Source organism: Malus sylvestris, chromosome 15, assembly GCF_916048215.2.
Source record: "Malus sylvestris chromosome 15, drMalSylv7.2, whole genome shotgun sequence".
Classification (NCBI taxonomy): Eukaryota; Viridiplantae; Streptophyta; class Magnoliopsida; order Rosales; family Rosaceae; genus Malus; species Malus sylvestris.
In genome coordinates this window covers 53,561,684-53,679,715 of record NC_062274.1, presented here as the reverse complement: position 1 = coordinate 53,679,715, position 118,032 = coordinate 53,561,684, and the positions used below count along the sequence as shown (strand labels likewise).

At 38.4% G+C, this 118,032-nt stretch overlaps 8 protein-coding genes across 9 annotated transcripts; 5 read left to right on the top strand and 3 right to left on the bottom strand.

Annotated features, from left to right (window-relative positions):
- Positions 1-1,153: 1,153 nt before the first annotated feature.
- On the bottom strand, positions 1,154-4,371 carry LOC126601513 (50S ribosomal protein L21, chloroplastic-like). The gene is made up of 5 exons (XM_050268240.1): positions 3,911-4,371; positions 3,573-3,653; positions 2,333-2,434; positions 2,124-2,198; positions 1,154-1,410 (listed from the first exon to the last, which is right to left on the bottom strand). The coding sequence occupies exons 1-5, from the start codon at positions 4,244-4,246 to the stop codon at positions 1,339-1,341; spliced, it is 666 nt and encodes a 221-aa protein (XP_050124197.1). The 5' UTR covers positions 4,247-4,371; the 3' UTR covers positions 1,154-1,338.
- A 542-nt stretch (positions 4,372-4,913) lies between these two features.
- On the top strand, positions 4,914-47,946 carry LOC126601518 (uncharacterized). 2 transcript variants are annotated; one of them, XM_050268245.1, is made up of 3 exons: positions 4,914-5,183; positions 46,237-46,480; positions 47,557-47,946. In XM_050268245.1, the coding sequence occupies exons 2-3, from the start codon at positions 46,376-46,378 to the stop codon at positions 47,755-47,757; spliced, it is 306 nt and encodes a 101-aa protein (XP_050124202.1). In that variant the 5' UTR covers positions 4,914-5,183; positions 46,237-46,375; the 3' UTR covers positions 47,758-47,946. The 2 variants fall into 2 exon arrangements, with proteins under 2 accessions (XP_050124202.1, XP_050124203.1); XM_050268246.1 differs by having other exon boundaries at positions 46,231-46,480.
- On the top strand, positions 9,727-51,244 carry LOC126601505 (uncharacterized). The gene is made up of 2 exons (XM_050268226.1): positions 9,727-11,325; positions 51,079-51,244. Exon 1 carries the CDS (start codon positions 9,742-9,744, stop codon positions 11,110-11,112), a length of 1,371 nt encoding a protein of 456 aa, XP_050124183.1. The 5' UTR covers positions 9,727-9,741; the 3' UTR covers positions 11,113-11,325; positions 51,079-51,244.
- Positions 23,545-32,528, bottom strand: LOC126601495 (zinc finger CCCH domain-containing protein 5-like). Its single transcript, XM_050268214.1, has 11 exons — positions 31,811-32,528; positions 30,948-31,097; positions 30,692-30,826; positions 30,355-30,513; positions 28,350-28,442; positions 28,071-28,187; positions 27,646-27,720; positions 27,221-27,438; positions 24,937-26,540; positions 23,802-24,281; positions 23,545-23,713 (listed from the first exon to the last, which is right to left on the bottom strand). Exons 1-9 carry the CDS (start codon positions 32,222-32,224, stop codon positions 25,265-25,267), a joined length of 2,637 nt encoding a protein of 878 aa, XP_050124171.1. The 5' UTR covers positions 32,225-32,528; the 3' UTR covers positions 23,545-23,713; positions 23,802-24,281; positions 24,937-25,264.
- Positions 49,072-51,037, top strand: LOC126601502 (uncharacterized). The gene has a single exon (XM_050268223.1). The coding sequence runs from the start codon at positions 49,240-49,242 to the stop codon at positions 50,857-50,859; it is 1,620 nt and encodes a 539-aa protein (XP_050124180.1). The 5' UTR covers positions 49,072-49,239; the 3' UTR covers positions 50,860-51,037.
- Positions 51,245-52,187: 943 nt separating the features above from the next.
- On the top strand, positions 52,188-54,254 carry LOC126601517 (uncharacterized). Its single transcript, XM_050268244.1, has 2 exons — positions 52,188-53,350; positions 53,546-54,254. The coding sequence occupies exons 1-2, from the start codon at positions 53,207-53,209 to the stop codon at positions 53,804-53,806; spliced, it is 405 nt and encodes a 134-aa protein (XP_050124201.1). The 5' UTR covers positions 52,188-53,206; the 3' UTR covers positions 53,807-54,254.
- On the bottom strand, positions 53,419-62,269 carry LOC126601499 (zinc finger CCCH domain-containing protein 5-like). The gene is made up of 11 exons (XM_050268218.1): positions 61,546-62,269; positions 60,684-60,833; positions 60,428-60,562; positions 60,091-60,249; positions 58,233-58,325; positions 57,954-58,070; positions 57,520-57,594; positions 57,095-57,312; positions 54,811-56,414; positions 53,676-54,155; positions 53,419-53,587 (listed from the first exon to the last, which is right to left on the bottom strand). Exons 1-9 carry the CDS (start codon positions 61,957-61,959, stop codon positions 55,565-55,567), a joined length of 2,211 nt encoding a protein of 736 aa, XP_050124175.1. The 5' UTR covers positions 61,960-62,269; the 3' UTR covers positions 53,419-53,587; positions 53,676-54,155; positions 54,811-55,564.
- Positions 62,270-67,834: 5,565 nt separating this feature from the next.
- LOC126601510 (beta-glucosidase 12-like) lies at positions 67,835-69,841 on the top strand. The gene is made up of 9 exons (XM_050268233.1): positions 67,835-68,015; positions 68,154-68,231; positions 68,338-68,425; positions 68,523-68,775; positions 68,867-68,982; positions 69,110-69,324; positions 69,424-69,455; positions 69,559-69,661; positions 69,755-69,841. The coding sequence occupies exons 1-8, from the start codon at positions 67,931-67,933 to the stop codon at positions 69,607-69,609; spliced, it is 918 nt and encodes a 305-aa protein (XP_050124190.1). The 5' UTR covers positions 67,835-67,930; the 3' UTR covers positions 69,610-69,661; positions 69,755-69,841.
- Positions 69,842-118,032: the final 48,191 nt, after the last annotated feature.

The window sequence follows — 118,032 nt, the reverse complement described above, 5'->3', positions numbered from 1 at the left end:
ATCGGATAAATGGTCATCGTGATCATAAAGTATTCGGAAGATAGTTCATGTGGTAAAAAAATTTGGATTTAAGCGTGGTTTCACTATTCAACAAATCATGCAAAAGGGTGACTAACTAAAGAAGGTTAGTTGATACAAGGATTTGGTTTCATAACAATACTATTGTAAAACACATTTTTTTAATCTATTAGATAAATATAATAAAGCTAGTCCGGAACAAAAGTACATAAGAAAATTCTTTTACTGAAATAAGAGGTTTGGTTTGTGTTTGAAAAGCCACATTGATGGCTAAGCGAATAATTGGTATGGCCTCCTCATCCACCAACCACTTCTAAACAAAGTGTTGCACCATGGAAACCTCCTGGCAAGAGCTTTGTCCACAAAAATCAGAACCTATGGTAGAAGAAAACCTGATAGTGCTCGTATTTTATTTTGGATACATTGTATTTTGATACTTTCATATGTGGGAGTCCACTGTGTTTTTTTTTTTTTTTTTTTTTTTTTTTTTTTTTTTTACGCTTTTGTAATCGGGTTATCAAAGTTGAATTTCATGTCTTGGTAGTTTGTTGTGCTTATTGATTGGAACCATATTTGTCAATGGTGATTATGAATCCTTGAGAATGAATGGTCATTTCATCCCAATCCCCATAACAAATCCAACACTTCAACCTCTATTCCTAAACTACAAGATAGAAGATGAGCAGCATCAATCTAAAATCAAAATCCAAAACAAAAACCAAATCTAAAACCGAAATGAAAAGATGGAAGGAGCAGCATCAATCAAGAAGTAGTTCAATCAAAGAATTCAGTTGCGCACCCGGATGCGATTTCAGTTCGTGATATCTTTGTTTTTGAATGGGGAGTGACTATGGAAGGGATGAAATGGAAGGGATGAAATGACCATCTTATCCTCACATGTGAGACTCAAGTGCATGTTCAAAAAACGAAGAGTGTGTTTATGCATACATGAGTTGTGCACAGCGTCTGTGCTCTATGTCCACCCAAGGTCGAATCCTCCTTGGTGAACCTTAGAAATAGATATGACGTGGTAAAATAATGAATTTGTACAAGGCCGCAGTGTAAATTGTTGAAGGTTGAGATGATTTCAACCCTGTGCAGGAACTTGGAAGGGGTTACTTGCAATCATGTCAAATTAGTAACGACATACAAATCGATAGTGGAATTGAAACGAACGTTGATCCATATACCAGCTTACATACAAAATGAGAACCAAAACGAATCTATGAAAAAAGAAATTTAAGATTCATTACTTCATAACGTTTCACAAGACGCACAAAACCAATCACGAATCATACCTTCAAACCTTCCTATGCAGCCCTACGACTCGAGAGTAACTGCTGGATAGTCTTGGTAGCCCGTGATCGCTGTTATCCTTATGCATGTATTCGGCTGGATACATGACAAACGAGTTAAATCATCAAAACAGGAATACGCAATTCGGAGATTAGTGATGTGTATTGATCAAGGACATATATATAAGCTCTCTTTTTTATCATACAGGACTACCAAACTCCTTGGGGACATTAGAGGAAAACCATACAGGAAACTATAAGGAAATATTGTGTCCTATCTACGACGATAAATCGAAACAATTGACTTTGGTTGGGGTACCAGCAAATCACATGTGATGACTCGGCAAGATTCACCAGTTCGTACTACAAAGATACATATCTTCATTTATTTCATGCATAAATTATCCCAGAAAATATTGTCAGGATTGTACAGCGTTCCCCAAGCCTACACGTTAGTACCTGGTTGACCCTGATACCACTGGTCAACTAAATCGAGGTTTAGAGTATTGTTTTGTTCAAGACTCACATCTGGAAATAGGACTCGGATTTGAACTAGAGTAAATAAAAGGTAGGGTAATCAACCAACTGAGAGGCAAAGCCTCATTGCCGTAAAATGCATGATGCATATAGATGTATGCACTAGTTTAGTTTCTATCATCATATTAATAACGAAACTCATTTTCTTTCCTTGCTTCGATGTATGAAATCAAGTCAATTGAAGTAACTACACAGATAACATAAAGAATAGTCATTGCACTTATGAATAAAATCAAATGTTCTGGTTGGTTCACAAAGAAATGAGGGTAATACCTGTCGGTGACCAATGTTTCTCCTATAATTTTTCTTCTTTTTATACTTGAAGACAACCACTTTGTCATTAAGTCCCTGCATAAGGATACGCAACAATAAGACACAGAAAATATTAAAAAGATACTAACTAAACGCAAACAAATTCACAAATATACAGACCTTCTTTACAATGGTAAAAGAGAGAGATTCCATATAATGTAATGAATTACCTGCTCTTCAACGACAGCGTGTACAGCGGCATTTGTCACCACTGGCTTTCCAATGTACGTACTTGTTTTAGTCCCCACCAGCAACACTTTGTCGAGAACAATCTGTATAAGATCAAGTTTAAACACCTTGAGGACAAAGCAGCGGTAACTTCTTAGAAAATAAAGATCCAATACTGATAACATCACTGGTTTTATAATAGGGAGAATAACTGATTTCAAAGCCCTTAAAGGCTAAACTAGAGGCCACCAGGCCACAGTATTCTCCAATTTTTCATGAAGTCCAGTAAAGCAAGAGTACATTTCTATAGGGTTAAAATTAGACTCGTGCCGGAAGGGGCGTAGGGAACCACTGAGCTTGGATAAACTAAATCCTTGTTCAAGTGATTGATAATTTGAAATCGGAATCACAAGAATATTATTACAAAATAAATTCCTTCTAAATCAGCAAATATAACTATCACTACGACAGACCAACCAGGATTCTTATAAACCAAATATAACATGCCGGAGCAGCAACTTGGCTACAAAAGGATTACTTTACTTCTTCAAAACGAAGACAATCCAATCAATTAAGGGACCACTAAATATGTCTAGCAGGTAGTCCTCCAACAATTATGAGATTGCCTTCCACGGGTCCTTACCTCTTTAGAACGCCTACCTAAATGCGGACTCCAATATGTCTATATACACGTTTTCACAATACTATACTAGTGTTCCTGCCTATCTTTACACTCTACCGACGTCTCCTAACCTTTGTTAGGTCTTCTTCTTGCTTATTTCAAAGAAGCACCAACATAAAATTTCTAGTCAGACTTTTTGCATGTATCATATTAACAATTTGTCTTGAAATGACTGATTGCAGCATTTCCAATCCACATTTTGTTTTAATAATGGTTTCTACAATTTATGATGTGCTGTAAGATTAGCCGAAAGTCACCTAATATCACAGGTTAAATCAACTGACGAGTCTAATATTGGAGGCCTATTTCTGGAAATGGCGTTGGAAATGGAATGTTCCTCATCCAACCCAAGAAGTAAAAGCATATGAACTTCAACAAAACCACTCCAGTTGTGTGATTCTAGTAACAGTGATGCATAAAGATACTATTAAAGCTAGGCATTGCACTAAAACTACAATTAACAGCTAGATAATTCCGTACAACTAAAACTAAAGCCGAAATGGAGCAACAACGACAGGAATTCAAGTAACGAATAGTGAAGAATGTGAAGAATATCATACCTTGTCGTTGACATTAGCGCCTTTTAGCCGCTGAGTATAGATAAATCGTCCAGGAATGACAATGTACTGGCGCCCACCGATCTATTAGGCATCATACACAAGCAACCCCAGTAGTAAGACTAACAATTTTTGAGCTGATTAGAAAACCCCGACTTCAATTTTTTCTCTTAAATGTAATACAAAACCAAAATGTCATCTATATAAACTGGTAATCAGCACTAAACCACCACTAAACACCAAATTAACGACCAAAAACGAAATTTAGCAGCATGTAATCAGCTAAAATTCTTATCTGGGTAACCACAAAGACAATCAAAGAAGTGAAATTGAATGCATACCATGACAACGCCGAACAGCTGCTCTCGTTTTGGGGCATCCGACGAAGGGGTTTCCACGACTTGCAAGGCCGCTGGCTCCGAATCATCGGGCCCGGCCTCTGGTTCGGGACCTTGAAAGTCGGCCTCGACGACCACGGCTGAATCCAACTCCGACGACTTGATCAGAAGCGGGAATGTGGGTCGCCATAAAGAGCAAGAAGACAGCTTGTGGGAAGAAGAAGAGGAGAGAGACGGAAAGCTGAAATGGGTTGCCAGAGTTTGAAGGTTTTGCGAGATTTTGCAATGGGTTGCGAATGAAGAGCATAACGAAATTGTTGCAGTTGCAGAGGCCGCCATTGTTGCCGTTTCTTTTCAGAGCTCACTCACTACTCGCACTCTGCGTTGCTCTCCTATGCCCGCCGGTCTTTTATCCGATCCGTTGGGGGATTTCTGTCTCCACCCATGAAATTTGGTATGGGTGTGCAATCACATATCCTATTTTACATCTCACACGATAATTTATCTTTTTTAATTCATCCGATGTAACGGTCGAAAATTAAAAAGATATGTGAAAAATAAAATAGGTGGTAATTTCAATTCATCCAATCCAACGATCAAAAATTAAAAAGATGTTTGAGAAGTAAAATGGATGTGTGAATATCGCACCCCATTTGCTATTTGTACCCTGCATCGGCAAAATTCTAAAATCCAATTTTGCCCCTTCAGCAAAATTTAAAATAAAATCAATTTTTGTAACACTTGCCACTTGCAGCTAGGAATCATTTTGAAACAAAAGAAAACTAATGAAAATGGCTTGAAAACTTTGAGTTTTAATGATAAAGACAAAATAAAGGGTAAAGTAAATAGTATTATATTTGACCTTTTAGTGTAAAAATATAATTTTTTGTTAAAATAAACAGTACCGTTAATTTTTCGTTAAAACTTCTTGAAACAAGGCATTGACCCCGAGTTATAAATACTCTCTCCTCTCATATTTTCTGTTTATTTGTCTTCTGTAATTCCTTTGAGTTTGTCTTAGAAACCAAGCAACAAGAAGAAAACGCCTACGACACGAAGACGATGAAATCAACAAAAAGCGAGTCGTTGGCATATCTAAGGGAGGTGAAGGAGGTATTTGCAAAGCAAGGCAAGATTGAAAACTTCCACCACTTTGTTCAGCTCCTCCAAGACTCCGGTCCAACTAATTTGAAGCCGCCGCTGTCGTTCACACCGTCAAACAGCTCTTCCAAGGGGACGACAATGGTGGTGGCGGTGGCCGAAGGAGGAGAATGAGGTATTGAGCCCAAACCGGAGCGTTTAGGAGCAGAGAAAGCGAGGAATGGGAAGGAGAAGAGGAAAGCAATGAAGAAGAGGGAGGGAGAGAGGAAAATTTCGAGGAGCGAGAGAGGGCGTGAATCGAAGCCATGGAGATTAAGAGGAAGAAACAAATTCAGGAGCAAGAAGAGGAAGAGGAACGAAGAAGAGTCAAGTCTCTTGAGGTTGAGGAAGAGCTGTCTCGGAATCAACAGGTCGTTTTTTCTTATCAATCTTTACGTATTGGACTGCAAATTTTGAATTTCTGTTATGTAATTTACGGCGTACATCGGGATTGGGATTTGTGATTTTGGATTTTGGATTTTGGATTTCTGTTATGCATTTGTATATTTGTATTGGTATTCGTAATCGTATTTGTTTGTTTGCTGAGGAATGAAGAGTTCTTCCAATTTTAACTGATTCACTATATGTAGTTCATCGGTTTATTTGTGCCGTTAGTTTTGACTAGTTTATGGCCTGGTTGTTTTCGAGATTGTGCCTGAAATGCGATTAACCGAGACACTTCATATAATAATTAGTGATGAAATGTTGCTCAGGATGAATAGGATTGCCAAATAATATTAATTATCCACTTGGTTGTGGGTTCTGCTTGTTTAGGGAGTAAGTGTTGGAAAGTGAAAAATGTTCACTGTCATTTTCTTTCTGTATTCTAATTGTGCTGTTCCTTACTGGTCACGACTGCTGCTGATTCTGCATTGTTTGTACCCCCGTTTTGTTTCTTTTTGGTCGCATCATCTGTAAGCCCCTTTTGTGGAGCAGTGGTCTTTTTATATGGGGTTGCAAGAGGCTTCTGTTGTCGGTTGATAAGAGGTTCTAAATTATCAAGGTTAGATTCAATAGGATCAGTAGATAACGGATAAGAATCAGGGAATTGTACCTCCGGTTGTCCACAAAACTTATCAGAAAAGGCAGAAGCAGCCTACAACGGTACAAGTTGAGACTGCAGCAATTCCCTCTCCCGAAGTCACTCTTCAAGTTGAGTCTGAACATGATATGATAGGTTCCTGCCCGTGTTAAGAGGCATGGTCTTTCATTTGGAAACCAAACTAAAAATATAGTGTGTTGTGAAATGAAGGTTGTTAATGTTAGGTCACTGCTTGTGCTAATATTTAATGGGTAGCATAGATGCGTTGTCTGCTAGAACTAGGATACTTCAAAATTCTGTTTAGAGGGATGGCAGATCAACTCCTTCTTAGCACCATCGAACATATACAGACAGATTGGCTACTTAATCATTAATGTTCAGAATTTTATAAACCGCCAAACCAAAAATTAATCTTTCGAGGGCTGAAGATTTTTTTGTAAAAAAAAAGAACTAATTAAGAATGATCATCAATCAACTTCATAGAGAACCTGAAGATTCAATAGGAAGAAACAATTTTATTCATTAGAAAGAAAATATCGACAACAAAACTTACAAAGTTTCTAAGCTCTTCTTGCAGATGTTTAACTAAAATATTATTCTCCGTGGATTCAACTTCTTGAAATGTAAGACTTGATAATTTAATCGCATTCTAATTATTGTTATGGAAATCCATTCGCATTCTAATACTTGTTTGTTGTTATTATTGTTAAGGAAATCCATTCGCATTCTAATTATTATCGTTAAGGAAATCTAATCACATTCTAATTGTTTGTTGTTATTATTATTATTAAGGAAATCTAATCGCATTCTAGTTGTTTGTTTGTTGTCATTATTATTAAGGAAACCTAATCACATTCCAATTGTTATTAGAGATTAACAGAGATTTTCGTGGGCCCAGCCGTGAGAATGCAATAATCTATTGTCATCTATAAATAAGGGAAGAGCAAGAAGGGTCCAACTTACTTTCATACTGTTACGGGCATTTAATAGTTTGGTTTTCCGGGATCTACGTCATTCAATTGTCGTGGTATTCCATACTCCCTAGTACCAAACAAACGGACTTGGATTCTCTGCCCTCCCATTTCGGTACCCTCCCCGTGCCCTTCTGTTTTGTGTGGTCACGGTTAATCCATGCTAACATTTTATATTGTTTTTTATAAAAATAATAAGACAAAAAAAATAGTAATATAAAATATTGACGTGGCTTAACCGTGACCACACAAACAGGAGGGCACGGGAGGGCACCGAATTGGGAGGGCAGAGAATCCAAGTCCCAAACAAACACCCAAACCCCCGACCCTGCGAACAAAACCGGTTTCAAAAAAACAAAAACAAAGTAACGATGAAGATGATGATGACGAATCCTGCCAAAAAAATCCTCCCCTCGGTTGTGAAGGCAAGCAATTATACAACCGCTGCTGCGGATCTTCTTCTTCGTCCTCCCCCGCCTTCAGACGCAGATCTGCGCAAACAACCCCAATCCATGGGGGACCCTTGCCTTGATCTGTATTTTGGCGTCCAAGTCCAACCAGACCCAGCCACCCGGACGCGGACGGCCTATAAATATCTCAACCAAGTGCTGCCGATGGTGTAACACCTCACCCCCATTTTATTTAAAAATGGTTTTTAATTCTTAATTGGTGTGCCCAAGGGGCCCACCTTCTGTTTTTGTGTCCCCCATTCCCGTCACTCTTCCTTCTCTCTCTGTCCCTCCCCCGTGAACTCCCTTCTTTCTTCTTCTTCTTTTCTGTTTTCTTTTCTTCCTTCTTCTGTCTGTCTCTCGCCTCTCTCTCTTCCCCTGGACTCACTAGGACCGAGTCACCATCGAAGAGAGGCTCGCAACGAACCCCGGACCCTGCCTTGCGAGTTCGACGACACAGAGTAAGCTCCGGCGAGCACCGCCCCTTTCGAGGCCATTTCCGGCCAAACCACGACGAGTTGGCCAGCGTGCAAGGTATCAATCTCTTCGTCTCGTCGAGTACAACTTTCCTTTTTGTTTCACTCAATTTCGTTGAGTATTGGAAAAGTTATACTCATTTGAATCTTACCCAGTTTCCGGCGAGTCCAACGGCTTTCGAGGCGTTTTCCGGCCGAATTTCCGGCCTTCTCTCCCATTGGATCCGGCGACCCACCAAAACCCAAGGCTTTGGGCCTTCCCTGCCTAGCCCAGCCCGTTTTTATTCTATTTAATTATTTATTTTCAGCAGCCCAAAGGGCCTTGGGCCAGTTTTGAGTGAAAGGGCTTAAAGCCCGGTCCTTGTGTGAGGCCTTAAGGCCTTTGTGGTTTGTGCGTGTGTGTGTGTGTTTAAGTGCATGCGTACGTGTGTGTATATGCATGCTTGCATGCATGTGCATGCCGTGCATGTGTGTGTTTGTGTGGTGCGTGTGTGTGTTTGGGCTTAGGCCCAAACCACCCATTTTCACCCTAAACCCTTTATAACCCAAATCCTTTAAAACCCTAAACCCATCCAATTCCAAATTCCCTATTTTATTTAATTCAAACCCTTCTTAGGGTAATTCGACGTTCTGGATCCGTTTCCAATGTCCGTTTTCCCAAATTCAATTTCTATTATATAGTTTTATTTATTGTACCATTTATGTGCTTAGGGGCAATTATTGTGACGTTTCCGTCTTCGCTAGTGGCGCAGCATTTGGCAACTAAGTACTGTGAGTGGACCCCTTCTAAAATGCATGTTTTATAGTAGAAATGCATACATAAAAAGCATGATTTGATGATTACGTTTTATGAAACGTTTTGTGAGATAACATGCTTATTGAGGCTACTTTAAATTATTACTATTTTTCCTATAACCCGTGTTCTTATAGAATATCTGATGGATGACGATATGATATTTAGAACATGTTTCGAACACCTCTTTATAGTATAGATGATGGATGACTTTATACTATGAAGTTGTTTTTCAATATATATGTTCAATGGTTTTGTACTTACCTAGTGGTCCTTTCCGCTACGGGACGTAGGGATAGATTCCGGTCCGTCCCGGGCGACGGTTTGGTGTTGGCATAGGGCCTGGAGTGTGTTTCCTCTGGCTATTTAGCACAGGGACGGGGAGCCGGCATGGGGCCTGAAGTGTATTTTCCTCTGACTGTCTGCTCAGAGACGGGGAGCCGGCATGTGGCCTGGGGGTTATCGGACAATTCACTAGTGATTATTATATATAAGTTATGATTTGAGACATTGCACGGCATGCTAGGTTTCGGAAAACCTATGTTTATCATTATATATGTGTTTTCATAAAACCTGGGGGTTAGTACGTTGATAACTGTTTTACTATATATATATCAACTTGGTCCACTCATGTTTGTTTTGCGCCCCCTTCAGGACATAGAATCGAGGCATACAATCCCGGCATACAGGTACTTCCGCATCGGTATCTTCGAGTCCTCTCGATGTAGGACCCACTTCTGTGTTCATTCAATTTTTATATTAATTCTTTTAATGTTCTAGATTAGATGTGTGCTCTGAACACGTTCCTTAAATACATATTCTTTATTCTCTTATATTTATAAGTCTTATCTATCCCTTGTTGTCAGCATTTGCACTCAATAAATGGCTTTCGTCACCCTTCGGGTGTCGGCCAGCAGGTGACCATCCCTTTGTCCCTAGGACATCGGGATCGGGGCGTGTCAGATGGCCTGGTCCCACAATCCCATCACCACCCTCAAGCTCATTTGTAACCTACGGGACGATTCGAATGATCTCGGAAAATCTGATGAAAAAGCCTTCTACAGTGCCGCCTTATGGCTCCACCGCAACCACCCCAAGACTCTTGCCTGCAACGCCGCCTCTATCGCCGGCGAGTTTACCGAGTCGGTCGGGACTATGGATGACTTCGTCCAGATTCTCAACCGCCTTGCACGAGCCCGTGACAGGTACGAGCGTGACTCGGATTATCGCTTCTTACTCGACCGGGTTTCTGATCTCTTTGCGGACCACTTGCGCTCTGATATGCGAAACTTGAAGCAGCAGCAGCAGCCTTACATGGACATAAGCTCAGCAGCGTTGTATTGCCCTCCCATCGGCTCCTCCCTGGACCGCTCCACTCTGCTCTGCGAAAGCATTGCCAGGATTCTTTTCCCCCGAGAAGAATCATGCCCGGAGGAGGAATACCAAGGCCTTGATTACGCCCAGAGAGTCCGAGCTCGCCTCCGGACGGAGGTGCTGGTGCCCTTGACAAACTTCTTGCTCTCTAACTCCTCGCTCACTCATCGAGGATTCTGCCCCGTTAAGAAGTATTTGGATGAGTTGAAAGGCGGCCTCGGCCAGCCCATTGAGCCCGGCGCTCTCCTCCCACATGACATCATAGGGTACGTGGATGATGAGGATGTCGGGCAAGCAGCTGAGCTTCAGTGGAGGAGAATGGTGGAGGACATCTACTTGAAGCAGGGCAATAAGTTGAGCAACTGCTTGGCCGTGTGTAACGTCTCGCCTACAGTGGCCCACATGAATGTGTCGGTGGCCTCGTCAGTCTTGGCGTCCCAACTGAGTGAAGAGCCGTGGAAAGGAAAGGTGATCAATTTCAGTCCGAACCCTCAGCTGCACAATTTGGCCACACCGCAGGGCGATGATGATCTTAAGTCCAAGTGCGCGTTTGTGAGGAGGATGCATTGCGCCCTGGAAATTGATCTTGGCAAAGTGTTTGATCTGATTCTCGAGGTGGCTGTGGATGGGAATTTGAGGCCGGATCAGATGATCAAGAAGGTCTTGGTGTTGACCGACTTCCAAACCATTGACCTGGTGGAGTCTGATTATGAGGCAATACAAAACAAGTTTAAGGCGAAAGGGTACGAAGATGCGGTGCCGCAGATTGTGTATTGGAAGCTCCAGTCATGGGGGACTCCCGTGGCGCCTTGTAGGCGACCAGGGGTGAGCACCCTGGATGGCTTCTCGGACAACTTGTTGAAGTTGTTCTTGGATAGCAATGGGGAAGTTGGCCCGTACCATGTCATGGAAGCAGCCATCTCTGGCAAAGAGTATGAGAACCTGGCTGTGTGCGACTGACTCGACTCAGTTAGTTTTTAGTCTGCTTCTTTCAATTATTTGCTCTCTCTCTCCCTCTTCTTTCCCTTATAGCCAGTGTGATTGTGCTGGCACTTTGTTCGTGTTTTTATTTTAGATGGTTGGTTTATAACTTTATACTCCTTGCTTGACAATATACTACTTGTGTCTTCAATGTTGGTTCTCCCATTCAAATTGCACCAAAACAACTCGGAGGTTAAATTGCCAATTTCTCGTACATAAAGTGATGGCAATCAAACTCTTGCACCTAGCGATAAGAGTAGGGTATCAAACTATGCATTAATGTGGATACAAATCTTATTGAGGCCATGCCTTAGTTAGATTTTTGGGAGTAATTATTTTATTAATGCTTTTACTAAAATTGTTTTACCATAAACGTATTTAAGTTTTCTAGAGAAGTTATAAATTCATTGTAGTGAATGAGCAGGAGTATGTCAAGCTTTCTGACAGAAGGCTAAGTGCTAGATGACTTAATTAAACTGGAATGTTTGAGTTTTTATAGACCCTAAGAATTGGCTCACTTATAAAACTTCATTTTGCATTTATAGAAAAATTCTGATCCTTTGAGTTTAAGGATTACCACAGGTCATGGCTATGTAAGGGAATTGTTCCTCGTGTGATTTGATAGCCATATCTTATGCTACCTACATCCAGTGGAGAGTGATCTACCTAACATGATACATCCAAGTTTTTTATGTAGTTTAAAGTTAGGATGATAAGCCGACAACAAAACAATGTATCATCTAATAAGCCAAGGAGTGAAAAGAATCCAAGTAAAACATTTATAGGATGCTTGCGCTGGTCCCCTCGTCACCCTTCCACACGAAGGGGAGCGAGTTTATTACTTACTTTCCACATGGTCATATGGAACAGGTACGTCCGAGCTTTAAGTTTATCTACAGGTAACCATGCTGTTTTTCGTTAGTCCTTGGATTTATTGGCTCAGTGGGTTGAATTGTGTAACTGCATCCTTTGAAATGATGTTTTTGCTTAATAATGTCAAAAACGATAAGGAATTACTGTTTAATACAAATAGCTGTAGTCAATGGACAACCTGTACAATGAAGAGATATATAGTGACCTGTAAAGGATGATATCCCACCTCTCTTTTTTGACTTCCCTCTAAATTTGGAGCTGCAGTATAACATATGCTATGTGGACTCAATATGGTGTTGGATGTGCTTTGTGTATCGTAGTGATGGTACTTACTAAAGTGTTTCATGAACTTGGAGTCCCTATAGCCATGTAATGTGCTGTTGATGTTGCAGAATCGTGTGATTGTAAGGTCCAGGTAACCTAAAAATATGATTGCCTTAGGTTGGATGCTTTAGATTGTCTTTACATGGGATGTGGGTTGTTATTTGGTTAGATATGTGCATTTTAGGTGAGGTTTTGGTTGGTGGGCCTTGGGTCTTTTAGTTTTTGGACTGTACTCTGCTGCCACTTATGTTATATTGGAACTACGAACTTTACTCCAATGTTGTATTTTAAAGCTTAGTTCAAGTATGCCACTCGCTTTAGTTTGGGTATTCTGCTTGGCCTTCGTATAATTTGTTTTAGTGCATAATTTTAGAATTTTATATTACTTTTGTCTTCCATGTTTGTTTTCCCAATTTTTCAGTTTTACATTTCTAATTCTTGCTCTCATACATGTCAATTAGTTGATTTTTTAATTGCTGTTTTTATAAGAATAATACATTGTTATTCTTGCGTACTTTTGCCTGTTTGGGCTGTATCTGACAACTGTATATTCATTCTTATAAAGTAAACTGATCCAGAATAGTTTAATTCGCTGCTAATTTTCTCTATATGATCTTTGTCTTTCTTAACTCCGCCTATGTCTTACATGGCCGGTCCCAAGCCCGGATAAAGGAGGAGGGGGAGGGCGTCAGGTAGTCGACAGCCGGCACTCCATGATCACGTCGAATCCTTATGAAAATGAATCCAGAACAAAATCGCGCTAAAGCTAGGGCGTCACCCGTAAGTGGCGCGCTGTGTGGCCCGAGCACAGTGATAAGTGAGCAAGGGTCGCTGTATCTCCATCGACACCCGGATGCAGTGTTAAATGAGCAAGGGGGCCATAGAAACTTCTTTTCGAACGACTCCACTCAAAGTTGTTTGGGAGCATATGCTCCTATCAACTTTACCCGGGACACACAAAAGAAGTACTTTGATCCTATTAGACGGGGGAGGGTGAAGAAGCTAGGACAGAAGGGTAGAGTTCAAGAGAGCAAAATGCGTTTAGGAACGTGGAATATAGGAACCTTAACGGGAAAATCTATGGAAGTAGTGGAAGTTATGGTGAGGAGAAGGATAAATATTATGTGCCTACAAGAAACTAAGTGGGTTGGTAGTAAGGCAAAGGATCTAGAAAACTCAGGGTTTAAACTTTGGTATTCGGGCACAAATAGAACGAGAAACGGTGTTGGCATCATCGTGGACAAGACCTTGGTACAAGATGTTGTAGATGTCAAGAGGGTAGGAGATAGAATCATGGCAATCAAGATTGTAATAGGACAAGAACTTATCAATGTGATTAGTGCGTACGCACCTCAAGTAGGGTTGGATACGAGTTCGAAGGAGAAATTTTGGGAAGATCTTGGAGACTTGGTGCAAGGAATTGCTCAGACGGAGAAGTTATTTATAGGAGGAGATTTAAATGGACACGTGGGCAGGGAGACAGGCAACTATGGAGGTTTTCATGGTGGCCATGGTTTTGGGGAGAGAAACGAGGATGGGGAAGCTATCTTGGATTTTGCAATGGCATATGATCTCTTCTTAGCCAATACCTTCTTTAAGAAGAGAGAAGAACATGTGATCACCTACAAGAGTGGGTCGTCAAAAACACAAATAGATTTTCTTCTAATGAGGAAAGGGGATCGTATAACTTGTAAGGATTGCAAAGTTATACCAGGAGAGAGCGTGGCTAATCAACATCGCTTGTTGGTGATGGATGTACATATCAAAAGAGTAAGACAAAAGAACAAGACTTGGAAGTGCCCAAGAACTAGATGGTGGAATCTAAAAGAAGAAAAACAAGCCATTTTCAAAGAGAAGGTAATCACCCAATGTGTGTGGGATAGAGAGGGGGAAGCTAGCCAAATGTGGGATTCCATGGCTAGTTGTATCCGAAAAGTAGCAAAAGAGGTATTAGGAGAGTCCAAGGGCTTTGCCCCACACCAAAAGGAATCTTGGTGGTGGAATGAGGAGGTACAAACAAAGGTGAAGGCTAAGAAGGAATGTTGTAAAGCCTTATACAAGGAGAGGACCGATGAAAATGGTGAAAGGTATAGAAAAGCGAAGCAAGAGGCGAAGAAAGCTGTCAGAGAAGCTAAGTTAGCGGCTTACGACGATATGTATAAACGACTAGATACCAAAGAAGGAGAGTTGGATATCTATAAACTAGCTAGAGCAAGGGAAAAGAAGACAAGGGACCTAAACCAAGTGAGGTGCATCAAGGATGAGGATGGAAAGGTTCTTGCTACAGAGAACGCGGTTAAAGACAGATGGAGAGGTTATTTTCATAATCTTTTCAATGAAGGACATGAAAGGAGTGCTTCTTTAGGAGAGTTGAGTAACTCAGAAGAGTGTAGAAACTACTCCTTTTATCGTCGAATCCGGAAGGAAGAAGTGGTTGTAGCTTTGAAGAAGATGAAGCATAGAAAAGCAATAGGCCCAGACGATATACCAATCGAAGTGTGGAAAGTTTTGGGAGAGACAGGTATAACATGGCTCACTGACCTTTTCAATAGGATTTTGAAAACGAAGAAGATGCCAAATGAGTGGCGAACGAGCACTTTGGTGCCTATCTACAAGAATAAGGGCGACGTACAAAATTGCATGAACTATAGGGGTATTAAGCTAATGAGTCATACAATGAAGCTCTGGGAGAGAGTCATTGAGCATAGATTGAGGCAAGAGACACGGGTTTCGGACAACCAATTCGGGTTCATGCCAGGGCGCTCAACCATGGAGGCAATCTATCTCTTACGAAGATTGATGGAAAGATATAGAGATGGGAAAAAGGATTTACACATGGTCTTTATAGATTTGGAAAAAGCGTATGATAGGGTCCCAAGAGACATTCTTTGGAGGATTTTAGAGAATAAAGGAGTACGAGTAGCATATATCCAAGCTATAAAGGATATGTATGAAGGAGCAAAGACCGCCGTAAGAACTCATGAAGGACAAACCGAAAGCTTTCCCATAACTGTAGGATTACATCAAGGCTCATCCTTAAGTCCTTACCTTTTTGCGTTGGTAATGGATGAGTTAACAGGACATATTCAAGATGATATTCCTTGGTGTATGCTTTTCGCAGACGATATAGTGTTGATAGATGAAACTCAGGAAGGGGTAAATGCAAAGCTTAACCTTTGGAGAGAAGTGTTGGAATCTAAAGGTCTTCGCCTCAGCCGATCAAAGACAGAATATATGGAGTGCAAGTTCAGTGCAAATGGAGGCCAAAACGAGTTAGGGGTGAGGATCGGAGATCAAGAAATACCAAAGAGCGACCGTTTTCGTTACCTAGGATCTATCTTGCAAAAGAACGGAGAATTAGATGGAGATCTCAACCATAGAATACAAGCTGGATGGATGAAGTGGAAGAGTGCATCCGGCGTGTTGTGTGACCGCCGTATGCCACTGAAGCTCAAGGGAAAATTTTATAGGACGGCAATAAGGCCGGCAATGCTGTATGGCACAAAATGTTGGGCGGTGAAACATCAACACGTACACAAAATGGGTGTAGCGGAGATGAGGATGCTTCGTTGGATGTGTGGGCACACGAGAAAGGATAAGATTAGGAATGAGGATATCCGGGGTAAAGTAGGAGTAGCCGAAATTGAAGGAAAGATGAGAGAAAATCGGTTACGGTGGTTTGGACATGTGCAAAGAAGGCCTACTGACGCTCCGATTAGAAGATGCGACTATGGGACAGAGGTTCAGGGCCGAAGGGGTAGAGGAAGACCTAGGAAAACTTTGGAAGAGACTCTAAGAAAAGACTTAGCGTACTTGGATCTAACGAAGGACATGACACAGGATCGAGCACAATGGCGTTCTAAGATTCATATAGCCGATCCCACTCAGTGACTTGGATTTTCCAAGTCTCCAACCAAGAAGTTTTCCTCACTCGGGAAATTAAGGGAACACTACCCCAACCTACATGCTCCACTCAGAAAGCTTCAACATACAAGCTTCAACAAAAGAAAATTCAAAGAACTTAGCGAAGAAGGCTTTGGTGTATTTAACACAATACGTTGAAATGAAGGAAAGCTTATTTATTGATATCCCCGATAAGCTACAAATATGTACATATACATGAGTCAAAATAAACACACAAGAGGGAGCCTTCACAAAGGTTGCTTAGGAGAAGTCTCAGCAGTCGGTAGAGCCCCAGAAAGAGAAGGCACCGGAGGGGGATCATTTGGAGCCTCAGTACTGGACAGAACCCTAGAAGGAGGAGGCATCAGAGGTTGATCATTTGGAGCTTCATTACGCGGTACAGCCCCAGAAGACGAAGGCAATAAATGCCTTTGGAACAAACCCACAAATCTCTGATGATCAAGTAAAACCTGACCATCAGTTTCCTTCATCTGGTCAAGCTTCCTCTTCATGTTTGTAGCATAGTCATGTGCGAGCCGGTGCAACTGTTTATTCTCATGCTTGAGCCCTCTAATCTCCTGTTTGAGACTCATCACTTCAGCCGCCAATGATTCAACTTGGCGGGTTCGAGCAAATAGGCGTTGTGCCATATTAGACACAGAACCTGCACACTGAACACTGAGAGCCAGCGAATCCTTAACAGCTAACTCATCAGACTGTTTGGAAAGTAGTCTGTTATCTTTGGGAGTGAGAAGGTTCCTGGCCACCACCACAGCGGTCATATCATTCTTCATCACGGAATCCCCAACGGTAAGAGGACCAGTTGGGGAGACGAAGGATGGGCGCCATATGTTGTCTGGAGAAGGCGGGGCTGCCTCTTCAACAAGGTTCAAGTCAAAACGACGGTCGGAGGGGCCAGACATTTTCAAAGGTGTTGAAGAGAGAAGAGGTCGAACAAATCAAGATCTTAGAAGTGCAAGAATGAAGCTTCTACTGGTGGAGATTCAAGTGTGCTTTGGAACTTAATGCCAGCCCCTATAAAAATCTGCACTCGACGGAGCTTCAGAAATCAAAGAGGCGCCTGCTCAGAAATCGAAGAGGCGTTTGCTTTCTCAAAAGTTGGGCTGCTTAGAGATCACGAGGGTTGATCTCAGAAATCGAAGAGCCGTTTGCTTTCTCAAAAGTTGGGCTGCTCAAAGACCACGAAGGCCGATCTCAGAAATCGAAGAGGCGCTCGCTTTCTGAAAAGCTGGGCTCCCTAGAGACCACGAGGGCCGATCTCAGAAATCGAAGAGGCACCTACTTTTCCAGCCTTGTCAGCACCTGTCACACGCACACTCAGCTTTGCGGAAATTATGGGCATTCTGTCAAAGACTTCTGGGGAAGTAGAAAACACATGAATCTTACTGTTCAATCACCCACTTCCCACACGCAACAATAGCTCATGGGTACCACAGATAACTTTGCCAAAGTTCTCTGCCAAAGTTGAGCACGTGAAGCTTGCAGCTCCCACTACATCGCTCTGACCAAGAAGATTAAAAGAATAGCAAAGAAACAGCACTAACAAAGTTTAGACCCATAAATTTTGAAGGTCTAGCTACCATATTATTACCCACAAGGGTAAAGGAACAGTACCAATGCTGGATAATTGGAAAGTCCATGTATGTCAACCTCTGTGCTTCGTGGCAAGGTAGACTAGCAAACATGCCCAACCTTTACTCACATTCGAGAAAACACTCCCAATAAGATTGCTTGCTCCAAAATCGAAGAGGCACCGTCCTCCGAATCTAAAGAGCCAGACTCCCAACATGACTACTTTCTTAAAAATCGAAGAGAGGGTAAAGGAACAGTACCATTGCTGGATAATTGGAAAGTCCCTGTGTGTCAACCTCTGTGCTTCGTGGCAAGGTAGACTAGCAAACATGCCCAACCTTTACTCACATTCGAGAAAACACTCCCAACAAGATTGCTTGCTCCAAAATCGAAGAGGCACCGCCCTCCGAATCTCGAGAGCCACTCTCCCAACATGATTACTTTCTCAAAAATCGAAGAGACACTGCTCCCCGAATCTCGAGAGCCAGACCCCCAGCATGATTGCTTTCTCAAAAATCGGTGAGGCACCGTTCTCCGAATCAATCGAAGAGGCGCTCGCTTTCTCAAAAGCTGGGCTGCTCAGAGACCACGAGGGCCGATCTCAGAAATCAAAGAGGCACCTACTTTTCTAGCCTTGTCAGCACCTGTCACACGCACACTCAGCTTTGCAGAAATTATGGGCATTCTGTCGAAGACTTCTGGTGAAGTAGAAAGCACATGAATCTTACTGTTCAATCACCCACTTCCCACACGCAACAATAACTCATGGGTACCACAGATCACTTTGCCAAAGTTCTCTGCCAAAGTTGAGCACGTGAAGCTTGCAGCTCTCACTACATCGCTCTGACCAAGAAAGGTAAAAGAATAGCAAAGAAACAGCACTAACAAAGTTTAGACACATAAATTTTGAAGGTCTAGCTACCATATTATTACCCACAAGGGTAAAGGAACAGTACCACTGCTGGATAATTGGAAAGTCCCTGTGTGTCAACCTCTGTGCTTCGTGGCAAGGTAGACTAGCAAACATGCCCAACCTTTACTCACATTCGAGAAAACAGTCCCAACAAGATTGCTTGCTCCAAAATCGAAGAGGCACCGTCCTCCGAATCTCGAGAGCCAGACTCCCAACATGACTACTTTCTCAAAATCGAAGAGAGGGTAAAGGAACAGTACCATTGCTGGATAATTGGAAAGTCCCTATGTGTCAACCTTTGTGCTTCGTGGCAAGGTAGACTAGCAAACATGTCCAACCTTTACTCACATTCGAGACAACACTCCCAACAAGATTGCTTGCTCCAAAATCGAAGAGGCACCGCCCTCCGAATCTCGAGAGCCAGACTCCCAACATGATTACTTCCTCAAAAATCGAAGAGACACTGCTCTCCGAATCTCGAGAGTCAGACCCCCAACATGATTGCTTTCTCAAAAATCGAAGAGGCATCGTTCTCCGAATCTCGAGAGCCAGATACCACAGACCACTTTTTCAAAGTGCTCTGACAGAGTTAAAACATGTGAAACTGGCAGCTCCCACTACCGTGCTATGACCAAGCAGGGTAAAGGAATAGCATTACTACTTGTTGTTAGGGAGACTCCTATATATGTCGACCTCCATCCCCAACGGACAGGCAGACCTGCAAAAATGCTCAACCCTTCATCATATCTGAGAGGGCACTCCCAACAAAGCCTTTCGAAATATTCAGCTTTCTTTCCCCCCGATAATACCTCTGCAAACAAGCTATACTAGAGCAAGAATATCTCATATCATCAGGGTTAAAAGCAAGAGTATCCCATATCATGCTTTTTCCCTGTTTTTTCTTTTGGCCTTGTTTTTACCTGCAAGACAGGGAGAAAGAGAGCAATCAGTCAGCACTTGGAATCAAGCTTCCAGCCAGGAACTGACTGCCTGGAACCCCTTACCTGATTACTTACCTGGCATTGCTCTCGAGTACTCATCTTCAACATCTTATGTTTCCAGGGAAGATTCCGCATCTGCTTGAGGAACAGATAGGGCAAGTGCGAAGGATACAAGGAAGCATGTGGAGACAAGCGTAATAGCACACGTGCCGATACATCCATTACTCTGTCAAAAGCAAAAGTATCCCATATCAGCAGGGTGGAACGTACTCTAGATTTGATGGACTTGTTTTGACCCTCAAATTCTTCAGTCGGCCTTATACTCTGGAGGAAACCAGAAAACCCTCCAGCTCAGTTCAAGAATAAGCCTGTGGAAAGTTACTTCTTCAAAAGCAAAAGTATCTCATATCATCTCTTCTCATTTTTCTTCTCTTTATCCTTCATGCTGCTGCAAGATGGGGAGAAGGTGAACAATCAGTCGGAGCTCTGATTGCTTACCTTGTCTGTCACCTCTTTCAGCAGACCCCCTAGCTCGGCGACTTGGGGGACTCCTACTACATGGTTTGTATCGCGCTTGACCAAGCCTGAAACTACAAGTAAGCTTCAAGTGAAATTGATACATTACCTTGTGCATCTCCACCAGTTAAAGATACCACCCCTGGATGGAGGAAGAGTACTTCCAGAGAAGATGCCACATCTACCTATGAGACAGATAAGGCAAGTCAAGACGACACCACACTCCGATACTTAGAAGTTTCGTGATTACGAGATCATTCTCCCACAATATTTCCTAATGTCATTTGTACTAAATCATTCACTCGTACTCACTAAAGGAGAGCTTGAACCTATGTACTTGTGTAAACCCTTCACAATTAATGAGAACTCTTCTATTCCGTGGACGTAGCCAATCTGGGTGAACCACGTACATCTTGTGTTTGCTTTCCTATCTCTATCCATTTATATACTTATCCACACTAATGACCGGAGCAATCTAGCGAAGATCACAAAAAGCGACCGTTTTCGTTACCTATGATCTATCTTGCAAGAGAACGGAGAATTAGATGGAGATCTCAACCATAGAATACGAGCTGGATGGAAAGAGTGCATCCGGCGTGTTGTGTGACCGTCGTAGGCCACTGAAGCTCAAGGGAAAATTTTATAGGACGGCAATAAGGCCAGCGATGTTGTATGGCAGAGAATGTTGGGTGGTGAAGCATCAACACGTACACAAAATGGGTGTAGCGGAGATGAGGATGCTTCGTGGGATGTGTGGGCACACGAGAAAGGATAAGATTGGGAATGAGGATATCCGAGGTACAGTAGGAGTAGCCGAAATTGTAGGAAAGATGAGAGAAAATCGGCTCTGGTGATTTGGACATGTGCAAAGAAGGCCGACTGACGCTCCGGTTCGAAGATGTGACTACGGGACAGAGGTTCAGGGCCGAAGGGGTAGAGGAAGACCTAGGAAAACTTTGGAAGAGACTCTAAGAAAAGACTTAGAGTACTTGGATCTAACGGAGGACATGACACAAAACCGAGCGCAATGGCGTTCTAGGATTCATATAGCCGACCCCACTTAGTGGGAAAAGGCTTTGTTGTTGTTGTTGTTGTTGTTGATCTTTGTCTTTCTTACTGACTTTACATGCATATTTCTTTATAATAGCTTGAAGAATCAATGCATCAAGGGTCAGAGCAGCAAATGCCTTCGTTCAATCTTCCATCCAAAATTGTATGTAAAGTTGTTCATGTTCAGCTCAGGGTGGGTGGTTAAGTTTGTAACAGTGTGTATATATATATATTTTTTTTGTTTCTCTTGTTGTGCATCATGTGGCTCTAGTTTCTAGTTGTATGATTTGTACTTAACCTGACTGTAGGCTGAACCTGAAACGGATGAGGTTTATGCACAAGTTACCCTCCTACCTGAAGCAGATGTGAATCGTCTTCCCCTAACCTGTAAAAGATTAATTAACGAATTTTGATGAAGTATTTTCATTTTGTGTAACCGTCCGTCTACATTTCTTCTACATCTCTGCCCCCTTCCTTTCTTTCTCCACTCTTCTATATCTCTCATCCTCTCTTGTTTTTGTCCTCTATCTCTAACACAAAAATGAAAACTAAAAACTAAAAAATGAAATAGTTATCGAACTGTCCCTAAATATGTTAAAGAGTTCTGTTATTGGTGCTGGCATCATCTTCTGTTAGAGCATATTTTAAAATGGTTAGCAGCCTAGTTGGTTGGGTTATTTCTTGTCTTGAGGTTACTCTGTTAGAATATACCTACCTTGTTGCTTTATTTCTTAAATTTATCCTGATTCCTGACAAAAAATTATTTGCTGGGTCCATTTGTGCCAGAACAAGTCGGTCTGAGTTCCTTGTAAGTGTCAACAAGTACTTTGAAGCTCGCAGTCAGAAGCTATCTGTTGGGATGAGGAAGTTCCGGAAATAAGATATGTTTCCCTGCTTGGTATTTTCTGAATGAAGTCATTAGCGGTCTGACCTAACCATTTTTACTACACTACAGGTTCAGTGAATCAGTGGTGGTACAATTGTTGGAGTTGGAGGTAATACATCACCTGGATGGGCAAATTCTGAGTGGCGATCACTAAAGGTATTTTTTTTTCCAGTGATGTTCCTAAATTGAGTTTTGAGTCAGTCCAATAAGAATATATTGGCACCAAATAAATCACACTATGGTTTTGTGATGGGGAATTACATTTAGATACCTCATTATGTATGTATGTATGTATGTATGTATTTCTTTAAGGTGTGCCACAAGATTGAAGTCTTGTTTTGGCCTAATCGAGTTGATGGTGTAACAGAGCCTTTTTCACCTGTTATGAACAAATATTGTGGGGAAAGGAGACAAAGCACTGGGAATGGCTGTAGGCTGTTCGGAATTCAGCTTCTTGAACATTCTAATTTAGAAGAGGCTTCTCCTGTGGTTTCAGCGTCTGGAAAGTTGGGGGATATTATACCAGTTTCATCATTTGATGCCGAATCTGACTGACATTCGGAACCATCAAATCTCAATCGATCTGATCATCCTTGAGGAAGTTGTGATGCTGACAAGTCATGTCTGAGATCACCACAGGGACCTCAAAGCAGGCAAATCCGGAGCTGCACAAAGGTAGTTCATGTCGTTTTATCCCTCGAGCTAATAATACTTTCCGCCCTTTTACTGCTTTTGTTGCAGTTTTTGGTTCTGTATGGTCTGAACTTGTAAATATTGATGTCTAAATATGACCACATATTTTCTTTCCTTCGTGCATTTATTATTACAATACATTTTGAATTGGACATTGCACCGGTTCATGCCACTTCCTTCTTTTAAGAAGTCGTTGGGCCTTAGGTGTTGGTGGTGACTATCTGGCTGAGTTTTTCTTTCTTTTTTAAATTTCTTAGGTTCACATGCAAGGGATCGCTGTTGGAAGAGCTGTAGATTTGACACGGTTTGAGCGGTACGAGGATCTGCTTAAGAAACTAGAAGAGATGTTCGATATTGAAGGTGAGCTCTGTAGGTCTACAAAGAAATGGCAGGTTGTCTACACCGATGATGAAGATGACATGATGATGGTTGGGGATGATCCGTGGTTGGCGATGATCCATGCCAAGTTTCCCTGCATGCTGATATGGAGCGGGGCAGCGGTCTATAATGCACATGCAATCCGAAGAATTGTTGATTGCAGCAGAGGTTGGGTGTTTTGGTTATTGTTTGTTCTTTTGTCGCGAGGAGCTCATAGTGCTTGCTTGTTTGGACCCAACTGGGCTACCAAAGTTTTCCACTGTGTACGGCAAGGTACATGCTGTTCATCTTCTTTTTTTTTTTTTGAAATTTATTTTCTACCTTTTGTACTCGTTGAGACATGTTGAATCGAGCTTTTGTACATAAATGTATAGCCTTGTATCTCTTGCTTGCAAGTGAATTGCGCCAAGTTTTTCGTGAGGAAGAAGCTTTTCAGTGTTTACAAACTTATCAATTCCTCCTGCTCAGGCTGCTGCTCTCACCGAAATTCCAAATTCCACCGGCCTTCAACTGCTCGCAGTCAAAAGAGAAGAAATGATTACAACTGTGAAGAAGCTCAAGTTTTGGTCTAGAAAAAAAGAGAAAAAAGAAGACTCACCACCAACTCTATTATCCTCCCCCACCACCTCGACGACCACCACCGCCACCACCCGGCCACTATTGCTGCTCATACTCCTCCTCCTCAACCCAACCCTCGGCTCCACCCTTACCACCATGGTTGGATGCTGACTACATCTACGAGACTCCTTTGGCACCTCCAGTCCAGCCTGCTCCAGAGTTTGCCTATCACCATCATGATCCAGTTCCAAGCCAACAAGAAACTGCTTTCAACACCAAGGTCAGCAGCAGCAGCACACAGTATCTCCATCCAATTCCGACCACATCTTATCAGCAATAAACGGATCCAAATCCTGTGTATGGCGTACCGGTTATACAAACACAAACGCCCAAAGCAACAACAACAAAGGAGAGATGTTATGCTGCCGCCTCCACCACTCGGGTCCTGAATTGTGTTGTCGGCTTCGGCATCCGTTTACTTCACTGCTTCTGTCCGTGTTTTTGCATTCGTGTAGGAATCCTGCAGTAGCGAAATATCTCAGTTAAATTGTTGTACAAGGCAGACTGGCAGAGTAGCATTTCTTAAATGGTAAGGTATATTGGTATGTCAATTTAATAATAGTTGTACGCGCACTTAAGAATTATACATGTCATAGAATTTGAAAGTATCGTGACAAAAGCCCAACAAAGAAAAAACACCCAAAAAAGCCAACCAAAAAAATGCGTGCATAGCATCCAAGTAGGAAGCATTGGGGCCGATAGTTACATCGCCAGTCATCAAACCAACGTCGGAAAACTCCTCTTTGAACTCTCTATACTTTTGGTTGCTCAGTGCTTTGATTCGTGAAGTGTATATCACTCTCTGCTTTTTTCTTAGAGACATTGCAATTGCATACGACGCCACCACCGTTTTCCCAGCCGATGTATGAGCAGACACCTATCATAATATACGTCGAATTCGAAAATGCACCAATTCACAATTTCATTTAAAAAAAAACCCATTCACAATTTCATTTGAAAACATGGAACCAATACAATAAGAACAGGGTTTCACAACTAACTGATAACATGGAACCAATATAATAAGAACAGGGTTTCACAACTAACTGATAACTGTAAATAGCGGATTACGAGACTTTCATAAAACTAAAAATTGAAGGTCTCGGGTTTGAAACCTGCTACTGGTGTGGAAGCCAAACTTGTGGTCAGGGAGAAGAGGAAGGGATGGATAACCATGGCTTGCCACCAGGTGTTCCCCTTTGGAAAAAAGAAGAAGAAGAGAGAACACGGTTTCACAGCCTACATATCTGTAAACAGGTTAAATTTGTAATAAGTTACATTCTTCCTTGTGGACAGACTTCTAACAACTCTTAGAGACGAATCTCAAGGGGCTAACCTAGGTCGTTTGTGATCACGAGATCTATGACCTGCATGGTGCCTCTTGTGTTTCCTTACAGATTCTTTGTCACCATCGGATGAATCTGTGGCATCATCCAAGCCACTTTAGTGTCTCCTGTGGCTAGATTGGCTGCTACCCTGCCGAGGTCTGTCATCACTGTCAAGCTTGCGATCCTTGTTTCTAGACTTTCTCCTTGATTTTCCATGTTCGGAATGAGTTACCCTGTCAGATTTTTCGCCTTTTTCCCGGCCAATTTTACTGTAGTAGTAGACTTCCGAATCAAAATCACATGATTCATCTCTTCCCTTAGATGGACCTGGCCTGCCAGAATCGCAACTCTCTGAACTTCCAGCCTTTCTTTTAGAAGTATGGTATATCTCATTCTCAACGGAACTATTTTCGGGTTCCCAGCGATCCTCTTTGTCCGTGAGTACATCAGAGTTGAATCTTATATCATCTGGACCCACACTGCTGGACTCATGCGTTCCACGTGATTTCAAATTTTCAACTAGAGAATCAGCTTCCCTCATCTCTATGCTCAAATGATCACGCCCATGTTTCAAATCTAGTGTTGGGACTTTATCATCATGTGAAATATCTGACACTTCATCCAAGCGTTTTGATCGTTTCCAAGCATGACTAGGGGGCCTTTCTGCATCGTTTTCTAACAGATCATCACTTAAGTCAGTACTACAGGACCTGGTGCTTCTTCCCCCGTGATTTGAGAATTTAGAAGCTTTGCTGGAGTGTGACGAGGGTTCCATGCTTTTCCTCCTACTGTCATGCTCGTCACCTTTCATGTTGTTGTCTGACCGCTCTCCATCAGTATCACGAGCTCTGTTCTTGATGTCCTTATGATCACCCCGACATCTCACTTTCCTCTTTTGCCCAGAATGTCTCCCATTGTCCTGGTATGCAGCATCTTTGTCTCTGTCCCTATCTGACCAGTCCCAATTCACTTCATGATTTTTGTTCTCCCGATCCCTATATTCATCTGGGGATTCTACTTTCCGCTGTTGGCTTGAGCTTTTCCTGGTACCATGCTGTGCTCTTCTGTTCCGTTGCGACAAATCCCCATCAGATTCAGTTTCATAGGTTTTGTTCTTATGGTCCCTGTTTTGCTGTCTTGAGTTATGCCTAGTATGTCCACGGTGTCTGTCTCTATCTATTTCCCTCTCCAACAATTCTCCATCAGATTCAGCATCCCACTTTCTGCTCCTCCTAGGGTTGTAGTTTCTTAAGTTCTTGTTCTCTTCACACAGATCCTCATCACCTGTACGCTTCTGACGGCATGTTCCCTCTAGAACATAATTTTCATTGTCACATCTTCTACCAGAATCACTGTCCCTCCCTCTAGATCTAGATCTTCGCAAGCCATACCTGCCATGAATCTGGAAACTATGAGAACCCATCAATAAGCAAAAACCGAAGAAAATGCAAGCTAATATAGAAGAGTTGAATGACATAGACCAACAAAAATAAGGAGCACTAAATCTAACCCTAACAGAAAACTACGCCCTCATAGAAATTCATAATACATAAAATAATTAAATCAGGAGATTATAGATTATACAAACTTCACCCAAATTAAAATATCGCACGTCAAGCACCTGGAAAAATTTAGCACAACAAAATAATTCCTGAATGTGGGCAGTTGTAGTGTCACGTTACCATCAACTGCTGCTTTCTACCAAAATTATTTACTTGCCTCAGATGTATAATTGCATATAGTTGGAACAAGATATATATAAGTGTGTGTGTGTGATGGAATTTTTTTGCTATGTAAATACAGGCATGACAACAAGACAAAATTACTAGAATGCAAACTCTCACATGCATGATGGTCTGTCTTTCTAGCTATTTTGCATGGAATTCAAAGTAAACTGGGAAGTTGCAGTTGTCGTGACTTGAATGAAAAATACCCAATCTAATACCATGATAAGTTGTGCTGGTAGAACGCAGGCCAACTATTGTTTTATATTCCAAAAGCTACTGTAACATAGATCTCACAAGTACTATAGACAACACATTCAACAGCTGCTGCTTAAAGTAAAGCATACCTCTCAGAATCTCCCAATGACATCTTGCTAGAGTTCCTCCACTGTCCAAAATTTTCTTCCACCATTGGTTTATCATCCGCATCAGAATAACCAAATAAAGCAACCATTTTTCTCGCCCAGAATTTTGGGGGTGGTCTGTCACTATCAGCCCATTCATAGTCTCCACCAGGATTGCGGAAACAGTGGATAAAATTGCAAGCTGTACCACGGGAACATGTCTGCAACATTAAACAAGAATGATTATCAACAAGAGAATCCTCAGACTTCAAGGTTAGAATTGACATATTAAAGCCAAAACTTAGTTTATTACTCCAAAACCAAATTCTGTAAAATCTTATTCAATCTGAAAAGTACAACAAAAAAATTTAACACCAAGACAGAGTACGAGTAAAAAAGACAACGGGAAATGAAGGAACTGACAATACCTTGTACCTCGACTTCATATATTCCCCACATATGGCAACCTTCCATCTGGTCACATTGATAAATTCACAACTTATCTGCCAAAAACAACAACTAGGTCAACAAACCACCCCTCAAGATGGTGATGCCAAGAATGCAGGGAATTAAGCATTTACGGAAGTGAAATATAATAAAGAGATTCAAGAAAGAAAGGGATGTCCCAAAAATGTTTAGTCAAATAGCAAGCAGGGAAGTTAGTTAAACTGATAGCCAGCTGCAATTAGAAGCAATTATACAACTCGTATAGATATCAATTAAATTAAACTTCAAGGTAGGCAGAGATATGACAGGGGTGCTTTTGCACTACCAACATGCAAACAAACAATAGAGTAGCAAAAACGAAAATTTTCCTCATCACACCCCATAAGCACTTATTCAAGTGCAATACCTGTTTCCCAGCAAAGTAGCGGCCATTAACAGATCGATAAGCAACAACAGCTGAATCCAGTGATTTGTAGTGTATGTACACATTTCCCCGCAAGTGGAATGCACCATTTCTGCAAACCTGACACAGATACTCCATTTGTCACTGTAACATTACCAACCGAAAATTTGTATGGCGTGAATAGGAAAGTAACGAGAAAAAGTCTAGAATTTCAGTCCATTGCCCTTTTACTTTTGAAAACAGATGAAATATTTTGGTAATCACAAAGAAGCTGTCAGAAACCTTGAAATTTATAATTTCTCCAAACTTCAAGAATTCCGTATGCACATCCTCATAAAATTCTTCATAGCAGCGCTCAACCTCCTCATCAGTATACTGAAAAGAGGGAAGCAATATGAAACCAGGAAAATTATATCATCAGCATATACTAAAATAGAAAGAGGCAACTGGCCTGTCCCAATATTAAATTTTGTCAAGATACAAAACAGGTGAGCCATACATCCTCCACCAAAACACGGAAACATCAGTGTGTTCAGAAAGGTATGGCAACTGTTTAAAGACACTAAGAATGACTGTTTAAAAAAAAAGAACAATATTGCAACTTTGCATTATAAAAAGGTGTAATTGACTTGAATATCAACGTAGATGAGTTCAGATTCACTCACTAAAGCATATGTCACCATCAAATATATAGAAGCCAAATCCATCTGGTACCTTAAATAGTTATTTTAAAAGAATTACAGGGACAAACTGGAATTGCCTTAATTTGTTTTCAGGTTCTAACTTGTAGCATATGTCCAACTAACAAGAAATAACATTGTACATGCCTAGAGATAAATGAAGGAAAACATAACACAACATGGTGACACTCAAAGATCTACCTGGTACAATAGAATCTTAGAGAAAAACTGTAAACGGAAAATTGGTAACTATATCATCAAAATAAGAAAAGTTTTCCATTTCTTACCAAACATTCTGCAAATAAGAAAAGCTTATTATATGATTTGTACCTATTTTTTTGCCGTGAAAAGAAAGAATTTCATCAAAACAAAAATTTACAATTAGTTAACAAGAAGCACACCAGCAGCCAGAAACAAAAGGAAATTAACAAAGATGTATGGCAACCTCATAAAAAAACTATGATTGTCAGTTCATTATAATGCTTAATAATAAAGATCATAATGATACAAACTCCAACTGAATTATTTACGTTCTTCAGATTCTGATTGTGGAAAAGATAAGCAGCTCAATTTTCATAAAAGATTCTTTCTTCTTTTCATTTCATTTGCCTTTGACATGTTTAGAGTGGAAGAAGAGTTAACTGCAATCAGATAATTCTAAAAGTTGTAGCCAACCATCACAAACTGTGGGATGTAAGATGTGATATCAGACAGCTTTAACACCTCCCACAACAGATATATTGCCCAACAAACTACGAGTTGTTGAGGAAGAAAACTTGTAGGATTACTACAGTAAACTCATGAACTTATTATACAATTGAACACATAGAAGAAAAAAAAAATCTCACTATGGACACTGAAGCATAATATCTCTCACTGGCATAAAATAAAAGAAAAATCATGATGAAAGGCGACTATAACATCCCTTAAAAAATACATATTTTCTTGTCACTCAGCTTTCTTTTAGTTGATAAAACGTTATGTTTGCAATTAGAATAAAAGTTACTTCCAAAGCATGAGAACACATGTGTAGAGATACACGTCAACACACACTTGGTTAATAGAGGTCTAAATAAGAAATAAATAGGGAAGAAAACTTATGCCATAAATGGTAATAAGAATAAGAAAACAAGGGATACGTTATGTGGTAACAAGTTACTATTGCCAGCAAGGAAGGATACACTATTGGGGTATCTTTGATTCCAACTGAACCAAGGCCGAAAGCTTGAGTCCCCACCAAAGCGAATATCGCAAATGAATCTCTGATCAATCAAGTCAAAGAAGAAGAGTACCATTTCACAAATGAACAGAATAAAAAATGAACTAAGCCACATTCCTGAACTAGGACACATGGTATGCAATCAAACACAAAACCTCAAACAAATAACAGCTCAAAAAAATGATACAATAGTCTATGATGATTGATGCTTGAAAACAACCACAAACGACGGGAAAAAAAGTTCATTTGATGTCGGATATGCCTACTTAACATAGTAGGATTAGGAACAATAAACCAAAGGTTTCACAGATTAGAGAAGGATACGAAGACCCCCAAAGTCAGAAATAGGATACAAGAATCACAGGAAGGCATGACAGCATTAACAGACCTCGAGCCCCTCATCCTGCTCCCAAGCAAGGCCTGGACCATTGTACATGTTCTTGATAAGCAGTGTGGAAGATTTATCAGGACAGAAATGGACTCTGCTACAACGCTGACCAAACCGACAAGCTCCAGTTTTCAAATGGAAAGGGCAATGAGCTTTATCCTGTCATATATAAAAGTACATAACTTAAAGGATTATAGACAGTGATCTTCACTGCTGATCAAAATAGCAGCATCAACTCATGAAATATAAGAAGTATTGTCAGAAGAGATATAAAGACTAAAGAGTTATCAACACATAAATGGGTAATAAGGGCAATAATGAGATGACAGAGGAATACCTGCTCAGTTCCAAAATGAGGTACTTGTTGAGCAACACTCTCGATCAGCTGCTGTGCTGACATTGATGAACTTTTATAATCAGAAAAAGCTTCAGATTGTGGAGGGAGAGGATTTGATGTAGGCCTATCAGAATCCTGTCAAACAATTGACAACCTCTACAATTAAACTCATCAGTAAAACCAAAAATGAAACTTATCTGCAGGATAATCTATCCTACAAAATATCTATACAAAGTTCCAGATTCATGTTGCAGACCTTCTTTCTACTTTCTTGGTCAGTGTTTTTCTTAGGAATCTTGACCCTTTTCTTCTTGAGAATGATCTCATTTCCTTGCCAGATGATTTCAGCGGGTCCTTCTTCATAGTCCCACTCATCAACCTCATTACCGTCATTTGCATTTTCGACCTGCCATATGTACCCCAAGCAATAGTGAAAATCCAATTTTAAGGCAATAAGTATATTTCCTCCCAAACTATTTCCAAACCAAAAGAAATTTGAACCATAATGCTAAGAAGGAGTTGATATGCCCTGTAAATAGCATTTTAAACTATCCCACTTCAAGCAGACAATGCATATACCTTACCTGTCAAATATAGCAGAAGGGCTAACCAAACATTAACAACTTTCATTTCACAAACACTATACTTTTGTTTCCAAATCAAAGATGACGCCTTTTACCACAGGCATGAAGCTATCATATCAACTGACAACAGAAGCATCTTGCACCCCTATAAAAGGACCACTACCCCACAAAACGGGCGTACAAATGATGCTATCTTCACTAAACAACTTAACCAAAAATAAACAAAGGAAATCATACATGTAACAGAATTAAAGCACCGGTACGAATAGCATAATTAGAATCCAGAAAGCAAATGACAACTAAATAACTAATATATTTAGCAAGACGATAATTAATATATTCAGCAAACTATTCTTCCTGAGCTACATTTCATCACTAATTCAACCAAGTATTTCTGTTTATCATATTTCGAGCACATTCTCAAACACAAATTGAACAAATAAATCAATGAACTACAAAATTATGCTGCTAATTTACGTAATCAAAATTCAAAAGTTGCAGTCCAAAGCATAAAGATTGATAAACAAAAAACAACCTGTTCATTCCGAGACAATTCGTCTTCTTCCTCAAGAGCCTTGATTCTTCTTTGTTCTTCCTCTTCTTCTTCTTCGATTTGTTTCTTCCTCTTAACCTCCATGGCTTCCATCCACGCCCTCTCTCGCTCCTCGAAAATCTTCCTTTCTCTTTCCGACCGCTCGGCCTCCTCGTGCTCGATCATCGTAATCTTCGCAAGCTCTAGAGGATTGTTGAGAATGGCGTCATGTTCCTCTCGCTCTTTCAGCGCCATCTCCTTCCTCGTCTGCTTTCTCTTCATCTTCTTCATCGCTTTCCTCTTCTCCTTCCTATTCGTCATCCCTTTCTCTGCTCCCAAAGAATCCGTTCTGGGCACAATACCTCCTCCTACTCCTTCTCCTTCTTTTGCCGCTGCTTCAGCCAGTGTCGACTCCATTCTCTACCACTTTGTTTCAGGCCTGAATTTAGAAAAAAAAGGTTGCTCAGCGGTTGAACAAAAGGCAGGGCAAGGGCTTTGGAAGGAGAACTCAATTTGAAATCGTTTGAGCTGTGCACGTTGATCTGCCGTTGAGTTGTAGGAAGGCGATGGTTGTTGTGGTGGTGAGTAGGTTCAGTGAGATAGAGAAATGGGTTGTGGCGGGTCGGATCAGAAGGGCAACCAAGGATTTGGAAGAGTCGGTGGCAGGAGGTGGTAGGGACTTTTTGGAAGTAAAATAAAAAAGGAAAAGAGGGGGCAGAGTTGGGTTTTGAGGGTTGGCGGAAACAAAAGAGACGAGTATGGGTGGGCGGTGCGGTTTTGAGTGAAACCAAAACTAAAATTGGAAGTTTTTGCGGTTTGGTGCGGTGTGATGTGGTTTTGAAGCTAAAATCAAAATGAAACCAAACTATTTGGTTCGGTTTGGTTTGGTTTTAAACAGTTTTGGTTTGGTTTCATTGTTTGAAAAAACTATTATGGTTATCTAGTTGTATCTCATTTCATCCAATTCAATAAAAAAAGTATTGGTGTTTGAGTCACAACAGTGGAGTCGATAGACCGAAAGAAAAATTACCATCTGATCTAAGAGATATCACATACGATTCAAGTAACAAGAATAGTTAAATGAATGCAGAGCAAACCCAATTCAGAAAATGATTAAAAACACTGCTAAAAACACTGCAGATCTAATTCAGTCCAAATTATGAAGCAAGCAAGCAAATACAACAGGTAGAATTGAAGAAAGAAAGTGCTGACCGAGGATCAGTTTCCAAGGCGATGTGGAGCGCTTGGTTGATGGCAGAGTAGAGGTTCAATTATTTGCTACCAGTGCCACGAACAATCGTTCCATCACCGGCGGCGGAGGAGGAGGAGGAGGAAGAGGAGGTTGCACAACTCCAAGCCCTTTAACCAATCCTCCAAATCTGCTCAGCCGCATTTAATCACTGAAAACAGAGAGCGAGCCAGCTCAATCTCTTAGAATGGAAGACTCAAATCCCCTTTTGATTCAAAACCCTACCCTAAACCTAACCCTAAAATTAATCTCAAATATATAAGTAAATTTCACTAAAACAAGTTATAAATCATAATTCTTACCATACTATAGCACTCTGAACTCTAGAGGCTAGGAGCTGGAATGAAGGGGAGGCCGGAGGGGAGACCAAGAGAGAGAGTGTCTGGAGAGTCGAGACCGAGACCCAGACCGAGGGAGAGAGTTAGATGAATAAAGTTGAGCATTACAGATTAGAAGAAAGTAAAGATTTATGAGGTCATCTTATGATGTGGTTGAGTCCATGATATATGTGGTTGTGTTCAAATTAAATGTATGAATTCAATGAAATAATCAATTAAAATTTGACATTTAATAAATTTATGCGGTTTTGGTTTTGGTTTGGTTTCAGATGGTCGGAACCAAAATCAAACCGTTTTTCCTTCATTCGGTTCGGTTTCAAATTGAAATCATTTTGAAACCGCAAAATCAAATTATTCGGTATGATTCGATTTAATTTATGTTTTGGTTTCAGCTTTCGAGTTCAAGTGCCCAACTCTTGAGATGAGAAGGGAGGAAGCGCTTGGGGCTTGGGGGATGGAAAAGGCGAATAAAGAAACAAAAATAAACAGCTCTAGCCCACCAGCCACATCCCCTGGGCGATGAGCTCTAGAATCCCCCTCCCCCAAAAAACAGCTCCAGCCCACGTTAAATCCACTGGGCTCCAGGAGAGAGCCCGACTTCTCCTCCAGGCTCAAATCGACACGCCCAGCGCCTGTGCTATGTAGTACTAGGCAGATGCCACGGTGACGTTAACCATAATTTTAAATTACTTAAAAATTATAAAAAATGGTAAAAAATATATTAAAAATACGAAAAAAATTTACCTAACCTTTGGTTAAACATCATATCTAAAATTAAAAATAAAATTATCTTTAATTATTTTACTAAAAAATAATAAATATACTTTAATACCAATAGCCTTGGCTATTTAGTTAGTGGTGGAGATGCACTTTGACAATTATTATTCACTAAAGGCAATTGTTCACTTGGGGGATTGTGTTGCCTATAATCAAGAGACGCCTTTTAAGGGTGGAAGTGCTCTAAGGGAGTAAGGAGTGGGCTAAGCCTCACAATCGGCTAGCAATAATGTAGTTCAAATTTGCCTTTGGCGAGAATCAAACCCAAAGTTCTAAAAAGTGCTAAGCGCTAGTCTGGCGATGTGCTAGGGCCTAGAGCCTAGGCGGACTAGGTGGATTTAAGTGAATTTAGCATATTTTGTATAAATGTAAAAAAATTATACTTGTATTGGAAATTTAAGAAAGATAAAATACAAATAAAACAATACATAAATCATAAGTACTATAATAACTGTTTAATCAATTTACTACTAGCCTCTCCGCACGCACTAACGTGTGTGTGAGAGGCATTTTTGCATCACAGGTGCTACGCGCCTCAAAGATGTGTTGTTTTAGATATTCTTATATTTCTTAAGTGATTATTTTATAAATTGTGGGTGTGTGTCCATCGCAACAATTTCTTATTATTTTCAACCATCTAACTTAGTCTTTTTGCACTCGCTCATTGTACAGAAAAAATGAAATTTATGAATTGCACCATAACCATTCCATATTTTTTTTGCTTGCTGATTATTATGGTGTCATTTTTTTTTGTTTGGCTGATAGAATTTGGTTTCACGAACTAAACTATGCTTGGTCATTATTATCACTTTGGTAATTACTGATTAACAAAAAAAATAAAGTTAATCAGTGTAGTTAGAATTCTCTTATATTCATCAGTATCATTTTACCCATATATATTGTACAGGAAGAAAATCAAGAGTTGGGTTCCTTAGTCAATAAGAGATTAAAAATGTTGGATTTCATTTTCGTTTACTATGATAATGGTGTTATGGTTATGCATGCCATATTGTCATATTGCCATGTTCGTTGAAGAATTTAGCAGCATATATTCCATCCAATTTGCACATATGTGAGTATCTCTCATACAATTTTTACTATTTTTCCTTTAAAACAAGAATGAAGATAAAATGGGAAAACATAAACGATTAAAAAAATCTGAAAATATGACATGTAATTTCATTTCTAAATACATGCTGATAACATTTAATGTCCTTAAATCAAAATTTTCAGATTCATAAGTTTTCAGTCAAAGTTATAGGCTAGCTAAGGATGAACTTGCCACCCATTTGCTTGCACTTGATGCTTTAGATTTTCATGGTTAATCTGCAAGCAATGATGATAAAATAAGAAGTCTAACTATAATGCACAATCCCAAATATAAAGTTTGTAACCAATATAACCTAAATACCTTTAACTTTGACAATTTTCTCATGACAATACTTTTACTCCAGTTACTTTTAGAATACTGAAAGATAAATAATTTGTCAAGTTTGAGGTAACAAATTGTAATCATGTTTACAAAATGGTAAATCACCAAAATGGTCCCTGAGATTTGCATAACTCATAACTTTGGTTCTTGAGATTCCAAATCGATAAAAGTGGTCCCTGATATTGTCCACCATCCATCATTTTGGTCATTCCGTTAAAAACTCTGATAAATGTCCCTGAGCTCTTTGCCGGAAGTTTGGGCAATTTTCAAAGCTTCGTAACTCAATCGTTTCTAACCAAATTCGACACATAATATATCAAAATGAAGATAGGACAGTGTAGAATAAGATTATACCTATTTCAAAGCCCAAGGGTTGCCAGAGATGACCGGAAAATAGCCTCAAAGTTGACTGGTCTGAATGAAAACTTGAAAACTCGTCGGAAACTGGGTAAACTTTAAACGTTCATAACTTTTTCAATACTCAACGAAATCAAGTGATTCAAAAACAAAAAACATACTTCTTGACGAGACAAAGAGAATGGAACCTTTTTCGACAGCTAAATCGCAATGGTTTGGCCGGAAATGGCTCGAAAGTGGCTAACTAGATACTAAGACAGCCACTTTCGAGCCGTTTTCCGGCCAAACCACGACGATTTAGCCGTCGAAAAAGGTACCATTATCTTCATCTCGTCGAGAAGTATGATTTTTGTTTTTGAATTACTTGATTTTGTTGAGTATTGAAGAAGTTATGAACGTTTAAAATTTACCCAGTTTCCTGCGAGTTTTCAAGTTTTCACTCAGACCAGTCAACTTTGAGGCCATTTTCTGGAAATCATTGGGCTTTGAAATAGGTATAATCTTATTCTACACTTTCCTATCTTCATTTTGACATATTATGAGTCGAATTTGGTTAAGAAACGATTGAACTACGTAGCTTTGAAAATTGCCCAAACTTCCGGCCAAGAGCTCAAGGACACTTAACGGAACAAGACAAGAACAACGTGCACAAACAAATATTTGTATTTTGATGATTTTGGGTTACAATCTCTCTCAAATTTGATCATCTGATTCGATCTCCGTAAGGTGTTGATTTGTGGATGTTTCGTTGATCCAAGGGCCGTCGAGGCTTGATCTTGGATGAACTGTTGGAAGTTTCTTCAAGGGGTCGTGGGCTTGATCTTTGAAGGTGGATTTGAGCAGATCTTCAAGGAGCCATTGGGGCTTGATCTTGAGGATGAATGTTTGTTCAAGGGCCGTTAAGGCTTGATCTTGAATAACGGTGATGAACGGATCTTCAAGGGCTTTTGGGCTTGATCTTGAAGAACAGTGATGAACGGATCTTCAAGGGTTTTTGGGCTTAATCTTGAAGAACGGTTGGATGTGTGGATTTGTCGACGTTGTTGATCCAAAGGGCCGTTGGGGCTTGATCTTAAGATGAACGGATGATGAACGATGGTGCTTTCTTCAAGGGCCGTCGGGGCTTGATCTTGAATTGGTGGAAGTTCTTCAAGGGGCCTTTGGGGCTTGATCTTGAATTGGTGGATGATTGTTGATCCAAAGGGCTGTTGGGGCTTGATCTTGAGTTGGTGATTGTTGATCCAAGGGCCGTCGGGGCTTGATTTTGGAAGAACGATGAACGAGGAACGAATAACACTTTCTTCAAGGGCCGTCGAGGCTTGATCTTGAGTTAGTGATTGTTGATCCAAGAGCCGTCGGGGCTTGATCTTGGAAGAACGATGAACGAGGAACGAAGAACACTTTCAATTTAATTTTCAGTTCTCAAATTAATCCACATTCACATCACATATAAACTATCCTACACATATGCAATTATAAAGATAAATAAAATGTGCACACAAGATGTAGGATTTTACGAGGCAAAACCCACCACTGGGAAAATCCTCGGGCTACCAAGCCAGGAAGCACTAAGAAAGAAAGAATACATAAAGACTTACAAAACTCATCAACTAGACACTCATACTAGTTGGCAGCTTTGTCTCCGCGCTTTGCTACTCGATCTTTCTTCAGTCTTCGAGTTGAAGTGGCACGACACTAACGCAGCCGTCAATCACCTTTCCCTCGAACTTTGCAGGATGCTAACTCGATCATGCAGAATGTTTATATGATGAAGTGTTTGTTTGAAAAACAATCAATTACGAAAATCACAAAGCTCATTTCCATAATTGATATTCAATTTAAAACCTCAAGAAAACCAGCATGAAAAATAACATTTTCTATTAAAAACTCATGCCCTTCGAACCACAAGCAACAGCCGTATTTAAATTGGTTTTCAATGCACACAAAACCCCAAACTGATGTTTCTAACAATTCTATTCAATAAAATCAGTTTTTCATGCTTATTTGGCTCACCTTTTCACATTCCTGACTTCCCATATATATATGCAAAAGCATTGACCCTTTATCCTTTATCTGATAAGTACTACAAAGCAATCCATGTAGTTTAACAATTCTACCAACATGCAATCAGATAACTCCTCATGCAAATAGATAAGATTTGAAAACAAGTTTTGAAAAACCAGTTTTATCACACGGTTTGAAAGACAGGATAATTTGATTCTAGAAAAGTAAAACACACAAGAATAAAAGTCCTAACCCAAATACAATAATATATGGATATGGATGAATGTAGTTGGATGCATGCATGCAAACGTACCTGAATGATTATCGCGTTTTGGTAACATCTTCGCATTGAAAGTGTGAGAAACCTCCCTAGACTAAAACTATTACAATTGTAAATATGTAACAAGTCTAAGCTATTACAGACTCAGGCATTTTGTCAGAGATTGCCAATTTTACCCTAACAGGTTGTTTCTTAGAAATGTACCTAATTCTTCTGCCCCAACTCCTTACACCTCAAATCCATTACCCAAAAGCTATAGGGTACGCCGTATCATAAATATTTTATTAAAACGGAACAAGGTTTAGAATTGGCTGCTTCATTGCTTTTATTTGATGTGATAGACAAATCTAGTTGTTGACTCTTTTTGCTATTTCAATTAATGTCGCAGTCTTGTCCCTGTGTTTTATTCTAGGGTATCACAGCACTTTGAAAATGACTTTACCGTCTGTGGCAGCCATAATATTCTCCTGGGCATCCCGCCTATCTTCTATGGACTTGTTTTGCAGCACTACCACAGACTCGCATAAAACATTCTGGGTTTCCATTACATTACCCAGGGTGTTACTGTTGAAGGCCACCCGTCCTTCAATTTCGTAAATTTTGTTTTGCATCATTAACATTTGATTTTGCAACCACAAACCGCTTTCGGTTGCAGGGGAACAATGGTCAAATGAATGGTAAAACGCATTATTGATGGGGTCTGAAAGGGATTCAATTGCCGGCAGAGTAGGGTTTACAGAAAATTGAAATGGTGGCCTAGCCATTTTGAAGATTTGGGAAGGGAGAGAAGTAGAAATTGAAGGGAGTAACTTTGTGAAGTAAATTGAAGGAAGTAACTTTGTGTAGAGACAGTACCTTGTATTTAAACTATGCGAAGTAAATAGCTCTGCAACATTGCAACTGCCTCATGGGAAAATGATACTGTAGCCATTCACACTGTTTGCCGATGGATTGAATTGATGGGAAATTGAAACGACTGAGTTTGCAGCTTTTAAGGGGGAAGCAATGATAAACGGGCCTTGGGAAGCAAATAGATGGTTAGGGACGGAGTAAGGAGATATAGATGCATGCAGAGAGATTTTTCACGTCACATCAAATGGTACATCACGTGTTTTTATAAAAATAATGACTTATGTGTGTTAAAAGGATAATAACTTAAAAATTAAAATTTTTCATCACTTACATAAAAACACGTGATGTGTCATCCGTGTTCCCTGTAAGATGTGTTAAAAGGTCGACTAAATGAGATACTCCATAACTGTATTTGGTCTACTCATTGTTATTTGAATTCGAAATATGACGGGGTTCACTGTTAAAGATGGCTCGAGCTATTGAGCACAGAAGCTAACACAGAGTTACCTTAGGTGGACTAAATGTTGTACTCCATAACTGTTTGATTTTTAAGCATCCAAGTTATGTTCTGTTTAGAGAGAATTTAATTTTTTTAGTTGAGGATTATGTTTGATTTTTAGAAATTAATAAAAAAAATCAGAGTGCTATTGACGGGCCGCTGTGGTGGTGTGGTGATCCATGGCGGCTGTTCGGGAGGAAGTGCAAAGAGGAAAAAAGTTTGGAGAAGAGGAGAAGGCGATAGATGTAGGTGGTGGCCCTAATTTTTTTAATTTTGTTTTGGTTTTTTTTTATGTTGCTGACCACCTGTTTGATAGTAAAGATTTATCATTCTTTGCTTTAGTCTCTAAAAATTTGAGTATGACTGAATTGAAATGTATTATCGTTCTTTAAAAATAAACATTGACATGTACCAACACAATTTATTCTCAAATTAAAATGTACACAATTTATTCTCAAACTAAAACGTACCTGTGCTAAATTAGATGTATTCATATCAAATTAAACTATATGCTTACTAACTTGAAACATACATGTTCCGAATGAAAATGTACCCATATTAGCTTGAAACATACCGATAAGTTTTAGGGTTACACATAATTTGCCGTTAACTTTTTACATACCAAAATTATGATAATATAAATGTACCAGTAGCTTGGTACGTATCCAAACAAAAAATAAATAACATATCAAAATACTAATTTGTACACAAGTTTGGATTACATAACATACCAATAATATACCAAATTATTGGTATGCTATTTTTTAATATATATATATATATATATATATATATATATATATATATATATGTATGTATGTATGGGCATGCATATACGAATTCAAAATTGTTTTTCACCCATTCTCTAAGGGTACACATCTGCTACACTGCATGAGTCACCAAAGTCGTATATCTATTTCCAGCCAAGGCATGGAAATGTATCATTTTCCCATTTGGATTTACAGTTAAAGATGGCTCGAGCCATTTAACACAGAAACTAACACAGAGTTACCTTAGATCGACTAAATGATATACTCCATAACTGTATTTGGTCGACTCATTGTTATTTGATTTCGAAATATGACGGGGTTCATTGTTAAAGATGATGGCTCGAACCACTTTGGACAGAAACTTAGATTTAGGAAAGATTAGACACGCGGGGCTTGAATGTCATGGATTACATGGATTATTTTCCATTTTTTGGAAGCTATTATTAGATTAGTTTTATACTTTTTTGTTTTCTGCAGAATGAGTTTATTACTCAATGCAGAATCAGTTTATTACTCAATGCAGAATCATTTTGTTACTCAACGCAGAATCAGTTTGTTACTCAATGCAGAATCAGTTTGTTACTCAATGCAGAATCAGTTACTACAAAAACTACATTACTCAATACAGAATCAGTTTGTTACTCAATGCAGAATCATTTTGTTACTCCATGCAGAATCAGTTTGTTACTTCATGCAGAATCATTTTGTTACTCAATGCAGAATCAGTTCCTACAAAAACTACATAAAAAATAGATTTAATCAAATTCATGAATTAATAACATGGAGGCGTTGAAAAGGTAGGAAGTGGCTTCCTATTCCCAAATAATACTGGAGATGTTTTAATTGTGCTTATCTATTGATAGGCAATTATAATGGAGAAGATTCAATGAACCTAATTGTTCTACTTCCTTTTATTAACTGTTTGATTTTTAAGCATCCAAGTTATGTTCTGTTTAGAGAGAATTTAATTTTTTTAGTTGAGGATTATGTTTGATTTTTAGAAATTAATAAAAAAAATCAGAGTGCTATTGACAGGCCGCTGTGGTGGTGTGGTGATCCATGGCCGCTGTGGTGGTGTTGTGATACGAGTTGACATACGAGTTGACTTGCTTGAGCCATTTAGCACAGAAACTTTAGGTCGACTGAATACTATTCCAAACAACTTTAGGTCGACTGAATACTATTGCTTGAGCCATTTAGCACAAAAACTTTAGATCGACTGAATACTATTCCAAACAACTTTAGGTCGACTGAATACTATTGCTTGAGCCATTTAGCACAGAAACTTTAGGTCGACTGAATAATATTCCAAACAACTTTAGGTCGACTGAATACTATTCCAACATAGTCATTACTGTCATTTGACTGATTGGCTTAAGGCGGATGAAGTAAACTTCTACAAAGAACCAACGGAAGATAAGCTTCAATTCTACAAGGAAATGGAAGAAGTGGAAACAAGTAAGACATGTTTTAATTTATTTAGTAAATTTGTTATTAAATATTCAACTTTAATTCTTATTCTACATCTTATTAATATATATATATATATATATATATATATATATATATGTATATGTACTTTGTAATGTAGGCTTGACACAAGCTCAACCTCAATCTTCTACAAGTTCAATGCCTCCTCCAAATGCATCTATATCTCAAAGCTTGAAGAATTGATCAAAGCATTTTTACTTTTTAAAGTTTTAAGTTGATTTAGTTTGAAATGTTAACTTCTATTCGAATTTCCAATTTTCATTTGGTTTGTACACTTAACTTCTATTTGATTTGGCTTGTAACTTCTATGGATTGGGAACGCGTGTTATAGTTATATTGTGGAAACTTCTATGGCTTGTAACTTCTTGAATTAGGTTAGAAAAATATTAGATTTTGGGCAAACGAAGTGGCCTAAAACAAAGTGGTAATTACCATTGGTATACCATACCAACCAAACTATTTGGTATACCGAAAGTTTGGTACGGTAACGGTAATAGATTTTGTTGTACCAAATATTTGGTATGGTAATCGGTACAGAGGTTTTGGTACGGTAATCGTACCAAAACCACCCCATGTAGGTGGTGGCCCTAATTTTTTTAATTTTGTTTTGGTTTTTTTTTATGTTGCTGACCACCTGTGTAAAGATTTATCATTCTTTGTTTTAGTCTCTAAAAATTTGAGTATGATTGAATTGAAATGTATCCTCGTTCTTTGAAAATAAACATTGACATGTACCAACATAATTTATTCTCAAATTAAAATGTACATAATTTATTCTCAAACTAAAACGTACCTGTGCTAAATTAGATGTATTCATATCAAATTAACTATATACTTACAACTTGTACCACAACATTCAAAATAAATCAATAAATATTATTACTCACCTTAATTACAATGAACAAATAATTTATTGCATATTATTACCCCTAACACACACACACACACACACACACACACACAGATATATATATATATATATATATATATACATATATACGTTTAAATGTGTATGGTACTACCGCAAGGTCTATATATGTATATGTATGTATGTATGTACGTATGTATGCACAGTACTACATATACTAATTAATCTACCTATATGTAAATTTATGATGAGCAAATAACATATATTTTGTATGTATCATCATATATATTGGGCACTTTTTATTATTATATGTACAAAATAATAGGTAAAATAGTATTGAATAAAATAATAATATTTTTTATGTAGGTACATTATTTTGCATACATTGGGTTTGCCTTATTATGTGGGTAAATTATTTTGCATGTATTTTACATATAGGTGGGAAATTATTTTTCTTTTTTTAAGCAATCTAACATTTTAAAATTCGAATAGTAGGTGCACTGAATCAAATAACATTTTTTGTAGGTAAATTATTTTGCATGAATTTTTAGGTATACCAGGCTTTTTTTTTTTTGTTATATATATGTGTGTGAAATAATTTACCTACATTTATATGTAAAATATAATTTGTTGACTTAACTAAGCATGTATTATTACATATATTAGGCATAAAGGCTCTACAAGCATAGAGGTTATGAACTTTATGATAACTATAAGTTATTCAGCAGGTTTATGCATCGATGCTCCATTATTTTTCAGGAATTCTCGTTTTACTCTTTTTACTCTTTTATCTGGAAATTAATTTGAGGAGGAAAATCAACCGTCTGCTTATATTTTTGGTTCGAAAGAATAGAATTAGACTTAAATACAAGAAATTTCATTACAAGTTGCAAATTCAGTTGATTCCTCTTGCGCCTCTTGACTTGTTTTGGAATATCAAAGTAATTTTTCATGAAACTGAAATTTTGTTGTTGTTAATTATTTTCTTATGGATGCAAGCAGAATGCTTGTGAATTAGAATCCCATTGTACATAACCCTTCTTAGCAGGGAAAAAGAAGATGAAGCGAAAAAGAAGATGAAGATGGTGATACTATTTAATGTTTAATTTATTTTTTGTATAAATTATAAAGATTTTATTTATTTATTGTTTAAGTATTAGTTATAAGGATAAAATTGTCAGTTTATTAGCATAATTTTGACTAAAGGGGTTATTTGATTTCGAAATATGACGGGGTTCACTGTTAAAGATGATGGCTCGAACCACTTTGGACAGAAACTTAGATTTAGGAAAGATTAGACACGCGGGGCTTGAATGTCATGGATTACATGGATTATTTTCCATTTTTTGGAAGCTATTATTAGATTAGTTTTATACTTTTTTGTTTTCTGCAGAATGAGTTTATTACTCAATGCAGAATCAGTTTATTACTCAATGCAGAATCAGTTTGTTACTTAATGCAGAATCATTTTGTTACTCAACGCAGAATCAGTTTGTTACTCAATGCAGAATCAGTTTGTTACTTCATGCAGAATCATTTTGTTACTCAATGCAGAATCAGTTACTACAAAAACTACATTACTCAATGCAGAATCAGTTTGTTACTCAATGCATAATCAATTTGTTACTCAATGCAGAATCATTTTGTTACTCCATGCAGAATCAGTTTGTTACTTCATGCAGAATCATTTTGTTACTCAATGCAGAATTAGTTCCTACAAAAACTACATAAAAAATAGATTTAATCAAATTCATGTATTAATAACATGGAGGCGTTGAAAAGGTAGGAAGTGGCTTCCTATTCCCAAATAATACTGGAGATGTTTTAATTGTGCTTATCTATTGATAGGCAATTATAATGGAGAAGATTCAATGAACCTAATTGTTCTACTTCCTTTTATTAATTGTTTGATTTTTAAGCATCAAAGTTATGTTCTGTTTAGAGAGAATTTAATTTTTTTAGTTGAGGATTATGTTTGATTTTTAGAAATTAATAAAAAAAATCAGAGTGCTATTGACAGGCCGCTATGGTGGTGTGGTGATCCATGGCCGCTGTGGTGGTGTTGTGATACGAGTTGACATACGAGTTGACTTGCTTGAGCCATTTAGCACAGAAACTTTAGGTCGACTGAATACTATTCCAAACAACTTTAGGTCGACTGAATACTATTGCTTGAGCCATTTAGCACAAAAACTTTAGATCGACTGAATACTATTCCAAACAACTTTAGGTCGACTGAATACTATTGCTTGAGCCATTTAGCACAGAAACTTTAGGTCGACTGAATAATATTCCAAACAACTTTAGGTCGACTGAATACTATTCCAACATAGTCATTACTGTCATTTGACTGATTGGCTTAAGGCGGATGAAGTAAACTTCTACAAAGAACCAACGGAAGATAAGCTTCAATTCTACAAGGAAATGGAAGAAGTGGAAACAAGTAAGACATGTTTTAATTTATTTAGTAAATTTGTTATTAAATATTCAACTTTAATTCTTATTCTACATCTTATTAATATATATATATCAGGGCTTTCACAAAATGGGAGGGGCATAAAGGCTCTACAAGCATAGAGGTTATGAACTTTATGATAACTATAAGTTATTCAACAGGTTTATGCATCGATGCTCCATTATTTTTCAGGAATTCTCGTTTTACTCTTTTTACTCTTTTATCTGGAAATTAATTTGAGGAGGAAAATCAACCGTCTGCTTATATTTTTGGTTCGAAAGAATAGAATTAGACTTAAATACAAGAAATTTCATTACAAGTTGCAAATTCAGTTGATTCCTCTTGCGCCTCTTGACTTGTTTTGGAATATCAAAGTAATTTTTCATGAAACTGAAATTTTGTTGTTGTTAATTATTTTCTTATGGATGCAAGCAGAATGCTTGTGAATTAGAATCCCATTGTACATAACCCTTCTTAGCAGGGAAAAAGAAGATGAAGCGAAAAAGAAGATGAAGATGGTGATACTATTTAATGTTTAATTTATTTTTTGTATAAATTATAAAGATTTTATTTATTTATTGTTTAAGTATTAGTTATAAGGATAAAATTGTCAGTTTATTAGCATAATTTTGACTAAAGGGGTTATGTGAAGGTGAATTAAAACCTGAGGGGGTGTTAGTGTAATGTCTCAAACGTGAGAGAGTTTTGTGAAAACTCGATATACCTCAGTGGATGTTAGTGTAATTAACCCAACAAAAACTAAAAGAGTGATTAAATGCGAGTGCCTTTAAATTTTTTGGGCATCAAATTAAATAAAATTAACAGGAAATAATGATAATGATTAAAGAGGAACGTTGTGTTTTTATTTTTATGCATAAATATGAAAATAAATTAGACGAAAACATTAAGGAGGAGTGTGGTTTTATTTTCGAGCTTCGTTCAAATAAATTAAAGGAAAACAAAAACGTGAGTGTGTGTAAAGAGGCTAAAACGACAGTGTGTATTTGAAAACAGGGGACGACAATGGTGGTGGCGGTGGCCGAAGGAGGAGGAGGAGGAGAATGAGTTATTGAGCCCAAACCGGAGCGTTTAGGAGCAGAGAAAGCGAGGAATGGGAAGGAGAAGAGGAAAGCAATGAAGAAGAGGGAGGGAGAGAGGAAAATTTCGAGGAGCGAGAGAGGGCGTGAATCGAAGCCATGGAGATTAAGAGGAAGAAACAAATTCAGGAGCAAGAAGAGGAAGAGGAACGAAGAAGAGTCAAGTCTCTTGAGGTTGAGGAAGAGCTGTCTCGGAATCAACAGGTCGTTTTTTCTTATCAATCTTTACGTATTGGACTGCAAATTTTGAATTTCTGTTATGTAATTTACGGCGTACATCGGGATTGGGATTTGTGATTTTGGATTTTGGATTTTGGATTTCTGTTATGCATTTGTATATTTGTATTGGTATTCGTAATCGTATTTGTTTGTTTGCTGAGGAATGAAGAGTTCTTCCAATTTTAACTGATTCACTATATGTAGTTCATCGGTTTATTTGTGCCGTTAGTTTTGACTAGTTTATGGCCTGGTTGTTTTCGAGATTGTGCCTGAAATGCGATTAACCGAGACACTTCATATAATAATTAGTGATGAAATGTTGCTCAGGATGAATAGGATTGCCAAATAATATTAATTATCCACTTGGTTGTGGGTTCTGCTTGTTTAGGGAGTAAGTGTTGGAAAGTGAAAAATGTTCACTGTCATTTTCTTTCTGTATTCTAATTGTGCTGTTCCTTACTGGTCACGACTGCTGCTGATTCTGCATTGTTTGTACCCCCGTTTTGTTTCTTTTTGGTCGCATCATCTGTAAGCCCCTTTTGTGGAGCAGTGGTCTTTTTATATGGGGTTGCAAGAGGCTTCTGTTGTCGGTTGATAAGAGGTTCTAAATTATCAAGGTTAGATTCAATAGGATCAGTAGATAACGGATAAGAATCAGGGAATTGTACCTCCGGTTGTCCACAAAACTTATCAGAAAAGGCAGAAGCAGCCTACAACGGTACAAGTTGAGACTGCAGCAATTCCCTCTCCCGAAGTCACTCTTCAAGTTGAGTCTGAACATGATATGATAGGTTCCTGCCCGTGTTAAGAGGCATGGTCTTTCATTTGGAAACCAAACTAAAAATATAGTGTGTTGTGAAATGAAGGTTGTTAATGTTAGGTCACTGCTTGTGCTAATATTTAATGGGTAGCATAGATGCGTTGTCTGCTAGAACTAGGATACTTCAAAATTCTGTTTAGAGGGATGGCAGATCAACTCCTTCTTAGCATTGTGGTTATATATTACTTTCCGTTTGGTAGCCCTATTGCCTGTTGCCTATTGCTTGCGGTGTGTATGGCAGGTCCGGAATTCAAAGGACGGTAGTGAGGTTGATGATTGGGGGACAATGTACAATAAGGCGCCTGCTGAAATCACCCCGCAAGGAAATGAGATGATTTTCAAGAAGAAAAGGGTCAAGGAATCGCTGGATTCAGCTGTAGTTGCACATCAATCTGTCAATGGAAGAAGAATAAGATGCATCAAGGAAAGCCTCACTGTTTAGGCCTCTGCTTATGAATTTATTCATTCGTCTAAATGATCTAACAATGCTGGTTCAAAGGACTGAAATGAGCTATTCACATACTTTTGTAATGATGCGAATTTAACTGGTAAATCCTCAGAACATGACACGCCTGGAATGTCTTCAATGATCAACTTCCAAGAAGTCAATTCATCCTCCAACTTCTTCATACTAAGCTGTAATTCTTGTCGTTTGGATAACTCTGCTTCTACCCTCTCTCTACGCCTCTTTTCTTCCAACAATTTTTCCTTCAATAACTCAACATTTTCATGAGCTGACTTCAGCTTTCTTGCTTCCCTTACTTCAGCATCCTAGGAATTTAGAAAGAAAATGTTATTGAAATACAAAAGAAATGCAGACTAGTCAAAGGAGGGACATATCTAGTCAAGAGAAAGATATTAGTCTAGAAAAGATGAAATCAGTCATACACAACTCTCTTTCAAACGGGAGCTTCTCGAAATCTGTTCAAACTTCCTAATAACACAAAAGAAAATATTCTCGCCCAAAGTATTTTAAAATTTTTCTTTTTGTTCAGAATTCTACAATTTCTTTTATACCAAATGATAAACTTTTACCCTTCTTCATCTTCTATAACAATACAAAATCTATGCTGAAATATAAAAGGTTGATGAGGCAAAACTCAAACTACCACAACTACGCATAACAATATACTCCTTACCCCTTGGCCAAATGACCCAAATCACATTACCAAACTAACAATGCATGCACCATCGAACATATACAGACATATTGGCTACTTAATCATTAATGTTCAGAATTTTATAAACCGCCAAACCAAAAATTAATCTTTCGAGGGCTGAAGATTTTTTTGTAAAAAAAAAAGAACTAATTAAGAATGATCATCAATCAACTTCATAGAGAACCTGAAGATTCAATAGGAAGAAACAATTTGATTCATTAGAAAGAAAAGATCGGCAACAAAACTTACAAAGTTTCTAAGCTCTTCTTGCAGATGTTTAACTAAAATATTATTCTCCGTGGATTCAACTTCTTGAAATGTAAGACTTGATAATTTAATCGCATTCTAATTATTGTTATGGAAATCCATTCGCATTCTAATACTTGTTTGTTGTTATTATTGTTAAGGAAATCCATTCGCATTCTAATTATTATCGTTAAGGAAATCTAATCACATTCTAATTGTTTGTTGTTATTATTATTATTAAGGAAATCTAATCGCATTCTAGTTGTTTGTTTGTTGTCATTATTATTAAGAAACCTAATCACATTCTAGTTGTTTGTTTGTTCTTCCCTTATTTATGGATGACAATAGATTATTGCATTCTCACGGCTGATACTGATACGGGCATTTAATAGTTTGGTTTTCCGGGATCCACGTCATTCAATTGTCGTGGTATTCCATACTACCTAGTACCAAAGAAACACCCAACGCCCCGACCCTGCGAACAAAACCGGTTTCAAAAAAACAAAAACAAAGTAACGATGAAGATGATGATGACGAATCCTGCCAAAAAAATCCTCCCCTCGGTTGTGAAGGCAAGCAATTACACAACCGCTGCTGCTGATCTTCTTCTTCGTCCTCCCCCGCCTTCAGACGCAGATCTGCGCAAACAACCCCAATCCATGGGGGACCCTTGCCTTGATCTGTATTTTGGCGTCCAAGTCCAACCAGACCCAGCCACCCGGACGCGGACGGCCTATAAATATCTCAACCAAGTGCTGCCGATGGCCTGGTCCCACAATCCCCTCACCACCCTCAAGCTCATTTGTAACCTACGGGACGATTCGAATGATCTCGGAAAATCTGATGAAAAAGCCTTCTACAGTGCCGCCTTATGGCTCCACCGCAACCACCCCAAGACTCTTGCCTGCAACGCCGCCTCTATCGCCGGCGAGTTTACCGAGTCGGTCGGGACTATGGATGACTTCGTCCAGATTCTCAACCGCCTTGCACGAGCCCGTGACAGGTACGAGGGTGACTCGGATTATCGCTTCTTACTCGACCGGGTTTCTGATCTCTTTGCGGACCACTTGCGCTCTGATATGCGAAACTTGAAGCAGCAGCAGCAGCAGCCTTACATGGACATAAGCTCAGCAGCGTTGTATTGCCCTCCCATCGGCTCCTCCCTGGACCGCTCCTCCACTCTGCTCTGCGAAAGCATTGCCAGGATTCTTTTCCCCCGAGAAGAATCATGCCCGGAGGAGGAATACCAAGGCCTTGATTACGCCCAGAGAGTCCGAGCTCGCCTCCGGACGGAGGTGCTGGTGCCCTTGACAAACTTCTTGCTCTCTAACTCCTCGCTCACTCATCGAGGATTCTGCCCCGTTAAGAAGTATTTGGATGAGTTGAAAGGCGGCCTCGGCCAGCCCATTGAGCCCGGCGCTCTCCTCCCACATGACATCATAGGGTACGTGGATGATGAGGATGTCGGGCAAGCAGCTGAGCTTCAGTGGAGGAGAATGGTGGAGGACATCTACTTGAAGCAGGGCAATAAGTTGAGCAACTGCTTGGCCGTGTGTAACGTCTCGCCTACAGTGGCCCACATGAATGTGTCGGTGGCCTTGTCAGTCTTGGCGTCCCAACTGAGTGAAGAGCCGTGGAAAGGAAAGGTGATCAATTTCAGTTCGAACCCTCAGCTGCACAATTTGGCCACACCGCAGGGCGATGATGATCTCAAGTCCATGTGCGCGTTTGTGAGGAGGATGCATTGCGCCCTGGAAATTGATCTTGGCAAAGTGTTTGATCTGATTCTCGAGGTGGCTGTGGATGGGAATTTGAGGCCGGATCAGATGATCAAGAAGGTCTTGGTGTTGACCGACTTCCAAACCATTGACCTGGCGGAGTCTGATTATGAGGCAATACAAAACAAGTTTAAGGCGAAAGGGTACGAAGATGCGGTGCCGCAGATTGTGTATTGGAAGCTCCAGTCATGGGGGACTCCCGTGGCGCCTTGTAGGCGACCAGGGGTGAGCACCCTGGATGGCTTCTCGGACAACTTGTTGAAGTTGTTCTTGGATAGTAATGGGGAAGTTGGCCCGTACCATGTCATGGAAGCAGCCATCTCTGGCAAAGAGTATGAGAACCTGGCTGTGTGCGACTGACTCGACTCAGTTAGTTTTTAGTCTGCTTCTTTCAATTATTTGCTCTCTCTCTCTCTCTCCCTCTTCTTTCCCTTATAGCCAGTGTGATTGTGCTGGCACTTTGTTCGTGTTTTTATTTTAGATGGTTGGTTTATAACTTTATACTCCTTGCTTGACAATATACTACTTGTGTCTTCAATGTTGGTTCTCCCATTCAAATGGCACCAAAACAACTCGGAGGTTAAATTGCCAATTTCTCGTACATAAAGTGATGGCAATCAAACTCTTGTACCTAGCGATAAGAGTAGGGTATCAAACTATGCATTAATGTGGATACAAATCTTATTGAGGCCATGCCTTAGTTAGATTTTTGGGAGTAATTATTTTATTAATGCTTTTACTAAAATTGTTTTACCATAAACGTATTTAAGTTTTTTAGAGAAGTTATAAATTCATTGTAGTGAATGAGCAGGAGTATGTCAAGTTTTCTGACAGAAGGCTAAGTGCTGGATGACTTAATTAAACTGGAATGTTTGAGTTTTTATAGACCCTAAGAATTGGCTCACTTATAAAACTTCATTTTGCATTTATAGAAAAATTCTGATCCTTTGAGTTTAAGGATTACCACAGGTCATGGCTATGTAAGGGAATTGTTCCTCGTGTGATTTGATAGCCATATCTTATGCTACCTACATCCAGTGGAGAGTGATCTACCTAACATGATACATCCAAGTTTTTTATGTAGTTTAAAGTTAGGATGATAAGCCGACAACAAAACAATGTATCATCTAATAAGCCAAGGAGTGAAAAGAATCCAAGTAAAACATTTATAGGATGCTTGCGCTGGTCTCCTCGTCACCCTTCCACACGAAGGGGAGCGAGTTTATTACTTACTTTCCACATGGTCATATGGAACAGGTACGTCCGAGCTTTAAGTTTATCTACAGGTAACCATGCTGTTTTTCGTTAGTCCTTGGATTTATTGGCTCAGTGGGTTGAATTGTGTAACTGCATCCTTTGAAATGATGTTTTTGCTTAATAATGTCAAAAACCATAAGGAATTACTGTTTAATACAAATAGCTGTAGTCAATGGACAACCTGTACAATGAAGAGATATATAGTGACCTGTAAAGGATGATATCCCACCTCTCTTTTTTGACTTCCCTCTAAATTTGGAGCTGCAGTATAACATATGCTATGTGGACTCAATGCAGAATCAGTTTGTTACTCAATGCAGAATCATTTTGTTACTCCATGCAGAATCAGTTTGTTACTTCATGCAGAATCATTTTGTTACTCAATGCAGAATCAGTTCCTACAAAAACTACATAAAAAATAGATTTAATCAAATTCATGAATTAATAACATGGAGGCGTTGAAAAGGTAGGAAGTGGCTTCCTATTCCCAAATAATACTGGAGATGTTTTAATTGTGCTTATCTATTGATAGGCAATTATAATGGAGAAGATTCAATGAACCTAATTGTTCTACTTCCTTTTATTAACTGTTTGATTTTTAAGCATCCAAGTTATGTTCTGTTTAGAGAGAATTTAATTTTTATAGTTGAGGATTATGTTTGATTTTTAGAAATTAATAAAAAAAATCAGAGTGCTATTGACAGGCCGCTGTGGTGGTGTGGTGATCCATGGCCGCTGTGGTGGTGTTGTGATACGAGTTGACATACGAGTTGACTTGCTTGAGCCATTTAGCACAGAAACTTTAGGTCGACTGAATACTATTCCAAACAACTTTAGGTCGACTGAATACTATTGCTTGAGCCATTTAGCACAAAAACTTTAGATCGACTGAATACTATTCCAAACAACTTTAGGTCGACTGAATACTATTGCTTGAGCCATTTAGCACAGAAACTTTAGGTCGACTGAATAATATTCCAAACAACTTTAGGTCGACTGAATACTATTCCAACATAGTCATTACTGTCATTACTGTCATTTGACTGATCGACTGAATACTATTGCATTTATTATTACAATACATTTTGAATTGGACATTGCACCGGTTCATGCCACTTCCTTCTTTTAATAAGTCGTTGGGCCTTAGGTGTTGGTGGTGACTATCTGGCTGAGTTTTTCTTTCTTTTTTAAATTTCTTAGGTTCACATGCAAGGGATCGCTGTTGGAAGAGCTGTAGATTTGACACGGTTTGAGCGGTACGAGGATCTGCTTAAGAAACTAGAAGAGATGTTCGATATTGAAGGTGAGCTCTGTAGGTCTACAAAGAAATGGCAGGTTGTCTACACCGATGATGAAGATGACATGATGATGGTTGGGGATGATCCGTGGTTGGCGATGATCCATGCCAAGTTTCCCTGCATGCTGATATGGAGCGGGGCAGCGGTCTATAATGCACATGCAATCCGAAGAATTGTTGATTGCAGCAGAGGTTGGGTGTTTTGGTTATTGTTTGTTCTTTTGTCGCGAGGAGCTCATAGTGCTTGCTTGTTTGGACCCAACTGGGCTACCAAAGTTTTCCACTGTGTACGGCAAGGTACATGCTGTTCATCTTCTTTTTTTTTTTTTGAAATTTATTTTCTACCTTTTGTACTCGTTGAGACATGTTGAATCGAGCTTTTGTACATAAATGTATAGCCTTGTATCTCTTGCTTGCAAGTGAATTGCGCCAAGTTTTTCGTGAGGAAGAAGCTTTTCAGTGTTTACAAACTTATCAATTCCTCCTGCTCAGGCTGCTGCTCTCACCGAAATTCCAAATTCCACCGGCCTTCAACTGCTCGCAGTCAAAAGAGAAGAAATGATTACAACTGTGAAGAAGCTCAAGTTTTGGTCTAGAAAAAAAGAGAAAAAAGAAGACTCACCACCAACTCTATTATCCTCCCCCACCACCTCGACGACCACCACCGCCACCACCCGGCCACTATTGCTGCTCATACTCCTCCTCCTCAACCCAACCCTCGGCTCCACCCTTACCACCATGGTTGGATGCTGACTACATCTACGAGACTCCTTTGGCACCTCCAGTCCAGCCTGCTCCAGAGTTTGCCTATCACCATCATGATCCAGTTCCAAGCCAACAAGAAACTGCTTTCAACACCAAGGTCAGCAGCAGCAGCACACAGTATCTCCATCCAATTCCGACCACATCTTATCAGCAATAAACGGATCCAAATCCTGTGTATGGCGTACCGGTTATACAAACACAAACGCCCAAAGCAACAACAACAAAGGAGAGATGTTATGCTGCCGCCTCCACCACTCGGGTCCTGAATTGTGTTGTCGGCTTCGGCATCCGTTTACTTCACTGCTTCTGTCCGTGTTTTTGCATTCGTGTAGGAATCCTGCAGTAGCGAAATATCTCAGTTAAATTGTTGTACAAGGCAGACTGGCAGAGTAGCATTTCTTAAATGGTAAGGTATATTGGTATGTCAATTTAATAATAGTTGTACGCGCACTTAAGAATTATACATGTCATAGAATTTGAAAGTATCGTGACAAAAGCCCAACAAAGAAAAAACACCCAAAAAAGCCAACCAAAAAAATGCGTGCATAGCATCCAAGTAGGAAGCATTGGGGCCGATAGTTACATCGCCAGTCATCAAACCAACGTCGGAAAACTCCTCTTTGAACTCTCTATACTTTTGGTTGCTCAGTGCTTTGATTCGTGAAGTGTATATCACTCTCTGCTTTTTTCTTAGAGACATTGCAATTGCATACGACGCCACCACCGTTTTCCCAGCCGATGTATGAGCAGACACCTATCATAATATACGTCGAATTCGAAAATGCACCAATTCACAATTTCATTTAAAAAAAAACCCATTCACAATTTCATTTGAAAACATGGAACCAATACAATAAGAACAGGGTTTCACAACTAACTGATAACATGGAACCAATATAATAAGAACAGGGTTTCACAACTAACTGATAACTGTAAATAGCGGATTACGAGACTTTCATAAAACTAAAAATTGAAGGTCTCGGGTTTGAAACCTGCTACTGGTGTGGAAGCCAAACTTGTGGTCAGGGAGAAGAGGAAGGGATGGATAACCATGGCTTGCCACCAGGTGTTCCCCTTTGGAAAAAAGAAGAAGAAGAGAGAACACGGTTTCACAGCCTACATATCTGTAAACAGGTTAAATTTGTAATAAGTTACATTCTTCCTTGTGGACAGACTTCTAACAACTCTTAGAGACGAATCTCAAGGGGCTAACCTTGGTCGTTTGTGATCACGAGATCTATGACCTGCATGGTGCCTCTTGTGTTTCCTTACAGATTCTTTGTCACCATCGGATGAATCTGTGGCATCATCCAAGCCACTTGAGTGTCTCCTGTGGCTAGATTGGCTGCTACCCTGCCGAGGTCTGTCATCACTGTCAAGCTTGCGATCCTTGTTTCTAGACTTTCTCCTTGATTTTCCATGTTCGGAATGAGTTACCCTGTCAGATTTTTCGCCTTTTTCCCAGCCAATTTTACTGTAGTAGTAGACTTCCGAATCAAAATCACTTGATTCATCTCTTCCCTTAGATGGACCTGGCCTACCAGAATCGCAACTCTCTGAACTTCCAGCCTTTCTTTTAGAAGTATGGTATATCTCATTCTCAACGGAACTATTTTCGGGTTCCCAGCGATCCTCTTTGTCCGTGAGTACATCAGAGTTGAATCTTGTATCATCTGGACCCACACTGCTGGACTCATGCGTTCCACGTGATTTCAAATTTTCAACTAGAGAATCAGCTTCCCTCATCTATATGCTCAAATGATCACGCCCATGTTTCAAATCTAGTGTTGGGACTTTATCATCATGTGAAATATCTGACACTTCATCCAAGCGTTTTGATCGTTTCCAAGCATGACTAGGGGGCCTTTCTGCATTGTTTTCTAACAGATCATCACTTAAGTCAGTACTACAGGACCTGGTGCTTCTTCCCCCGTGATTTGAGAATTTAGAAGCTTTGCTGGAGTGTGACGAGGGTTCCATGCTTTTCCTCCTACTGTCATGCTCATCACCTTTCATGTTGTTGTCTGACCGCTCTCCATCAGTATCACGAGCTCTGTTCTTGATGTCCTTATGATCACCCCGACATCTCACTTTCCTCTTTTGCCCAGAATGTCTCCCATTGTCCTGGTATGCAGCATCTTTGTCTCTGTCCCTATCTGACCAGTCCCAATTCACTTCATGATTTTTGTTCTCCCGATCCCTATATTCATCTGGGGATTCTACTTTCCGCTGTTGGCTTGAGCTTTTCCTGGTACCATGCTGTGCTCTTCTGTTCCGTTGCGACAAATCCCCATCAGATTCAGTTTCATAGGTTTTGTTCTTATGGTCCCTGTTTTGCTGTCTTGAGTTATGCCTAGTATGTCCACGGTGTCTGTCTCTATCTATTTCCCTCTCCAACAATTCTCCATCAGATTCAGCATCCCACTTTCTGCTCCTCCTAGGGTTGTAGTTTCTTAAGTTCTTGTTCTCTTCACACAGATCCTCATCACCTGTACGCTTCTGACGGCATGTTCCCTCTAGAACATAATTTTCATTGTCATATCTTCTACCAGAATCACTGTCCCTCCCTCTAGATCTAGATCTTCGCAAGCCATACCTGCCATGAATCTGGAAACTATGAGAACCTATCTATAAGCAAAAACCAAAGAAAAATGCAAGCTAATATAGAAGAGTTGAATGACATAGACCAACAAAAATAAGGAGCACTAAATCTAACACCTAACAGAAAACTACGCCCTCATAGAAATTCATAATACATAAAATAATTAAATCAGGAGATTATAGATTATACAAACTTCACCCAAATTAAAATATCGCACGTCAAGCACCTGGAAAAATTTAGCACAACAAAATAATTCCTGAATGTGGGCAGTTGTAGTGTCACGTTACCATCACCTGCTGCTTTCTACCAAAATTATTTACTTGCCTCAGATGTATAATTGCATATAGTTGGAACAAGATATATATAAGTGTGTGTGTGATGGAATTTTTTTGCTATGTAAATACAGGCATGACAACAAGACAAAATTACTAGAATGCAAACTCTCACATGCATGATGGTCTGTCTTTCTAGCTATTTTGCATGGAATTCAAAGTAAACTGGGAAGTTGAAGTTGTTGTGACTTGAATGAAAAATACCCAATCTAATACCATGATAAGTTGTGCTGGTAGAACGCAGGCCAACTATTGTTTTATATTCCAAAAGCTACAGTAACACAGATCTCAGAAGTACTATAGACAACACATTCAACAGCTGCTGCTCAAAGTAAAGCATACCTCTCAGAATCTCCCAATGACATCTTGCTAGAGTTCCTCCACTGTCCAAAATTTTCTTCCACCATTGGTTTATCATCCGCATCAGAATAACCAAATAAAGCAACCATTTTTCTCGCCCAGAATTTTGGGGGTGGTCTGTCACTATCAGCCCATTCATAGTCTCCACCAGGATTGCGGAAACAGTGGATAAAATTGCAAGCTGTACCACGGGAACATGTCTGCAACATTAAACAAGAATGATTATCAACAAGAGAATCCTCAGACTTCAAGGTTAGAATTGACATATTAAAGCCAAAACTTAGTTTATTACTCCAAAACAAAATTCTGTAAAATCTTATTCAATCTGAAAAGTACAACAAAAAAATTTAACACCAAGACAAAGTACGAGTAAAAAAGACAACGGGAAATGAAGGAACTGACAATACCTTGTACCTCGACTTCATATATTCCCCACATATGGCAACCTTCCATCTGGTCACATTGATAAATTCACAACTTATCTGCCAAAAACAACAACTAGGTCAACAAACCACCCCTCAAGATGGCGATGCTAAGAATGCAGGGAATTCAGAATTTACGGAAGTGAAATATAATAAAGAGATTCAAGAAAGAAAGGGATATCCCAAAAATGTTTAGTCAAATAGCAAGCAGGGAAGTTAGTTAAACTGATAGCCAGCTGCAATTAGAAGCAATTATACAACTTGTATAGATATCAATTAAATTAAACTTCAAGGTAGGCAGAGATATGACGGGTGCTTTTGCACTACCAACATGCAAACAAACAATAGAATAGCAAAAACGAAAAATTTCCTCATCACACCCCATAAGCACTTATTCAAATACAAAGAAAGTGCAATACCTGTTTCCCAGCAAAGTAGCGGCCATTAACAGATTGATAAGCAACAACAGCTGAATCCAGTGATTTGTAGTGTATGTACACATTTCCCCGCAAGTGGAATGCACCATTTCTGCAAACCTGACACAGATACTCCATTTGTCACTGTAAGATTACCAACCGAAAATTTGTATGGCGTGAATAGGAAAGTAACAAGAAAAAGTCTAGAATTTCAGTCCATTGCCCTTTTACTTTTGAAAACATATGAAGTATTTTGGTAATCACAAAGAAGCTGTCAGAAACCTTGAAATTTATAATTTCTCCAAACTTCAAGAATTCCGTATGCACATCCTCATAAAATTCTTCATAGCAGCGCTCAATCTCCTCATCAGTATACTGAAAAGAGGGAAGCAATATGAAACCAGGAAAATTATATCATCAGCATATACTAAAATAGAAAGAGGCAACTGGCCTGTCCCAATATTAAATTTTGTCAAGATACAAAACAGGTGAGCCATACATCCTCCACCAAAACACGGAAACATCAGTGTGTTCAGAAAGGTATGGCAACTGTTTAAAGACACTAAGAATGACTGTTTAAAAAAATTAACAATATTGCAACTTTGCATTATAAAAAGGTGTAATTGACTTGAATATCAACGTAGATGAGTCAACTAACAAAAAATAACATCGTACATGCCTAGAGATAAATGAAGGAAAACATAACACAACATGGTGACACTCAAAGATCTACCTGATACAATAGAATCTTAGAGAAAAACTGTAAACAGAAAATTGGTAACTATATCATCAAAATAAGAAAAGTTTTCCATTTCTAACCAAACATTCTGCAAATAAGAAAAGCTTATTATATGATTTGTACCTATTTTTTTGCCGTGAAAAGAAAGAATTTTATCAAAACAAAAATTTACAATTAGTTAACAAGAAGCACACCAGCAGCCAGAAACAAAAGGAAATTAACAGAGATGTATGGCAACCTCATAAAAAACTATGATTGTCAGTTCATTATAATGCTTAATAATAAAGATCATAATGCTACAAACTCCAACTGAATTATTTACGTTCTTCAGATTCTGATTGTGGAAAAGATAAGCAACTCAATTTTCATAAAAGATTCTTTCTTCTTTTCATTTCATTTGCCTTTGACATGTTTAGAGTGGAAGAAGAGTTAACTGCATTCAGATAATTCTAAAAGTTGTAGCCAACCATCACAAACTGTGGGATGTAAGATGTGATATCAGACAGCTTTAACACCTCCCACAACAGATATATTGCCCAACAAACTACGAGTTGTTGAGGAAGAAAACTTGTAGGATTACTACAGTAAACTCATGAACTTATTATACAATTGAACACATAGAAGAAAAAAAAAAATCTCAATATGGACACTGAAGCATAATATCTCTCACTGGCATAAAATAAAAGAAAAATCATGATGAAAGACGACTATAACATCCCTTAAAAAATACATATTTTCTTGTAACTCAGCTTTCTTTTAATTGATAAAACGTTATGTTTGCAATTAGAATAAAAGTTACTTCCAAAGCATGAGAACACATGTGTAGAGATACACATCAACCCACACTTGGTTAATAGAGGTCTAAATAAGAAATAAATAGGGAAGAAAACTTATGCCATAAATGGTAATAAGAATAAGAAAACAAGGGATACGTTATGTGGTAACAAGTTACTATTGCCAGCAAGGAAGGATACACTATTGGGGTATCTTTGATTCCAACTGAACCAAGGCTGAAAGCTTGAATCCCCACCAAAGCGAATATCGCAAATGAATCTCTGATCAATCAAGTCAAAGAAGAAGAGTACCATTTCACAAATGAACAGAATAAAAAATGAACTAAGCCACATTCCTGAACTAGGACACATGGTATGCAATCAAACACAAAACCTCAAACAAATAACAGCTCAAAAAAAATGATACAATAGTCTATGATGATTGATGCTTGAAAACAACCACAAACGACGGGAAAAAAAGTTCATTTGATGTCGGATATGCCTACTTAACATAGTAGGATTAGGAACAATAAACCAAAGGTTTCACAGATTAGAGAAGGATATGAAGACCCCCAAAGTCAGAAATAGGATACAAGAATCACAGGAAGGCATGACAGCATTAACAGACCTCGAGCCCCTCATCCTGCTCCCAAGCAAGGCCTGGACCATTGTACATGTTCTTGATAAGCAGTGTGGAAGATTTATCAGGACAGAAATGGACTCTGCTACATCGCTGACCAAACCGACAAGCTCCAGTTTTCAAATGGAAAGGGCAATGAGCTTTATCCTGTCATATATAAAAGTACATAACTTAAAGAATTATAGACAGTGATCTTCACTGTTGATCAAAATAGCAGCATCAACTCATGAACTATAAGAAGTATTGTCAGAAGAGATATAAAGATTAAAGAGTTATCAACACATAAATGGGTAATAAGGGCAATAATGAGATGACAGAGGAATACCTGCTCAGTTCCAAAATGAGGTACTTGTTGAGCAACACTCTCGATGAGCTGCTGTGCTGACATTGATGAACTTTTATAATCAGAAAAAGCTTCAGATTGTGGAGGGAGAGGATTTGATATAGGCCTATCAGAATCCTGTCAAACAAATGACAGCCTCTACAATTAAACTCATCAGTAAAACCAAAAATGAAACTTATCTGTAGGATAATCTATCCTACAAAATATCTATACAAAGTTCCAGATTCATGTTGCAGACCTTCTTTCTACTTTCTTGGTCAGTGTTTTTCTTAGGAATCTTGACCCTTTTCTTCTTGAGAATGATCTCATTTCCTTGCCAGATGATTTCAGCGGGTCCTTCTTCATAGTCCCACTCATCAACCTCATTACCGTCATTTGCATTTTCGACCTGCCATATGTACCCCAAGCTAAGTGAAAATCCAATTTTAAGGCAATAAGTATATTTCCTCCCAAACTATTTCCAAACCAAAAGAAATTTGAACCATAATGCTAAGAAGGAGTTGATATGCCCTGTAAATAGCATTTTAAACTATCCCACTTCAAGCAGACAATGCATATACCTTACCTGTCAAATATAGCAGAAGGGCTAACCAAACATTAACAACTTTCATTTCACAAACACTATACTTTTGTTTCCAAATCAAAGACGACGCCTTTTACCACAGGCATGAAGCTATCATATCAACTGACAACAGAAGCATCTTGCACCCCTATAAAAGGACCACTACCCCACAAAACGGGCGTACAAATGATGCTATCTTCACTAAACAACTTAACCAAAAATAAACAAAGGAAATCATACATGTAACAGAATTAAAGCACCGGTACGAATAGCATAATTAGAATCCAGAAAGCAAATGACAACTAAATAACTAATATATTTAGCAAGACGATAATTAATATATTCAGCAAACTATTCTTCCTGAGCTACATTTCATCACTAATTCAACCAAGTATTTCTGTTTATCATATTTCGAGCACATTCTCAAACACAAATTGAACAAATAAATCAATGAACTACAAAATTATGCTGCTAATTTACGTAATCAAAATTCAAAAGTTGCAGTCCAAAGCATAAAGATTGATAAACAAAAAACAACCTGTTCATTCCGAGACAATTCGTCTTCTTCCTCAAGAGCCTTGATTCTTCTTTGTTCTTCCTCTTCTTCTTCTTCGATTTGTTTCTTCCTCTTAACCTCCATGGCTTCCATCCACGCCCTCTCTCGCTCCTCGAAAATCTTCCTTTCTCTTTCCGACCGCTCGGCCTCCTCGTGCTCGATCATCGTAATCTTCGCAAGCTCTAGAGGATTGTTGAGAATGGCGTCATGTTCCTCTCGCTCTTTCAGCGCCATCTCCTTCCTCGTCTGCTTTCTCTTCATCTTCTTCATCGCTTTCCTCTTCTCCTTCCTATTCGTCATCCCTTTCTCTGCTCCCAAAGAATCCGTTCTGGGCACAATACCTCCTCCTACTCCTTCTCCTTCTTTTGCCGCTGCTTCAGCCAGTGTCGACTCCATTCTCTACCACTTTGTTTCAGGCCTGAATTTAGAAAAAAAAGGTTGCTCAGCGGTTGAACAAAAGGCAGGGCAAGGGCTTTGGAAGGAGAACTCAATTTGAAATCGTTTGAGCTGTGCACGTTGATCTGCCGTTGAGTTGTAGGAAGGCGATGGTTGTTGTGGTGGTGAGTAGGTTCAGTGAGATAGAGAAATGGGTTGTGGCGGGTCGGATCAGAAGGGCAACCAAGGATTTGGAAGAGTCGGTGGCAGGAGGTGGTAGGGACTTTTTGGAAGTAAAATAAAAAAGGAAAAGAGGGGGCAGAGTTGGGTTTTTGAGGGTTGGCGGAAACAAAAGAGACGAGTATGGGTGGGCGGTGCGGTTTTGAGTGAAACCAAAACTAAAATTGGAAGTTTTTGCGGTTCGGTGCGGTGTGGTGTGGTTTTGAAGTTAAAATCGAAATGAAATTAAACCATTTGGTTCGGTTCGGTTTGGTTTTAAACAGTTTTGGTTTAGTTTCATTGTTTGAAAAAGCTATTATGGTTATCTAGTTGTATCTCATTTCATCCAATTCAATAAAAAAAGTATTGGTGTTTGAGTCACAACTAATTTCTTACTAGATGCCCACAAGTATTTGAAGGTGAACAAACAAATAGTTTGAAATGAAAGCTACACCAGATTTAATAAACAAGTAACAAGCTTTGACTTTTGACATTAAAAACAAGTCCTTCGATAACCCAAATGCAGCATTATTTATTGTAGTCAACAACCAAGCATGCAATACACATTCAATCTTAAGTTCAAGAGAGTTCACATCATGATGTAGGGATTGAAATCAACATGCAGCCCAAAGTAATGCGAATATCTCCTTAATCAAGGGGGCGGATTCAATTCGTGTAGGTGTGTGCAGTGGATATATAATTGTTTACAGTGGAGTCGATAGACCGAAAGAAAAATTACCATCTGATCTAAGAGATATCACATACGATTCAAGTAACAAGAATAGTTAAATGAATGCAGAGCAAACCCAATTCAGAAAATGATTAAAAACACTGCTAAAAACACTGCAGATCTAATTCAGTCCAAATTATGAAGCAAGCAAGCAGATACAACAGGTAGAATTGAAGAAAGAAAGTGCTGACCGAGGATCAGTTTCCAAGGCGATGTGGAGCGCTTGGTTGATGGTAGAGTAGAGGTTCAATTATTTGCTACCAGTGCCACGAACAATCGTTCCATCACCGGCGGCGGAGGAGGAGGAGGAAGAGGAGGTTGCACAACTCCAAGCCCTTTAACCAATCCTCCAAATCTGCTCAGCCGCATTTAATCACTGAAAACAGAGAGCGAGCCAGCTCAATCTCTTAAAATGGAAGACTCAAATCCCCTTTTGATTCAAAACCCTGCCCTAAACCTAACCCTAAAATTAATCTCAAATATATAAGTAAATTTCACTAAAACAAGTTATAAATCATAATTCTTACCATACTATAGCACTCTGAACTCTAGAGGCTAGGAGCTGGAATGAAGGGGAGGCCGGAGGGGAGACCGAGAGAGAAAGTGTCTGGAGAGTCGAGACCGAGACCGAGACCGAGGGAGAGAGTTAGATGAATAAAGTTGAGCATTACAGATTAGAAGAAAGTAAAGATTTATGAGGTCATCTTATGATGTGGTTGAGTCCATGATATATGTGGTTGTGTTCAAATTAAATGTATGAATTCAATGAAATAATCAATTAAAATTTGACATTTAATAAATTTATGCGGTTTTGGTTTTGGTTTGGTTTCAGATGGTCGGAACCAAAATCAAACCGTTTTTCCTTCATTCGGTTCGGTTTTAAATTGAAATCATTTTGAAACCGCAAAATCAAATTATTCGGTATGATTCGATTTAATTTATGTTTTGGTTTCAGCTTTCGAGTTCAAGTGCCCAACTCTTGAGATGAGAAGGGAGGAAGCGCTTGGGGCTTGGGGGATGGAAAAGGCGAATAAAGAAACAAAAATAAACAGCTCTAGCCCACCAGCCACATCCCCTGGGCGATGAGCTCTAGAATCCCCCTCCCCCAAAAAACAGCTCCAGCCCACGTTAAATCCACTGGGCTCCAGGAGAGAGCCCGACTTCTCCTCCAGGCTCAAATCGACACGCCCAGCGCCTGTGCTATGTAGTACTAGGCAGATGCCACGGTGACGTTAACCATAATTTTAAATTACTTAAAAATTATAAAAAATGGTAAAAAATATATTAAAAATACTAAAAAAATTTACCTAACCTTTCGTTAAACATCATATCTAAAATTAAAAATAAAATTATCCTTAATTATTTTACTAAAAAATAATAAATATACTTTAATACCAATAGCCTTGGCTATTTAGTTAGTGGTGGAGATGTACTTTGACAATTATTATTCACTAAAGGCAATTGTTCACTTGGGGGATTGTGTTGCCTATAACCAAGAGACGCCTTTTAAGGGTGGAAGTGCTCTAAGGGAGTAAGGAGTGGGCTAAGCCTCACAATCGGCTAGCAATAATATAGTTCAAATTTGCCTTTGGCTAGAATCAAACCCAAAGTTCTAAAAAGTGCTAAGCGCTAGTCTGGCGATGTGCTGGGGCTTAGAGCCTAGGCGGACTAGGTGGATTTAAGTGAATTTAGCATATTTTGTATAAATGTAAAAAATTATACTTGTATTGGAAATTTAAGAAAGATAAAATACAAATAAAACAATACATAAATCATAAGTACTATAATAACTGTTTAATCAATTTACTACTAGCCTCTCCGCACGCACTAACGTGTGTGTGAGAGGCATTTTTGCATCACAGGTGCTACGCGCCTCAAAGATGTGTTGTTTAAGATATTCTTATATTTCTTAAGTGATTATTTTATAAATTGTAGGTGTGTGTCCATCACAACAATTTCTTATTATTTTCAACCATCTAACTTAGTCTTTTTGCACTCGCTCATTGTACAGAAAAAATGAAATTTATGAATTGCACCATAACCATTCCATATTTTTTTTGCTTGCTGATTATTATGGTGTCATTTTTTTTTGTTTGGCTGATAGAATTTGGTTTCACGAACTAAACTATGCTTGGTCATTATTATCACTTTGGTAATTACTGATTAACAAAAAAAATAAAGTTAATCAGTGTAGTTAGAATTCTCTTATATCCATCAGTATCATTTTACCCATATATATTGTACAGGAAGAAAATCAAGAGTTGGGTTCCTTAGTCAATAAGAGATTAAAAATGTTGGATTTCATTTTCGTTTACTATGATAATGGTGTTATGGTTATGCATGCCATATTGTCATATTGCCATGTTCGTTGAAGAATTTATCAGCATATATTCCATCCAATTTGCACATATGTGAGTATCTCTCATACAATTTTTACTATTTTTCCTTTAAAACAAGAATGAAGATAAAATGGGAAAACATAAACGATTAAAAAAATCTGAAAATATGACATGTAATTTCATTTCTAAATACATGCTGATAACATTTAATGTCCTTAAATCAAAATTTTCAGATTCATAAGTTTTCAGTCAAAGTTATAGGCTAGCTAAGGATGAACTTGCCACCCATTTGCTTGCACTTGATGCTTTAGATTTTCATGGTTAATCTGCAAGCAATGATGATAAAATAAGAAGTCTAACTATAATGCACAATCCCAAATATAAAGTTTGTAACCAATATAACCTAAATACCTTTAACTTTGACAATTTTCTCATGGCAATACTTTTACTCCAGTTACTTTTAGAATACTGAAAGATAAATAATTTGTCAAGTTTGAGGTAACAAATTGTAATCATGTTTACAAAATGGTAAATCACCAAAATGGTCCCTGAGATTTGCATAACTCATCACTTTGGTTCCTGAGATTCCAAATCGATAAAAGTGGTCCCTGATATTGTCCACCATCCATCATTTTGGTCATTCCGTTAAAAACTCTGATAAGTGTCCCTGAGCTCTTTGCCGGAAGTTTGGGCAATTTTCAAAGCTTCGTAACTCAATCGTTTCTAACCAAATTCGACACATAATATATCAAAATGAAGATAGGACAGTGTAGAATAAGATTATACCTATTTCAAAGCCCAAGGGTTGCCATAGATGACCGGAAAATAGCCTCAAAGTTGACTGGTCTGAATGAAAACTTGAAAACTCGTCGGAAACTGGGTAAACTTTAAACGTTCATAACTTTTTCAATACTTAACGAAATCAAGTGATTCAAAAACAAAAATCATACTTCTTGACGAGACAAAGAGAATGGAACCTTTTTCGACAGCTAAATCGCAATGGTTTGGCCGGAAAATGGCTCGAAAGTGGCTAACTAGATACTAAGACAGCCACTTTCGAGCCGTTTTCCAGCCAAACCACGACGATTTAGCCGTCGAAAAAGGTACCATTATCTTCATCTCGTCGAGAAGTATGATTTTTATTTTTGAATTACTTGATTTTGTTGAGTATTGAAGAAGTTATGAACGTTTAAAATTTACCCAGTTTCCTGCGAGTTTTCAAGTTTTCACTCGGACCAGTCAACTTTGAGGCCATTTTCTGGCAATCATTGGGCTTTGAAATAGGTATAATCTTAATCTATACTTTCCTATCTTCATTTTGACATATTATGAGTCGAATTTGGTTAAGAAACGATTGAACTACGTAACTTTGAAAATTGCCCAAACTTCCGGCCAAGAGCTTAGGGACACTTAACGGAACAAGACAAGAACAACGTGCACAAACAAATATTTGTATTTTGATGATTTTGGGTTACAATCTCTCTCAAATTTGATCCTCTGATTCGATCTCCGTAAGGTGTTTATTTGTGGATGTTTCGTTGATCCAAGGGCCGTTGAGGCTTGATCTTGGATGAACTGTTGGAAGTTTCTTCAAGGGGTCGTGGGCTTGATCTTTGAAGGTGTATTTGAGCAGATCTTCAAGGAGTCGTTGGGGCTTGATCTTGAGGATGAATGTTTGTTCAAGGGCCGTTAAGGCTTGATCTTGAATAACGGTGATGAACGGATCTTCAAGGGCTTTTGGGCTTGATCTTGAAGAACAGTGATGAACGGATCTTCAAGGGTTTTTGGGCTTAATCTTGAAGAACGGTTGGATGTGTGGATTTGTCGACGTTGTTGATCCAAAGGGCCGTTGGGGCTTGATCTTAAGATGAACGGATGATGAACGATGGTGCTTTCTTCAAGGGCCGTCGGGGCTTGATCTTGAATTGGTGGAAGTTCTTCAAGGGGCCTTTGGGGCTTGATCTTGAATTGGTGGATGATTGTTGATCCAAAGGGCTGTTGGGGCTTGATCTTGAGTTGGTGATTGTTGATCCAAGGGCCGTCGGGGATTGATTTTGGAAGAACGATGAACGAGGAACGAATAACACTTTCTTCAAGGGCCGTCGAGGCTTGATCTTGAGTTAGTGATTGTTGATCTAAGGGCCGTCGGGGCTTGATCTTGGAAGAACGATGAATGAGGAACGAAGAACACTTTCTTCAAGGGCTGTCGGGGCTTGATCTTGGAAGAACGATGAACGAAGAATGAAGAAGGCTTTCTTGATTCTTCGGGAACCTGGATGCTTGAGAGCTTCAGAGTTTCAGAGCTTCAGAGCTTCAAGGTGTAATATGAATTGGTTCCCTCCTTGAAATGAATGAATTAGCCTTCTATTTATAGAAATTTCCAAGGCCTAATTTTGAATATAATATTCCAGATGAAATAAGTCATTTCTGCCAGGTGTTGACACGTGTCCTGTTTGATGACTTTTCCAACTTATTTTGATTTTTTGTTTAGACACACGCTATGTGTAAAATTTATGTAGTACATGAGCGTTAAAACTTTGATTTATCGGTCAACATTTATTTACCGAAATTTCGATGTCTACACCTCGATCAAAATATTTAAACAAATAAGGTTTCAGTCTAATAATTAGGTTGATTAAGAACCGGAACCAAAATGACCCTTATAAGAATTTGAGTAAAAGAAAAATAACAAGGTTCTTTTGAAATGTTACAGGAAGATGTTGGGATTCTCAAGGATATGGGTTGGGATTTTTACAGATTTTCCATCTCATGGTCTCGCTTGTTACCTAGTAAGACAATCAATATGGGATATTAAAAATCTCTAATTGACTATTGTTTTAAAATTATATACTATAAATATGATGATTATTACACTTCTAATAATGCAATTACACTGTTTTTCTTTCTCCCCAAAACTTTTTGATCAGATGGTAAGCTAAGTGGGGGAGTGAACAAGGAAGGAGTAAAATATTACCAAAACCTCCTCAATGAGCTTCAAGCCAATGGTTATCCCCATGACTCCTTTGCGACTAATCTTACCCAAAAAGAAAAAGATAATACTAATTACTGTTCATTTCATTTCTGTAATGTATTAATTTTTAAATATTGCAGGTATAAAACCCTTTGTGACACTCTTTCATTGGGTTTTTCCCCAGGCTTTGGAGGATGAGTATCTTGGCTTCTTAAGCCCTACCAGTGTGTAAGTGAAATAATAACTTCCTGATCAGCACTTATAAACTAATGAAATGCTTAATTTAGAGTTCAAAATTTAATTAAACATTTTATTTCATATATAGGAGTCATTTTGTGGACTTTGCAGAACTTTGCTTTAAAGAATTTGGTGACAAAGTTAAGCACTGGATCACGTTAAATGAGCCTCAAACTTATAGCGTCCAAGGTTATTCAGTCGGAGCATTTGCTCCAGGCCGATGCTCTAACCATACAAAATGCAAAGAGGGTGGAAACTCGGCGACGGAGCCATATTTGGCCGCGCATCACCAACTTATAGCTCATGCAGCCGCTGTAAAAGTGTATAGAGAAAAGTACCAGGTAAGTTTTAAATATATACATATATGTATACACACACACGTACATATTACATATAATCAAATATTAATATCGAATATGCATGCATGCACAGGCTTCACAAAAGGGCGTGATTGGAATAACAGTTAACGCAGGCTGGTCCGTTCCATTTTCTAATTCAACGGAAGATAAAGTAGCTGCAATTAGAGCACTTGACTTTTCGTATGGATGGTACATACGCTATTCTAAATAATTGGATCACTAAAGCAATTAAACTATTAGACCACTTGATCTACAATTCACATTTTGTTTTTGAAACTTGCTTAATATATACTTGAAAATTTCGATATAATTATAGGTATATGAATCCAGTGACAAAGGGTAGCTATCCAAAGATTATGCAAACCCTAATTGGAAGTCGATTGCCCAAGTTCACCAAAGAGCAATCCAATATGCTAAAAGGTTCGTGTGATTTTATTGGATTGAATTACTACTCATCGTCTTATGCAAAAGATGTTCCTGTTAAGGCTGCACAGCCAAGCCAGTCAACCGACGCTCAGGTCGAATCATTAAGTGAGTAAATTTAGTTAAAAAATTTTAGCTTCCGATATATAATTTTTTTAATCAAAGCACCACTAACAAGACTTTGAAAAATGAATATTGTTGTGGCAGACAACCGCAATGGAGTCCCTATTGGTCCAATGGTACGTCTCCTATATATACAACAAGTTCATACATATTAAACTTTTAAACCCTCTTACCTCATACTATGATGTAGCTCACACAACTTTACATGCTTGGTTTAAGGCTGCTTCAGATTGGCTTTACATTTATCCACGAGGACTTCTTGATCTATAAACTTACACAAAGAGAAAGCATAAAAATCCAGTTATTTACATCACAGAAAATGGTAATTAATGTCAAATAATATATACATACATACACGTATTACCATTTATATTTCCACATGAAACTAAATAAACATCACTTTTTTTTTTCGCAGGAGTTGACGAGGCAAATGATCCCAAATTATCATTCGAGGAAGCTCTCCTCGACAATCAAAGAATTAAATATTACGATGAGCATCTTTATTATGTTCAAGAATCCATTAGGTAAGTGATTTAACAAAAGAAAAGATTTGATTTGTTCTCATTTCTTGGACGAACATGATTGTATCTAACATTTGATTAAGCAGGAAGGGCGTTAATGTGAAAGGGTTCTTTGCGTGGGCTTTGCATGACAACTTTGAATGGGCTAACGGTTACACTGTGAGGTTTGGTATCATATATGTGGATTTTAAAAATGGACAAAAAAGACATTACAAACTCTCAGCTCGTTGGTGGAAGAATCTTCTTAAAGGTAATTCCCACTCGGGTTCTAAACATAATTCCTCAAAGGGCAACACCAAACCCTCAAAGGGCAACATCAAAAACTCGGGTACAAAACCTAAATCCTCAAAGGGAGACATTCTTTAATTGCTATGTGGATAATGAGTTTCATATATATTGTCAATAATGAATATGTTGTAAACATTCCTAGAATAAGTGTGATTGTGTAAATCCTAGATTAGATTTGATTCTAGTTATCCTTTCCTATTACAACTTGTATTACTTGGAGGAGAATGAATATCTTCTCTCCCCTTACTACTATAAATAAAGGCACAATGTAGGAGGGATAACAACACATACATTCCCCTACAATTTTACAAACACACATCCCTCTCCTCTCTCTCTCTGCCACCGGCCCTAGTCTCTCTGTCAGATAAAAATAGACTACAACATGTTATCAGCACGCTCCTACCGCTGCGCTTAGGAATCTGACGTTGGAGATTTTTTTTCTGCATCAAACCAGTTCATCCATATCATCACGCAATCAGGTTCTTTCCAAACAACGGTTTTTAACTCGATATTTTGCAAGCCCTGATAGCATGAATATTCACCATGATGCATGACCCAACTTTACGTTTAACGTATTTTAGATTCTACATAAATTGTGTATGCTTCATCACCAAAATTGCTACAATTATGTGAATTTGATATTTGTCATGAACTGAATCTTACATATGTACATGCATTGAAACTATTATTTGCATATGCATCAACGTAAATATGTGATTCATTAGAATTATACATGCATATAATATAATTGAATTAAAAAAAAAATTTGCGATTGGGGAATTAGGGTTCTTCGAACCCGTGCCTTTGCATCACGCAAGGCTACAACGCAACCAGGCCCGCAGCCTGCGATGGCTAGCCCATCTTCTTGCAAGGCCTGCAGCCTGCATCCCCATGCTTTCCCGAGCCGAGAGCCCGACGCCCATCGCGTCCCCAGCAAACCAACCCCGACACCTTTCATGGTGTCCATTGGCCACGGCATGGCCTGCAGCCATTGCTTTGAACCTCTGGTTCACGTCGCCGACGACTAGAAGTCGTCCCACATTTCAAATTGAACTAAGATTCACCGGAATCTCGTCGGATTTTTTTAATTCGATTTCAATTTTTTTAGGGTTTTATAGTTGTTGATACGTTGAGATTTCCTTATCTCCGTGGTTGTCCACGACAACCGTGACTCACTCTGAGCTCCAACAACCTCAACACGACCACCTGCAGTGGCGCCGTCCACTTTTTTCCGGTTTTCTTCCCCTGCCAAGCACACCCAGCACGGCTGGGATTTTTTTTGGACCTTTCCCCGAGTCCTATCCGGCCTCTGTCTCTCAGCCCCATATGAAAAAAAAAACAAATTTTTGCTGGGCTCGCTTGCAGCGGCCCAGCCTGCAAAGACAAAATTTTTTTTTGTTTGTTTATTTCCTGGGCTCACCTGCTGCGGCCCAGACCGAAAAAAAAGAATTTTTTTTGTTTTTTGGGCCAACCTGTAGTGGCCCGCAACAACCCATTCCCTTCTCACCCCGTGGGCCTGCAGCCTACACCTGGGGGTTCTCGGCCTATTTTTTTTAGGCCCCGAGATTTTATTATTTAATTTTTTTTAAATAATTTGGGTTTTCATATTTTCCCCACATCTTAATTTGGCCCGAAGTCCAAATAAATTCATTCAATTATAGTTATACACCTAAAAGTTATATTTCTTGCATATACTTGTTGCATATTTGTTTGCATATATATTTGTGTTTGCCTGCAGGAATATATGAACCTGAAGTTCATAATTACTTTGAAACCCGAAGTTTCTTATAAACATGCCTTGTTTGAAAACCTGAAGTTTTCACTTAAAAATATCACCCATGAAACCCGAAGCTTTTCATGCGAAATTAAGTTTTTTTGAATAAATGAAATTATTTTGAATTGATACTTGTTTTTATAAACTTTTATGCATGTGACCGATTCAAATTAATTTTTCATTCTAGGTATGACTAGTGGTAAAGTTAGTTGTCTGGCAGATAGTGCAACCACGCATACTGTTTTGCGTGAACGCATCTATTTCACTAACTTCGTACCTAAGAATGCACCTTTGACAACCTTCTCAGACCCATCCAACCTGATCGAAGGATACGGTAAGGCAGGTATAATGTTGTCCAATGGTACAATCTTGACCATTGCTGAGGCACTCTATTCTCCACGTTCCGGAAGAGCGTTACTAAGTTTCAAGGACATTAGAGATAACCATTACCACGTTGAAACCCACGTAGAAAACAGAGTTGAATTTCTGTGCGTAACTTCCTACGAATATGGCCAGAAGCGTATTCTAGAGAAGATGGAGCGTAACCCGAGTGGTCTGTATACTACGACCATACGCCCCATAGAATGCCACTATGTGGCCGGCCCTACCACAGGGACCGCGCACGAAATTACACTTTGGCATGATCGTTTGGGACATCCTAGACGAATAGCGATGCGCCGTATCCTCAAAACTTCACACGGGCATCCACTAACTCGAAACTTAGGTTCGATCCATGAAATTGCATGTCAAACATGTTCTATGGGAAAACTTATTAGTAAGCCTTCCTATGACAAGATTCGTTCGAATCCTCCCGTTTTTCTACAACGGATTCAGGGGGACATTTGTGGACCGATTCAACCTCCCTGCGGACCATTTAGATATTTTATGGTTTTGGTTGACGCTTCTACACGTTGGTCACACGTGTGCTTGTTGTCCACAAGGAACGCTGCATTCTCCAAACTGTTGGCTCAGGTTATCAAGCTCAAGGCTCACCACCCTGATTATTCGATCAAATCTATTCGATTGGATAATGCTGGAGAATTCACATCTAAAACTTTTGATGACTATTGCATGACGGTTGGGGTTGAAGTTGAACATCCTATACCCCATGTTCACACCCAGAACAGCCTGGCAGAAGCTTTCATTAAGCGTTTACAAATGATTGCTCGATCGTTAGTCATACGTACCAAGCTCTCGATCGCTGCTTGGGGCCATGCAATATTGCACGCAGCAAAGTTGGTCCGCCTGAGGCCTGTTGCGACACAACCATTTAGTGCCCTTCAGTTGGTCACCAGATGCGAACCCGACATATCGCATCTGCGCATTTTTGGTTGTGCGGTTTATGTGCCGATCTCGCCGCCCTTACGTACAAAAATGGGGCCTCAGCGAAGGATGGGAATCTATGTCGGATATGATTCTCCTTCGATTATTCGTTACTTAGAACCTTTGACAGGCGATCTGTTTACCGCTCGTTTCGTGGATTGTCACTTCTATGAGACAGTCTTCCCGTCGTTAGGGGGAGATAAGAACGTCAACGTTCCCAATGAACGACACGAATTATCGTGGACGACTCCCACTTTGTCTCATTTAGATCCCCGCACTGTTCAGTCTGAAGCTGAAGTGCAGCGCATATTAGATCTCCAGAGCATAGCTCAGAGCATGCCAGATGCTTTCACCGATCTAGTGCGCGTGACAAGATCACATATTCCAGCTGCGAATACGCCTGCAAAGATAGATGTACCAAATGTACGACGGACTACCCTCCTGGAAGCCCGGGACGCCAATTCTAGTGATCTGATGTGAAAAATAAGTTAACACACAAAATTAAACCCTCTTTTTATCAAATGTAGTAAAGTATGTAAGTAGGGATCGTTCTAGGCCGGGGATTAGGAGGGATTGCTAAACACTTGAAAACTGACTTAAAAACATAAAAACAAAATTTAAAACACTAAACTAGACTCAAAGAATGCAAAACTATACTTTAAAATACTTAAACAAACATAAAACTCAAAACAGCAACCTAATGACTCAAAATTGCCTAAAAACCACTTTTTGGGCAGTTTTGAGAACCTAACAAGAACTTGGACGAAGTTGGATGAAAACTTGAATCAAAACACTTAGAAACACAAATCAAAACACTTTCTAACTAATCTAAGACTTCAAAATAAAGGGGGATTTGTTTTGGACGAAATTTGAAAACAAAACAGAAACTTTAAAACAAAACAGATTGTAAAACGTTTTTGGATGAAAAGGATGGATAAAAGGCTAGTTAGGAGGTTCTTCTCCACACATGACACACTTGAAAACAAAATGATTTTCAGTTGTTCTTTCAATAAATTATGAAACTCAACACCCCAAGTTAATTAGATACGCTTAAATTAACCTTCAAGTTCTCCTTAAGTTAATGAATTGGATGGAAAAGCGCATACAACAATTCAAAGCATTCCTCAAAGGTTCCTTACGTGATGAGCACAATAAAGATACAATCAAGAATCATGAAGCACAATGAGAACTATAAGTGTTGACGAGGCATTCGTTACTATGATGAGCATGAAACTAGTGCCAAGAATTCATTCAACGCGATCGTTTTCAAGCGACCTTCACTACTTGTGATTATAAGATTGTAACTATTAGGTGAAACTCCCTCATAATCTAGCATCATATTCATGCATGAAAACTAAGCGTGCACTCTCAATCAACATACACAAATAAGTTATCAATCAAGTAGATGAACGAATTGAATCCGCAACTTATGAAATAACAACTGAATGTAATCAAATCATATTGCAAGCATGTACATGGTTTCGAATCACCCCCCAACTAAGGGGGTTTAGTTCCTCATTCTTGCAATACAAAGATACATAAAATTAGACATTAAAATCCAAGGAAAGAAAACACCTAAAATGCTCCAACTTGGAAAGCAAGTGCATCAATGGATCTCCCTTCCTCCTTGTTGCGGCATGAAGCTTGTGGACAGATTTTTGGGTGGATTTATGGTGTAGAATGGATGGGGAATGATATGGAGGGGTTTAGGGTGAGTGTGGAAGAGTGTTTGATGGTTGGAAGGTGGTGGAGAACTAGGCAAAGAGGGTGGAAGAAGGTGGAGTGGCTGTTATGTTTTCTAGGCACTAGAATGGTGTTTTTGGGGTGTTTTGCTTCCTAGGGTGTGTATGGACGAATTTATGTGATAAAATGATGAATATGGGGGATTATTCTTTGGCCAAGGGGTGTAAACATGTATTTATAGGCCCCAAAAACCTTAGAAAATCAGGTTAGGCTAGGGATGAAATGCATGGCAAGTTGGTGTGTGTGGTGTGCAATGGTCCAAGGGTGAAAATGAAGTGATGATGCAAAGTGTGAAGGGTAAAATGGAGTGGTCTTGTAGCTAGGGAGCATGAATGATTGTGTACATTGCATAGAGATGGAAAGGGAAGTGAAAATGTGTCAATAAATGGGTCAAAGGTGCAACAACATGTGTGACACATGCCATTGGATTCCAAATGTGAATGATGGAGCATCAATTGGTGCATGTAATGGATGTAAAGGTTGTCTAAAATCTAATGGGTGAAGGGAACAAGTGGTATCAAGCAAGTGAGTGAAATAATTAAATGAATTAAAGCATGAAATCAGAAATTATGTAGGGGACAAGAGTGATCAAGCATGGCATGGGAATCCAAAGGGAATTCTATGTGTTTTGCATGGCAAGGAGTGTGCAACTTGGAGTGACAAATTTTTGGGCTGAATTCTTTATCTTTTGGACACTAATTCTTCACATTCTTGGCCTCTTTAGTTCTCAAATTCGTCCATCCACTTTGGCCCATGCATTTGCTATCCATTCCAAGCCCGAAACATGCTCCAAAGGCCTCCAAAATGCATCTTCTTGCATACTTTGTACTTAAAGTCTTTCACTTTGCATGTGGGCTTCTTTGCATGTGTATGAGTTGTCATTGTTTATCCTTGCAATTACACACACACACTTGCACACACATATGCCCAAAACGTCCATCCTCATGCATGCAATCCATTTGAGCCCAATATTGATCCAACATGCACCAAAATGCACTTTTCTTGCCAAGGTTGTTATTAAGACCTACAAACAAATGAAATGGCTTTAAACATTAAAATAACTAAAGAAACACAACGTAAACGCACAAGAACAAGCCAATTAAGTCGCATAAATATGCTCCTATCATGATCCACGTACATTAGCGGCTAGCCAATCCTCTGCCCCTACACAAAAGTGTGGCAGACCCCTTGGTTCAAAGGATTCACACCCCCGGAAGAGGAAAACCACGGCATAAGGTCCCGAAGAGCCTACCGTGAATCCGACTATCGCTTACTCATTTTACCTAACTCATGAGGAAATTCTAGATTATGGAAGCGTCCTTGAAGAGACAAATCCTCATCCCGAGAATCATGAGATTTCGATCTATTATGCTAGCTTAGATGATGTGTGGCGTAGAAATGAGATGATTGTCGACGATGCATTAGCATTTGCAGTAGCTACTGAGATCACGTTGAACGATGACATTGAATCGCGTTCCATTGATGAATGTCGACGTAGAGCTGATTGGTCAAACTGGAAACAAGCAATCCAAGTCAAACTTGATTCACTTGCGAAACGTAAGGTGTTTGGACCTGTAGTTCCTACTCCTCCACATATGAAGCCCGTTGGCTACAAGTGGATTTTCGTTCGAAAGCGTAATGAGAAGAACGAAATTGTGCGTTACAAAGCTCGTCTTGTAACACAAGGTTTCTCACAATTCCCCGGGATTGACTATGACGAAACTTACTCACCCGTTATGGATGTGATTACTTTTCGATACCTTATCAGTTTGGTAGTTTCCGAAAAACTGGATATGCAGCTGATGGACGTAGTAACCGCGTATCTCTATGGGGATCTTGATACGAAAATTTATATGAAAGTTCCCGAAGGACTTACATTGACTGGTTCAAATATTTCCAAACCCCGGAACACGGTCTCAATTCGGCTGAGGCGTTCACTATACGGTTTGAAACAATCCGGAAGAATGTGGTATAACCGTCTGAGTGAGTATTTGACTAGTCAGGGATATGTGAACAACGAACTATGCCCTTGTGTGTTCATTAAGAAGTCACATTCCGGATTTGCGATTGTTGCAGTATATGTCGATGACATGAACCTCATCGGAACTCCTAAAGAGCTCGCGAGAACTGCTTCGCACCTGAAGTCGGAATTTGAGATGAAAGATCTAGGTAAGACTCGATACTGTCTCGGTCTAGAGATAGAGCATTGTTCGGATGGAATCTTAGTACATCAATCGAACTACACCCAGAAGGTGTTGCGCCGTTTTAATGAGGATAAATCGAAGTCTTCGAGTACTCCTATAGTAGTTCGTACGCTAGATGCAAAGCGAGATCCCTTCCGTCCGAAGGAGGATGATGAAGAAATTCTGGAACCTGAAGTTCCTTATCTAAGTGCGATAGGCAATTTATTGTACTTAGCTCAATGCACTAGACCCGACATCTCCTTCGCTGTTAATCTTTTGGCAAGATATAGCAATACACCAACACGCAGACATTGGACTGGCATGAAAGACATCTTCCGTTACCTTAAGGGTACTACGGATTTGGGCTTATTCTATCCCTACGAATCCTCGAGTGATGTCGCACCATATGCTCATTGGGTTGATTCTCGCCTTGTTGGTTATGCCGACGCTGGATACTTATCTGATCCGCACAAGGCGCGTTCTCAAACGGGTTATGTCTTTACCGTTGGAGGCACAACAATATCTTGGAGGTCAACTAAACAGACCTTAGTTGCCACTTCGTCTAACCATGCTGAAATTCTCGCCTTACATGAAGCAACTCGGGAATGCTTTTGGTTGAGAGCAGTAATGGGCCATATTCGAAGCTCTTGTGATCTTCATCCCGCCGTTAATGCCCCGACAACGATTTTTTAAGACAACGCAGCTTGCATCGAACAACTCAAGAAGGGTTACATCAAAGGAGACAACACCAAGCATATTGCGCCAAAGTTCTTCTTTACACATCAACAACAAGAGCATCAGAAGATTGAAGTCACGCAAATCCGATCACAAGACAATCTGACCGACCTCTTCACCAAATCACTACTGAAGGTGACGTTTCAGAAGCTTGTTCATGGAATTGGTATGCGTAAACTTCTGAGTTGTAACTTTGCTATTTCTCTTTGGAATTATGTCAAACTCAGGAGGAGTATCTTCTGGATACTTGCTTGATCTTAATGTACTCTTTTTCCCTACGATTAGGAGCAATTTTCCCACTGGGTTTTTGCTACCTAACTAGGTTTTAACGAGGCACCCACCTTGGGCTGGTCATATCCCTGATGACGTCCTGTAGATGTTTCTTTTGACTTTGCATTTCTCACACATTTTTCCTTAGACTATGGATTTTGTCCCTACTCGGGTTTTTGCCATAGCCTTAGGGTTTTTTAGTGAGACTTACTACTTATGCAAGTTCCTACCTTATTGAGAATAAGCGTTGTTCCTTGGAATCAATGCCGACGAGTCGACTTCCTCAACTTCTGCATGATGCTGAATCTACCTTAAGTATTTGCACACTCAAGGGGGAGTGTTGTAAACATTCCTAGAATAAGTGTGATTGTGTAAATCCTAGATTAGATTTGATTCTAGTTATCCTTTCCTATTACAACTTGTATTACTTGGAGGAGAAGGAATATCTTCTCTCCCTTTCCTACTATAAATAAAGGCACAATGTAGGAGGGATAACAACACATACATTCCCCTACAATTCTACAAACACACATCCCTCTCCTCTCTCTCTCTGCCGCCGGCCCTAGTCTCTCTGTCAGATAAAAATAGACTACAACAGAATAAGATTTTTACACGGGGGAAAAGGAGCTCCCTTGGTTGTAAATAGTAAATACGGAGGATGCCTCACTCAAGTTAGTGATTGGGGATATGATAATTAGTTGATTGGGATGCTACGAGTAATTAAGGTTTAATACCTTCTACTCTACTCATGTAATAATACAATCTCCATTCTCCTAGTTTCTCTCTTCGTCTCTACTTTTTTTTCTTGTGCCTATTTTCATAATACGTTATTAGCACATTGTTTATTCTTTAAAATTTTATTTTAATATTTGTCGACGATTACGTATAAGCAACGACGTGTGCAAGTCACTCTTCCTACGATGGTATGAAGAGGAAAAGTTGTTGTCTAGTTATTGAATAGAATAAATTGGCATGTTATTGTGTAAATATAATAGGCAAGAACTTGCACAAGTCGTTGCCCATTGTACTTTATGTAAATATATATAACACACACATACTAGTTTTTTTTTGTTTTTTGAACAAACGATATTATCTACACTAAGGGGAGGGGGTCCGCTTAGCTCACAATGGGCTAGTAATAATGTGGTTCAAATTCATCTTTGGCAATAATCGAACCTAAGAACTCTGATTTACAAGTGAAGAGGAATGTCACTGGATCGTAGTACTAAGTGACACATACTAGTTATAGATATAAAGGAAAATTAATGAAAATGTTTGAAAACTTTGAATGTTAACCAAAAGCTATAATTAAAGAGACACATCATTCCCAGTCAACTCAATAGTGCCAACTAAGATCCAAGTCATTAGTGTAGTCAACAATTACTTAGTGTAGAAGCTTTGTTTATTGTAACTGAATTGTAACTAATCATAGCTTAAGGTTAATTAGTTACATTAGCTGTTTTCTAATCTTTATTAGCTGACTTGTATAAATACGCCATGTAAAACTCAGATTCAATCAATGAGAAATATCTTTTTAAATATGGTATCATCCCTTTCTGCTTAACCACCTTTCTTCGATCCTCTTTTCCTTCGCTTCTTACGATCTCTACACCTTCCATGATCGTTGATCTCTGCAATCTCTGTGATTTCTGCCATTTCTGCACTATCTGATATGTGATCTTCTTCCTCTTTTCAATCTCTGTGCTTTTTATGCTCTCTTCGATTTCTACGATCTTCGATCTTCGATTTTCTCAAATCTTGATTGATCTTCTCCTCTATGTGATCTGCAATAACGACGCCATTGTCGAGTTTATCTTTGGTGAATCCTAAAGTTCTTGCCCCAAATTCTACTCCGATGAACCCTAATTTTTCATCGGTTTCTTTTTCTCCCTCAATTTCTTCAATTTCAATTCTGAATATAAGTTGTATGGTTCCTACATAGCGTAAACGAGCCAATTACCTCGTATGGAAGGCATTATTTGCTTCGATCCTTTGTCGTTATAAGCTCACAGAAATTGTTGATGGCTCTGAGGTTTGTCCCCCACCATTCGTTTTTGATGAATCTGGCAAGAACACTGGAATTCCGAATCCGGATTTTGATTTGTGGTATGAAAAGGATCAAAATACCCTTATTTGGCTGAATTATACACTTTTGGAAGATTTTATTCCTTTCACAATTAGTGTTCAATCATGTCGTGAACTTTGGCTCACGCTTGAGCAACGTTTCGGAGGTGTCTCAGCCGCTCACATCCATCAACTTTGATCTCGACTTCATTTTGTTCAAAAAGGAGATCTCGCAATTTCTGAGTACATTCAAATCATCAGGACCATTTATGATGCACTTATAGCTGCAGGCGTTTCAGTTTCTGATAGTAATCTGATTGCAATTACATTGCAAGGGCTCTCTGATGATTATAAGTCATTCATTGACTTGATTATGCTCCGCATCTAATCCACCTCTTTGGACGAATTACATGGATTGTTGATAAACAAAGAGTTGTTTATGAATCGCAAAAAGAAGTCTATTGCCTCTTATGTCTCTAAACCTTTTTAGGCTTATGCAGCTTAATATTCTCAGCCCCAAGCCCCTCTTCTTCCTACACCACAAGGTTATGCTGCACCAAATTCTCGTGGAACTAAATATCGTGGCAAAGGTCATTACAGGGGTAATAACTATCGTGGCAACAACTCTCGTGGTCACTATCGAGGTAATTACAAAGGCAATTCTAATAACTTTAATCGCAATTCTGATGGCTACAATCGCAACTCTAGAGGCCATTCTTCTAGTAACAACTCTAGTAACAAATTTCCGCATCAAATCTGCCATGCTTTAGATCATAAAGCTATTGATTTCTTCGAAATGATGAATCATGCCTTTGCTGGAAAAATACCTTATGTAAAACTGGTAGTTATGTGTGCTCACACCAGCTACAAGCCTTCTGCTCCTACTTGGCTCATGGACTCTGGAGCCACATCACATATTACCAATGATGTTTTTGCCATTCAATCTCCCGTGCCATATAATGGTCAAGACAAGGTCTATATAGGTGATGGTCAAGGTATGCCCATCCATCATATTGGTATTGCCACTCTTAGTACTCCTATTGCTAATTTTTGTTTAAATAATGTTCTTCATGTTCTTGCAATGAAGCATAATCTTCTATCTGCTTATCAATTCTTAAGAGACAATCACTGCGAATTAGCCCTTGATTTTGATGGATCTAAAATCAAGGATCGTATTTCGAGGGGCCAGTTAAACATGGCTTCTATCCATTTCAAGGCACACCTACTGCATTCAACTCTCATTTAACGCTTGTGAGTATTAAAGCTTCCTTGCAAGTTTGGCACAACAGACTTGGTCATCCATCATCTGCCATCTTCAGGAAAACTTTAAATAATAGTTCTATTGTCTATACTGGTAAAAAGTTCATTTCTTTCTTTTGTTTAGATTGTGCCATTGGCAAGAATCACACACTGCCATTTACTACCAGTGTTCGTTCAATGTTTGTTGCTTTAGAACTTGTGCATTGTGATGTTTGGGGACCTACACCTACATCTTATGTCAGTGGTTATAAATATTATGTTTTGTTTGTTGATGAGTTTACAAAGTATAGCTGGATCTTTCCATTGAAACTCAAATCTGAAGTGTATTCCATATTTGTTCATTTCAATTGGCAATAAAATCAAAGTTCTCCGAACAGATTTAGGAGGTGAATTCACTAGTTTTATTCTCAAATCGTTTCTGCTACAACATGGTATTATGCATCAGCTTTCTTGTCCTCACACACTAGAACAAAATGGTTGTGTCAAAAGGAAACATATGCATCTCACAAAAACTGCTCGAACTCTTCTCACTGCATCAAAGGTTCCACACAAATTTTAGGTTAAGGCATTCTCTATTGCCTTGTATTTGATCAACCGGCTTCCCATTTCTAGTCTTACAATCTCTCTATGGGAATTATTATTTCATAAGTCTCCAGATTACTCCATGCTTAAAGTTTTTTTGATGTAGCTATTATCCTTGGCTTAAACCTTATACCACCTCCAAGTTAGATGGCAAGAGTATTCAGTGCGTTTTTCTGGGCTATAGTTTGCAGCACAAAGGCTATAAATGCCTTGATCCTCTCACATCCAGAGTATACATCTCAAGACACGTGTTATTCATAACTACAAACCACTCATCTTTCTACCTTCACACTTCTATTTTCAATACCCTGCAACCCACTAACTTCACTACCACAGTCAACTCCCTCAATTCTAGCCACTTCTCCACGGTTAACCAACTCCTCCCCTCCCTCATTACATCCACTTATCTCTTCAAGCCTCGATTCTTATTCATAAGTACCACATCCCATCATCCCCACAAACACTCATTCCATGATCACCAGATCCAAAGCTGGGATTTTTAAACCAAAAGCCTTGGCAGCTACTAAACATCATCTTGATCCTTTAACCTTTGTTCCCACTATTTACCTTCAAGCCTCCAAACATGATCATTGGAAGAAAGCCATGGCTGAGGAGTTTCAAGCACTACAATCTACAAACACTTGGTTACTTGTTCCTTCCTCTTCACATCAAAATCTGGTGGGATGTAAATGGGTCTTTCGAATTAAAAGGAAACTCGATGGTATTGTGGACAAGTACAAAGCCCGTTTAGTAGCAAAAGGGTTTCATCAACAAGAGGGTATTGATTTTCAAGAAACCTTTAGTCCAGTTGCTAAACCTGTTACTATCAGGATTCTTTTGACTTTGGCTATGCAGTTTGATTAGTTCTTAAACCAATTGGATATTAGTAATGCATTTCTGCATGGAACACTCAAAGATGAGGTCTTTATACAACAACCTCCGGGTTTTATTGATCCATCCAAAGTTTCTTATGTGTGCAAGCTCCATAAATCCCTATATGTCTCAAGCAAGCCCCCAAGGCATGGTATGACAAGTTATTCCAGACTCTCATCTCTCTTGATTTTTACAATTCTCAATTCGATTGTTCTCTATTCATTGCATATGAGCCTGCCCTTGTTATTGTCCTAGTATATGTTGATGATATACTAGCGACAGGGCCTAATGCACAAATCTGCAAATATTTTATCCATAAGCTCAGTCAACTATTTCCAGTAAATGACTTAGGCCCCTTACACTATTTCCTGGGTTTGGAAGTCCACAGAAGCTCATAAGGAATTTTTCTCTCCCAACACAAATATGTCATTGATCTTTTTCTCAAAACATACATGGATGGCAGTAAACCTTGTGTTACACCTCTTGGCAATAAAAAATTGGATCATAGTGGTACACTTCTTTCTAATCCACATGAATACCGATCCATTGTTGGGGCATTGCAATATTTAACTTGGACCAGGCCTAATCTCTCTTTTGCTGTAAATCAACTCTGTCAGTTCTTACATCGTCCAACAGAGACACATTTTCAGGCTGTTAAAAGGGTTCTCAGATTTCTCAAAGGTACTGTTGATGAAGGCCTTTGGTTCAAGAAAAGTTCACTGCATCTCACAGCCTTCTTAGATGCTGATTGGGCAATATATGTGTTTAACATGCGCTATACCAGTGGTTATTGTGTTTACATTGGTAGTAATCTAATTAGCTGGAGTGCAAAGAAGCAACACACTGTTGCTCGTTCCTCCACGGAAGCTGAATATTGATCTTTGGCTCACACTTCTCCAGAGGTTACTTGGATCTGCAAAATCTTCAAGGACATTGCCTTTCCTCTATCTAAAGTTCTAGTACTTTGGTGTAATAATGTGTCTGCCATCTCTCTAGCATCTAATCCGGTCTTCCATGCCAAACACGTGGAAATAGAGTATCATTATATTAGGGAACTAGTATTGGCCTCTCTTATGTCAGTTCGATTTGTGCCCAGTCACAATCAAATTGCAGATATTCATACTAAATCCTTGTCCAAATCTTGCTTTCAGCTTCTCAGATCCAAGCCTTCACTTGGCGCTCCTCTGTTCAGCTTGAGGGGGTGTAAAGAGACACCTCATTCCCAGTCAACTCAATAGTGCCAACTAGGATCCAAGTCATCAGTACAATCAGCAATTGCTTAGTGTAGAAGCTTTGTTTGTTTTCTAATCTTTATTAGCTAACTTGTATAAATACCCCATGTAAAACTCAGATTCAATCAATGAGAAATATCTTTCTAAATAATAATAACTTTATTTAATGGTTAGGACATATCCAACACTATACCAGTTCAATTAAAATGGCCCAAATATGGAGTTTACGATTTTACCCCTAATGGCAAGTCTTTGTCCGTTGAATATCTCTTCATTTATGGATCTCTGTGCCATTCTGTCTCTCCCTTTATTCCTGACATTCGAAACATTTCATTTTTCTTACTAATCTCGTAACGCAACTCCATCGCTGTCATTATGCAAAAACCACATACCGTAGTCATTTATAGCAAGATGTGTGCCAATTCCACTCTCTAGGTGCTCTTTCTTTCTTTTGTTCGGCAACTCTGAAAAGAAAAACCAAGCACCATGCACCACCGCATTTACAGCAAGATATACGCCAATTCCACTCTCTAGGTGTTCTTTCTTTCTCGTGTTCTGCAACTTTGTTTGTATTTCTGGGTTTATGACGTTTTGCGATTAGCTTCCGTGTTTATGTTTATGTATTTTCTCCAAAAACCCAACAAATGGGGTTTTCTAGATTTTTTAGTTTTTGTGTGAAAGGAATACGATATCTTTTATTTAAAAACTCAAAGAGAGTACATATCATGGTCAAGGTCACCCTGGATAACATCAGATGACTCCTCAAACCATACTACAGAATCACTGTGGATTAAACTTAAACTGGCTAGGCGATGCACCACACCATTACAAGTACGCGAAAACATACGAGAACGTACACCCACTAAACTCTGACGCGAACTCAACAATATCAGAAACAATAAAGCCGAGACTGAAATAATCAGCAGCATCTTCCTTAATAGCAGAGACAGCTTCCATGGAGTCAGATTCCTCCTGTATCAACCCACCCCCACCCTGCGAGTTGCAACCCTTCCTTGATGGCTGCCAACTCCACATGCTTCACCGAGCTGCAGTCTTGAAACCGCCAAACTCCCGCAGCCACAAAGCTCCCATCTCGCCTGCAAATCACTCCATCCGCCCCCACTAACACTGATCTCCACTTTAACATCCATGTCCACATTTAAGTTGAACCAGCCGTCGCTGGAAGCCACCCACCGCAGTTGTTTAGGTAGTGCAATGTGACTGGGTTGGAGACCGGCAGTATGGAACTCTTGCAGCCAAAGGAAAGACCTCTACACCACATCCATAAGGTTGCTAGCCGTACCCATACCGGCTTATGCCTCTCCAACCATAAAGACAACACAAGTATCTGCACAACATCCTCATAAACTCGTTTCTCCTCCACCAACCTATACAACCACTCCTTAATGGATCCATGAGAATGCAACACTAGACCAAGCCCCACTGGCGTAGCAAACCAAACTGCATATGAAAAACTACACTCATGAAGAACATGGTTAAATTGGATCGAGTTGGCAGAATATCAGAACAAACTCGCCACCCACAAACCTTAACCTTTAGCGGCACATTGACTTTCCAAATGGCTTGCCAGAGACACTATAAGCTCATCCGCTGCCTGAAGAAGTAGAGGCCGAGACTGCAGTGGACATGCAAGTGGACCTCGCCACTCTGTAAACACTCTTTATTGAAAAAAGCTCACTTTTTATCAAAATGCCACATTAGCCGATCGGTAACACTTCGATAGGTAAGAGGAATTGAACAGATGAGGCACACATCATCCTATGAAAAAAGCTAATGTAAGAGATCAATTTTCCAACTATATGTTTCCTGCTTGATCAGATCCTTAACCAAAAGCTCACTCTTATTAGTAAGACTAGGGGTGAGGATACGAAATGTATTAGGCGTGGAATGCGCCTGTCATTCCACACCTTTATTGACTCTCCATCCCCCAATGCCCGTGTCCTATTTACAAGAACCACACCAGCCTTTATGATGCTACGCCAATAGTAAGACGACGAAGAGGTCTCATCTGCCTCCCAAAACGAAGACGTCGGGAAATACTTAGCCTTCAGCACACGGGCCACCAGTGATTGAGGTTGTTGCACAATTTGCCACCCTTGCTTGGCTAGAAGAGCAAGGTTGAATGCATAAAGATCACGGAAACCTAAATCCACTTTGCTCTTTGGTCTACACATTCTATCCCACAACATCCAATGAATTTTTCAGGCTTCAATGTCACTACTCCACTAGAATCTAGCCATAAATTGTTGGAGTTCTTCGCAAAAAGACTTAAGGAGTAGAAAACTTTGCATAGCATAAGCCTGCAAGGCCTGTGTGACCACTTTAATAATTAACTCTCTCCCTGCACTACTCAGAAGCTTGCCCTTCCAGCCATTCAACCTCTTTGTAACACTCTCATTTATGAAAGAAAAAGTTTTCTTCCTATCCATCCCGACAAGTTGGCAGCCCCAAGTAACAGTCATGCCACACAACACGTTGCACCCCAAAAAAATCCAGCTAACTGCCCTTGTACTTCCAAAGCCACGTTTGTACTAAAAGCCACGCTGCTCTTACTGAAATTAATAGCCTGACCTGAAGCTTAGGAATATACATCCAGGATATGTTGAATAACCTCACATTCTTCCATTGTAGCTTGGGTGAAGAGAAAACTGTCATCTACAAATAACATGTGATTTAAGCTAGGAGCGGAATCTGCTATATGAAGCCCATGGAGACTGTCGTCTCTATTCTTCTTCGAAATCAAAGCTGAAAGGCCCTCTACACAAGGATGAAACAGATATGGTGAGAGGGGATCGCCTTGCCTCAACCCCCGTGTAGGGACTAAATATTCGCCTCTCCATTTGTCAGAAAAGAATACGATACTAAGGTCAAACAAGCCATGACAAGATTCACCCAGGCATCCTTGAACCCCAAACATTTTAGCATGGCTTCCAAAAAGCCCCATTCTGCACGGTCATACGCCTTACTCAAGTCAAGGTTAAGGGCCAGAAAACCATCACGCCCACTCCTCTTATTATGCAAAAAATGACCCACCTCTGCCACAAGTAAGGAGTTATCCGACATTAAGCGCCCCGACACAAATGCGCTTTGGAAATGAGAATAAGCATAGTCATGAACGGCTTCAAGCGATTAACAATGACTTTGGCATATATCTTGTAGAGTACATTGCACAGACTAACCGGACACAGCTGTGACATATTATGTGGTTACTTCACCTTGGGTAACAGTACAACGTGCGTAAAACACCCCTATTTGAGAAGCTTACCTGAGGTGAAAAAAGAACGCACAGCCTCAATAACCTCATCCCCTACCATGTGCCAGAACTTCTGATTAAACAACTGAGACATCCAGTTAGGACCCGGAGACTTCGACGAATGCATATGAAAAACTGCACACTCGATTTCCTCAGCCGTAATAGGAGCAAGAAGGTTCGCATTAACATCAACTAAGACTGATGGTGTAATAGCCTCCAGCACCGAATGCAAGGCATTGGGAAATACCCCTTGTGACTTGAAGATATTAAAGAAATACTCAAGCACCGTATCTTTGATACCTCCAGGAAACTCTTGCCAAACTCCGGACGAATCTCGTACCCTTAAGTGCATTCTTCCTTCGCCTATTCGATGCCTTCTTATTGAACCATTTTGTATTCCTATCTCTCTCTCTTTCAACAAAGTCGTGCGTGAACGCTGTCTCCAATACGTTTCTTCGCATGATAGCAAAGGGTCCAGCTTTTCCATCACTTCTGTACGCCGTGATAAAGTGTGCGCCGCGTACGGCTGCTCAAACAAAATACCCAGCTTATCCCACACCACACTTATCTCATTTTTAATGTCCCTAAACATGTGTCGCTGCCAATCAAGCAATGCAACATGAGTTGCCTTAATCTTGGCACACACCTCGAAAAGCTTCACACCTGGCCTGATAACGTCCCCAGCATTTCTTCACATCCTTCCCGTTGCACCCACATCTCCTCAAAACGAAAGCGTTTGGACCTACCATCAACACTGCATTAATCACACGAATTTCCACTCGGAGAGGGAGGTGATCTGATTTTAAAGGGTTCAGGTGCATAACACGTGAAATGGAAAAATGTCCCTCCATTCTCGTGTAGCCAAACCTCTATCCAAATGACACTTCACTTCAACCTCACAATTTTGGCCCCATGCATATTCAATGCAAACAAAACCAAGATCAACCAGATTGCAGAAATTTATCACATCCCTGAATAGCCTCATATGTCTTTCCCCTCGTAGATTTCCTCCTAGTTGCTCATGCTGGCTAGGCACCTCATTAAAATCGCCCACGCATAGCCATGGAAAATGACACCGACCCCCAAGCTCTAAAAGCAACGCCCAGGATCGATGTCTTTCTGCCTTAACTGGGCAGCCATAGAAACTAGTAAAATTCTAAATAAAGCCTCTAGGTAGTCAACTTGCGTGTCGATATGAGAAATCGACGAAGATAGAATTGACACATTCACCTCTTCCCTCCACAACAACCCTAACTCCCTAGCAAGGTTCTAAAAAACGCTAGGCGTTAGGTGGGCGACAAGTTAGGGCCCGGCGCCTAGGTGGAGCCTAGGTGGATTAGACGGATTAGGCGGATTTAAGTAAATTTATTATATATCTATAATATTTTTGTGAATTTAAGGTATAAGATAAAAGTTCAAATAATTTCAAGTTCATTGTAATTTACATAATATTTTTTGAGATCTTATTGATTTATATTGAATTTTAAGACAAATAAAAGTGTCAAATATGTGGGTGTAGAAAGCAAAATGAGACACTAGACGCATAAAGAGGGGAACCACACCAATTAGCAAAAATACACCTAGGGACTGACATCCTATGTTGTTTATGAAAACAACAAATAGTAACTTGATGCTAGTATTGACAGCCCATTTTCATTTTTTGAAAGATCAACTTGATGCTAGCTGTCCAAACGTGGTTGGACGAAATTAAAAAATAAATTAAATGGGAAAGTTTGGGGGTGGTCACGTGCGAATGAAAGGATGAGAGAGAAACTCACTTTCTCATCTTCTTCATCGTTTCGTCTTCGCAAGAACAGAACCAACAAACCCAGAAATTACAGAACACACTGCACTTAACCTTTCTTAACTTTGAAAGTAGAAAAAATTGAAATTCTAGACCGCTTAGGCCAACCAATCGGTCACCTAGGCCGCCCAGGCTGCCTAAGGGCCGCTCAGGCCACCTCGGCGCCCGCCTAATCCCTTATCCGATTTTTCTCCCAATTAAAAGTTAATCAACGGTTGGCCATCGCCCATTGCCTAGGCGGCCACCTAGGCCGATTTTTGGAACATTGACCCCTAGAACTCATTCGACTTGGCACATGAACACATAATCAAAATCAATACTTCGACAAACTAACTCCATTTTGTCTCACACAAGAACACCACCAAGGGACATTGTTATTGGATTATATCCAACAACGCTTGAACCACAGAGGCTTTCCCCAGACCTCTGCAATTCCAACTTAAGAGATTCATTGTGAACGGTGGAGTTGTTTTTTAGGCAACCTCCACCACTGGACTAGAGCAAATCTTCTTCGTATGAGACAAATCATCATCTCTAGTAAGGCCATCAACTTTTCTCCATTTCTTATTACCAATATCACCATCAATCCCCAAACTCCTAGTGACTGGAAACACAAAAGCAGGGGTAAGGGGACCCCTAAAGCCAACACACCGTCCTCGAGTACCCCTCTTTTTAAGACTTGGGGTTGCCCCGCTTAATAAGGCTACGTGCCTCAGCTGTGATAAAAGGTCATAGTCTAAAAAGATTAAACCCAATAGGCGATGCTGACTCATTTGGGCCAAAATTCAAAGAGCCTAACCCAATAAGGAATATACCCCCCAAAAGTAAAGTGGGCCTATCACACTGATCATCCACATGAATAGTTCGGTCTATGACCTCTTCCAGATTCGAAACATCATCCCGTGCTAACCCTAGCCTCCTCGCAGATTCTAATCTTATCCCATCCCGAGAAGTTAGCTCCACATATATCCTAGAATCTCGGTGGTCCATCAAACTTCCCATTGATCTCCGCTGACGACATCCATGCCTACCAAAACAGTTTTCGTCAAGTCAACCTTTCCCAAACCGCCATCCCCTAAGCCCTCAATTATTTTGTTCTTGGAATCCATGGCCTCCTCATCATCCGACCCTAACTCTGATGCCTGAACACACTAACTCTCAAAGCTTCTAGTCCAGGACGCTCACCCAGAGCAAGCACCATGGACAAGTTTCCCTACTTGAAGAGAGATTTTTCAGTATGACCGGTACACCGGGTGGTACACCATGTGTCACTAAACAAATGGTGGGATATGTATGTTAAAAAGTTAATAACTTAACAAATAAAATTTTTCACCATTCCTATTAAAACACGTGGTGTACCACTTGTGTTCCCGTTACAACTAAAAATTTCTCCTACTTGAAGCCACACCCCATATGGCGAATTAAAATCATGCAACGACCCTTCCTTATGACACTCACAATCCTTGCTTACATGATCCATGAGACCACGCCAATAACAATATGCAGGAAGTCGTTCATATTGAAGAAGAACATCAAGCATATCTCTCCCCTCTAGAGTAGATAACCTAAGGCACAAAGCACGACGCATTGGTTTAAGCACATTCACCCCCACTTTGATCCTCATGAATTGCCCAAAGCAGATACCCTCCCGGGGACAATCCACAGCCACCAAACGTCCAAGAGCCCGCCTTATTTCCTCCCCTATTGATTGAGTCATCAATGTTGGAGGAATGCCATGTACCCTAATCAAGAATTCCTGCTCAAACAAACGAGCATTTGCAGGAACTTTTGTAAAGTTGTGAATGACAATGAATGATGTATTGGATTACTTTTGTTGTAAGCCACTTGTTTATCGAGTTGTTAATGACATAAGTAATCAGATAGTCCTAGTAAAATAAGGATTATGGAGTCTTAACCTTTACAATTGACCTCAAAGAAATCTAATAGGTTTCGCTACAAAGATATAGAATCATGGTAGGACTCAATCACTTAAGTGATAGGATTTGATTTTCACAACCAATAGTAGGTCTACTGTGATTAAACCCCAATGATATAAATACTATGGTTAAGTCCCTGCTTCCATACACTTAATCTCTCAGATACCTGAACCCTATTCATATAGTAGAGAGATATTATTGAAGTACTGGAAGTAGAAGACTCCTTTTGAAACCCTAGCAGTCATGGCGTCTTCTTCCTCTGTTTTGGAAGATAATTTATGTCCCTTAATTGTTTGATTGGTTTATTGTAATTATTTATGTTTTATATGTGATCCTAGTAACTTGTTGTTTTTTGAATTACTTCTTACATATGGTGCATGTAGTTGTATTATTTTTGTCTACAGATACAAATCTGCTAGGGAATTTGCAAAGCTTGGGGGTTCGGATTAAAGGTAATCTGTTTGAACAAATTTTTGACAAACTGAAGGCACAATTAGTTTGTGTTTTAGTTTAAGGTCTTTTACTTATCGATCCCGAGGCTTCTGCTTATTTTTAGAGTATTTTTATAATTACTTTTCTGACTTCATGATTCTCATGTAATTATCAAAAATGGTTTTGTTTTGCTTTCATGGGAAAACATAAAGATTGTTGTAGGCATAATTTACTGAACAATTATGGAGGCCTTAGAGAGAGAGGGGGTGCGGCAATAGAGAGAAGAATAGAGAGATGTGTAATTGTGGGTGTATGTTATCTCACCCCATTATGCCTTTATTTATAGTAGTAGGAAGGGTAAAACCTTTCCCTTTAGGATTACAACATTTAATAGGTAATCTAATCCTAATAGGAATATAAGATACATTCCCATATTTCCTAGGATTTACACAATCACATTCCTATTTTAAATAGGACTGCAACACTCCCCCTTGAGTGTGTAAATACTCAAGTAAATAGCGCATCAAGTCTTCATTGATGAAGTAAGTATAGTTAATGAAGTCGTCGGCATAATAGGCAAATGCGAGTCTCAAATCAACGGAAGAATGCATAAAAAGTAAAACTCACAAAACCTCGCTATGGTAAAACCCAAGATGGGAGAAAAACCCATAGTCTAAGGAGAAAAGTAAGAAGTTGCATTAAGTCAAAACTATACGTCTTTTGGACGCAAGTAGAAGAGCTCTCAAGGGTATGATCAGCCCAGGATGGGTGCCTCGTTAAAACCTAGTTAGGTAGCAAAAACCCAGTGGGAAAAATGCTCCTAATCGTAGGGAAAAAGAGTACATTAAGATCAAGTGAGTATACTTCTGGATACTCCCCTGAGTTTGACATAACTTCCAAATGAGAACTACAAGCATTGCATATGAGTAGTTAGGCATACCAATTCCTCGGACAAGCTTCTGGAAGGTTAACTTCGGCAGTGACATCGTGTAGAGGTCGGCAAGGTTGTTTGGGATTGGTTTGCATGACTTCAATCTCCTGATGCTTTGCTTATGTAGATGTAGACGCAATATGTCTTGATGTTGACTTTGTTGATGTATCATGGCTTGGTCGGGTTGATACATGTGGCATAATCTTCATGGATCGTTGTTGGGACTCAACGATGGATGAAAATATAGCAAGTACTTCGAATATGCTCAACAATAACTCCTAACCATGTCTCATTTGTGGCATAGTGAAGTAAGGTGAGTCTTGGAATGATTCGAAGATTTCGCAACTAGGGTCATATCGTGGACCTCCAAGATATTGCGATATCCCTAACGGTAAAGACATAACCATTCGGGGATTCTGCCTTGTACGGGTTTTATAAGTAACCAGCGTCAGCATAACAAACAAGGCAAACATCATTTCGAGGATCAGGGGGGTTAGATCCACTCAAGATGTGTTGGGATTTGCCCACATAATACCTTCAGGTACGTCTTTAATACCAATTCAGTGGTTGCGTGTAGGCGCGGTGCTGCATCTTTACCAAGATCAACAACGAAGGAGATGTCCTGTCTAAATACAATGAGCTAAGTACAACGAAGCGCAAAGTTGAACTTTTAGATATGGAATTTCATATTCCATAGACTCTTCAAGAGTCTCATTTGCATATAGCGTATGGACGATTATGGTCATACTCAAAGGTGACACATTCCGGGTGTAGTTCGACTGGTAGACCAAAATATTGTCAGAACAATGCTTCAACTTCAGGTCAAGGCATAAACGAGTTTTCCCAAGATCCTTCATCTCAAATTCCATCTTCAGGTGCAAGGCAGTTTTCTCAAGCTCTTCCAGAGTCTTAGTGAGATTCGTGTTAACGACATAAACTGTAACTCTAGCAATTTGGAATAAGACTTCATAGTTTAACACGCAAGGGCATAATTCTTATCCTTGACTAATCAAATAATCACTTAGACGGGTATACCACATCCGTCGGATTTTTCAATCCATAAGTGAACGCCTCAAAACGAGTTAAGAGGGTGTTCCGTGGTTTGGAACTATTTGAACCAGTCCATGTAATTCTTTGAGAACTTACACGTAAATCTCCGTATTTATATCCCCATGGAGAAATACTAACCACATTTCATAATGCTGTTATCAATCACAGAACGTTTTAAGAGAAACCTTGCGCCGTAAGGCGTGCATCATATCACACTATTTCATTCATCTCATAACGTTTCCTTTCCCACTTGTAACTCAACAGGGTTACCTTGGGCAGTGTAGGAAATTTGACCTGAATTGTAACTTTAGTTGTCCAATCAGTTATACGTTGTCACTTAATCAACAGAACACGATTCGATATCGTCGCTTTTCATTTATGTCGGTAGCTACCATATAAGTGAAAACATCATCGATGATAATCTCATTTCAATTCCATTTTCTCATCCAAACTAGTATATTGGACCAAAAACTTCAAGTCTCGGGAGTAATCCAGATTAATCTCATGAGATGGAAATGATTTGAGACAGCGATCGAGTTTAGATTCATTGTTATGCCGTGTTTTCCTCTTCTAGGGAAGTGAATCCTATGAACCAAATGATATGTCGTGCTCCAGGCTAAGACATATTGATTGGCTATCCGCCGGTGTACCGGACTGTCCAACAGGGACGTCCAAACCGTCTAACATGGGTGGCACACCCTCCAGGGATGTTGACTCGACGTCCGTTAAGTACGTCTATCCTTGCAGGCATGTTTGCAGCTGGTATATGATCTCGTCACTTTAGCTAGATCAGAGGAATGCGTCTGGAGCAATATTCTGAAATCTAGAATTCGTCGCACTTGCTTATCACACTTGTGCGGTATGGGGATCGAGATGAGACATAGTGGGCAACATCTATGCAAATTCACGCCGTTCTACAGGAACGTTGACGTTCTTATCTCCCCCTAACGGCGGGAAGACTGTCTCATTAAAGTGACAACTTGCAAATAAGCGGTAAAGAGATCGTGTGCAAGGGCTCGAAGAGAGCTAGTGTGAAGGAGAATCATGATCGACAAAAGATACACATCCTTCTTTGAGGATCCATGGTGGTACGTTGCGGCGGCGCAACTTGGCACATGGAATGCGCACCCAAATGCGTAAATACGAAAGTCGTCAGGTTCGTACCCAATAACCAACTGTAATGTCATATAGGTTGGGTGGCAATGGGCCTCAAGGCGGACCAACATAGCTGCGTGCAAGATTGCATAGCCCTAAGTAAAGACCGAAAACTTGGTACGTTTACCAAAATTCGGGTGATCATTTAAATTGCGCTTTATGATCGCTAGGCTAGGCTATTTGGGGTGAACATGGGAATGCGATGTTCAATTAAAAACCCAAAATGACATGCAATACTTTATTGAAAACCGTCGATATAAACTCTCTGGCATTATCCAGTCTTCCAGACCTTAAGGGATAAGTAGGGTGGTGAACCCTTAATCAACCAAGAGGTTTAGCAGTAATGTGTGTGGACAAACATATGACCAGTTTGTCGATTCATCAACCAAAACCATAAATATTTATATAGTTCGCATTTTGGTTGGATTAGTCCACATATATTCCTTTGAATCCACTGCGAAAATGGAGTCGTGTCGTATCTTTGCAAGAAATGATATAGAAAATCAATTTCCCTAATGAGCAGGATTAGCAAAGTGTGCTTGTAGGCACAAAATCCTTACTTCAGATAAGGAGATGCGTTGTAGCATCATTGTTCGACCTAAGTGTCCCAAAAGGTCGTGCCAAAGTAAGTAAACTGCTCAATCACCAGGCTATAAGCCGGCCGCATGTGGTGTATTCTCAGTTGGGAGACAACCCATTGGCCCCAAATCAAAGCTTCATGCTCATTTTTGGAGGTGGTGCAAAGATATTTCACTCTATTTTCTTCAGTGGTTTCATTTATGATCATTGTCATCTCGAATATCCTTAAAAACTCAACGTCAGGAAGAATTTTAGGTCCCTTAAATGATAATTCAGTATCATTCATACAACTAGGAGCGTGCCAATGCTTTTAATCAGGTTCGATAGACCTGAAGTCGTTGTTAGAGATATGATTTAGGTGTAAAGTTAGTGTGTGTAGTACGCATTCATCTAGACAACTAACTTTCCCACATTCCTACCTAATGACGTGTTTAATTGAATCGGTCACATGTATTAAAAAACATGATTCAATTAACTCATATTCGAGGACAATATCAATAAGATTATCCATAAGTAAAACATACACCAAACTTGAATCCAAGAACATGGAAAAATGTTCACAAAGTAAATTTACTAAGGGGATTCGGCCAATAAGGCCATCCATGTCAAAATTTTGCTCTGCCAACGATGTTCGGTGGAGCAAATCAATCTCACATATTGACTACTAGAATGGTACTCCTTAAAAACATTGGTAGGGGCACGAACAGGTGCATAACCAATGATCTATTCCATCAAGATGAGAGTAGATTCTTGCAAGGTTGAGGTTCGAGAATATTATCTCTTATTCTTGAAGTTTTAGGTCTTATGTACCAAGGATCATGCTTCGGGCATGATGCCATACCTTGGTAGGCCCTGATTATACTATATGTTTGTGAACACAAACTCGAAATTGTATTGTGAAAGAATATGTCATTCAGTGTATCCCTGCCGAAGCAGTGCATCACCATTTGGTTAGGTTTTGACCGAACTGGGTCGAGCCATTTGGTAGATTCCAGCCGAACTGGGTCCATACATTTCTCTCACGTTTGTGGTAGTAATCAGATCCGAGAATTTGGTAAATTTCCACTTTCTACACTGCTGCTTCAGGAGTGAGTTAGAAACATGGAACGACGAGAAAAGTATTCTCCAGTCAAGATTCAATCGGATTTATAAAATTCAGAATTGTACTTAATCATGGACGTAATCATGGTTTGCTTCGGGCAATTTCTTTCATGATTAGGCGGTTTATAGAAGCGAGCCAAAGAGCCATGGAATCCTCGTTCGGGAAGTATTTCCATTTATAATGCTTTGAGCATAACTCTTCGAATAAAGATTGTGGCGGAGGCTTATTCAGCTATTCCTTGCCATTGTTGGCATCAATGGTTGCTTAGCTTCTTGATAGTCAAGTGGAGATTCACATCTTGTACCCCACCTAAAGTGGTTTCTATTAGAAAACGTCCAAATCAGGAAAATCAAACTTGTGACGGTTCGACAATCCATTAAATTTGAAGGAACAAGATTGTGATTGGTGCTATGGGAATGAATCATCCATAAGCATCAAAGTTAGAACATTCGAGTTCTAAGACATGGTTTTCATGAAAAACGTCGGGTTTTCATGGGTGTATTGTTTTATGAAATCTTCGGGTTTCAAAGGCACTAAATTTGAAACTACAGGTTCAATTTAGTTTATGAACGTTTAGTTCATAAAGGAGAGGTTCCTGCAAGAAACTCAGAATGCAATATAATAACTTAGTGTAGTGGATTTGAGTTGTCTTCAGGAACTCAAGTGTGAGAGCTTCGTTACTACGAAAGTATGTGACGGTTCAAAGAAGAGAAATAAATTATTGAATTGTTAATGTTCAAAAGTGATCTTTAGGTCAATAATTTTGGATTCATTATCAGATTAATGGACTGCAGGTCACTTTTAATTAATTCAATAGATCGTAGAAGCAAAATAATATTAAAATAATATTATTGGATAGAAAATAGAGCCCTAAAAATAATTGGGCTTAATGCCGGGGGTTAAGAGGCACGGGTTGGGTGCCTTAAGCATAAGGCGAGGCCCAAATGTTCCTTTGGTGATGGCTGCAAGCCACGGGTGAGGAATGGGAGACCCTAGCCTCTGTTGGGTCGTGTTTTGGGCCACAAGGGAGTGCACGGACAGGTCTAGCGCAAGCTGGCCTGTGGGTTGTCACGGGGATCCCAACGAAGGCTGGTTGCGTGAAAGCAGCCCCATAGTGACTGCAGGTCACGGGCTTGGGTATGGGTGGTGCAGTGACAAGCCCAGCATGTGCTGGCTATATGTATGCGGGCCAGAGCAACAAACCCCAGCAACCAAAAAGGTTGCAGCGTGTGTATGGGAGGACAGCCCAGACAATTGGGCAGGTTGGATGGCTGCGGGCTAAGGCCACTGTGCATAGGCTCAGGGTTGCGGGCTATACCGAGGTAAAATCCAGGCCTAGGCTTGGTGATTATTTGCACAATGATGGTGCGGTGGTGTGCCGCACCATGTCCTGATTCCCCCATTTTTTTTAAAAATCCTTTAGGGTTTAGGAAAACTCAAAACATGCTTCTAATTTAATTGAATACTTTGGCTCACAAATTCCACATAGCAATTATTGCGTAATGTATGAAACAAATATATGAACATATACAATATATATATCGGAAGGTAAATATAAATGTAAAGGGTTCATGCATCATGGGGAATGTTTTCATGCTTCATGGGTCGTTTCAAATATCTTCCTTTATTTTAGCGTACCTGAGTAGCAGAAAACAACAAAAGTTTTTGAATTTGTAGAAGATCCTTCTTGAAAGCCGGAATTCTCCAATGCGTTGTATCACGTTCAACACAGAAAAATTAAATTGAATCAATAGCATGTAGATCAATTTAATAAAATAATAAATTAATCATGAAAAGAATGATTAAAATGTGATACTCCCCAAATTGAAGATCAAACTTTCTTGTTAGCGTAGCGTCAAGAGCATGCTGATAACGTGTTGTAGGCATAATTTACTGAACAATTATGGAGGCCTTAGAGAGAGAGGGGGTGCGGCAATAAAGAGAAGAATAGAGAGATGTGTAATTGTGGGTGTGTGTTATCTCACCCCATTGTGCCTTACCGTTTGGTACGCAGACGGGACGGGACGGAACGGAACAGGATGGGATGGAACAGGACAGAAATGATGATGTAAATATTGAAAAAGATAAGGAGAAATTTTGTCATAAAATGTTATAAATTTGTGTTCCACGGATGTGGAATAGGTTGTTCCAGGGGGAAGAGGTGGAACGAAAAATCAGCCAAATTTCATCCCATGGGACAACCCGTTCCACAGTTTTTAGGCGCACCAAACGTGGGACGGAACGGCTCGTCCCGTTCCGTCCCATCCCGTCCCACGTACCAAACGATAGGATTACAACATTTAATAGGTAATCTAATCCTAATAGGAATATAAGATACATTCCCATATTTCCTAGGATTTACACAATCACATTCATATTCTAAATAGGACTGCAACAAAGATAAGTTTTCTTAGCCTTGTCGCGATAATGATTAATTAAGAAGCAAATCTGATTGCTTTATATATGGCTATACCTCTAATATATATATATATATATATATATATATATATATATATATAATAATAATTTTGCATTAGATTTAAAGTTCCAAGGCTTGACACATATGCATCTTAATAATTTGATTTAACTATTATTATTTTTTAACATGATTAATATCAAGATTGGCTTTGATTTGCTTGGATGACATTTGTGTTGCTCCTGGGCAGTGGTTAGGGTTCCTTGTTTTGGAATCCCATTTTAAATTAATAATTATTTTGCACGCTTCTCTTTCCTAGCACATTGTTACAATGATCAGGTTTAAAATTTGGGTTGTTTTTGAAGGTTTTTCAATGTGAATCACTTGCCATCAGGAGATAACTTGGGGAGTCATTGTGCTCTTATATCATGTTCACATTTTATGTTTTTTGGACCTTCAATTCCTAATGCCTACAATGAGGCTTTCAGGATTTTCCTCAATTGCATTTAATTTCGTTTATTCCAGTCCGCTGCATATTTTTGAGTAATGGTTTACAAGAATAATGGTATGGCCACTTTGGTGTATTAGTTGATTATTTGAACTAATTTGAATATAAAGTCCATCTTCTTTTGCAAACTAACTTTCCCATACATAGTAATTAAGTTGATTTACGCTTCCATCTATCGATATGCCTAGAAGCATCCCTCTTCAGGAATAAGAATTTGGTAACTTTTGATTTCCCTTATGCTTCTATGACTGATGGTTGGGACCAATTAATGTTGATACTTTCTTTTCTAATATCAAATAAAAGTTGTTGGATTAATAAGTCTAATTTATCCTTCATTTAATATTATATATATATATATATATAGTTCACGTTTGCTATGTTTGTCCCTTGTGACTTTCATCTTCAAACATAAAATTATTACAGTTCATGTTTGCTATGTTTGTCCCTTGTGACTTTCATCTTCAAACATAAAATTGCAAAGTTGAGACTCAAGTGCTTTTGGGAAATTTCTCAAAACACACTAATGACTGGGCGTTTTTGGTTTCCCTTTTTTGAATTATGTTCTTATCTTAAAGGGACATTTTGATACATTATGGACATGCTAAAGGTTATTTTATCATGCTATGTTAGTATATGATTTTTATAATTAAAAGTTCACACGTCATTTTGGCATGAAATGAAATTATTGTAAAATTAAAAAAGGAGATTATGCTACTGAAAATTTTCAAATTTCTGCAACTTTGTCTGTTTGTGATATTATTTTGATATACTTATGCAACTCCTAAATTTATAAAATTTTATTATGATATACATTGAGATGCTTATTTTAAATCTGGAAATTTTCACGAGCAGTGGTCTGAAAATGAATTATTGGTGAGGTTTTAATCTCAGGAATGTATTGCAGAATTTATGCGGTTTCTGCAGCACATTCCATTTTGATTTTATGTTTAGCCCACTTGTAGAATCGAACAAATTATGAAATTTTGGGTGACAGTAAACTTATATGTCTACTTCATTTCAGAAAATCTTCATGCATAGTGGAGAAAAATTGAATTTTTGGTGAATTATTTAGTCTCCAGTATGTACTGCAGAATTTTTCCCGTTTTTGCAGCACATCCCATTTCTAATTTTCTTTTAGTACAATTTTAAACTCTCAAAAATATAAAATTTTAGGAATTAACAGATTTGTATGTTTACTTTATGTCTGAAAATTTTCATGCATATCGGATGAACAATGAATATCTGGTGAATTTGTAATCTCATTTTTGTAATGAACATTTTCTGCAGTTTCTAAAGCACATCTCTTTTCGAATTCATTTTTGGCTCACCTATAAAATTTTAAGAATCATGAAATTTTGCGAAATAGTATCCATATATCTCTAGTACATACCTAAAAATTTTCATGACAATCTAACGAGAATTGAGTTTTTTTAGTGAATTTGCATACTAAAGTAGTACTGCTGAATTTTGGTACTTCAAGACTAGTTTTGTTATGTGATATTGTTTCACTGATTTGTGCACATCTATTGGTACCGATTATTATACAAGGTTATGGTTCCAATATGTACTTATTTTATGCAAATTCTCAATACTAATGAATTTTATAGACAACACTGATTAAATTTTGATTTAAAGATGTATTGGTTTGTTTTGCTTAAACCAATGTTTTGTTTGGTCATCAATTCTGATTATGATGATAATTGTCTTTTGAGAGAAAATTGGAAAGTGGCATCAGTTTACTAATTGATCATTTTGGTTCCTATCGAATAACTGAATAACCATGTTTCCTCTTTCGAGAACTCTATTGTTCAATGTCAAAAACGACATGTTTTTTGTGTCTGATTCAATCTTTTGATAATCATTGAATATCCAACAAAACAGTTATTTAATATTGTTCTAAAAGATTATTTTGAAAAATCAGAATTCTAATTTATATGGTGAATACTTTTGTCCCAATGAGAATTTTAGGAAATCACTCACCAATTATAAATTAGTATTATAGCAAATCATAAAATACTTTTAACATAGGTTCATCTGGCCAAAGTTGTTGAAACTATATGTATTTTGTGTATTTTATGTTTTGGCTAGCTATGCAGGTATTTTCTTTGCATGATTAGTTTCTACCCAAAGGTGTAACAATCATGCAATTTGAAGTTGGTTCGATCCTCCACAACTCAACTACTTCCATGATGAATCTTGCATAATCGAGAATGAGTAGGTAAATTTGCCAATCTTTTGCCTTAATTTTCTCTGAGTTCTAAATTAGATTAAAATTGATGTTATTGAGATATCTAAGTGTATATTTTAATCGACTTTGTTTTAGAATTAAAACATAAATTTTGAGTTTGGATTTTCTTATTGGGTTTCATTTTAATTTATGACCTAATCTCTAACAAATATGTGAGTCTTCTCCCATACACGAAAATAAAATAAAATTTGTATTCATTGCATAAGGTTTTATTTATGGAACTTTTTAATTCTAACCTACTTTAAAAAAAAAATTATGTATTTGATCTTTATTGATTCAACTAGCCTGTATTTTGTTATATGAAAACCACTTTCTATAGTGTTTAATCTTGCAATTTTGAGTGTTTGCCCAAGTGGGAGAAATAATGTGGCTTCACACTCATCAAGTTTGCATGCTTTTAATGGTCATAGTTTTGGTAGATAAAACGTACATTATCATACTTATTTATATTTTATATATGCAACTAATCTTGCAGGAAATTCAAGAAGGGTTAATGAGTATGTTCTGCTCAAAAGTGTTTTGCTTATTAATTCTTGATTGTTGTTCAAGAAATAGGACTTGTGATTTATATGTTATTGATGGATAATTAATCTGCTCAAAAGTGTTTTCTTATTCAGTACAAATATAAATCAATGTATAGTGAAACATGAAATTGACAAGATTGCATATACTTCATCTGCTCAAAAATGTTGAAGCTATATACGTGTGCCCTTATTTTTTATGTTTTAGCTATGCAAACCTAATATAATTAGTTTCTGTCCAAAGATGATTATGGAATTATATGATTTTGATGCAATAAGAAAACAGCCAGTTAAAGTTTTCTATTTCTATCAATTGTTAGATGAACAAAACTGGCCAAATAATTTTGTATAGGTTTTCAGTCACGCGAATCACTTCCCTACAGATATCTAGAATTAAGATGTTGAGCTCACAAATTTTATGTTCTATATTCCATGATTAATGTTTTTCTAGTGGGAGTACTTGAAAGGTATCTGTTTCATTTTGTAGGCATTTATAAAGTTTTTTTACTCTCTTAATCAGTGGGAGTAATAATTTGTTTATCTTTGCTAATTAGTGGGAATAAGAAATTATCTTTTGTGTTGAAAACTTGAAGTGTTAGTGGCTGATATTTTAAGAGTAAATTTTGTTTAAGTTTTGTTCATAAGTTTTAACAAAAGGTCCTGATTTTGTAAATAGTTTGTTGTATTTTACTTGTTCTCTTATCATATTCTAAATTGACAGAAAAGTTGGATGTTGTTACCAACATTGTTGAGTTATTTTGTGAACTACTTTTGTACTGAAATATATTTTCATATTTTCAGTTCGATTATTGTGAGCTAATGTTTTGACTATTAGCTCTTGACACCATGACTTTGTTAGCAACAAAGTGCTTTAAGTTGAATGTGTATGTGATCTTGGAGTGCAAGGAACATACCAAGTTGTTCTTTGTTTTCTTTGGTTCTGCATTCGATTCAAAGTGACAGGTTGCTAGGAAATGTTGTTGCATACTTATGAAGACTCAGTGATCACCATGAGTTCTTATTTGTTAGGATAAATCATTGACATTCAAGTGGGAGAATGTAAAGTTGTGAATGACGATGAATGATGTATTGGATTACTTGTGTTGTAAGCCACTTGTTTATCGAGTTGTTAACGACATAAGTAATCTGATAGTCCTAGTAAAATAAGGATTATGGAGTCTTAACCTTTGCAATTGACCTCAAAGAAATCTAATAGGTTTTTGCTACAAAGATATAGAATCATGGTAGACTCAATCACTTAAGTGATAGGATTTGATTTTCACAACCAATAATAGGTCGGCTGTGATTAAACCCTAATGATATAAATACTATGGTTAAGGACCTGCTTCCATACGCTTAATCTCTCAGATACGCTGAATCCTATTCATATAGCAGAGAGATATTATTGAAGTACTGGAAGTAGAAGACTCATTTTAAAACCCTAGCAGTCATGGCGTCTTCTTCCTTTGCTTTGGAAGATAAGTTTATTTCCTTTAATTGTTTGATTGGTTTATTGTAATTATTTATGTTTTATCTATGATCCTAGTAACTTCTTGTTTTTCGAATTACTTCTTACAACTTTGACTCCTTTGACTTCAGAAAGTAGCACAAGAGATCTCCCAAAGTGCCACGGGCTCCCTCGTAAGACACATTGCAGATCGCCTGCCCTCTCGGACACACATAGAAAATGCCCCCCGCTAAGCGCCACAATCTCCACATCCACCTTAGGTTTTCAAAGATTTTAAAGTACACTAACCACAATTCCTAACTTCACTTCCTTACGAGACAAAACCTTCCCGACCAAGAAAAACTTATTGCACCGCAGGCGTTCCACCGTGGAACTGTTGATCACCACTTCCACCCCTTCATCCGCTATTAATTGTTGTTTATTGCGAAAGAAAAGAACCCAAGAAGCTTTTCCATGGTGACTATGAGAAAACTCTCACATTCGAGAGAGAGAAAGAACTCTAGATTTCTTGTATGAATATCTTTGATCGAGGATTTATGTTGATTAACTCACATTTGTTTTACTTTTTATATTACGTAGAACCCATAATTTTTTTTTTGTTTTGTTTTGGTTTAATTTAATTGAAAATGATGGAAAATTAAGAATTCAACGCTCGGATCCTTAACCTTTGCTCATTGAGACTCAGAAACTAGAATTTCTTTTTTATATAACTATACATAAAAAAAGTTCCGTTAAAAAAAAAAAACTATACATAAAATTTTAACAAATTTGTGAAGTTTTCTTATGAAACTATTAATGACCTTTTCAATAAAGGAAGAGAGTAATTAAACATAATAACAGAAAGAAAAAGTTAATTTTTTTTTAGTGTCAATGAAGAATTAGTTAAATTGCGAGTGACCTTTTACCACAGTGATGGAAAGGTGTTGAGCCCTTACATGACGACGTGGGTTCAAACTTTATCGGTGACTAATCTAACATCTAATTAACAAAATTTATCATTCGACAAAAAAAAAGAATTAGTTAAATTAATATTTTTAATAAATCTACAAATTTAAAATTCCTAGATTGTAGGAACTTAGTTTTTAGCTAGTTTAAGTGTATATAAAATAAGCAGAAAAATGCTGAGTTGACAATTGATGAAAGCATCTTAATTAAATTTTGTAAAGGAATAGATGTTTAGTCTAAACAAGTTGAAAAAAAGAAAAATTACACATAGAGTATACTTTTAATATTTAATTTTATATTGAGACAACATTTTTTTTTAAACATTTCACGGAGAGACAAAAGTTAATACATGTGGAAGATGACATCATTTGCTTTTTTTTCTCAGAATCGTGAGTTACGAAAATACCATCTAAGACAATATTGCAAAACAGTAACGACTGCCACCTAGGGTTCATGATACAGAAACCATAAAGAAGGCATTTCTGCCAAATAATTCCATCAGCAGTTCTTACTTGATCTCATCCTTGGGAATTGACTCTGCTACAATAAATGAGAATGACGGCCCACTCATTCACCCAAGGATCCACTTGGAACGAATGAAACAAATGTGCAGTAGAGTCGGAGCTTCTTACCTCCAATGGGATGATAAACTCCCCAGATAAACTACCTAATGGTGCTGGATCATTTCAGAAAAAACAGTAGTAGTGTATCTGAAAATTTTGATGGCAAGGAATTTGGGCCTTTTCAAGATGGGGAGAATGGTGTGAGATCCAAGAATTTTCCATCACATGCTAATGATAATACAGTTGAGGCAGAATGGATTGAACAATATGAGCCCAATGTTTATATAACTCTTGTGGCTCTGCGAGATGGAACTAGAGATCTTAAACGAGCGCGCTTCAAGTACTCTTAGTTTTGTTGGTTTCTTAATACAATAAAGGGATACTTTGGATGTGATCTCAAATCCTTTACATTCTTTGACTAAAACCTTAATGGTATTCAAAATTTGATCAAAGTCCCTTGACTTTGTACACCTCATTATATTACAATTAATATTAATATTTTTATAGTTTTGACATTAATTGTTTGATATTTTATGAGATTTATAATCCTATAAATTTAAAATCCCTCACTATAATACTATTAGAAATGGTTACAATAAAAAAATTCAAACATTTTGATTGAATAAATGGATAAAAACTATGTAAAAATAAGAAATAATAAATGGCAAAAGAATGTATCCATAGTGTTAAAAAAATTGGTACATTTCACATATAACAAAGTGGTACATTAATAAAGAAGAATGAGTACATTATAAATAAATTAGGGTACATATAAAAGATTAAAAAATTATGAGTACAAATGAATTTTTTTTTAAATATAGGCACTAAAAGAAATTAATACATGGGTACAAAATAAAACTAAAAAGAAAATACTACAAATTTAAAAAAAATGTTGCAAATTAAAAGTGGGTACAGACTAAAAATATAAATATATGATACAAAGTTTAGGCATAAAATATAAATATACCATATGTAATTTTTCTATCATTGATTAAATATACAATGTCACGTGACGGTATACACATGGGTACAAACACAAATAAACTTTAAAAAATATGGGCACAAAAATAAACTAATATATGGGTACAAATTAAAAATGAAAAAAAAGGTACAAACTAAAAATAAAAATATATGATAAAAAAACCAGCCATAAATATAAATATATTAATTGTAACATTTTTAACACTAAAGGAATATATTTAAAAATAAAAATATTTTATTATTCAAATAATTAATGATGTTATTAATACTCAAGGACCTTGATCAAAAATTGAAAATGAATAGGATTTTAATCAATGGAGTAGCAAAAAGAAGGATGTGAACCTAATTTCTCCTACAATAAATCTATCAGCTAGCAACCCAATGGTCTATTGATCACATTGGCCATAACAAGTCTATTTCCTATTGGTCTCCCTTTCTCGCACATATATTTTCCTTGTCATAATTTATGGAATCATTTGCTTATAAATTAAGGAAAACTAATGAAAAGAGTTTGAAAACCTTGAGTTTTAACGATAAGGACAAAATAAAGGGTAAAAGTGAATAGTACCATGATTGACTTTTTAGTGTAAAAATATGGTTTTTTGTTAAAGTGAACAGTATCGGGATCTTTTCGTTAGAGTTCCCTATAAATTATTGTTTAATGTTTAGCAAGTTACTTATCTTTTTCGTAAATTTGAATTAATTCTCATGTATACTTGTTGCCTTTATGTTTCGATTAGATTGATTATGTTTGTAGCTTATGATGTAGTATTAAACTCATTTGCCTTCGCATTTTCAGATAAAGTATTAAATTTTGATTTGTATATAATGTGTTAATTTTGGAATAATATGTATAGCATTGTTTACGAGATCGTGTAATGTGTGATTGAGCCTTCAGTCAATCCGTGAAGGATTGTTCTTCCTTTAGGCTAGGAAAACCTAAAAAATAATGGAAAAGCTAAGTCTACCGACTTAGGCTAGGAAATTCTAGAAAAATAATGGTCAAAGACGGGTTGAACTAATTCTGCAAAAAATGTTGAGGATGGGTTGAACTAATTCTACAAAAATGGTCGAGGATTGATTGAGCTGATTCTACAGAAATGATCGAAGAGGGGTTGAACTGATTCTGTAAAAATGGTCGATGACTTATTGAATTGATTCTGCAAAAATGGTCGAAGACAGGTTAGAACTGATTCTGCAAAAATGGTCGAAGACGGGTTAAACTGATTCTGCAACAATGGTTGATGACTCATTGAATTGAGTTTGCAAAAATGGTCAAAGACGGAATAAATTGATTTTGCAAAAATTGTCGAAGACGGGTTAAACTGATTCTGCAAAAATGATCGATGACTGATTGAATTGATTCTGCAAAAATGGTCGAAGACGGGTTGAGCTGATTCAAAAATGGTCGAGAACTGATTAAACCGATTATGCAAAAGCTTCAAGGGCGGGCTGAACTGATTTTGCAGAAATAGTCGATGATGGGTTAAGCTCATGGCACATACTAATTTTGTAGGAGTTGTGAAGGTTGGGTTCTATATATAGCTCTAAAGCCTTAGGGTTATCTCTGGTATTTTAAAACATTGTTTCCATGTTTTTGGGCTGGGCTTTAGTTGTTTTTATGTTTTTGTCCCTCCTTAACATGTTTAAAAACTAGTGGAGTTCATTGAAGTATAGAAATTTTTTGTTGTCTCTCTATATAAAACTCCCTTGAAAAAAATGTAGGTGATTCTAATTAATTCTTAATGAAAAGCACCAAACACGTAGCATGAACAAATAGAAAAACATTCAAACAAAAAGATGGACAGTTTCTTCTACTAATAAACATGATTGAGTTCAAATGCATGTCTAAAATAATTATTGAATCATGTTTGATTGAGTTCAAACATGGCTGAAGGAGTTCCAAAAGTGGCACGGTGGGGGAAAAAATGAATCATGATGTCTCGGTGCAACCGTGGACTACTTGATGGTGGGTAGCTGAAATGCAATTTTGATGTGGCGTGGGATGCTCAACGAGGTGTTGGAGGTGTGGGCGTAGTAATACGAAATGACCAAGGGGATTTATTAGCTGCGATGGCTAAGAAGTGTGAGGGGTTGCGGCTAGACCTGACATAGATATCTATGTTTAAGTAAACTTTATAATTACAATCAATCATGTCGTCGCTAAAGAGATTGCGTGACGAAAATGTTGTTGCTCAAGCACACTTCGCGCGACATAGAACTTCTTTCGTCACGCAAGAAAAAGGTCAGATTGCGTTCAAACGATCCCATTTATTGCGCAGTTATGACGCGTTTGTGAGACGAACTCAGGCCTTTAATCGACCAATGTGTTCGTCGTGCAAATGGTTCCTATTGCTATATAAACACAATTTCATAACCCTAAATTTAAAAAAAAATTGGTTTAAAAAACAATGGCCGATTCTGGAGAAGGTTTTGGCAAAAAGAAACTTGTAGTGCGATCAGAGAGGTATTGACGGAAGCAAGTGCCGTACTTTGCAGACAAAAATGTGGCTGAGGCGTACACCAAACTTATTTATGATATTGGCGATTTAGTGCAGAGGTAATGTTTTGCTGAGTTTGAGTCTTGGAAAAAGGTGCTTGAGGAGTTGAAGAAGTCCATGCTGGGGGAGTTATCGGTAAGTTTGTATTAAATAATGTATATTTATTTTTGTTAAAATGTAGTATTTTTAAAATTACTAATTTATTGTTATCGGTATTAATGTAGGTTCATTGGAATGTTGACGAAACCGATGAGAAGCAGTGGAAGCTTTTGGATGGACTTTTCAGGTAGCGTTTCCCGCAGTGGAAATTTGATGTGCTGCGGGATGCGGAGGTGGAGGAGGCTTGTAGTTGAATTGTTATTTTTTTTTTGTATAAATAAGATTTTGTGGACTCTATATTTATTTTAATTACTATATTTATGTTATATGGATGAGTATTTAATATTTACATTAATTATAATTTGTATTTGGGATAGTAAATTAGTTTTGGTAATTAATTTAATGTTTAATTAGTTTTGAGTTTTTAATTTAGATTAGAATAAAAATTTACATTACATAAAAAGAAAATGGAAAAACTTAAAAAAAAAAGTTAAAAAATATGCATTGCGCAATGATACATGTTTTCGTCGCATAATTTGTTGAAAAGAATAAATCATAAAGTATAGGAAATAAAAATAAATAAAAAAAAGGTTAAACTTGCGTGACGAACACATTTTGTCGTGTGAAATCATTCATTCAAAAGTCAACTTTATAATTAATATGGATTCAGATTGTGCAGAGGCTGCACAGTTGAAAAGAATAAATTATAAAGTAAAGGAAATAAAATAAAAAAATGGTAAACTTGCGCGATGAACACGTAATTTTTGTTGCGCAAATTTCCTTTGCGCAACAAAGTTTCTGTTAGTCGCTCAAATTCTCTTTGTGCGACGAAAAGGGTATGCAGTGCGCAAAATCATTCATCCAAAAGTGAAATTCATAATCTGGATTGAGCTTGTGCAGAGGCAAACTGCACAAAAATTGCAGATTTAGTCTCTGCACTCATCCCCTTCGGTTTTGCTCAATCCGGCATCTGTCATTTCCATTTTCTCTCAATTTCATCATCTACTATCCCTTAATCTTCTTTTCTAGGTTAATCGAGCTATCTTGGTGTGTCTGGTAAGCCTTTTTTTTTTTGTTTGTTAGGGCAAAAGTATTAATGTAAATTCATACTAACGCCATGAATTTCGTTGTTTATAGGGATATTGTGTGTGATTAGCGATTGGAGGAGAACAATTGAGAAGGTATTTTCTTCGTTATATTTTAAAAAATATCAAATTAATTAAATTATGTTGAACTTATGTTGTTATGTTTATATTGTGTTGTGAAATTATGTTTATATTGTGTTGTGAAATTATATTTATATTATGTTGTTAGATTTTTACGTGATGTACAAATATGTGTTGTGATGTACGGAGTTAATTGAAATTAACTTCGTACTTGTTTTTTATTTTAGTAAAACTTAGTTTCGTGTTCGATGATTAGTTGGATTTCGCACATGGATGCGAAAGCATGACTGCGGTCCAATTAATTCTTGAATTGTTCCATTCTTTGGACAGTTTGGGAATGCACAGTTATGGCGCATAGTTTATGGTTGCAGGATTAGGTTTCAGTTGTGGAGATTTCGGTGTCATCTCTGTACGTTCTTCGGGTGGCACATAGGTATTTTGTATCTATGTCGTACATCTGAAGAACTGTATCGAGATGCTGCCAAAATTCATTCACGTTGAAATCTAATATGATGTAGCCATAAATTACGTGACATAACTATGCATTTCCGAATGGGATAGAGCCCTTACCGGAGGCATAAGGTGACACTATCATTTGTATGAAGTTGTTGTGATTGTTGTACTATTATTGTGGTTGTAGGAATTATGGACAAAATGTGGATACAGAACCCGAATAGATGTGTGGATGAATACTTGGATGAAATCGAGGATTTTATTAACTTTGCACATAAACACAACCTAGATGCAACTAGAATCCGCTGTCCTTGTAGGAGGTGTAACAACACGTTAAGGGAGACAATTGAAAATGTTCGATTTCATTTAGTAAGGAATGGAATGATTGAAACATATAATACTTGGAACCATCATGGGGAACAACTAGACAATGCTTCGTCTTCAAACGCCAAGAGTGGACAATGTTGAACCTATTGTGGATCCTAATGAACAAGTCATGATGGATATTAGAAATGATGCTTTTCCATTTGTATCAACAAACACTAATCAGGAAGGGGAAGATGACATGCCTACACCAATGGACAATGCAAAGTTTGAACAATGCGAAAAACTATTAAAAAATGTCAACCAAGAGTTATACCCGGGGTGCGAGAGCTTTTCGGTTCTCTAGGCCATTGTGGAACTAATGCACTGAAAAATAAAGTATCGTATGTTGAACCAATGTTTCGATTATTTTTAGGGGATTTTCATGAAAATGCTTCCAAAGGACAATTGTTTGTCGAAAGACCATAGACATGCGCAAAAGGTGTTGAATGGTCTTGGATTGGGTTATGAAGAAAATTCATGCACACGTACGATAAGTCCATTGGGAAGATATTCACTTTGCGGGCAGCAGTTATGTAGACTGTGAACGATTTTCCCGCATATGCAATGGTTTCTGGGTGGAGCACTAAAGGTTATATGGCATGCCTTGCATGCAAGGATGATGTACCATTTGGTTGGCACGCTGGAAAAGTTTGTTACCTTGGTCATCGGAGATGGTTGCCATGGGACCACGAGTGGAGGGAAAAGGATAAAGAGTTCGACGACAAAACAGAGCATCGCCTCATACCTAGAGAATGGTTTGGTGATCAGATTTTGGAACAGCTTAACCATTTGGATTTTGCTCTGCTCGGGAAAACAGTGAGTAGGATCAGACCTTCTACACATGAACTGGACACACAAGCCTATGTTTTTTGAGCTCCTGTATTGGTCTAAACTCAAATTGAGACACAACCTCGACGTTATGCATGTTGAAAAAAAACGTATTTGACACATTGGTAGGCACCATTCTAGATATTGAGGGCAAAACAAAGGACAAGATCAAAGTTCGTCTTGATTTGGAAAGAATTGGCATATGGAGGGGTTTATGGATCAATAGGGACAATGATAAAGCCATAAGGGATCTTGTGTTTTTTTTCCATGAAACCGAATGACAAAAAAGAGTTTTTAAAGTTTGTATCGTCTGTATTTTCCGATGGGTATGCTTCTAATATCGCACATTACGTGAATGTTGATGGGGGTAAATTTGCTAGACTAAAGAACCATGACTGCCATGTGTTTATGCAACGCTTACTTCCTGTGGGTATTCGACACCTATTGTCGGAAGATGCTGTGAAGCCAATCATGTTATTGTCTAGATTTTCCCAACTGACGCAAGAACATTGCGAAAGATAGACGTAAATCAGTTGCGCCATGACATTTTCCAATTCCTATGCAAGTTTGAGATGATATTCACTCAAGCTTTCTTCACAAGTATGATCCATGTGATGGTTCACTTGCTCTAATAGGCATTGCTTGCTGGTTCTGTCAACTATCGCTGGATGTATCCAATGGAAAAGTATATAATCTTCATCATTTGTTTATGCATTATTAACCCACACTTACTAATTTGTATTGTATTGTTTTATTTTGGCAGGCTTCTCGGGGAGCTGAAAAAAAATGTACGCAACAGGGCGAAGCTTGAAGGATCAATTATAGAGGCTTGGGTTCAATATGAGTCGCTTACATTTTGTGGAATGTATTTAAAAGACGTGGAGACAACTTTTAATCATCCTCAGCTCAATAATGACGGGGGTATGAGAAAAGAGAAACTTTCTTTTTTTGCCCAAAGCACACGACCCTTTGGAGATCCTGTACAAGGAGAGTTGTTTTCCAAAAATGACATGGAGCTAGCTCATTGGTTCGTACTGAACAATTGTGATGAGATAATGGCATACTTAGATGAGCATGAAGAGATGATAAAGCGAGAACATCCATCACATTTGTATGCCAAGAAACATCAAGAATTGTTTCCACAGTGGTTTCTCGAATATGTAAGTTATAAGTGTTTTGTATTTGTGATATATACTATAGTATTTAATTTTCTCAAACTAACATGTGTATGTTTTTGTATAATATTAGGTGAATAAATTGAAAGCATCGAATTCCCCCACTTACAGTGAAAAGTTATATAACTTGGCCTTCGGCCCGATTCGCATTGAATTGTTCTCGGGTTGCCATGTTAACCGTGTCAAGTTTTTGGGGACTGCTCGAGATGACAAATTGTGTACGCAAAATAGCGGTGTCCATGTCCCAGGTGGAGGCAAAAGTACGGACATTAATTTCTATGGCAAATTAACAATTGTCGTGCAATTGCTTTGCAAAGATCGATACCAAGTGATCATGTTTAAGTGTCAATGGTTTGATACAAACCCAAATAGGCATGGAAGTGTTAAAATAGACCATGGCTTACTATCTATGAACATTAATAGAACTTGGTATGATGACGACCCTTACATTTTGGTAAACATGGCAAAGCAAATTATGTATCTAGATGACCCTAAAGCCGGAGAGGTTGGAAAGTTGTTCAAAAGATGGATCAAAGGAACGTGTATGCTATACCAGAGCAAGATCCAATTGACGACAATGTCGCTGACCAACATTTAGAATCTTTAATGGAAAATGATGCGAAAACACTTCGAGATACAAATCTTATCCAAGAACCGTTTCAGATACAAGGAGTGTCTTCAATCAAAGTACCAATTCAATCAATTACAACTGACCTCGGTGATCTTCAACGATACAATGTTGCAATGGGCCCAAACGACGATGGTGACGTAGTTATCGAGGAGGAGGATTGGGAGACTGAAAGTGATGATAGCGACGATAGCAAAAGTTCTTATAGTTCGGATGATGAATAATGCTATTTATTTGTGACTTGCCATGTAAAACATAGTAAATGAATTTTTTTTGTAATTTAATTATCTTATGTTATAAATAAATTGTTTGTAACGAACAAAATATTATTCGTCACGGGAATGGCTTTTGCATGACAACTAATTATTCTTCGTCGTGCAATAAGCTGGAAATTTGACATCCTGGGCGCACAAAAATAATTTCGTGAAAAGTTGAATTTATTGCGCGATGAATATCTTTTGTTCGTCATGCAATAACCTTGGGATTAAACTAAAATTGCACACACTATCCCACTTTCCCCTCACCTCTCTTATTTGTAAACTCTCCCTTCGACAACCATCTCCCTCAACTATATCTTGCACTCTCTCTTCCACCTCTGACAACCCTATCTCTTCCTCCTCTGACAATGCTCTCCCTCTGAGGTAAATTTTAATTTACTTAACTCTAGTAAAATTAGGAATTAGGGTTCTAATGTTTTGACTAATTGCTTTGAATTAGGGTTCTAGAACTAGGGTTCTAATCTGACTAGGAAGAATCGGTTCTAAAATTCACATCTACAACGCACATGCAAACATATAGTGAAGTTTAAAACTGCAATTTAGAAAGAAAGAAAAATATTAAAAATCCTCAATTTGAGTCATAAAACCCTAAATTTAAGAAATCCTCAATTCAAAATTCCAAACAATAACATAGATATTAGAAAGATACACATAATAATTACCTTTGATGCTCGTTGCTTCTACCTTTCGGGTGTCGCCCCTCTCAGAAGGTCAGCACCTTTAACTCTCTCTCTCTCTCTCTCTCTCTCTCTCTCTCTCTCTATAGGTGTATATTTGTATATGATTAAACCTCTATGTATAATTGAATGTATGTATGCCATGGCAGTTTTTTGTATATTTTTGTAAATCTCTGTTCGTTTCTTATATTGTGTGGAATGCAGATTGCAATAATGCAATGTCTGCATGCACATTTGTCAGTTTTTCTTGTTCTCTTTCATTCGGTTAGTGTTAGAACTTGTGTTGTCGTGTAATAGCAAGGTTCTAAAAAACGTTAGGCGCTAGTCGGGCGGCAAGCAGGGGCCTAGCGCCTAGGCTGCTAGGCAGGGTCAAGGCGGACACCTAGGCGGCCTAGGCGGATTTGAATAAAATAATAATATATATCGTATAAATTAGTTAAATTTATTATATAATAGATAAATAAAAATTGAGTAACACGTTATTTTTGGAAAGATATACATATATAATGCAAAAGTATAATATAGTCTGATCTTCAAAAGAAAAAATAATAAAACATTATATTGTAAGAATATAATATAGTGTTGTTTTCAAAACAGAACAAAAAATTTATCTAATATATTTATTAGTTGATATTGGGTAATTATTATTTATGTTTTTTTTATTTTGAGGGACTTTCACACAAAACTATGCACTTTTTCTACTTTCCCGACTTTCCTTGCTGCCTAGTCTAGTCTCTATCTTCTTCTTTTCAACCCTCTCTCTTCTTCTCTCCTTGAAAACAATAAATCACAATAACTCCAACCCTTCATCTCTCATCCGCACATTTCCCGCTATCTGTTACAAGAGAACCCTCTATCTTCTCTCTTCAACCCTTCGTCGTCTTCTCTTCTTGAAAACAACAAATCAAAACCACTCCAACCCTCCCATCTCTCATACGCACATCTCCCTCTATCACTCCCTCTAAGCCACCACGGTAATTCCTCGTTTTCATGCACAAAAGTTATGGGAAAGAGGCGGAGCCGCACCAACTTTAAGTTTTGATTATGTGCGATGCGGTCGTACTCCTCCATCATGTTGTCGACATCCTCGTTAGTGGTGACAGAGATCAACGGGTCAGTTTGCACAGACGCAGAGCGAAAAATGAGGGCCACCCAGCTCTGCCTAGGGCCGCCTAGATCCTTTCCGATTTCTTGAATTTTTTGCCCAAAATCGCCACGGAAGCCCACCGCCCAGCACCTCGGCGCCGTCTAGGCTGATTTTTAGAACACTATGTAATAGAGGCTATTTTTAGGTTCAATTTTCATCCTAGTAGGAAGAATAGGAAATCTGCTTCAAATTCGAATTAATATTCCTATGAAATTGATTTCTCTTAAGTGGTGTTTTAATTAGGAATTGTGTTGTCATTTAGTAATAGTTGTTTACTGTGATATATTGGGCTAGCAACTTGTGTTTGTAGTTCTTATGGTTGCTAGCTAGGCTCCCTAAATTATCGAACTATCTAGTCCGGAAGATTGTTTCTTTTGTGAATGTTTTCCCTAGTTTCCTTGCCATTCTGACTTTTGGTATTCCTTTCGAACAAGATAATTTTGTGGTTGCCAATATTTGTTTATATTACTTTGTGTCAAAGTATCAACTTGTTTACATTATCGTGGTATTTAATTGTAAGTCACTTAGGTGCGAATCTGACACGATATTAGAACAATTCAAATCTTTATGAAATGATATTACAAGTGGAGAACACAAAACCTTATTTGACTGATTTTTATGATCTCAAGCTTTAAAGAAAAATAGTTCAAATCCCAAAACCTATATTTGTGGCAGAATAGTAGATCAAAATGGTTGGGATTCTTGAACTTGTCATGTTTATGGTTATTAAAACGCCCAAGAGTGTTTTAGGGTTCATGATTTCCAATGCTCAAAACATGGATTAGTGGTTTAACGTTGCCTAAGTTAACAACATAATTGATATTTTAACAACATAAGTTTTTATCATCATAAAGTGATAGGAGCATAGTTATGCAACTTAGTTAGCTTGTTTTCTTGCATTTATGTTGTTAGTTCTTACTTATTATAGTGTTTTAAGCTATTTTCGTGTTTGTAGGTCCAAATGACAAAGTTGGCAAGAAAGTGCAATATGGAGCATTTTGGAGCAGTTTTGGGCCAAAAATGGATAGCACATGCACGGAGCAAGTTGGATGGACGAATTTGAAGACCAAAGATGTCTAGGAATGTGCTAAAGAGTTGAAGAAGTAAATCCAAACTGCCTTATCTTATCCAAAACCTTATCCAACCTTATCTTAACCTTATCTTGTCTTATCCTATCCTAATCCTATCTTAACTTAATTCCAGCTGCAAGGGGACCTAAAAACCTGATTTCTAGAAACCTTATCTATTCCTACATTGGTGCCGCATGTTTTAGGCCTTATTCTTCTAGAAATCAACCACATAACACTCTTTCTAGAAGTCGCTACAAATCTGGCACCTCCCACTCTTCTAGAAATTCTAGAACCTGCAATCATTTTTCCCCTTGGTTTCTACCTAACCCTAACCTTTTCCCCAAGGATTGGGCAATCCTTTTCCCACTTTGATTTCTGAAACCTAGCCTAATCCTTAGGGATTGTGCCGCACCTCAGCCCTATAAATATACATCTCTGCCGCACAAATCAAATCACCACCCTTTACCATATATTTCTACACTCACACAACCATATATTCAGATATAATTGAGAGAACTCTTGGAGCTTTGTGTCGTGGCTTGCAATCCAAAGGGAGGTTCGAAATATGCCATTGAAGTTGCTAGGACGTTCCTGGTTCTTTATATCCTTATACTTGTTTCAATGTTGCTTTTAATTTGGTTTTATGTTTTTAAAGACATGGGGAGCTAATTTCTTTATAGTTGGAGGTGAATTCGAAACCATGATTATATGCTTTATATGAATTGATTACATCCAGTTATTGTTTCTTGAGTCTTGAATGTGATTTGATTATCTGCGTTATCAAAACTTGTTTATATATGTTAATTGAGGATGCATACTTGATTTGATGCTAGAGTATAAGGGAGTTTCACCTAATCGTTATGAACTTATATTCACAAGTAGTAAAAGTCACTAGTCATGATTGTGTTAAGTAAATCCTAGGCAGGAGTATCATGCTTTTCATAGTTATGAATGCCACGTCAATGCTTATGATTTTCAAAGAACTTAATGACCTTTGATATGTCTTTCTATCATGTTTTTCATAGTTAGGGAACTTAATAAGGATAATTTGGTTGTGATGTGTATCCTGTCCAATTCAATGAGTTAAGGAAAATCTGATGGTTAATTTGTGCTGTCACGATTAACTTAGGGTGTTGTCATTCATAGTCTAAAGGTATAATAACTGGAAATTGGTTAATAAGCATATGTCATGTGTGGAGAAGGATCCTCTAACTAGCTTTTCACCCTTGAATTCACCTTAATCTCGTTTGAACTTACTTTGTTTGCTGCAATTTACTTAGTTTTGTCAAATTCGTCCAAATCAATCCCCATTTTAATTGTCTTAGATTAGTTAGAAAAGTGTTTGAATCTGTCCAAATTAGTGTTTTGAGTCCTACTAGTCTTAAATTCGTCCAAATAGTCCCTAGAGTTTGTTTTGAGTCTTTTGGATTGTTTGTTGATGTTTTGAGTCATTTAAGTCAGTTTTGAGTTTAGAGAGTCTACTTTAGTGTTTTTGAGTCTTATTTGTGTTGATTAGCATCCCTAGTTAATTCCTGGTCTAAAA

Bases quoted from the DNA above. Each gene is read 5' to 3' on its own strand.
- LOC126601513 (XM_050268240.1), bottom strand. From the start codon at position 4,246: ATGGCGGCCTCTGCAACTGCAACAATTTCGTTATGCTCTTCATTCGCA. The intron at 3,654-3,910 runs GTATGCATTCAA...GATGCCTAATAG, and splicing joins AGCTGTTCGGCGTTGTCATG to ATCGGTGGGCGCCAGTACAT. The intron at 1,411-2,123 runs GTATTACCCTCA...TCATGTATCCAG, and splicing joins GAAACATTGGTCACCGACAG to CCGAATACATGCATAAGGAT.
- LOC126601505 (XM_050268226.1), top strand. From the start codon at position 9,742: ATGGCCTGGTCCCACAATCCCATCACCACCCTCAAGCTCATTTGTAAC.
- LOC126601495 (XM_050268214.1), bottom strand. From the start codon at position 32,224: ATGGAGTCGACACTGGCTGAAGCAGCGGCAAAAGAAGGAGAAGGAGTA. The intron at 31,098-31,810 runs GTTGTTTTTTGT...TACATATGGCAG, and splicing joins AATTGTCTCGGAATGAACAG to GTCGAAAATGCAAATGACGG. The intron at 28,443-30,354 runs GTCTGTTAATGC...CCCTCTTTTCAG, and splicing joins AGCAGGATGAGGGGCTCGAG to TATACTGATGAGGAGGTTGA.
- LOC126601518 (XM_050268245.1), top strand. From the start codon at position 46,376: ATGGAGATTAAGAGGAAGAAACAAATTCAGGAGCAAGAAGAGGAAGAG. The intron at 46,481-47,556 runs GTCGTTTTTTCT...TGTGTATGGCAG, and splicing joins AGCTGTCTCGGAATCAACAG to GTCCGGAATTCAAAGGACGG.
- LOC126601502 (XM_050268223.1), top strand. From the start codon at position 49,240: ATGAAGATGATGATGACGAATCCTGCCAAAAAAATCCTCCCCTCGGTT.
- LOC126601517 (XM_050268244.1), top strand. From the start codon at position 53,207: ATGCACATGCAATCCGAAGAATTGTTGATTGCAGCAGAGGTTGGGTGT. The intron at 53,351-53,545 runs GTACATGCTGTT...CCTCCTGCTCAG, and splicing joins TTTCCACTGTGTACGGCAAG to GCTGCTGCTCTCACCGAAAT.
- LOC126601499 (XM_050268218.1), bottom strand. From the start codon at position 61,959: ATGGAGTCGACACTGGCTGAAGCAGCGGCAAAAGAAGGAGAAGGAGTA. The intron at 60,563-60,683 runs GTCTGCAACATG...TTTGTTTGACAG, and splicing joins ACCAAGAAAGTAGAAAGAAG to GATTCTGATAGGCCTATATC. The intron at 56,415-57,094 runs GTATGCTTTACT...GATTCATGGCAG, and splicing joins TCATTGGGAGATTCTGAGAG to GTATGGCTTGCGAAGATCTA.
- LOC126601510 (XM_050268233.1), top strand. From the start codon at position 67,931: ATGTTACAGGAAGATGTTGGGATTCTCAAGGATATGGGTTGGGATTTT. The intron at 68,016-68,153 runs GTAAGACAATCA...CTTTTTGATCAG, and splicing joins ATGGTCTCGCTTGTTACCTA to ATGGTAAGCTAAGTGGGGGA. The intron at 68,983-69,109 runs GTACATACGCTA...ATATAATTATAG, and splicing joins CTTGACTTTTCGTATGGATG to GTATATGAATCCAGTGACAA.